The sequence below is a fragment of the Benincasa hispida genome, chromosome 1 (assembly GCF_009727055.1).
Source record: "Benincasa hispida cultivar B227 chromosome 1, ASM972705v1, whole genome shotgun sequence".
Classification (NCBI taxonomy): Eukaryota; Viridiplantae; Streptophyta; class Magnoliopsida; order Cucurbitales; family Cucurbitaceae; genus Benincasa; species Benincasa hispida.
The window spans coordinates 37,621,426-37,746,358 of NC_052349.1; the positions used below are offsets into that span (position 1 = coordinate 37,621,426).

The 124,933-nt window shown below is 33.7% G+C and overlaps 4 protein-coding genes across 6 annotated transcripts in view; 1 reads left to right on the forward strand and 3 right to left on the reverse strand.

Moving 5' to 3' along the window:
* Nucleotides 1–19,332: 19,332 nt before the first annotated feature.
* On the forward strand, nucleotides 19,333–20,857 carry LOC120070208 (aspartic proteinase PCS1). The gene has a single exon (XM_039022076.1). It carries the CDS (start codon nucleotides 19,383–19,385, stop codon nucleotides 20,655–20,657), a length of 1,275 nt encoding a protein of 424 aa, XP_038878004.1. The 5' UTR covers nucleotides 19,333–19,382; the 3' UTR covers nucleotides 20,658–20,857.
* An 11,328-nt stretch (nucleotides 20,858–32,185) lies between these two features.
* On the reverse strand, nucleotides 32,186–34,601 carry LOC120070292 (putative pentatricopeptide repeat-containing protein At1g09680). Its single transcript, XM_039022210.1, is given in 2 exon segments — nucleotides 32,186–34,366; nucleotides 34,368–34,601. Coding segments are annotated over 2 exon segments (1,788 nt in total). The 5' UTR covers nucleotides 34,518–34,601; the 3' UTR covers nucleotides 32,186–32,728.
* A 39,046-nt stretch (nucleotides 34,602–73,647) lies between these two features.
* On the reverse strand, nucleotides 73,648–120,223 carry LOC120088362. 2 transcript variants are annotated; one of them, XM_039045593.1, is made up of 18 exons: nucleotides 119,959–120,222; nucleotides 119,487–119,582; nucleotides 113,577–113,767; nucleotides 113,386–113,490; nucleotides 112,682–112,782; nucleotides 100,990–101,068; nucleotides 93,980–93,991; nucleotides 93,839–93,904; nucleotides 93,093–93,161; nucleotides 88,566–88,622; nucleotides 87,919–87,996; nucleotides 81,330–81,427; nucleotides 81,219–81,264; nucleotides 80,833–80,960; nucleotides 77,274–77,379; nucleotides 76,123–76,185; nucleotides 75,446–75,508; nucleotides 73,648–74,113 (listed from the first exon to the last, which is right to left on the reverse strand). In XM_039045593.1, exons 1-18 carry the CDS (start codon nucleotides 120,074–120,076, stop codon nucleotides 73,925–73,927), a joined length of 1,665 nt encoding a protein of 554 aa, XP_038901521.1. In that variant the 5' UTR covers nucleotides 120,077–120,222; the 3' UTR covers nucleotides 73,648–73,924. The 2 variants fall into 2 exon arrangements, with proteins under 2 accessions (XP_038901521.1, XP_038901528.1); XM_039045600.1 differs by lacking the exon at nucleotides 88,566–88,622 and having other exon boundaries at nucleotides 119,959–120,223.
* A 2,218-nt stretch (nucleotides 120,224–122,441) lies between these two features.
* LOC120072781 (zinc finger protein 830) overlaps nucleotides 122,442–124,933 on the reverse strand; it is a 20,958-nt gene continuing 18,466 nt past the window's right edge. For both annotated transcript variants that reach the window (XM_039025284.1, XM_039025276.1), the window contains 3 exons: nucleotides 123,098–123,173; nucleotides 122,958–123,004; nucleotides 122,442–122,878 (listed from right to left, as the gene is read on the reverse strand). In XM_039025284.1, coding sequence (XP_038881212.1) covers nucleotides 122,692–122,878; nucleotides 122,958–123,004; nucleotides 123,098–123,173 — 310 coding nt within the window. In that variant the 3' untranslated portion in view covers nucleotides 122,442–122,691. The remainder of the gene's footprint in view (nucleotides 122,879–122,957; nucleotides 123,005–123,097; nucleotides 123,174–124,933) is intronic.

Below are 124,933 nucleotides of genomic sequence, written 5' to 3' on the forward strand. Positions count from 1 at the left end.
AAATTTGAGTCGATCTTGATTTCGCTCAAGGATCTCTCCTCAATTAGAGTTCCTTCATGTCGGATCTGGAAAATGGAGCTAAATCACCACGCTAACGACCAGATCGAAAGACCTAAGAGCATATCAGACCCAAGAGTAGATCAAACCCATGTCGACAACTGAACAGAGAACGACCTACATGTGAACGATGAATAGACACCAGATCGACTTGCAGAGGTTGGATCCATAGCAGAGCTACACGATTGACGATAAATAGAGGTCAGATCTGCACCTACGATCGACCATCGATGGACCACAACAAACTCTTCACCCACAATCGACGGAGGACGGTGAGGATTTGGAAGGTGAAGTCAAAAATTGAAGGCAACAAAGAAGAGTTTGGAGGAGAGAAGTGAGAAAAGAAAGAGAAGAAAATTATTAGAAAAATGAAAGAGAGAGGATATTTTACTAAAAAATAAATGGGGATCTTCAATATCAGATTAAAACTGACATTAAAGTAGATCTTTAATGTCAGTTTCGTTTTTTTTTTTAAAAAAAAAACAAATCGACATTATACATTCATTTTTAGTTTTTCCAACCGACATAAAATGTCAAATTTCTTGTAGTAAAAATTTATATTTTAAGCCCGTTAAAGTGAAAGAGAATGATCTATGACATTTACAAAGCTATAATTTAGTCCCTCGCAAAAGTAGAGGAAAAAAGAAAGTAAAGAGACTTTGCTTTTTACTCGAAAAAATAAGTTGCTAAAGATTTTGAATATACATTATGTGTATTTACGTACAAAGCTATAGTTTATTTAAGAGACAGAAACTATTGTTATATAGTTGTCCATTTGGCAGTGTTAAATATATGAGAGAGAAATTCTAAAAGTATTTCGAATTTATATCAAGTAGTTATTAAAAGGCACACATATTTTCGAATTCACATCCAATAATTTAAGATGCAATTATGATAACCTCGTCAAATAATATTTTATAGAAACTTAATTGGAAGATATCATTTATAAAACTTTTAAAAAATTATTAGTCACTCCATTCATCTACAAAAGTGGTTGATGTGACAATTTCTAAAATTCAAATATCACTCCCACAAATTTCATCTTTACTTTCAGTCATATATAAAAATAAAACACACCTATCCAAAATAACACACATGCAATAAAAATAAATAAGTAATAAATGATTTCTTATGTTGGTAAGTTCTCTTCCATCTTGTGCTGAAATAAAAAGGCTTCTCTTCTATCTAATGATAATATCATTCATAAAGTATAATCATTCACTCATTTAAGTACACTCTAGTTTTGTGGTAGGAGGGAAAAAAAGGAAGGAAATCAAGAAAGAAGAGAAATGAGAAGAATAAATGAAGGATAGGGAAGAAGTAGTAGTTTGCAACCATGGTATGTTGGATATTCATAGTGAATGAAAGTAAAACTTTTGTGAATATTTGAAACATAGAAAATGAATTTAATTGTGTAGATTAAATTTATGGTTAATTAATTAGAATTTTCAAATTAGATGAGGTTTTATGTACAAATTTAACATATATGAAAGTTAAATGTGTAGTTTATTCAATTTGAATGAATTATATTTGATTTTTGGTCAAGTAACAACTCAATTTAGTTAAATTTAACAAATGTTTCAATTTTGTATTTATTTGATTTTATTTTATATTTTAGAGAGTGACTAAGTTGCTAGCTTATAAATAGCAACTTGTGTTTTTAATTTGTTGCATCTCATTCTAAATTGAAGAGTTCTCTCCTTTTTCTTTTTTTTTTTTTCCTTTTGATCTTGAGTTTAAGGGTGCAGTTCTACCAAAATTAGTCGTTGTATCTTACTGAGACGATCCTTACAATCTACTTGCAGCTCATGCGGAACAACTAATTGTCTTCAAGACAACACTTGTCATAAACATGCCTTGACTACCTATTGACATCTCCATAATATCTTGAGGTTCTTAGTTATTTCAATTCATAACCCTTATTATATAATGTGATTTACTTCTGGGTTTGAACAGAGGTGTAATCAATTTGCTAGTGTATTCAGTTATATATATCATTTCCCTCCAGCATGGTGGTGATTACTTGGCCGATGGATGTTTGAAGGAGAGAGGGGGAAGAGGAGGTCGGGATGGATGAGAAGGGAATGAAAGGTTTTGATCTTCTAAAGTAATACTTGAATGTAGAGTCTAGATTACACTCATCTTCAAGTATCCCTCTTAATTACAAAGTAAAAAAGAGTCCAAAACTATTTTTTTTCAAAAAAAAATTCCCATGTGACAAACATTGATTGGATAGCTAGATGAGCTGCATAAAGATTAGCACAAACCGAGATGCGCCCAAATATTTTTTATTCTTTTAATTGCCACATCAGTTTCCATTAACTATTTAACATATTCTCTTAAGAGAGTGACTAAAGACTAGGCATTTTCATATTCTCTTAAGAGAGTGACTAAAGACTAGGCATTTTTTTTAATGTTAGGAATTTGATTATCACTTTCGAAATCTAATCGACTAAATTGACACATAAATCTCAAATCTTAGGGACTAAAAAGTGTAGTTTATCTTTATCTAAAGTATTTATAAAGTTCTTGTAACATCCCGAATTTCAGGAAAATTTAAGTTAATTATCTAAAATTATTGAGTTTAAATTTCCCTTTCATTTGGATAATTGAGGTTAAATTGAAATAATTGAAAAAAATTTTATTGGTTAAATTGAATTTAATTGATTAGATATTCGAACTGATTATCTTGAAAATATTGAATTTTGTTTCTCTTTGATTTTGGATTTTAGGGTCAAATTAAAAAATAATTATAAATAAATAAAAATAAAAGAGATAATTAATTTCATGTGGTTTTGAATTGATTTAAATATTTGGAAGGATTTAATTGTATCAAATTGGTAGATCTTATACCCTTTAATTTTGGTTTTTGAAGCCTAAATTAAGATAATTTGAAAAGTTAATTGATTTCTAAATTAATAGAATCTTTGGAGATTTTGGAGATATTGTGATAAAATATTTTATTTATCTTTTCGAAATTTAGAAAAAATAAAAGAGTTGAGATTTTTTTTTTTTTGAAATTAAATGAGAGTGAAAAGAGATAAAAAAATTGGGGGAGAAAGCAATTCGGTTTTTCAGCGACAACTTCTACAAAATTGTCGATTGCCAGAGTTTGAACCGCTGGATCGTGCTCAAATTTGGTCAGCCTTTCGAGACATATAGAGTTTCATTTTGAACGGTTGGATTTTTGTTTGAAGCTCTGATTTTTTCATAATCGCTGCTAAATAAAATTAGAAATTCCCCTTCTCTCCCACTCTCGCAAACCCTCCTCATGCAAGACCCTCACTACCAGCCGCTAGCCTAAACAGTTTATGTCATCCGACAGCAACACACGTTGCCTATCTATGGCAGCCACAAGTCAACGTGTCGTCGGTCGCCATTGCCCCGATCTTTGACGAAATTTTGAGGAAAACCTTGGGTAAGACTTATTTTTCCTTATAATTTGGGATATGAAGTTCACCCCTTTGATTTTGGGTTAAATTAGTAACCTCTCTTTGGTTTGAAACTTAGATTCAAGGTTTGGATGTTTTGAGGCATTGACCATCAAGCTAGATACCGTTTTGTTTTACAGAAAATTGATGAAGATCAGTAAGTTTTGTAAGTTGTTGAATGGTTATTCTTTTGGATTGAGAGTAATAGTGGGAAAATTAAGTTATTGATTTTGGATTTAATTCATGATCAGATTGACTAATTAAATCAAGTATTGGAATTTGTCTTGGACCAAGCCACAACTTTAAGTTGATTCAAGTGTGCTAAAGAAGTTCTAAGAAGATTTTGTTTTGTGTTTTTTTACCAAGTTGAGGTAAGTAATCTTACTATTGGAACCACATTTGTGCCGATAAATTTATGATTTATGTTTGGGATTGTAAGACTAGTTACTAGGATAATTTTGACTATTCTGAGATTTAATGGACTGTTCAGAAAAGATATATGAGCATGTGATAATATGTCTGAAGCATATTAATGTATGAGCATGATTTAGAATTTTATGAGATATATTAAAAGGACGATTGAGCATGACCCTAAATTATGAGTTAAGCGACACTACTACGGGAATGTCTTAAAATTAGGTAAAAGTTGGAGCATTTTGTTGATGTGCTTATTTATATGGTTTATTATGAAAGTGTGTAAGTTATATGATGTATTATAAAATTTCAAATGTTTGATTGTTTACATGAGTTAGTGTATGAAAGTGATGTACTAGAGTGGATCCATTAATACTAGATTAATTTCGTATGTTGAGGTTAATTAACATGATCAAGACCTTGATCAGGAGATTTTAGAGATTTCATGATTATGTAAATGTTATATGTAATATGAGGTTAGATGTAATATCTTTTCTTTTCAAGATTATGTGACTGCATGAAAGTGATGCACGTCCAAGGACGCTAGTACATGAAAAAGATATACTACGGCTGGTGTGTATGAAAGTGATACATACCTAAAGGATACTAGGGTGTACGAAAGAGGTACATACTCAGTGGGTTATGTGTATACGAAAGAGGTGTATACATAACCATGTGTACGAAAGAGATACACATCCCTACATTTATAGAGAGGATCTAGGGTGTACAAAAGAGGTACATACTCAGTGGTTATGTGTATACGAAAGAGGTGTATACATAACCATATGTACGAAAGAGGTACGTATCCCTACATTTATAGAGAGGATCTGGGGTGTACGAAAGAGGTACATACTCAGTGGGTTATGTGTATACGAAAGAGGTGTATACATAACCATGTGNTTATGTGTATACGAAAGAGGTGTATACATAACCATGTATACGAAAGAGGTACACATTCAGTGGGTTATGTGTATACGAAAAAGGTGTATACGTAACCATGTGTACAAAAGAGGTACACATTAAATATGTTATGTGTACATGAAAGAGGTGTATGCATAACCAGAGATTGTGTTTCCTTCGGGATTCACCAGAGGTTGTGGGTCCTACAAGACTTACTAGAGATAGTGGGCATGCTTAACTTCAGAAGGATATAAATAAGTTTTTCATGTATGTATGTGTCCCATGAGGACTAGAGCAGTTTATATGTTCCACTAGAGTTAGGTATCTAGAGAACATAGATGCCTAGCCTGATCCCAGTAGTGGGGTTACTTACTGAGTATTTTATACTCACCCTTTCTCATGTTTATGTTTCAGGTAAGAGTAGGGACACGCCGGCGAATGACAAGCGGAATTCATGAACGAGCCACTGGGACCAGTTTTATGCTTCCGTTCATGAGATTTAAACTTCTTTTCATGTTTTTCTTAGCTTTCAATGTTGATGTTTAAAACTTACTATTTAGAATCACTTCTAGATTTATTTAGTATCATGATTTATAGGTACCCTACCGTTGTTTTTAATATTTGAAATTAAATGTAAAGTCTTTTAAATTTATCTTATTTAATTAGCATTTATTTCACCATAACAGAGTGTGGTTTTAAGTTCCATGCATGCATGTGTTTAGTAACGGCCTAACTTAAGTCCTAGGGGTCGGGTCGTTACAGTTCTTATATGTATAATTTTTTTTTATAAATATCTATCTCCACCGACATTTTATTGGCATTTCATTCATATTTATCTTTCTCTAAGTAAGACATTGGTATTTTTATTAACATTGATGTGTTTTTTTTAAGTATAATGGGAGTGGAAGAATTTAAAACCATAAACCTCTTGATCGTTAATACATATTGTATGTTAATTGAACTATGCCCATTTTAATATTCACGTTAATATTAAAAATCTAATAATGTATATGTAAATATGCAAATGACAATATTACAAAAACTTTACCATAACACTATATCGTCCCTCCAAAACACCTTCCCTTTATCTAATTTGAAATTACTTAAAATTAAAGGTTTTAAGTTTCTTCCTTAGAGACACTACATCAACCTCAAAATCCCTTCATTTGTTATCCACTTTTTACCAATAGTTTAAAAAACAAAGTCAAAATTTGAAAATTAAAAAAAGTTGCTTTTAAATCTTGCTTTTGTTTTTAAAATTTGAATATGAATTCAACCATTGTATTAAAAAAAGATGTAAATCATTATAAGAAAAGGGAAGGAAATTGACTCAAATTTTAAAAACCAAAAACAAAAAATGAAATGATTACCAAACGATGCCTTAATTTCTTGTTTCCTGTATTTTGGTTTTCTAATTTTAATTGTATTGGTTTTGATTTTCAAATTGTTATATACAATATCATTTAGATCCTTTTTGTTATAATTTAGCAATTTTAACAAGCATATATCTCTAAGTTTAATATAAAGCTTAATACACATTGCATGAAGTTTTTGGCAATAGTTCCTACTAAACTTCATACATATATAGGTTGAAGACATAATTTTTTGTGCCATCCCCCATATTGCTACTTAAAGTTAAAAGAAATTCAACCCCTCAATTTTGCTGGTTCAATAACATGTTTTAGGACTCATTTGGATTGGCTTGGAAAAAAAATGTTTTTCAAAAAAATCATTTTTATTTAAACACTTTTAATAAAAAGGAATTAAAATACATTTGAAAAGTTATTTTGAATAATTGTCAAACACTCAATTTTCTTTTAAAATGATTTATTTTTTAAATTAAATACTTAAAAATACATTCCAAACACACCTTTAGTTAACCTAGGATAGGTCAAATCATTAACAAATGAGGTGATGTTTCCAGCTTTTCAACAAACATTTAGGGGAGTTTGAGGTAAGGGTTTGGAGTTGTAACTCCATGGAGTTATAAAGTTTGAGTTGTGAACTTGAGAGACCCAGAGATAAAAATGTATAAAATTGATATTTTTTAGTAATAGGAACCACAAACACTCTGGCCAAATGAAGAGTGGAGTTCATAACTACTTATGTCCTAACTCTCTACTTCCTAATTCCTTGGTCTAAATACACCTTCGGACTTCGGACTTTCTTATCACGTTTAATAAATTAAAATAGTGTTATTAATGAGATCACCCCGTGGGCAGTCTCAAACCCTGCTTTTCTAAACTTCTAGTTAAACACATGATTTTGGATTGGGTAATCTATAGTTTCATATTATTTTATTATAAAATAAGAATATTACTATTTTTTTAGTACAACTATGGGGATGGAAATCGAACCTTCAACCTCAAAAGAGAAAAATCATGTGTCAATTAATGTTGATCAGCTAAGCTCATTTGAGAAAATTACTTTTTTCTTTTTTGTTTGCCTTTTTCTTTTAATGACTACTAATAAATATCATATATTCATGACATTAAAAAGATTATCATAAATTTACAAAAGATCTAATTTTTTTTTTTTTGTTTTTTCATTAAAAAAATGTGCATTTCTATATTTATTATATTTTTCTCCACCTTCAATTTAAGTATACTCTCTTGTGTCATAAAAAGTCATAGTGCAAACTCAATTGTTTTTTTTTTTTTTTTGTAACAATTTGTTTTAACATAAATTTATAAATTAAGGATTTTAAATTTAAAATAAATTATTAAAATTGGTGAATTGTGACTCAAACATCTTGAAAACTATGTTTAAATAGAAGAATGAGGTGCACATCCCACTAAATTTTCTTTAAAGACGTCTGTGAATATCAACACTAACATCTGTTCAATCTTCAACCACATTAGTATTGATGTTAACATATAAACTTTTTTTTTTCTATCTTAAATTAATTAAACATTTATATTTAACCACAAAAATTCTGAGCCTCCACCTTATTTCTATTTCATCTTCTCCTTTAATGACAATGACACGTGGCACTATTCCCTTGTTCAACCTTTTGGGAATAACTCTTTTTATTTTCTTTCCTTTTTCATGTAATTTTTAAAATTATATTTTTTTCATAGTGGTGTTGAATCATTTATTCTTTGATCACAACTTAATTTTAAATTACTATTTTAAAGGTTGATGGTTCCATCTTTCAACTTTTAATCTATATTATGAAGAGATATGGCAAATAAATATTTAATTTTTTTATTTTAGCCCTTACTTTTAATGTTTATTTCACAAAAGTTCACAATTTTTATTTTAGGTATTGCCTAGAAGCTATTTTAGTTTAATATAGTAATTAGTCATTTAATAAAATCTGAATTCTTTTCAAAATTTATTTGACCAAAGAATCTAATCTACAATTTTATGGCTTCAAATACTTATTCATTTAGATATTTTTTTTTTCGTAAAATGAAAAAAAAAAAAATCACGTTTCGATGCCAACTAATGCATAATAAAATTGATTAAACCATTGTAATATTGACCAAAAAATTTGAGGTTCAAAACTCCCACCTTAAATATTTTAAACTAAAAGACTGCAATATTTTTATCAAACATTTTATAAATAGTTTATTTTAGAATAAAATTAATTGAAAGCTAGGTTGAATAATAATTAAAAAAAATAGAAAAACTAAAATGAACATGAACATGAAATTCCACTCATCAAAATAGACTAAAATCTTACCCCAAAAAGTTATCTAGCATATAAAACATTTGACTTCTTAAAAAAACCTCGAGGGAAAAAGAAACTATAAATATTTTGTATTTAAAGAAAAAAAAAAGAAAAAAAAATTAAAAACACCCTATAGCAACCTTAAGAAACTAAATTTGAGGTTCATATAATAATTGCATAAATTGAAAATAGATACATATATATTATATATATTTGTTGAGGGTTGTCCAAAACAAGGTCCAAAACTTACGGATGGGTCCAAAGGGTATCAAGAGGTGGTAGGAGGCATAAGGGAACACACATCCCAAAAAGCAAAGTCAGACTCTTGAGGTTTAGGTCGACCAACCAAGTTTATAAATATATATCAATTGAGAAATAAGCGAGTTGTACTCAATCTAGCACCCTACAACCTCGAATGCTGAGAACAACTCTGACATCGCCAGAGTTACACATAACCACAAGCGACTGTTAGAGAAATTATATTATAAATAGCCTCGTTCAACGATCACAAAAGGGGAAGAGTAAGTAATTTTCAAAAGAGAGCACTTACCTTATTTGTTTAGTACTTAGTTGAATTATATATTCCCTATACTATTTTAGACATTAAAGTGTGGTCGGCTCGACATCAGACCTAAGAAAATAGATCGAAGATCAAGTCTACAAAGAACTCAAAACAACAACGATCGCAAATAAACTTCTAACCTAGAAGTTAAAAATGTGTATAATGTCATCTAAGTAACATATAATTTAATAGGTTGATTTTGAGTTATCAATTTGAATAAGACCTACCCATGAAGGTCACTCGGCCCCACAATACTTGTTCCCGTAAATAAAAGATAATATTAATAGAATCTCGATTTTTTTTAGGGAAAAAGAATTAGCATATAAACAAATTACTTCAAATTAATAAAGAACGCGCATTGGCCAAAAGAGAAAGTAGACAAAAATAATAAATTTAATACTAATGACCTATAATAATACAAAAGAAAAAAAGTAGGAGAGAAATCAAAGGAAAATGACCCTTTATAAAGACTTTTTTTTCCTTTAAATAAATAAACTAATTATAAAATAATAATAATAAAACCATCTCTTCATTATTTTGTAGTATAGTCGAGACTAGCTTTTTTTTTCCCCTTTATTTTCATTACATTAAAAAATAAAAAAAATAAAAATCCTTTTTTGAGTTTAGAAACGCGTTTAGTTTAAATTTGGTGCTCAAAATATTTCATTACCATCCCCTCCTTTAATTGAAAGCTTACCAAATGTTTACATCATTAATAGGACAAAAATCCAACAAATATATTAAAATTAAATCCAAAATAAAAGTAAACTTGCCTCAAATAAATTTGTCAACTGATTATTGGATTACTCAAATTCAATTTTAACTTTTATGGTTAGGAAAAATATTAATCACATTAGAGAAGATTGAGATGAACACTAAATCAATTCTCTTATATAAATATAATATTATAATTTTATATATGAGGTACTCGAAAGTTCTGGTTTTCACTCTATTCTATAGTTATGATCGCTGACTTTGACATTATGAGCGTTTGGATTGAGGAAATTAAGATGAAAATAAGGGTGGGAATGGATAAGGGATACACATCCTCTTGTTTGGTACAAATTTTGAAGCTTTAGACATGAAAATAAGTTTTTTCGTACATTCCTTATACTCATGGATGATACACATCCAAAAGTGTAGTTTTCTTGATGTTCACTCTATCTTCCCTTTTTATATATGAATTTATTCTTTTATTTTATATTATTAAAATTAATTAATATATGAATATTAAATTTATAATTTAGAAAATTATATTAAATTTTAAATTATCATACTTGAATTTAACTATACTATTAATTCATTAATAAATTATATAGGTAGTTAATTAATTATCATTATGATTAATAGTTATGAGATTATTTTTTAATAATTATAATTAGTTTATCATTGATTAATTATAATTCATTATTTTTTTTAATCACAAAATGTTATATTTATTTTTTAAAAAAATTGATTTGGATTGTTTTATTAATTAATACATCATATTTATATAAATTCATCAAATTGATACATCAAATTATGTAATCAAGTAACTTTAATTATAAATTACTCACTTTACAAATATTTGTAATTATTTGATAGTTAAATAATTAATTTTGCTCAAAACTTTGAATTGAATTTATTGTTTATCAATTAGTCTATCAAAATTTTATAGAGGTGTCATAATTAATTTTATAAATAAAATATAAAGTTAATTTGTTACTATAAATTTTTTATAACATTTTCATAGACAACCAAATACCGTCATCCTTGATTCCCAATAATCTTATTCTTAGACTTTTTATTCTTAGTTATACTTTAATTCTTGGACAGCTTTAAGATCTTAAACCAAATGTCTCCTTAGAGATTTTTTTTCTTTGTTTCCTAAGTCACATCTTTTTCCCAAATTTCAAATTATCCTATAATACACTATTATAACCTGAAAATTATTAGGCGATTTTTTCCTAGCAAGATTTTGACATCAACTATACTTAAAAAAATGAGTCACTTAAATATGTTAAATAATGATATGTTACGTATTAAAAAAATAATAAAAAATTAGAACATGTTTGGATTGATTCTATAAATGTTAAAACGGTATTTTTTTTTGGGGGAAAAAAGTCTTTTTAAACAAGGGAGAAAGTCAATCTAAAAAGACTCTTAATTAGTTATCTCTGGTAAGTTTTCTGCTAATAATTAGCAATTCGATTAGTGATAATAAGGAATAATGGTAATTAAATTTATATAAAGCTGAACTAAAACTCAAAAGTAATTTTCAAATAATTAAACATGTTAATAATACAGATATAACACAGAAAGTATTAATTATATCTCTAATTATTTGATTTGATTTTAGTGTTCGAAAAATACCATGATTTTCGATTTTACGAGGACAAACAAAATATCAAATCGACATGATAGTGTTGGTGTTGGTCGAATGTCAATTTATAAATGCTATTCAAACTCATTACAATGATCAAATATCAATAATTAAATAACTATTTTCAAATTTAAAAAAATGAATCAAAATATTTACAAAATATAGCAAAATTTTAGAACTATCAATGATAGACGTTATGTCTATTAACGTCTATCATTGATAGTTCTAAAATTTTACCTGATCTTGTAAATAGTTTCAACAGTTTTACCATTTGAAATAATTTTCCATAATTAAATTTGTTAAATTTTTTCAAGGCTTAAATGAGCTTTAACTCAAGTACATGTTAACGATTAAGAAGTATGTGGTTCGAATCTTCTCACTTCATATTATACTAAAAATAATATTACTTTTCTGTAAGTCGATTCATGATCAATATACTTCAACACTCTATCATGTAATGAATAACGATAAATGAAGAGAACGAAAAATAGAAACTAGAGAAAATGATTGCATTGAGGGTCAAGTTTGCTTCAATTGAGTTTTGTTTTCATTAAAGTGTTAAACATTACAAATATTTTTAGGAAGATAAAAAACTAACCACTAATAGCCTATTTAAAAAAAAAAAATAACTAACTCTATCATTAACTTGCTCTTTGGAATGTATCTTTTGTAATTGAATGTTGTACGTCAAGACTTTTTCTCGAACAAAGTGAAAAAGTATTTCAATGTGCATTGTACGCTCATGACACATTGGATTTCCTACTCGATACAATTTCATTTAAAAAAAAAATTAAAAAAAATTGAATACCAGAAAGTTTAACTAGAAAAGATTTCTTCCAAATAAGCCTTTTCAAAATTTTAGAGTTATATCTTTAAGTTTTGAATTTGGTCTTTTTATAGATTTTATAATGATACATTTTTTATCAATACGTTTTGAGTTTGGTTTTTCATTTGAACTTAGATATTTTAAATTTTACACTTTTATTCCTAAATGTTTTCTAATGTTTATTTTGGTCTTTGACATTAATTTTTAGTTAATAAATTAAAGAAAAATATGAAGTGAAATTTTAAAACTAATTTAATAAGAGTTACTGAAAACTAACCCATTACTATTTCATTAATTTTTTAAAAAAATAATTAATAGATATTAACACATACTAATAATCAAAACAAGTGAATATTGATGAAAATTCAAGGTTAAAAGTGTAAATCTTGAAACCCAATGATCAAATGTAAACAAAACTCAAAATTCAAAGACAAAAATGTAACATTTTAAAAACTATGGATAAAACAGAAATTAAAATCAAAACTTAGTAACATTTTGAAACCAATGGATCAAAGGTAAATTAGACTCGAAAACCTAGGAATAAAAAAGGTATGTTTCCCAATATTATTTTTACTGATTGATTTTGTTACATGAACGTACGATATGTGAAAATTCAACCTAACTTATTTGTCAAGAGCAATACTTGAGTGCATTTTTGTCACGTATCTCTAATCACACAGCAAAATGAACTTTTTTGGTAAGGGTATTGCATTGATAAAACGAGAAATTAACCCTACAACCTGAAGTCAAGGCACAACAAACCACGATACCAAAAAAAAAAAAAAGAATTAACGACAAAGTCTATCCTAAAAAAAAAAAAAAAAAAAAAAAAAATCAAACACACATAATTTAAGAAAAAGATCTCAAGAAGATGATCCCTACATAGCCTAGACTAGGATTAGACCAGTGAGTTGAAGTCTAGATGCATACAAATATCTTTCATTAGCCAAATCCATTCCTTCTTTCATTTTTTTTAAAAGAATCTTCCCCCTCTATTTGACTAGCAAGAAATATTTAATTAAATATGTTACATTAGTCTCCCTTCTTCTTAAAATAACATGTAACTTTAATCCAAAAATATTTTTCCCTAAACATGTATGAAAATGTTAAACTTGCCTAAAAATATTAAAGTAAACTTAGTTTAATTGGTAATCGTATGTACTTTTTCTCTTGTGATTAGAGGTTAGACCCTTTCGTTCTCATAATCATTGTACTAAAAACTTGCATGAAAATAATAACTTAAGGTCCTTTTTGGAAACCATTTGGTTTTTTGTTTTTTAAAATTAAGTCAATTTCATTTGTATTTCTTATAAATATTTGCATATACTTTAAGTACAATTGTTGAATTCTTAGCCAAATTTCAAGAACAAAAACAGCTTTTTGAAAACTACTTTTTTTTTCTCAAAATTTGACTTGATTTTTTAAACTATTAGTGAAAAGTAGATAACAAATGAGGAAATTTGGAGATGGAACTAGTGTCCATAGACTTAATTTTAAAAAACAAAAGACAAAATGATTACCAAACGAGACCTAAGTTTTTGAAATCTAGCTTGTAATAATTTAGCTCTTATTCTTTCAAATTTGCAACAATTTAGTCTCTAGATTTTAGTTCATAACTATATAACTCATTATTACGTTTGGAGTTTCTCTTTTTAGTTTATAAAAACATTTATCCCTAATTTTTTTATAATAAATCTGCATATGTAAGAAGAAAAACATATCTTATTAAAACTTAACAATCTCATTATAAATCTCATAAAAAAAATCTCTACATCTTTTATGGTAATAATTTAGTTCATGGTACTATTAATTTTGAGGATTTTCAAACATAAAAAAATAACAAAATTATTTATATAAAATAACAAAATTTTAATCTTCTTTGATAGAGACGGATAGAAGTTGATAGAAGTCTATCAATGATAGAAACTAATAGAAGTCTATTACTGATAGACACAGGTAGAAGTCTATCAGTATTTATTAATATATTTTTTTTTTGTTATTTCTATGAATAGTTTGATTTTTTTTATCTGTGAAAATTTCTATATTAATTTTTTACCATAGATGCTAAATTATTAAAAAAAATAAAGTGGAAAATCTAAATTCTTATAAAAGATTTCAATTAATAAGGTGTTTATAAACCAATAATAATAATTCAAATGGGAGAAATACTAAAAAAAAATTAGAACTAAATATACCAACCTTAGTATAATTAACTTAATTAATTAAGATACAACTTTGACCAAAAATTCAAAAGCTTGAATCGGCATCCTCTCATTGGATTTAAAAAAGAAAAAAAAAAAAAAAGAAACAAAATTAAATAGATATAACAATCACCAAAATTGTGCGAGTGGTAATTGACGTTTAATTTATTTTGAGATGGAAGGTTTAAATTACTATATCTCTATTTGTTGTAAATATATATATATATATATATAGTTAAATTACAAATGTGATCTTCATAATCAAAGAAAATTAAAATTTAGTCCTTATGGTTTACAATTAAAATTTAGTCTTATGGTTTGATAAAATCCTACCTCATGAAGGTTTTATCAAATCATACGGACCTTTTATGAGGTATTATCAAACTACAAGGTACTACAAGAAGTATGGCTTTTAGTGACGAAAATTAGCAACGATTTTTAAATCATCCCAAGTTTAGCGACGAAAATTTGCAATTGTTTCTTCCATTTTTTGGTTTTCATTGTGCAAATATTACCATGGATCTCGAGAAAATTGCTTGATTAAAATCGTCATTTGAGTTTACTTCATATTGCTTCTGATTCAGCATTTGAAATTCAAGTGAATATGCATTTTAACCTATTTTGAGTTATATTTTATACTTAATTTTTGTATTTCCCGCCTAACTATGTGAGTAGCACAATATGCCCACTATGTGTTTGTAAATTATCCCACTGAAATTTTGATTGAGATTCTTTCATATTTACATGTGAAATCGCTTCTGCAATTCAGATGTGTATGCAAAGAGTGGAACTAATTAGTTACATTTGGAATATCCTATGGATTGCTCTTATAATTTGTAGCTTTTATTGATTTTATTCCCAATGAAGAAGTACATTAAATCTTTATACATCATATTTGAAATAAATAAATGATTTAATTATAAAAATCAATTTATTTTTGTTTGGAATAAATAAATTGAGATTTGGATGCTATTTATGATGATTGAGCGTAGATTATTGCTTAAAATTTGATTTTGAGAATATTTGTGTTATTAAATTATGAATAGTTGTATGTTTTAATTTTGATTTGAAGTATGTTTATGTGAACAAAGTTTTGTTTGGAGCTTATCGCGTGATTAGAAGTTTTTTATTTAACCTTTGAAGTTAAAAAGTAGATATTGATCTTATTTTCATAGTTGGAGCTTATTCACATATTTTTTGTTACTTTTGTCTAGAGATTCCATTCGTTCATATATATATAGTCTTTGTGATTATATTGTTGATTGCGACTTTGTTATTACGGGTTGGAAGGAGTATTTGTTGATATGGGTTGTGGGTTTTGAAATTTAGGTCCAAGCAAATTTACTTTTGAGTATGTGTGACAAGTTTTTGTAACTATGAATAAAAGTTACAAGAAATATTTATATTTGTTGTGAAGAGTAAGATAGTAGAATTGTGAATAGGTTTGAGTATTTACTTTTGATGTGGTCCCATTGATGTTGTAATTAGGATTGGCAAAAATCTCCGTGGGTACCTGCCCCGATCGCAACAGAAAATATCGGGGACGAAGTCAAATGGGACCCAAAACGGGTCCCAAACCGGGGATGGGAAGCATATTCCCGTCCCGTCTCCATCCCCATCCTCGACACCACCCCAAATATATATATAAATAACAGTAGCTTTAAGTTTAAGCTTACTCATTTTTATTTATTTTTTAGTTTTTATTTCATAATATTGTTTATATATTATTATATATATATATTATATATATATATATATTATATATATATATAACAGTAGCTCGCTACTGTTTTTATTTTTTTCAAATTTTTAAATTTTTTTCATAATATTAATTAACTTTTAACTTTTATTAAATTTTAAAATAAGAAATGTATTTTTATTATTAAATTAAATAAATAAAATAATAATAATATTAACTTATTATCTAAAAAAGTATATCATTTCAATAGAAATACAAAAAAATATTGATTTTAAATAAAAAATTAAAAAAAAAACTAATGGACCGGGAATTTTTTTCCCATGGGGACCCGATCTACCGAACGAGGATTCCCGGGACCCCCGACCTGACTCCTCAAAACGGGGAATGAGGCGGGGATGGAGATGGAGATTAAAAATTCCTAGCGGGGACGGGGAGTACATCCCCAGTCCGCCTCGCCCCGTTGCCAACCCTAGTTGTAGTGGGTTTTGTGATGATTGGTTCGACACTTGGTTGTGACATGTTAATTTCATGATAATTATGTAACATATTTTTTGATATTGAAAGAGGTGATTAATATTTGTTGTATTGATTTTAACTATGTTTAAGTTTAAGTTTAACTATGTTTTCTGATAGTATTATATTACTTATGGTTTGAATATTTAATTCAAATATTGATGTGCAACAATTATGTTCATATGTGTAGGACTAAATCGATCATTGTTATTGGCGGCTACAACAAATGAATTATCATTGTTTTCTCGCACTTTTTTCGGGTGGATAAATATTTTGTGTACATAAACCAACTAATACATGTACTTGGTTTTAGGTTGATAACTTATAAGATTTTTGTGAACATATTTATATATTCATGTAAACTTTCAAGCTTATTTGTTTCATGTGTATATAATGTTTATAACAAATATTAGCATGTGTATACATTGTTTACTGTATAATTTTATTTGTTTCATTCAAGGACAAAACTTAGAAAGTTCTTAAATGAATTAGGTTTTTTTTAAACACAATTAAAATATTGCGACAAAAACAAAAATTGTTGCATCAACTATTGTGATGAAACAACAAACCATTGCAAAGTTATTGTTTGTGTATATATGACTTTTTTTTTTAAAAAAAAAAAATCGTTGCAATTTATGACGATTTTGCAAGGTTCAACAAAAATGTCAACGTCGCTACTTTCTTACGACTTACCAAGTAATTTCATTGCAATTTGAGACGATTTTGAAAATTCGTGCCTAAAATTCTTCATTGACGTTCCATGTGATGAGTGTTTTTTCGTCTCTAAAGGTTATGTGCAACAATAGTAAAACATTAGTGACGTTTTTTATGGGAATTACAACTTTAATAATAATAAAAAAAAAGGTGAGTGTCTCTAGATTTTGCTTTTTTGCAAACATGTAAAAAAAACTTCCGCTTGAAAATTTGATTGCTATCTAATTTTTATGTGATTGTTATCTGATTTCTATGTGATTGTCACATCTGCAATTACAAAAAAGTTGAAGTTATGACTTTGGTTTATTAAAATGTATTTGTCATACAATATAATTTCTTTTTTTTCTGTCTCTAAAGATCATATTTCTTGTAGTGAGGATTAAATTCTAACTTTTAAAATCATAAGAACTAAATTTTAATTTTTTTCAAATCATAATGACCAAATATGTAATTATAAACATAAAAAAAAAAAAGATTAAATCAATCATTTAGAGGGGAAAAAGAAAAGAAGAAAAAGAAAAAAAGATGAAAAAGAAAGAGCCGAAGGGACTTTAGAATAACAAAAACACCATGCAATTTTGATTTTTTTAAAAAAAAAAAAAAANTAATTAATTAATTTAATTTAATTTAATTTAATTTTTTTAACTCCCACGTAAGAAGTTATAAAAAACATGGGCTACCCACATTCCCTTCATCTCTCCCTCCATTTGGTTAAGAGACCTATAAAACGTAAGTTTTTGTCGGTGATTGTGATTTTGTGATTCAATACACAAAAATGTTCTGTAAAAATTAATCTCTCCAAAATTCTTCTCCTTCTTCCCATAATTTTTGGTTCCCACAATCCAATACCAAAAATTAGAATAGGGAGGTAGCCCATTGGTGGTGTTCTTAATTACAATCCCAAAGGAGAATTGACCTTTTGTCTAAGTCGTCAACGAGAGTAAGGTTTCTGTTCTTTTCTCTGTAGGATTGATTTAGTAAAAATGAATATAATAAACGGGACTTGAATCTGAGTCTAGAGGAAGCTGGAAGGAAATTTTACCACTAAGCTAGCTAATAGTTTTGATACTATGTCAGTTTTTTATAGGGGCAATTGCAACTTTAATAAAAATAAATAAATTGAAAATTGGGCGCGTGTCCTTAGGTTTTTATTTTTTTGCAAACATGGAAAAAAACTTCTGCCTGAAAGTCTAATTGCTATCTGATTTCTATGTGATTGTTATGTGATTGCTATCTAATTTGTATGTGATTGCTATGTGATTGTCACACCTGCAATTACAAAAAAGTTGAAGTCATGACTTTGGTTTATTAAAATGTATTTGTCATACAATGCAATTTCCCTTATTTCTGTCTCTAAAGATCATATTTCTTGTAGTGAGGATTAAATTCTAACTATTAAATTCAAAGAGTCTTACTTTGAAAAAAAAAAACAAAACTTCTCTCTCTAAACTAATTAGATGTAACAACTCTACAGAGAAAACGCGTCTCCCTTTTTCCCATTTTTGGCCTTCTTTTTTGGTGGTTTTATGCCCACTAAATTATTTAATCTAATCCAAAATTAAAAATTCGTAATTAAATACATCAATCTTAACATAATTTAGTATAAACGTAGAGGACTAAAAAAAAACATAGTTTCTCAATTAACAACCTACTTGTTTGTATAATATTTTGAGAAAAAAAAACATATGAAAACTTTAAGAAATGAATAATTTAAACTAGGAAATAAAAATAGACATGGCTTTTTTTAGTTTTGTCTATTTTTGTTTTGGAGGTCGAAATCTCTATTTTACTTGAATTTCATAGGTCAATGATTCGACCTATTACCTCACAATGGTTAAAGAATAGAAAATTAGGATACAACTTTTGAATTCTCCATCTTACATTTAACTGTATAAAATCGTCACCTCGAATAATTTCTCCTTTTTTTTCTCTCTCTCTCCTCTATTTTTTCCCCTCTATATATATATATATATAATCCCAACCTCCCACTTCACCAATCCCACCAAAACCCATCAAAAAACCCCACAATGCTTCTCATTCTCTTCTTCTCTCTCTCCCTATTCTCTCTCTCCTTCTCCCAGTCCAATTCCCTTTCTCTCTCCTTCCCTCTTTCTCTCTCTAAAAAAACCTCCAATATTTCCCCATTATACCCTTCCCTTTACTCCAAAACGTCGTCCCATGGCTCCTTCAAGCTTCCTGTCAAATACTCCACCGCCCTCGTCGTCTCTCTTCCGATCGGAACGCCACCGCAGCCGACGGACTTGGTTTTAGACACCGGCAGCCAACTCTCTTGGATTCAATGTCACGACAAAGTTAAGAAAAAATTGCCCAAGCCTAAAACGGCGTCGTTTGATCCTTCTCTCTCCTCTTCTTTCTCTCTCCTCCCTTGTAATCACCCCATCTGTAAACCCCGAATCCCCGATTTTACCCTTCCAACTTCTTGTGACCAAAATCGTCTCTGCCATTACTCCTACTTCTACGCTGACGGTACCTTGGCTGAGGGCAATCTCGTCAGAGAAAAATTCACTTTCTCTAATTCCCTTACTACCCCTCCCGTCATCCTCGGCTGCGCTCAAGCCTCCACCGAAAACAGGGGTATTTTGGGAATGAATACCGGACGTCTCTCGTTCATCTCCCAAGCCAAAATCTCCAAATTCTCCTATTGCGTTCCCCGTCGAACCCGGTTTAACCCAACCGGGTTATTCTACCTTGGAGACAACCCGAATTCTTCCAAATTCAAATACGTCACCATGTTGACTTTCCCCAAAAGTCAACGCTCCCCAAATCTCGATCCTTTGGCTTACACCCTCCCAATGAAGGGCATAAAAATAGCCGGAAAACGGCTCAACATCTCGCCAGCTTTTTTCAAACCGGACGCGAGCGGGTCGGGTCAAACCATGATTGACTCCGGTTCGGACCTCACCTATTTAGCGGACGAAGCGTACGAGAAGGTTAAAGAAGAGATAGTGAGATTAGTGGGGCCCATGATGAAGAAAGGCTACGAATTCGCCGCAGTGGCCGACATGTGTTTCAACGCCGGCGAAGCGGCGGTGGTGGGGCGGAGAATTGGCAACATGTCGTTTGAGTTTGAGAATGGGGTGGAGATTTTAGTGGGCAAAGGAGAGGGGGTTTTGGCGGAAGTGGAAAAAGGGGTGAAGTGCGTGGGGATCGGACGGTCGGGAAGGCTTGGGATTGGGAGTAATATAATCGGCACTGTTCATCAACAGAATATGTGGGTGGAGTATGATTTGGCCAAGAAGAGAATAGGCTTTGGTGGAGCTGAGTGTAGCAGATTGAAGTGATGATGGACGGTACAGATTTTCTACACGTGTCTGGGTATTGGATGTTTCTATAATCATATTTTATTGAGTTATATGTATATATATGTTTGTATAGTTTCATTATACACTTTGTATGATAAAACAAAATTTATTCTATTAATGTAAAAGATGGTCACCATGAGCTAAGTTGATTAAGATATTGATTATTCTTCTAAAAAAAATTGTTTGATTCCCATTCAAAAAATAATAATAATAACAATAACATCCTTAAACATTTTATATTTTTCTTTTTTCTCGTAAGGATGAAAGGTGAATCGATGAAATTAGTTAAGCTTTGATTGGTTTATTTATTTATTTTTATTTTTTATAATAGTAAGTTGGTCCAATTTAGATGAAATTTGGTTGGTTTTAATTTTTCAAAGCCATAACCTATTACAGTTTTTTTTTTTTTTTTTTTTTTTTTTTTTGCATGGTTCTGTAGAGATTTAAATGTGAAAGATTTAGGTGTATGTATACATGAAGACAAAAACAATAAAAACCTACTAACATCTTTAATAAATAAATTGGTGTCTTCTATAAAAAATAAATATTGATTTTTTTTTGGTAAGGTGTTAGAGTAAAATTATCTTAGCCAAAATAAACATAGTTCATTATCGACTTCAAGTTGCCATTATCAAAATGGAAACAATACTCTTCATTAATAATGAATGAGTCTAATGCACTAAATTTAAAAAAAAAAAAAAAAAAAAAATCAAAATTTTCAAATTTCGATTAAACAAAGGAGTGAAATTCAAAAGCATAATTAGACATAATAATGTTATAATAGTGTTTTATTAATTAAAAAAACATGTTGATTTTGAAAAAGACATAATTAATGATATAGTTTTAGAAGTAAAAGGATGGAGAAAGGAGACAAGGGTAATGGCTGTTTTAATTTGGCCGGGAAGAAGAAGACATCTTAGTATTCAAAATTCATCCTATTCCTATCTGCCGACCTAAACAAAAATCCCATAAAAGCAATAAAATATATATTCTTTTTTTAAAAAAAGGAAAAGATATTCAGTGCATTTCACTATAATATCTCATTGCATGCATAGATAAATTTAATTATGTTAAAAAAATATATTTAATATATTTTAAATTAGAAATCACTTTTAATCATTAAACTTTTATAAAAATAATAATTTAGTTCTTGAACTTTGATTTGTAACGATTTAGTCTCTGAACTTTCAATTTTGTAACAATTTAATCTCTCAACTTTACTATGTAACAATTTAATCCTTATAATTTCAAATTTATAATAATTTAGTCCATATTGTAAAAATTATTGTTCAAATTTAATGAAATGTCTTGCCTAATAAATTGATAAACTAATTAGAGACACAATATTTTTATAAAATACAAAGTCTACTCCATAAAATAATAAAAATTGACATCAAAATTTAATAAATTTTTTACATTAAAGACTTGAAAGTTCAGGGATTAGTAGTGTTTTTAACCTATTTTTAATAGAAAAGAATATACGAAACAATTCAGATTGCAGGTAAGTATTATGTAATTTTTTAAATAAAAATTAATTTATTTGAATTGTTTTAATTTGAAAAAAACCGTTAAGCTTAATTATTCCCGACACTGACATGATTAGATATGCTGGGTTTCTTTCTTGCTCCATTGTTACGTTTGACACGTGGCTATTCCTTACACGATTTCTGTCGTTTCATATAACTTATGTAATCTTATTTTATTATTATCTTTTTTTATGTGTGTTTTTATTTATGGATCAAAATTTTTCACCATCCAAAAGAAAAAGTTACACATTTCTAGCACTTTTTTTTAGAGAGAAGGTCAAAAGAATCACTATGAGTGATAAGATCGAAAGCGGGTACGACGAAGATTTAAAATGTCGATATTAACGAAAATATTCAAATCTTAATTTTATGAAAATGTCAATAAACAAATCGATTAAATATGGATGTTGATGGATGCTAGTGAAATTATTAAAAAAAATTAATTAGTAAATAAATATTCTATATTTTTTAAACCCATTAAAATGTTTATTATTTATATATGTTCACATTATTTTGTGAACTTTTTAAAGATATAATAGAAATATCAATTTTTCCTTAGTCCCTTGTGTGAATATCGAATCTATAGAAATGTAAAAGTATCAATCGTTTCGATAAAAATTTAATATTAATATAGTATTTAAGCTAGGGTGAAGTTAGAAAGAGTATTGCAAATGACAAAATTTTACTTTTAACTAATGTCTGATTTTTCAATTTTTTTAAAAAAATGTTATTAAGACGAATTATAGAGAAATTTTTTAATTTCAAAATATATATAGAATTTTTTTTTAATGAACAACTAATTAAGATAGGACAATTATTTGCTTCATCCTACACAAGACATGTGTACAAACTCACACATTGGAGTTGGATGTGTTTGGAGGATACATAATATGTGAGGTCAAAGATGTTGAGGGTGCAATAAAAAACTCCATATTAATTAGACCATGGGAAGCCTCGATAAAGTATTAAAGGTGAAGTTATTAGTATGAAGAAGTGATGGACTCCAAGCACCAGCTAGTTAATGTCTTTGGTTTCAAATCGACCTAATTAAAAATACTTTTAAGTAACGAATATGCTAACTCTGTTTCCGTATTCTCTAATTTGACCGTTGGAAAAAAGGTGTGAATGGTACATATTCTTTGAGAGAGTTTTTTCTTTCTATTTAGGTCTGGAAAGAGATTTCTACGATGATTGTAATATTTTTTTTATTTGTGGTTTTTTCCACGTCATTCTTGTGTTCTAGTTTTATTGCTTCGTTTGAACTTCTTTGTTACTTTTTTTTACCTACTTTTGTAGTAATAGTTAGTTGGAAGTTTTTTTTTCAACACGAGAAAGAAATGAAAGGAATCGATAACCTAAATCAAACCAAGTCAATTATTACAATAACTATAAAGATCAACAAAACCGATTTCAATTTTGTTAATCGTTTCCATTTTTTATTATGTTACGAGACATAGAGAGGTTTTGTGGTTTTTTTTTTCTCAAACCTCTTTTTATAATGAGTTTTAATTTGAAAAAAAAGTTGCGCAACGCAAACCTTTTTGTTTGTTTTTTCATTTTTTTTTTTAATTTCTTTTTACTCTCTTTTAACCTTGTTGATTTCTAAGCTCCCTCAATGGCATTTCAAATATATATTTACAAACCTTTTCTCTCATTCTCTCATATAAACCTTTTTTATATATGAGCCTTCTAATGGATTTTTGGGGGAGAAATACATTTTCAATTCCTTAAATTTTCTTAAATTAAAATTTTAAATAGTAATTTCTTTTTTCTCCCTAGATTTCAAAATGTAATATTTTTTTACCCTTGAATTTTTTATTTAATTTTTATTTGGTCCCAATATTTATAGATTTTACATTTTTACTCCTCAATGACTATTGCTCAAATTTGGTCCTTGCTATCGATTTTCAATTAATCAATCTAAAATAATTATGAAGTAAAATTTTTTAATCAATGTTAATAGTGAGAAAAATATAATTAAAACAAAATAATAATAAATAACTTAAAATTAATTAATATAAAATTAACACAAATGACTAAAAGTGGACATTAGTGAAAACTCAATAGTATAAGGTGTAAAACCTTAAAGTATATGAACCAAATTGAAACTAAACTCAAAACTAAAAGATAAAAATATATATTTTTTTGAAACCTAAAGACCAAATGGAAACTAAAATCCAAATGCAAGGATAAAAGTAGTAATATTTAAGGACCTAAGAACCAAATGAGAAACCGTACTCAAAATTCAGGCATCAACAAAAAAAATATTTTTCAATAAATTTTATATTAAATTACAAACTTAGTTTTCAAACTTAAGAAAGTGTTTAATATACCTTTAAACTTTTAATTTTATGCCAATTAACTTCATTAAACATTAAAAAAATGTCCTAATAATGTAAATCATGAAATTTCAATTTTAAATCTGAAAAATTCTTTAAGTTTAATCTAACAGAGGGAAGATTCGATATATATATATATATATGTTTTAATCAATTAAGTTATATCATTAAGCCGGAAAAAATTAAAAATGTGTATAAATTGATAAAACTTGATAAGAACGCAAAGGAAAGGGTAAAGAATAAAAAGAAGCACCAGCTGGAAAATGTGTAAGCAAAGACAGCTAGTGAGAGAGAGAGAGAGAGAGAGAGAAAGTGCTTTTGGTTGACAGAAGCAGTTTAATTTCGAGTACCCAACCAACAAACAGCTTGACAAATGAACATTTTCTACTATCTTTTCTTATACATTAAAAATTTATCTTCCTAATTCTTTTTTAGGCCCAAAATTATTTTTTAAAAATATGCTGACATAACAAAATTTTTTTCATATTATTGTAATATTGAAAATTTTCTTTAATAGAGTACTCGATACTCCAATTAATTAGGAAAAATTTTTAGTCCTACAATAGTAAGAGAAAGTTCTCATAAAAAAATTCAAATACTTCGTTAATATAAAGAAAATTTTTATACATCTATTATTGATTGTCACGTCAGCATGCTTTTAAAAATAATACAGGTCCATTAGTATTAAAAAAAATTATGAAGATAATTTTTTTACCTCAACAAAGGGAGTATGAAGTTTTAATACCATAGTAGTATAAAAAAAATTTGGACAAATTGCAAAAAAGACTCCTGAAGTATGGTAATAGTTACAAAAATTATATAAATGTTAAAATTGGGTCAAACTAAACTTCAAACTTATGAATTGTATAAATTGTAGCATTTGTATGAGTTTAAAAGTTCAATATTTATAATTTCTGGGTCCAATTTTTACAATTATTTTAAGCTTGAGGGATATAGAAGTTTAGGGGTCCAACTTTTTACAATTGAAAGTTTGAGAGTGTAATTATAACTACCACTATATAAGGTTAAATCACGATGTGAACAAAAGAGTATATAATATTCTCGTTGCATTTAAAGTTTTTCTACTAAGTAATTAGTAGATTACACGCCAACATGAGCATATAGCTAACTGCTACAAAGCGTATATTTTCAATTTTGAAGTCGGAACTTTATTGTAAAAAAAAAAAAAAAAAAAAAGAAAAACAAGAATATTATACTACAATGTATAAACGTGTGTATGCCCTTTCAAGTTTATACCTTTTTTTTCTTTTCCAAATTTAATCAAGCTTTAAATTTGAATTACATAACGAATCTAATACCTTTTCTTTTATTTCCATTTAGATTTTTTTTTTAAACTTTTTTTTAGTGCGAATATTCTTTAAAATTTGATAAACATTATTTTTGTGTTTGGTGAAGAATGGAGCGAAGAAAGGTGTGACAATTGTTTTTCTTCTATGTCTAGTTATCTCATCATTTAAAAAGTGAGACAAATTGTTTATATGTATATATATATATATATGTATTTTGCAAATTTTCAAAAACTATATATATAGAAATACTCGAGATCTTGTATTTTTCCTCTAATTTTCCCCTTTCCTCCTCACAATTTTCAAATTTTCAAAATTTCAAATTATGTATATATAGTTAGCATATAAAATTTTCTCTCTTTCTAAGAAAATTTATAGCTGATGAGTCTCATGTTTTTTTTTTTTTTTTTTTGTTTATTTTTACCATTAATGAATTATTAGAGAAATGACACAAAATATGTGGATGATGATTTTAATTAACACCATTCAAAATTTGTATCCAACAAATATTAAAAGACAAAACAAGTTTTTTAATTTATATATAAAATGTTATTAAGAGACAATCACATTATGTCAACTTGATCATTAAATAATTGTTTCAAATATAAGAGTGAGAATATCTGAACATATGACATCTATTAGAGGAAATAAAAATTCATAACCATTAAGCTATGCTTAAGTTTTGTGGTTTTTATTTATTTGTTGTGTGCAATGCTTGAACTATTAATTTCGAATTTTGTGGTTTTTATTTAAATATATTTTTTTTACTATAAAGATTGATTTTGAATTATTAATTTCGAGTAATTTTAAATATGATAAAAGTGGTTTTTTCTATTCTAGAATCACTTTCCAAATATACCTAAATAATTGAATATTGAACAAATTAATATTCATTTGTTTCTTGAGCAATTTTCTAGTTTAGTTTAGGAAAAGGTATTAATCTCAAATAAATTTAAGGGTTATTGCAATTTTCCCTCAAAATTATTATGTTTAGAAGGCAATAAAGAAGTAATTCTGACAAAAAAAAAAAAAAAAAAAAACAAAGTTTAAAAAATAATAAATAAATAAATAAAAACCTAGGTGTTTTTGTATCAATTCAAAAAGCATTATTATAAAGGAGGTAGAACCAATCATTACAACAATAATTATATTGAATTTTCCTTTGGTTTAAATTATACAAAGTACCACTAAATTTTAGAGTAGGTGTCATTTATGCTCTCTCTAAAATTTGAAAAGTCCACCCACAATATACACATAAAAATAAAATTAAAGAATCCCTTTTCTTTCAAATTTATTCTACAAAAAATACACTTGAGAGATTTTTTTTTTAAAAAAATAAGATAAAATATGACATACGACCATTAATGGGTAAAAACTGAAATGCATATATAACATCATTTACAATATCATTTGTATAAATTAACATGTCAATTGAGTATAAAAAGTCATTAAGTAAATGATTTTAACTATATCTATATAGTTGTAAATAATATCACATACGTACGCTTTCTAATTCTTACAAATTAGCCACTATGTCAATTTTCATTCTTTATTGGTGCAATTTAACCTTTTTTTCTTTTACTAAGATGGTTATAATTAATTTGAATTACAAAATACTGCCTTATCCTTATTGTCTAGAGAAAGTTAGAATTTAGTTATTATAGTTTGAAAAAACTAGAAAATACTATTGGAGCTGTTTGAGGTCTTGAGATGATATAAGATGTGAGGAGTTTTGATGTTTGAGGAGTTCTGATCGAATATGATCGAGTATGTTCAAACACTGAGATAATATACGATATACGGAAGGAAAATGACGGTGAGATACGAAACACGTTTCGAAAATAGACCGACAAATAATTAAAATAAGTGATATAAGATAATGAGTCTCCAAACACTGAAATGATATAGGACGTGAAGATATATATTCTCATGTTGGGTCTTCAAAAAGCCCCTTTATACTATTTATGAAGTTTCATTGAACTATAGATACTAAATTTTAACTTTCTCGAAATTTCATTTTGGTGGAGCCCAGTGGTGGAAACAAACATTCTCACACATTTCAAAAAAGAAAATTAAGTAAGGGAAAAAAGAGGAGGGTTTTTGGTTGGTTTGATTTTATAGGGCAAAGGGTATGAAAATGGCAACACTTTTGCCGTCTTGTTTGAAAAATATGTATAAAGAGAGCATTTGTTGTTTTGGTCCCCAAATTGTGTTTTTGTTCGAGAAGCCAACTCTAATGACAGCCTGTTGCCCCTTTCCTTTCGGCTTTGGCCTCTACTTCCCCACTCCTTTTTATTTTTTTAACTTGTACAAATATTTTAGATTTTGGAGGGAAATTTTGTATATTTCTCTCTTCTTCCCCGAAACCTAAAATCGAAAAAACCGAACTCGTCCAACCAAACCAGTTTGATATCCCTAGCTAAACTATCTTTATCAACCACTTAGATTAGTTTGATTGAGTTGTTGGTTTGAAAGGAAGAAAAAAAATTAAAGGTCCATTTGATAACCATTTGATTCTTTGTTTTTGTTTTTGAAAATTAAGTCTATTTCATTTACATTTCTTATAATGATTTGCATCTTTCTCAAATACAATGGTTGAATTCTTAGTCAAATTCCAAAAATAAAATCTTTTTTTTTAAAGCTACTTTTTTTAGTCCTTAAAATTTGATTTTATTTTTTAAATTATTGGTGAAAAGTACATAACAAAGAAAAAAAATTTAGAAATGGGAGTAATATCCATAGGTTTAATTTTCAAAAAGAAAAAAGAAAAAAGTTACCAAACAGTGCCTAAAATATTCTTTTAGTCTCTAAATTTTACATTAGGATGTTGTGTAGTCCGTCCCTATATAGATTTAAGAATTTAACCGTTTAGTCGTCAACTTTTGAAATGTAGTTCTTTTATACTATTCTTGAGAATAAATTTCAATTAGTGTCTTCGATAAAAAAAAAAAAAAAAAAAGTGTGACAAATAACTTAGAGACTAGATTGGTCTATAATCAGCCTTGTGTCAAAAAGACATTAATTACAATTTATTCTTTTTTTAAGGCAAAAAAATTACCATTTATTCTTAATGACCATATAATAACATTTTTAAAAAAAGGTTGGAGACTGTTGAAAAAAAATCAAAATATGTCTGATAACACTGTTGATAAATCAGAGTAGCTCTACTACTATTGAGAAAATGGAATTGATGGAAACAATAAAGGTAAGCAAACCAATATCTCAATGTTTGTTAAACAAAGAGAAAAAAAAGGAAAATGAGAGTGAAATTCAAACTTCTTATTGAAATATAAAAATAATGATGATACACAAAAATGGGTTTGTAATAAGAAATTTTGATACAACAAATGTGATACTAAAATTGTGATACTCAAAATGTGGTACAACAAATTGTGATTTGTGATCTTCTCAATATATGGTAACTCACCTTATAGTAGGACAAAAGAAATGAACCTAATTAATACTAACTACTTACATTTAAAAACAATAATTAAAAAGAGAACTCACAAAATTAAAGCTTAAAATAACAAACAACTTAAATCTTAGATCACATAGACATCAATTGAAAATTAAATTATAATAATAAATTAAAAAAAAACCTTAAAGCTCCATTTGGTAACTATTGGATTTTTTGTTTGTTTTTAGAAAATTAAGTCTATGGTTCATCTACATTTCTACGTAATATTGCCATCTTTCAATAAGCAATGGTTGAATTCTAAGCCAAATTCTAAGACAAAAACAACTTTTTGAAAGTTACTTTCTTTAGTTCCAATTTTGACTTTTTTAAACCATGATAGAAGTAGTGTCCATAGACCTAAATTTTAAAAAACAAAATAGTTATCACGCGGACCTTGATTATTAAAATTTTATAAAGAAAACTTACAAATCTCAACCGAGACTAAATTTAGAACTTTTAAGTTTTAGGGATCAAATAAAACAATCCTAACTAAAAACTCAAACTAAACAATATATTATATATATATATAATATAATATATATATATTAAAATGACATAAATTGAAAAAAAAAAAAAAACTATAAAATCTTACACCCTAGGTTACTTTTTGGTTTGGTCCACGGTTCACAACCCTCAAAAAAATTGTGGAAAACCAAACCAAACTGAGATATTTAATATATACTAATAAATATATATAATATATTAATATTATCTATTAGCTCAAATGAGCCCAACTTAGTCCATTCTTATTCTTATCTTTTTAGGACCATCTACTCAACCCAACTTAAAAAATAAAAATCTAGAACTTTATTTTTTTAAACAACCCTAAACCAAACCAACAGTAGAATAGAAAATTAAAAAAAAAAAAAAAAAAAAAAAAGTGAACCATTGGTTATAACTGATTTAGGTTGGTTCGGTTCAAGAACCGAAAACGATGAAAATCGATTCCTTGAGGCTCTTCTTCTCTGCGAATCGAGGGGTTCAGTTCGGTCCTTGGTTCAGTCCAAAATCGAACCGAACTGAACCGTGCACACCTCTATTTAGAATGTAAGAGAATGTTATGGAGTACCTTAACCACTAACGTAGCATATACACTTATTGACATTATATTATTTTTGTAATTTCCTTTAGATCTAGTTTAACTTGCTTGGAGGGGCCATGTATAGGAAGGAGGAGAACAAGGTGGGGGCTAGCTAGGATGCATGGAAGGGGGAAGAAAAATGAAATCGCCTTTACATGTGTGGGGTCAGAGTTGGTCGTCGAAGTGAAGCAATAATAATCGTCAATGGTAGTTGTTATCGAAATTGTTGCCCGTAGGTAAAATCATTGGAAACATTGGAAGGGTAGGAGAGTTAGGTTAATTTTACCAACTCAACAACTAAATTGGTAGGCTAAACATTATGCTGATATTTTTTTTTTAAATTGGTGAGCCGCAACACGCCGGAATACATATACTCCCTATTAATATTTAACCAAGTAAATATTATATCTAAAACCTCCACGATAAAAAAATATTTAGATTAAATTATAAAAATATCCCTAAACTTTGTGTTTTGTTTAAAAATATTTGGACCTTTTTAGATGTTTTATGACAAACAGGAATGTAACGTAAAAAATTTGCAAGAATAGAAACTTTCGTGGATGGTAAGTAGGGTATTTACTAACGGATGAATAGGGGTTTGGGATAAATGAACTTTACACTTGAAAGCACTCCTCTTGGAGAGGATTTCGCTATTAACATAACCCCATATATAGTACATTATTAATTTTTTATACTTTGGTAGTACTATAAGGGCCTGTTTATTTGTTTAACAAATATTATCATCAAATTTTGGACAGACATTTAATATCTACATTTGTTTCTTTTTTAATACCCTTCATACTTGTAAACTTGGGAGATGAATAAAGTCTGATTAATTAATAAACTAATATCAATTAATTATTACTATTACATTTAATTAATTATTAAATATAAATATATTTTTCAACCTTAATAAATTTCAACTAATACATTTATCATTGAGATTTTATGTTATCTTAACTATTTAATATAAAATTTTATTATTAATTATTGATATTCTAATTAATTAGTATTTATTTAATTATTTTTATTAAATAAATAAAATAATTTAAATAATGTTTAATTAAAAAATATTCATTCATTGGTATTTTAAGAAATTAAATAATTAATCAATTTAACAATATACTAAATAATTAAATTTAATTATGTCTATGTTAATTGTTATCTTACCGTTGATTAAGTAATTATTTATTTTTAGTTTCTATATATAAAATTGATAAATCAAACACATTGATTTAACTTCAAAACATTAATTATTCTGTAAATCAAAATACAGACACTAATTGTCCTAGATATTTAAATTTCAAAAATTTAATATCCATATCCATGAAACAATATCCACCATCCAAATGGCCTCTAAATGTTCTCAAATTGTAGTTACAATACATCTTGGATAATTTGATTTCTATGTTGGGGAGTTCTCTATCCCGGAGAGGATCTCTATTAATATTTGATTGATATTTTAAACGTCTATATCCTGTACAAGGCAAAAACCAATTATATATTTCTCTTGTATAACAAAGCCTTTGATAAGCATTTTTTTTTTTTTAGTTTTCAGGCCATATATTCAATCTTTTGATTTCTTAAGTGATGATACATATTTTATGTCAATTAAACTATATTCTTATGGTGGATTATACCTGAAACAAGTTATGATTAATAGTCAAGGATAGGATACATGCTACGACAACCAAAGTGTGTTTCACATCAACAAAATAATAAGAATAATAATAATAATATATTATATTGTACTAGAAATAAAAGCAAAAAAAATGAATGAAATAAACTAGGGGCACCTGATTGAAAAATAAATCCAATAAATAAAGGCAGAAAATATAGATAAAGAATCTCCTATTATTGCATCATCTTCTCAATTTGGTTTACAGAAGCATGCAGCATAAAGTAACATGCTTCTCCACACTGAAATTTTAAGAAATTGGGGGATTGTTTGCAAACTATTTTATAGAATGTTTTCAGAACCCCCCCCCAAACAAAAAAAAAAAAAGAAAAAAAAAAGGGTATAATTATGTGTGGATAATCACTATTTTAGTTTTTTTTTTTTTTTCCACTTTCATTTCAGTGCTGTTCTTCAAGGGAAAAAAAGTATGAGTGTTTTCAGCATCACCAAAAATGGATTTTGCATTCAAGTTTAAAACTTAAATGCAAAATTGAACCCATGGTCTTGTAGATGACCACCATCAAAATTGAACCCATGGTCCTTCATTTCTTTCTTATTTTAAGAAGTTACAAGCTCCTCTTTGCATTGATAATCCTTTATCTACAACGTGAATTCTCTTGCAAACTTTCAGATGACAAGTTAGCATTTTCAACATGTCTTCATCACCTCTTTCGACGATCCTTTATGCATTTATCGTATTCGCCAACTAAAGAAGTATAACATGCATAATCTACTACGAGTCCTTTCTCATTTCTGAGTTTAAGCAAATCTTCTGGTCTTCCATTTTTACAGTGCCCTTCCAAAAGAATGTTGTATGTAATGTCATCTGGAGTTACTCCTAAATTAAGCATTGCTTCCAATAGCATATTTGCATTCTTCATCTGTCCTTGCTTGCAAAGTCCATTCATAAGCACATTATAAGTTATGACACCAGGGTTATGGCCATTGGTCTGCATCTCTTTCAGCAGCTTGAACCCCGTCTTAACATCGCCTTTCTTGCAATACCCGTCAATCACCATAGTATACGTGGCATCGTCGGGTTTCATTCCGGCTTCCGTCATCTCCCTCAAGGTCCTCTCTGCATCCTTGACCTTTCCATCTCTACACAAACCTGAAATAAGGGCTGTGAATGCTACATTATCAAGCACAACCCCTTCTTCATTCATCCCTTTCCTAATCTCCATGGCTGATTCTAAATCTCCCTCTTTGCAGTAACCATCTATGAGTGTAGTGTAAGTGATTTTATCAGGTTTCAACCCCACCATTTTCATTTCATCAATTAGTTTCCTAGCTTCATTTACTTCCCCAACCTTGCAAAGGCCATTTAAGAGTGTATTGTACATAACCAAATCTGGTTTCACTCCCATGGTTAACATTTGCTGATAAGTGTTCATGGCTGAGTCAACTCGCCCGCTCCTGCATTGCCCGTCAATCAATGCGGTGAATGTAACGTCGTTTGGTCTCAATCCTCTTTGTTGCATTTCATCAAACAGTCGTTCTGCATCATCTAACCTACCTTCCTTGCATAACCCATGAATCAGAACACTATAAGTGAAGACATCAGGATATATCCTATTCTCTTCCATGATCTTCTTCAACCTAAACCCCTCATCTAAATTTCTAGATTTACAGAACCCGTTAATCAAGGTATTGAAACTAACAGTTGTAGGCCGCAAGCCCCGCTTCCCAATTTCATCAAAAATCAACCTGGCATCTCTAATACTTCCCTCTTTACAGAACTTATTGATCAAAATATTGAAGTACTTGACTTTAGGCGGGAACCCAGAATCCAAAATTTCCGAATAAAACGTCCAGATCATAACAGGGGAGTTCGAATTCGTCATTTTATCAAGCAAGTACCCACAACCATGAAACGGGATTTGAAAATTGCTCTTCCTAACCAACCTAAAACACTGAATCGCATCGGAGACGAACCCGGAATCCGAATACGCAATCATCAAAGCATCAAATACAAAATTCGAACAACGCGTACCTGAAATTTCAAGAACCGCTGCAAAGACCGAAGCCGCCGAGTCCTTGCCTTTGCGGGAAACGAGAAATCGAACAACCGATTGAGAATCTTCGAACATTTGATGGGCGGAGAGGAAATTAGCCATAGCGCAGTAGGCTTGGGGGGTATGGCGAAAGGTGGGGACAGAAGAGAGCCAATTGAAGAAGGAGAAGAGAGAGAGAGGGGAGAGAGAGAAAGGGTTATGGTTGATGAGGTCGATTAAATGGTGGGGTTTGAAGGAAGGGAGGAGACGGCGGAGAGAAGAGGCGAGAGGCTTTGTTTGGGCGTTGAGTGATGGATGTGGAGACGGCGGCTAGTACAGGGTCAGCCGCCGCCGCCGCCGGCGGCGGTGGTGGGGAGTGCCAAGTGGAGTAGCGGAAGGAAGGTTTGGAGAGGGGAATGGAGAATCTGGAGAGACTGAATAAGGAATTATTGGCCATGGCTGTGATTCGATGAAGCCAGCGAGAGCCATTTGAGCCAGAGGAACATAATTTCAACAGCCAGTAGTGACTGAAGAAGGGAAAATCTTGGGGGAAATTTGTATTGTTGGGTCAAATTTTGGGGAAATTTGTATTGTTGGGTCAATTTTTTTGAGGTTCACTACAAAATTGGCCCATCTTTCAAAAACACTCTTGAGGCTCATGTGAAATATCCGTTTAGTCTCAAAACGCTCGATGTCACGCATGCATTGTAGATTCTTGCCTGTTCATCTCGTTTTGGACTCATTCCTCTCGTTAGAACATCCATAGCATGCACTCGACCTAGATTCTCATGCATTCCTCTCGTTTTAGATTTCTTCTTCTCGTGTCTTCCTCTCGAGTTGCGTAATGTCCACTTAGTCCCCAAAATGCTCGATGTTGCGCACGCATCGCATATTCTTGCTCGTTCATCTCGTTTTAGATACATTCCTCTCGTTCTTCATCAGACTGAAATTGAACGTTTTAAATTTTAAATTTCAGTCTGATTCCCTCATTCCTCTGGCTTCATCTTCTTTCCTCTTCTTAGGTACAACATTTTTCTCTCTCTCAGTACCGTCGAAATCGAACGTCGCAACTTGCATGTGATTCGAATTTTGTATCATCGAACACCAAAAAATTGTCGATTGTCTTCTTCCACTAGTGGTTTCTATATCTCCAAAAGTTAAGGTAACATTGGTACAAATTGTGGTTTACATTTTCCATTTCTTGCACATGATTCGATTTTTTGTACCGTCGAACGACAAGAAATTTTGGTCAAATTTATAAATGTAGAAATTTGATTTCTATACAAATTTCTGTAACGAGAGAAAGAATGAGAAAAAGAACAAGAGAAAGAAGGAGAGGAAGAATGAGAAAAAGAACGAGAGGGATGCACTAGAAAAAAAACGAGAGGAAGAAGGAGGGGAAGAAAGAGAGGATAAACGAGAGGAAGGAGTGAGATCTTGAAACGAGATTTCTATAAAAATGCTCGGTAATGTGACTTTTGTTCCTCTTTTTTCTCTAATTCTGTTTTTTTCTTTTACCTGCAGTTGTAACGACTAATTGCTATAAAGGATTGTTTTCCTGGATAGGCTACAAGCCTTTCATCTCACATTGGGATCGCAAATAAGATAATCAAAAGGAAACTTAGAAGTAGCTTCAAAGGTTTAGGACTATGTTTGGAAAATTCGTGGATATGGACATAGTTTTCAACAACCCGTTGGCCCACCATATTTTATTAAGGGAGGTGGGAAGTAATAGGCCTGATTCCATGACCTTTGACTTGGATAGGATGATTGTTGAATTTTCGAAGGAGGATTTCCTATGGGGGATTGTGGGAGTCACCTACTAAACTAGTTCGTAGTGTTGAAGTGATGGAATCACTACGATTGAAGTATTTCAAGAATTTAATGGCAATGAAAGTGCATCCCACCAAGTTTGAAGAATGTTACAAGGCGTTAGAGTTCGAAAATGACTTGGACACAGTGAAAGTTAGTCTTGTGTATTATTATGAGTTGGGGTTGATAGGAAAAGACAAGACAAAAAGTAGCATTGATAAGTCGTTGCTGGATAACGTGGAGGACCTCGAATACTTCAAAAGCTTAAATTTGGGACATATTTTATAGGAGAGAACCTTCGATGGTCTGAAGAGAGCGTTAAAGGACAATGTCACCTCGTACAAGGAGAAGGTGAAAACAAATAAAAGTTACGTATTGAAGTACAATCTACCCAGATTTCCTTACGCGTTCAAAGTATCAATTCTTACATTTTCTTTATCATAAAATGTCTAATGAATTATCATTATTTTCTTATAAACTAAAATGGTTTTATAGGTCTGGGCATATGAGATTATATCCACTATTGTTGGGAGAGTTGCAGTTTAACTTAAAGATAATGTCGTGCCTCGATTTCTAAGGTGGTCATGCTCTCATTCATTGTCCAACAAGCTATTGCAGAAAGACATCTTCAACTCCCCTGTAGTGAATAACAAGCACCACTTCACATTGTTTTAGTATTTAACGTTATTTAACATTATTTACAATATGTTTGTCATGTAGTTGGTGATCATCCCGTTCACGATGTCTAATGTGGAGAGGAAATTTAGGGACACTCGAGTTGATGAACACCCAATGTATTTGGAGCTTCAGGAGGAGGATCTGATGTTGTCAGTGTTAAGAAGCTCATAAGAAGAACCAACCGACATTGACCAAGAGGAGGTATCAGGCAGACATGAACGTCATGAGGGGGACCATATGCCTTTCCGATTCAAGCATAAGTCTTGCCACGAAGAGGAATTCGAGATATGTGAGTCAGATCACCATGTACCAGAGCCCAATGTCAACTCAAATAGGACGAGCATTTAGAGTAGGGACTACTTGCAAATCTTAGACCAGAAGGTCTCGAGAGTGGAAACTACATTAGGGAGGTGAAGTCTAATTTGGTAGAGGTGAAGGTACAACTGCGGGAAATCACTGAGATATTGCAAACATTATGTCGGGTATGTATACTCAACGATTTATGGATGAGTCAGTGTGTTTCGTGCGTTACGTACTAATGATATAGTGTAATTGTATAAAACATGGGGAGAACGAGCCACGTGACCATGATGGTGAGGACAAGCCACGTGACTATGATGGCGAGGACGATCCACGTGACCATGATGGTATGGACGAACAACATGTCGAGAGGAATCCTATCGACCCTATCACTAATAACACCCTCTCGAGCACCACTCCTATCGACCCTATCTTCGATCCCACCCTCTCGAGCACCACTCCTATCGACCCTATCTCTGATTCCACCCTCACCACTACCATCGTGCCTATAACCATCATGACTCTTACCCTGACCACTACCACCACTCCCATTGATCGTATCACTGATGCCACCCTCCCCACCACCATTGCCATTGTGCTTGTAACCACCATGACGCTCACCCTCACTAAGTCGATTACCACTAATGCCACACTCACCACCACCACTGCCATTGAGCCACCAATGTCAAATCCATCCTCTACCGATGATGATATCCAACTATAGATAGGAAGAGGAAAGAGGTTAAGCCTTATACCTCTCCAGTTGAAGTGAAACAACCAAAGTTGAAGAGGAAGTACTACGATCCAGGTGCTTATCCTCTTGGTATAATTGATGAGGTTAGCTACGATCCAGTCCATCCAGTCCCAGAGGAAATGCTCAACACCTTCCTATAATGGTTAACGAACGCGATATGCATCCATAAGTTCATGACGTTTCCATCAGGAATATTGGTGTATATATTCTTTTTCAATTAATTCATTTTGTATACTTAGTTCATTAACAATTATTCATTCATTGCCAACAGCGCCATTTAAACTTTTCACACTCGAAAGCTTGTTCAGAGCCATATATAAGAGGACCGAGGAAGAAGCCGCGACTGTATGGTCGAAAGAAGATAATGTAACTAACCTTGTGCTTGGTTTGGAGCTGAATCACCAACCAGGATGGTCTGACGTAGACTACGTGTATAGTGCAATCAACGTATGCGAATATTGGATCCTAGTCGTGATTGACGTAACAAAGGACGAATATTGTTATATGACTCCATGCCATCATACATCTCAATGAATAATATTGCACTATTGTTGATGCCTTTGACACATACATTGTCATCATTGATTTACTTCTGCAAGCTCTATCAAAAGAAATCAAACTTACATCATGACCCATGACAAGTTTATCGTGCAGAAATAGGAGATATACAAGGTCGCAATACATTAGATTGTGGTATTTTCTGTCTAAATTTTTTTGAGTATATGGTAACTAGATCTCCAAAAAAAAAGGGTGTTGGTTCAAGAGAAGATGTTGGACTTTAGATTACAATATGCTTGTGAGCTATGGTCTAATACATTCATTTACTAAATTGTATTTTTATATTACAATACAACTTGTGAGCTTACTTGTTCAAGCTTATTAGTATTGAAGGGATTGAATCTCGAATGAAAGTGTGTGAATGCCTTCCATTTCGATTTTTCGATTTATATGATACAAAATCAGAACAGAATAAAACCAAAACAAAGGATAAATCATATTTATACATTCAACATGCCTTTTAATAAGAAGAAAATGGAAATTTTCTTACCTTTGTAGATCCCTTTGTCTTCACAAAAATCCCAAGTTTTTTCTCTGCAACGTATCTCCAACGAACAATGAATATCATCATAAGAGAGACCTCGATATTCTCTTAGAATCCAAGGGTAGAAGAGTGGTCTCTAACCCTTGGAAGAGGAATGGTGGGGAGGAGAAAGTGTTGAGAGAATTTTGGGAGAATTTGGAGGCTAGGTTTTCAAAATGAAATCCTTAATTTTAATTTTAGGCAAAAGAAACAATTTATATGGACAAGGGTTTACCATTTCTCCAAGTATTTCCATATTTACCCTTAGGGCTCAATTAATCAAATAACATTTATTTGATTAATTAGCAAACCTAATAAATAATTATATATATTAAATTTAATTTAATGTATATAGTTAATTAATGAAATAAATATCATATATTTATTTGCCTCTACCTCTCAAACTTAATTAATTCCTTATGAATCTGATTCATAAAAAAATCATTATTTAAATCCTATTCAAATATTTCTCTCTTAGCCAATTAATCTCATATCATTGGAGCTTATGATCTATAGGTCCACCAAGTCCCCTTGTTAGCTCACTAGAGGATATTTAATAGGGATGATTTGAATTGTTCAAACTAATTTGAAGAAACCATGTATTAATATGATTAATATATAATTGATTATGGATATGATCTACAATTCAAATTAAATTGGAAAATAATATTTGAATAAGATTCAATTAATTAATTCAAGTAAATTAGATTCACAAAAAATTAATTAATAGAGAGGTATTACACATAAACATACGATGTTTATGATAATTAAATATATATACATTAAATTAGATTTAATGTATAAATAGTTATTTAATTAATGTGACAAACTAAATTAAATAAGTGTTATTTAATTAATTAATTGTGGAAAAGAAAAATAAGAAAATGATTAAGAAAAGGGCTTAGCCCTTCTCTATATAAAGATCACCCTATGGCCCATTTGGAAAAGACAAAACATTTCACAAGTATAATTGTGCAAAATTTTCCCTAAGCCACGAAGAAAATCCTCTCTACTCTCCAAAAGCCTTTTATCCTCTCCCTCTCCCAATAATTGGATACCACCTATTTTTCTATTGGACTCCTAAAGAATAACAAGGTTACTCTCGTGGTTGTGTTCGAGATTGTTTAAGAAATTGTTCGTGATCAAGATCATAGGAGGAGTCGTTCGTTGGAACTTAAAGAGAATTTTTTGTGAAGCTTCGGAATCTACAAAGGTAAAAATGATTATAATATTTTTCTCTAAAATATGCTATATTACATGTTTATATTCTGTTTTAGTATATTAAATATGTTTATGTAAGAATCGAATTGCGGGATGCAAGGTATTCATAACACATCCACTGCAGGATTTGATCCCTTCACATTTTCCATGGTAAAATATAACTCTTATGTTAAACAATCATTAAGCATCATCAACCATCATGCCATCATACATTATAACAATTATAATATTGCATGATGCATGAACATGCTTAATTTACCATACATCTAAATATATAACATTTATATTAAGATGCATGAGCATGCTAATTTAATCATGCATCCAAAAATATAACATTTATATTTAGATATGATGCATGAACATGTTTATCCTTAGGTGGGATTTTAAATCTAAATGACATATATTATGCACCATTCAAAACTAATTTAAATCATACATCTCATGCATAATTAAATTAATCAACAATTAATTGGACCAATTTTCGACACCCTAGAAAGCAATTAATTAATTAAATTAATATAACATTTATACTAATTTAATTAATTAAATAAAATTAAGTTACATAAGAAAATTAATGCAAAAGACAACAACCTTCATCAGCTCCTCGCGCGCCGCACAAGCCTGTTTAGTCCTCGAAGCATCGCAATGCTGAGGGGTTAACGTCGCAACGCTATGAACATTGCATGGCGCTTCGCCTTCACACCGTCGCGACACTGCAAGGAAGAATGCCCTAGATTTTGCGATTTTCAGCTTCAAACATCTCTGAAAGCCTCTATTACTCCCTGATCTCCTAAGAAATTGTTGCTCTTTCGATTGACACGGACTTACAGGCTCAAAGCAAGAAATTAAATGCCCAAAAACATCGGGCTCTTACATTTTAATCAAAATAAAATGTAAAATCTATGTGTCAACAATCGTAAACATCCAATATTGCAAACTGACACTCAAACATTCCAAATGCAGAACATCAAATTCACTTGTAAGCTAGATCTTGTTTCAAAAACAAAACCAAAACTCGAAAATGCAAGAAAATTGTCTCTGATAGCAATTGAAGGGATCGAAATCCAAGCGAAAGCATGCGAACAACGTGCATTTCGATTTTTCGGTTTATATGAAACAAAATCATAACAGAATAAAACAAAAATAGAGAATAAATCATGTTTATGAAGGAACCAATGAAGGTCCTTGAGCGGAAGACGAGATCGGACCCAAACCTAAAGTTTACATAACATAAATTTTATAGCAAATAAAACAAACAGTTCATGGATTTAAGTAATTTACAGCATGCTAAAACTAATTTACAGAAAAGTAAAATGGCCTTAGAAATCCTTACCTTTGAAGAATCGTTCTTCACGAAATTTCTTTTCTGAATTTTTCATGTACAATCTCAAACCCTTGAATGGTCAATGAGGACACCACCACGAATGTTACTTATTTATTCTTTGAGATGAGAATCACAGGAGTTTTATGGGCTCTGTGTATTTTGGTAGAGAGGGAAAGATTTTGAGAGGAGTAGATAGTGTGTCAATCTATTCATTTTTTTTTTAAGAGAACTTTTCTCTTTTTCATGAAGTACAAGAGAGCATTCCAAAACCCACTACCCACACGATAGAAAAATGAGAGATTTTAGGGGGAGGGAGTTCTCCATTTTAAATTTCAAAAATTTAAAATTAAAACTAATTTCAATTTATTTAATATATATAGTTATATATTAACTAACGTAAAATATACTATAAACTTACTATATGTTATATCCAATATAACATATAACCTATAGTTTAATATTGTATCAAATATAATATAACCTATGATATTATTTCTCTCATCAATGGTATTTAATATAAATCTCATTATATTAAATTCAATTATATGAATCCTATTAACATAATTAATATTTGATTCATATTCAAATAAACTTTATATTATAATGTATCAAATACATTATAGTAATTATATCATATATAATTAAATTAAAATAATTATATCACATATAATTAATTCCCTCAATTAATTTGAACAATTCAAATACTCCAAAATTGATTCTCATTAATTCTTGTTGAGCTACAGAGGGGACCTTATGCACCTAACTTGAAGTTCCAACGACACTTGAATAATTAAACTCTTTAATTAAAATATTCACCATCTGTTAACTGTCGGGCACTCCACTAAAGATCGATAGTTACACTATTCGCACTACAGATATATTTATGTGTCCATTGGATATAATCAGTCAACAATGCGATGATCTTTCACAAATTGCTCATAAGTACACTAGGCCAAAATTACTATTTTTCCCCTATAGTTATATCTAACTCCTTAAGTATCACTGATCCCTCTAATGAACAATGAGTCATAGTCCAACTATGACCAAAATCCTCTCGGGCCAAGAGAGGGTGTGGTGCCACATAGTAAAGCCTTAGAATCAGCCCTTAAGGGAGCAATTTATCTACTTTTCCCAACGTTGGGGAAGGAGTGAATTTCGTCTTGTGTAGCTGACTACCTAATCAGACGAATTCCTAAAATGGTAGGTTTGTTGAGTCCGCGATCTACCACTCTCACCCATACAAATGAAAGAATCTCCTCCATAAACAGGAGTTCATAACTCACTGAGGATTCAAGTCATGTCACCTATGGTCATCTTGGTGAAATGTAAGTCTCTATTATGAACAGTGTTATATAATAAGACTAGTCATTTCATAGTCCAATCTTATAAAAACTCCTTTGTATAGAATACCCCCTCACATGTCTCCACGTGAATGATCAGGATCAGATTATTTGTAGCACTTTACAACAGTTGTAACATCTACAAAGTGGGTCGTACTCGTTGTGTCATAAGGATAAGATATCTAGTTTTATCCATCTACTAGAGACCATTTAGGTTAGCACTTAAACATGATCCACCTGTATGTCTCTACATACATATTTAAGCTACAAGATAACCTTAGATATTAGTTAATTGGTTTGTGGATTAATGCAACTAAATGTCAAATAAAACACCACATATTTTATCATATAAATAAGATTTTCTACAATACAATTACAAACTATAAGACCCAATGAGATTTAGGGCATCAACCCCAATAGTTTATACATTCAGCATCCCTTTTAATAAGAAGAAAAAGTGAGAAGAACATTTTCTTCCTTTGTAGATCCCTTTGTCTTCACGAAAATCCCAAGCCTTTTCTCTACAACGTATCTCCAATGAACAATGAACACCACCATAAGAGAGTCCTCAATATTCTCTTGGAATCCAAAGGTAGAAGAGCGATCTCTAATCCTTAGAGGAGGAATGGTGGAGACGAGAAAGTGTTGAGAGAATTTTGGGAGAATTTGGAGGCTAGGTTTTCAAAATAAAATCCTTAATTTTAATTTTAGGCAAAAGAAACAATTTATATGGATAAGGGTTTACCCCTTCTCCAAGTATTTCCATATTTGCCCTTAGGGCTCAGTTAATCAAATAACATTTATTTGATTAATTAGCAAGCCTAATTATAACTATATATATTAAATCTAATTTAATTTATATAGTTAATTAATTAAATAAATATCATATGTTTATTTGCCTCCACCTCTCAAACTTAACTAATTCCTTATGAATCTGATTCATAAAAAAATCATTATTTGAATCCTATTCAAATATTTTTCTCTTAATTATAGATCAAATCTATAATTAACCATATCATATTAATCTCATTAATATACTATTCCATCAATTGATCTAAACAATTCAAACCATTCCGCTTGTATTTCCTTTAGTGAGTTATCGAGGGGACCTTATGAACCTATAGATTAGAATCTCCAATGATATAAGATTAATTGATTAAACTCCCTTCATCCAATTAATCAATATTCATTAACCACCAGGCACTCCATTAAAGACAGATAGCTATACTCTTCGCATTGTAGATTTATTTCTGTGTCCATAGATATAACCAATCAACAGAACGATGACCCTTCACAAATGTTCATAACTACAATTGGGTCAAAATATCGTTTTACCCCTGCAATTACATTTAACTCCTTAAGTACCATTGATTCCTCTAACGAACAAATAATTTATAATCCAACTATAAACTAACACCTCTCGAGCCTGTGACAGGTTGAGGCCTCATTGTTCAAGACCCGAAACCAGCTATTAATGGAGCAATTTATTTACTTTCCCAAGGAATGAGAAGGAGTGAATTCCATCTTGTGTAGCTGTGCTCCCTAATCAGACAAATCTCCAAAATGGTAGGCTTATTGAGCCGGCTATCATGACCACTTTTACCCTTATAGATCAAAGGACTACCATCATAAACAGGAGTTCATAACTCACTCAGGATTAAGGTCAAGTCTCCTATAGTCATCCTAGTGAAATTTAAGTCTCTTCTAGTAACAGTGTTATATAGAGAGTCTATTCATTTCATGGTCTGGTATTACACAAACTCTTTGTATAGAATACCCCCGTTCGCATGTCTCCACTTGAACGATCAGAATCAGATCATTTGTAGCACTTTACAATAATTGTAACATCTAAAAATTGGAGTGTATTCGTGGTGTCACAGGATAAGGTACCTAGTCTTATCCATCTACTACAGACCATTTAGGTTATTACTTAAACATGATCCACCTGTATATCTCCACATATATGTTTAAGTTTCATAAATAACCTTGGATCTTAGTTTATTGGATTGAATTAATGCAGTCTAATCGTCAAATAAAATATCTATGATTTTATTAGATAAATAATTTGTGTTAACAAAACTATAAACCACCAGATACACTAGATTTAGGATATGAATCCTAACAAGTATAACTTGTGAATGTAAAAAACAGTACAACTTGTTAATGTTATATTACAGTATGATTACAGTACAAGCTTTTTTTCCTACCAGCGTTAACAAATCTTTGATATAATTGTGCATGCCAAGAGGAAGTAACGAACGGATGATCCAAGAGGAAGAAACGAGAAAATTGCATGAGAAATAACAAAAAGATGAAGAAACGAGACTAAGCATCAAGAGGAAGAAACGAGAGGATGAACCGAGTGAAAAATAGAGAGCAAACCAGTTGTTTACTAAAAACGTATGTCTTACAAACAGTTCGAATTCAATGAAATATTTTACTGCAAGTATGTCTATCTATTGTGTCCGTCTATATTAACGAGTGGCTCATTACAAGTATGTCTATTGTGGTTGACGCTGCCATATCGTTTGCATTTTTTTGGGGTCGATGTTCTCCAGCGGACGGGATCCTCTGTACCTGTCTTTGTCCTACTCGAATGACCCTTTTCAAAGGAAGGATTTTAACATCAGCATACTCGACGGTTTCTTCCATTCAGTCACATGGTCAACTGGAGATATCAATTCTGCGTATGCAAGGACAAACAACTCCACAGAATAAAACATGCTAAATAGGGTGAATGGGCTGATGTTCCGTTCTCTAGCTGCAGCAATAGCATGCGAACATGGAATCTCCAAACCCTGAAACTATCTGCAACTATACTCAAGTGTGTTAAGGCTGACAATACTGTCTAACCCACTATCTTTCACATGAAACCTGTAATAATCGATTGGGTTAACTTGGTATCACCTGGCTTTCTCACATTTTAATGATATAATTTCCTCATCTTAGACAGTTTTAATTGCATACTTTGAATTTGTTGATGTGCTAACTGACCAAATATTTCGCTGCTCATAGAACTATTATTGTATCAAACACCTTATGCATTTTAGTAGTGTTGTTATTGGCAGTTTCTCATGAGTATATAGATGCCCTAGTTTATTGTATTTATTCTCTTATACTCAATATTGTATATTTGTATATATTTAAACCCACTGGAGTTTTAGTCTAAGTGGGAGTTTGTTGGGTTATATGTCCTAAAATTCACAGTTTGTAAACTTTAAACATATTTTTATTTACAATAAATATGTTATTGAGAGTATTTCAGTAAAGTTGTCATTGAATATATAAATTGCATTTATAGATTCATAAATCCAATAAACTAATGAACCCTTGACTATAACATAAATACTTAAACTTTATGTAGAGACATAAAAGTGGATCAAGTATATGGATAAGGTTTTGGGTACCAGATCAAGTATATGGATAAGGTTTTGGGTACCTTCTCTTGGGGATACTATGGATGCGGCCTACTTTGTATATTGATACAAACGATGTGATTCCAAAGTCGTTCATGTGGAAACATGTGAGTTGGGGCATCCTATGCAAAAGATGTTTGCATGAGACCGGACCACGAAATAACGATCGTTTACTGTTAAATCTGACTATTTTAATTCGATGACCTGAGGTAACTCGATCTCAATCCTGACTAACTATGGACTTCTATTTATATGGGGTTATCCTATGAGAATGACTCAACATCGCCGCTTAAGAAGCCTTCCATTTTAGAGGTAAGACCGGATAGATAGTTGAGGACATAGTCTCGCAAGACGAAATTCGCTCCTACCCATTTTAGAGTTAGCAGATAGGTTGTTCCCTTAAGTATTGACTCCTAATCTTGAACAAAGGAGCCTTACCCTCACTATGGCTTAGAGGGACTCAGTTTATTAGTAGGACCATGAACCAACTGTTCATTAGAGGATCAGTGGAGACTTAAGGAGTAAGATGTATTGTCGAGGTAAAATGGTAATTTTGACCTAGCTATAAATACGAACGACCTGTGAATGATCGACTTACTGATTATGGTTAAATCAAGTGGACAGAAATATATCTACAGTGAGATAGTGTAATTACTGAGCTATAGCGTAGTGTCTCAGTAGTTAATGAATATTAATTAATTCGATTTAAAGAGTTTAGCTAATTAATCTCAAATCGTTGTAGCTCATGATCTGTAGGTCCATTAGATCCATCTACTTGCTCGTAAAAGGATTAAATCTTAGAATAGCGTGTTGAGAGAATTTAAAATGTTCAAATTCGATTTAGGGTTTAGATTATTATTGATATAAGTAAACGTTTAACTAATGAACTAGATGAATTTGGAGAGTTAAAAATATTTAAATATGATTTAAATATTAATTACATAAATAGGGATTCATGTCTAGATTAGGTGTTTTTTAATTTGATATTTGATATTAAATTAATTGTTATGTTTAATTAAATTATTTAAAATAAATTTGAATTTGAAGATTTCAAATTCAAATTCAAAATTCTTTTAATTTCAAATTGATTTTATTAAAAAAATACATTGTTTTTAAAAGAAATTAAATTGGTTTAAAAATTAATGATGAAAGTGGGATTTTCCCACTTTTTGCACTTCTATGACAACTAATCCAAAGGTTTTGGTGGGAAATTAAGTGTCACTTTCTTGTCTAAAACTATTTTCATGATGAAACTTGATAAATACAGGATTTATCTTCAAATATTAAGGGGATGAAAATGGAATTTTGAAAGAAAAAAGTTTCTATCAAAATGTCTCTCAACTTTCCAACTGCACCTCTATTATCTCTCAATTTGGATTCCACAATCCAATCTAAAGTCTGAGAATAGTAGAGAAGAACTTTGTGGTAGTCTACAACCTGTTGCAAAGAAGAAATCAGTTGGAATTTGTACCAATTGGAAGTTCTTCAAAAGTTGTGTTCTTGAAACCATTTTTACTGTTATTTTATGAACTTGCATGCAAATTCACAAAAATTAATGTAATTAGAGTGTTTAAGATCCTAATAGATTCCGTGTGTTGATTGTCAACTCTAGCAGTTTCCTCACTTCTTTTGTCACCGAACTGAAACACTCGGCACTATTGTTCATCATGTTATCATATTGATTTCATTATTGATAACATCGTGTCCTCCACTCGACACTCGCATCCTCCAAATATCTTCCAAGGCTACCATTCTTGAAGTCCAATATTTAGTCCCAAACGGACTCCTGATATGCTCTTGCTGCACTATCAAACAATTTGCCCACCACCTCATCCTTGAAGTTTTTATTGATTTTTCTCTTTAAGTGGAATGTACAAAGTCCGCAAAATGTTGTTCGGAATACAACGTCAACTGCATTGGTAATAGTCTGGTGTCGATCTGAAACAAATATAAGATTAGGGCATTTCCCAATTGCAGCTTTCAAATTCATCATAAACCACTTCCATGATCGGACGGTCTCATTGTCAACGATAGCATATGGCAGAGGATACACCTGGTTATTACCATCCATTGCAACACCAACCAACATTGTGCCTTTGTACTTGTTGGTGTTGACAATCAACAAACATAAGCAATTTGAATCTTAAGCACTCTACTTCAATTAATTTTAGCAATCAAGCAAGCATGTTCATATTAAGGAAATAGGGTTTCTAAAGTATTACCTTTGAAGAACTCTACAATCCTTCAATTCTAGCTTGAACTCTTCTCTCCAACAAGTTGTAGACCATCACTTGATCTAACTCCGATCAGTAAGTCGTTCATTCACAGGTTCTTTGTATTAACAGTTGGGCCACAATTATCGTTTTATCCATATAATACATCTTGCTCCTTAAGTCTCCACTGATCCACTAATGAACAATTGGTTTATGGTCCTACAAATAAATGGAGTCCATCTCAATCATAGAGAGGGCAGGGCTCCTTTGTTCAAGACTAGGAGTCAATACTTAAGGGAACAACCTATCTACTAACCCTAAAGTGGGTAGGAGCGAATTCCATCTTGCAGGACTATGTCTCCAGCTATCTACCCGGTCTTATCCTTAAAATAGGAGGATTATTGAGTAGTGTTGTTGAGTGGCTCTCACTCATGTAGATTAAAGAATAATCCCGAATAAACAGGAGTTCATAGTGTTGGGTTGTATGTCCTAAAACTCGTAGTTTGTAGAATTAAACATTTTCTATTATCAATAAAAATGTTATTCAATATTTTTTCAATAAAGTTATTATTGAATTTGTAAATTGTAGTTGTAAAGACTAAATCTAATAAACTTGTTGGGTTTTATGTCCTAAAACCCGTGGTTTGTAAACAATAAAACTTATTTCTAAAAATTCAATAAGTAGCTATTGAAAATATATTGCTTATTTCGTTTTAGAAATAAATCCAATAAACTAAAAAGATCCATAACTATTACATGAGTACTTGAACTTTAAGTGGAGACATAAACATGGATCATGTTTGAGTAAATAGTCAAAATGATCTATAGTATATGAATGAGATGGGGTGTCTTATTCTAGTAACACTATTGGATGCGACCCACTCTGTAGTTGTTAAAAAGAGTTGTAAAGTGCTACGAACGATGTGATCCTAATTCATACATGTTATGGCATGAGGAGTGAGGGCATCCTGTGTAATGGGTTTGTACAAGATCAGATCACGAAATCAACCACTTTTACTTTCTAATGCTATTTACTGTTTAAGACTGATGATTACAAAGTGATGACCTAGGTAACTTGACCTTAATCTTGAGCTAACTATGAACTCCTGTTTATTCGAGATTATCCTTAGATTTGTATAGGCGAGGGTTACCTCAACAGCGCCGACTCAATAAACCTCCATTTCAGGGGTAAGACCAGGTAGATAGCTGGGGACTAATAAGAATTCACTCCTATCCACTTTTAGGGATAGTAGAGAGGTTGCTCCCTTAAGTGCTAACTCCAGGTCTTGAACAAGGGGCCCCACCCTCTCATTGGCCCGAGAGGGACTCGGTTTGTTGATCGAATCACAAATCAATTGTTCATTAGAGGATCAGTGGAACTTAAGGAATAAGAGGTAATCTCAGGGGTAAAACAGACATTTGACCCAGTCGTTATTACAAACAACCTGTGAAGGGTTAACTTACTAATCATGGTTATATCGAGTTGACATAATATATCTAAGTGAGAGGAGTCCAACTATGGGCCTTAGTGGAGTGATCCAATAGTTAATGAATGAGGGTTAATTTGGTGTAAAGAGTTTAGCCAATTAATCTCGGATTGTTGGAGCCTATGCTCTGTAGGTCCACGAGGTCTCCTTACCAGCTCGTAAATGGATTAGCCTTGGAGTAGCGTGATTGCTGATTTGAATCGTTCGAATTAGAATTAAGGGAATTAGTAATTATATGAGATATAATTACGTTTAATTTTGGAATTAAACGAAATTGGAGAATCGATTAATATTTAAATATGATTTAAATACTAAATTCATGAATAGGGATTCATGATAGTGGAATTAGTGTTAAATTAATTTAATATTTGATATTAAATTAATTGAATTAATTAAATGGTTTAATTAATTATTTATTATTAATTTTAATTTTAATTAGATAAATTAATTATTGTATTAATTTTGTAAAATTAATAAAATTCCATTTTTGAAAACAAATTAATTTGGAATTTGATTTTGAAATCAATTTTATAGAATTAAAAAGAAAAGAAAATTGGAAAATTGGAAAAATCCAAAAAGTTGGATTTTTCCACGAATTTTTCAAGGAGCTTATACACTTTCCACTACTCAATTCTCAGCCAAATCCAAGCATGAGCTGCAATTCATGCAACAATTATTCTTGCATGAATGTCATCAATATATACTGAAGCATCTCAATGGAATTGGGCATGCAAAAGGGTGGATTTTGGCTGAAAATATCTCAAGAAGAAGGGTTCTTCAAGTTGTGTAAACTAGTGTTCTTTCCTCCAAAATTCTCTTAATCAAAGCTTACTTTGAGTCCCACAACTCAATCCAAGGCACCAAGATTATAGTGGGGAATGCCTTGAGGTGGTTCACAAGTTGAATTCAAGAAGATTGCAGCTGAACTTCGTGATTTAAGGTGTTCTTCAAAGGTCTGTCATAAAACCCACTTTGTATTTTATGAGCATGCTTAAATTTGAGCCAAAATTAATGAATTAGAATGCTCAATGATCTGTTTTTCTTCCGTTGCATGTTTTCTAACTCTAACAAAACTAAGATTCATGACTATTATATGAAAACTTGACTTTATGTGAAGACATAAAAGTGGATCAGGTTCGAGTAAATAGTCAAAATGATCTATAGTATACAAATAAGGTTGGGTACCTTATTCTGGTAACACTATCGGATGCAGCCTACTCTGTAGTGGTTACAATTTGTTGTAAGGTGCTACAAACGAAGTAATCCTGATTCGTTCATGTATTGACATGAGGAATGGAAGTGTCCTATACAATGAGTTTGCATAAGATCGAACCAGGAAATAAGTCACTCTTACTTTATAATGCTGTTTACAATTTAAGACATACTATTTCGCTTAGATGACCTAAGTAACTCGATCTTAATCCTACTATGAACTCCTGTTTATTCTGGATTATCTTTAGATTTGCATAGATGAGGGTTGGCTCAATAAGCCTCCCATTTTAGGAATAATATCGAGTAGATAGCTAGGAACATAGGGTGCAAGACGGAATTCACGCCTACCTGATTTAGGGATAGGCGGAAGGTTGTTCTCTTGAGTATGGAATCCAAGTCTTAAACAATGAGCCCCACCCTTTCATTGGCCTGAGAGGGATCCGGTTTAGTGATTGGATCACAAGCCAATTGTTCATTAGAGGATCAGTGGAACTTAAGGAGCAAGACGTAATTTCAGGAGTAAAACAATATTTGACCCAACCATTATTACGAACAACCTGTGAAGGGTCGACCTACTGATTATGGTTAAATCAAGTGGACACAAATATATTTACAGTGAGGAAAGTGCAAATATCAAGCTATAGTGGTGTGATTTGATAGTTAACGAATACTGATTAATTTGGTCTAAAGAGTTTTAGCCAATTAATCTTAAATTGTTGAAGCTCATGGTCTATAGGTCCATAAGGTCCCTTTACTAGCTCTTAAAACATGAATACCTTATATCAATGAATTGAGTGAATTTGGAATTATATCAATTTGAATTGTACAAATTGTATTTCAATTTGAAAATGTTCAAATTGAAATTAGGGTTTGAACTTGAATAAGTTCAAATTAAAAAAAAAAAAGGGTTTGCATAATTATATTTGATATAATTATTTAATGTTTAACTTATCGAAATTGAATGAATTGGAGAGTTAATAATACTTAAATATTGATTTAAATATTAATTACATGAATAGGATTCAGTTTAAAATTAGGTGTGATTAATTTAATATTTGATATTAAATTGTTATTTAATTAATTAAAATCAAATTATTTTTCAAACTTAATTCAATTTAGGAAAGTGAATTCTGAAATTTTGATTTAAATTAATTTTGAATTAATTGAAATTAAAATTCAATTTGTATTTGAAATTTGGAATTTTAATGGAAAATTCCAAAGTTTCACCAACTAATAGGTGGAACTCTACAATTCAAACATCTATCCCACTCAATCTTCAAGTTTGAGGTGTCTTTGATTGAATTCACTTATGCATGCATGTAGTTGAAGAATAAAAACACTCCAATTGGTGAGAATTCGTAAATGAGAAGTATTGAAGAACTAGAGGAAAAAGTTCCTACTGAGTTCTTCTCCTTCACCTGAAAACTCATCCTTTCCCCTTCTCAAATTCAACTCAATTATGAGTTTGAACACTCAAATTCAAGGCTAAAAATAGTAGAGAAGATCTGTTGGTGGTTTACTGAAGATTTGAAGCTGAGAATTCGTGAGGAGCAGCTTGGAACGGAGAGGAATTCTTCAAAGGTGTGTGTTTTTTGAAACCATTTTATTACCCTTTAAACATACTTATTTTAATGTCCAAATTAAGGAATTATAATGCTTAATGATCCTATTTTCTTCCGCTGCATGTTTCTTAATTCTATTACATAGTTAACTTAGGATTGAGATCGAGTTACCTTAAGTCATCAAATTAAAATAGTCAGTTTTAACACTAAACGGTAGTTATAACAAACAAGTGACTATTTTGTGGTTTGGTCTTATGCAAACATCTTTTGCATAGGATGTCTCCACTCGCATATCTCCACATCAACGATTTCAGGATCACATCATTTATATCAAATACAAAGTGGTCCACATCCATAGTATCTCCAAGATAAGGTACCCAACCCTATCCTTATACTTATAGACCATTTTTGCTATATACCCAAACCTGATCCTCTTTTATATCATCAAATAAGGTTCAAGTATTCATGTTATAGCCAGGAGTTCGTTAGCTTATTGGATTTAATTTTACAACTGCAATTTGCATATCCAATAACAGTTTTATTGAATAAACTTCAATAACATCTTTATTGCAAATAGAATATATTTAAATCTACAAACTGCGAGTTTTACGACATACAACCCAACAAACTCCCACTTGGAATAAAACTCCAGTGAGTTTACATATAAACAAATATATTCAATGTTGAGTATGAGAGAAGAACTACAATAAACCAGGGCATCAGATATCCATTAATTCTCCCACTTGCCTAAGATTTATCTATCTCGTAGTCCTAGTCTAACTAGGTGATCCTCAAACACTTTAGTCGTGAGGGTCTTTGTAAATGGATCAGCTAAATTGTCTTCTGAGGTTATCTGTGTGATGATCACTTCTCCTCAGTATACTATCTCCCTAATGAGATGGTACTTGACCTCAATTTGTTTTCCGCGCTTATGGCTTCTCGGTTCTTTGGAATTTTCAACTGCTCCACTGTTATCACAATAGAGGGTGATCGGTAGGTGCATATTTGAAATCATTTCCAAATCGATCAAGAAATTTCTAAGTCATACTGCTTCTTTGGCTTCTTCACATGCAACTACATGTTGGGATTGGTGTCCTAAATCTCTTGTATTCTTATAGTTTGTAAACATTGTATAAACAAATTGTTATTAATAAAATAATTGCTATTTTATGAGCATACATTTGTTCCAATAAACTAAGATCCTAACTTATTTTATGTAATTTAAAAAAGTATGTAGAGAAATACAAGTGGATCTTGTTTAAATGATAACCTAAACGGTCTATAGTAGATGGATAAGACTGAGTACCTTATCCTGGTGACACTACGAATACGACCCACTTTGTAGATGTTACAAGTGTTGTAAAGTGCTACAAATGATCTGATTTTGATCATTTATGTGGAGAAATGTGAGTGGAGGTTTCCTATACAAAGAGTTTGTATAAGATCGGACCACGAATATGTTAGTCTCATTATATAAGACCGTTAATAATAGAGTTTTACATTTCACCAAAATGACCATAGGTAACATGAAATGAATCTTGAGTGAGTTGTGAACTTCTGCTCATGAAAGCGGTACTTTGATTTGTATGGGTGAGAGTGGTCAGATTGCCAACTCAATAGGCGTACCATTTGGGGATTGGTCTGATTGGGGAGTTGGGAACATGACTACACAAGACGGAATTCACTCCTTCCCTGATGTCGGGATAAGTAGATAAATTGCTCCCTTAAGGGCTGATTCCGGGACTTGAACAATGTGGCCACACCCTCTCTTGGCTCGAAGGGACTTGGTCATGGTTGGACTATGACTTATTGTTCATTATAAAAATTAGTGGTACTTAAGAAGTTAGATGTAACTATAGGGGCAAAACGATAATTTTTTGGCCCAACTGTTGGTCGGCTGCCAGATTCACTGTTGTTCGTGAACCCTCGCCTACGTAAATAATATTTATAAATCACTAAATTAAACCCTTATACTAAATAGTAGTACAAGTAACAAGTCCGGGGTCGAACCACAGAGAGCCGAATTTGGTAGGAAGTAACCAAAAAGGGGGGGGGGATTGTTGTGAGAAATTCTGAAATAAATTGCTAGAGAACAAAAGGTGCGCAATGTAAACAAATGTAAAAAACTATCAATTGAACAAATACTTAGCTTAGGAAATTATAGTTAGTTCGTTCCTCATCAATTCTATTACAGACTAATCAAAAGATGAGTGAGAATATTCGAATTAAAACTTAGCCTACTCAATTAGAATCCTAAGCGGTAGTCCATAAAATCAAGTTAATTAACAGAAAAAGCAAGAATCATCAACCAACCAATCAATCAACAGGCATTAAGATTCAAGGCAAAGCTAAACCAATTAATTGATTTCCATCGTTTAACCAATTAATTGAGCGAGATTTATCTAAGTTAGAAAGTAAATGCTTGCTAATTGGAATCCTAAATTAACACAATAAACTAACTTAACTCATGCTTCTAGGTGACGACTTCCTAACGATTACAAATTAAGGTCAATCAAAGCAATCAATTAAACATGCACAACTAATTTGTCAGATTATCCCATGTACGAAAATTGAAGAATATGCTCAAGATAAATTCTCATAAACTCATAATAAAACTCACAGAATTACAATATGAGTCTCAAGAATTGAATTGGAACTAAACTAAACTAACAAACTCAAGCTATGTTCTTACCCTTTAGCTTCAAATCAAGCTTGAATTCAATAGAATTGACAAAGGGGAAGAATTTTTACAGAATTCTTGTCTAAAAAGGGAACTAAAACTAGGCTGGACAGAGCGACGTGTTCAAAAGTCAGTGTACTTGGGGATTGATGTAATTGGCTGACCCAAATTATTCTTTTATAAAACTATTGCAGCATCGCAATGCTAGGAAGAGTGTTGCAAAGCTGTGGCATATAACCACCGAGTGTTAGGCAAGGGTTGCAGCACTAGCCTGACGCTGTGTTGTGCGCGCTCTGGGGCTATGCGTCCATCAAACCATGTAGCACTGCGTTGGAGGGCAACGTTGACGAGTGGCACGGGGGTAGCGTTAGGGAATCTTCGGAACGTTGCAATGATTGGGGCAACGTTGCAATGCTACCCTGCATTCGAGCATTCTGTCTTCTAGCGTTGAACTTAAGCTTATTGGGAGCATTGCAACGCTCGACAGGGCAACATTCTTCACTCATTCGTCGTTTGATCAATTTAGCTCATAACTTCATCATTTTAGTGCCTTTTTGTCCCGAACACTTAATTTGACTGCTTGTACACTCGAGTCCTATAAAATAATAAATTTAACCAAATTAAGTAGCTAAACAACCCTGAGTTAAGCAGAAGAAGATAGCACATTTCCAGTGCTATCAACTGTACTTACAAGTAACTTGTGAAGGGTCATTGCACTGTTGATTGGTTAAATCCAATGGACACAGAAATATATCTATAGTGCGAAGAGTGCAGCTATCGGTCTTTAGTAGAGTGACCTATAGTTAATAGATGTTGGATAATTCCATTAAAGAGTTAAATTAATTATCCAAACACCATTGGATCCAAACACCATTGGAGCTTCAATCTAGGGGTCCATAAGGTCCCCTCTATAGCTCAACATGGATTTAATTGAGAATTAATTTTGGATTAATTTGAAGTGTTCAAATTAATTGAGGGAATTAATTATATATGATATAATTAATATAATGTATTTGATACATTATAATATAAAGTATTTTGGGAGGAATTTGAATATAATTCAAATACTAATTATATGAATGAGGTTCATATAATTAAATTTAATATAAATATGATTTCTATTAAATACCATAAATAATTTAGAGGAATTAAATATGTGAATATGATTCGAATATTAATTATATGGATAAGATTTATATAATTGATTTTAATATAAATATGATTTATATTAAATGTCATGTAATGCTAAGAGAAAATACAAACTATAGGTTATATTGTTGGATTCAAGAAGCAAGTAACGAAAGCAAAATAGGATCATTAAGCATTCTAATTCATTAATTTTGGCTTCAAACTAAGCATGCTCATAAACTAAAAACAGAGTTTCAACACTAACTTTTGAAGTACCTTTGATTCACGAACTCCAACTGAAATCTCCCTCTTCCTTGGGTGTGAACCATCACAAGGTCTTCCCTACTACTCTCTTGGAGTCTTAGATTGAGTTGTGGGACTTAAAACAAGCTTGAATTGAAGGGAATTGAAGAGGAGGATACTGATTTTACACAATGTGAAGAACACTTCTTCAGACACAAACTCTCAGCCTTCAGTAACAATTGTTTTGCTCATTCCACTCAAGTTTCAGTTTTATATTGCATGACTTTCATGCAATTAACAGCTTTACATGAATCTCATTGGCTTTCTCGGACCAACGATTGGCTCTCTAGGACCAATATTGAGTTTTCTATTTTTACGGAGAAATACAATAAACTAGGGCATAGAAACAACCTCTCTACTATCCCTAAAAGCGGGTAGAAGTTAATTCCATCTTGCACCCTATGTCCCTAGCTATCTACCCAATCTTACCCCTGAAATGGGAGGCTTATTGAGCCAGTGTTGTTGAGCCAACCCTCAACTATGCAAATCTAAGGATAATCCCGAATAAACAAGAGTTCATAGTTAGTTCAGGATTAAGGTCAAGTTACTTAGGTCATTGATTTGAAATAGCCAGTCTTAAATAGTAAACAACGTTATAAAGTAAGAATGACTTATTTCGTGGTCTGATTATGGGAAAACTCATTGCACAGGATGCCCCCAAGATCACTTCGTCTGTAGCACTTTGTAAATCCTTGTAATAACTATAGAGTGGGCCGCATTCGATAGTATTATCAGAATAAAGCACCCAACCTTATTCATATACTATAGATTATTTTGACTATCTACTCGAACCTGATCCACTTTTATGTCTCCATATAAAGTTCAAGTACTCATATAACAGTCATGGATCTTTTTAGTTTATTGGATTTATTTCTAAAACAAAATAAGCAAATCATATATTCAATAACAACTTATTGAATTTTCAGAATAAGTTTTATTGTTTACAAACCACGAGCTTTAGGACATAAAACCCAACAAACTCCCACTATTTTTCCTCTCCATCACATGATGGGTTTGAGGGTAACGTGAAAATGGTTCTCACAACCAAATTTTCTCTCTTCCAAGAAAATTACATAGAAGAGTTCTCTGTGTGAAAAAAATCCTCTCCCTCTCAATCTTTCCTCTTCCTTCTTCCAAACATTGGGCAGAGCCCATAACTCCTGCCGAATTCTCAACCCTAGAGAATACAGAAGGTTATCTTTTGTGGTGGTATCTACCATTTGGAGACCGAAGAGGTTTGAGATTTGTTCGAGGAAATTCATGAAGAAATTGACTTTAAGGGTATGTATGTTTCTTCCTAAATTTCCCTCAAGTGCATGCTGGAAATTTAGATTTATTAATGCATAATTATTTATGTTCTGTAATTTATGAAATTATGTAAAAATAAAAAAAATGGGATCAATCCCCGCTTCTACTGTGAAACCATCAATGGTTTTCCTTCACTACATACTCCAGTTCCATGGTGGAGCCAGCAATACAACTTTGCTTTATACTTCTCCATACTATAGCTCATCCATTCAAAGGTTATATTGATCCCGAAGTTGATTTCATGGAATCCATATCGGTCTAAAAATTAGAATCAATGTATCCAGTAAAGATCAAATCCTTAGCACCATACACGAGCATATAGTCACTTGTTCTTTGAAGATACTTGAGGATGTTCTTAACAATAGTCCAATGATCATATCTAGGATCAAACTGATATCTACTCACTATTCCAACTAAATCGCATATGTCTGGACATGTACACAACATGACATAAATCAAACTTTCAACTACTGATGCATAGGGAATTCGTTTCATAACCTTAAATTCTTGAGGTGTCTTTGGATATTGTTCCTTAGGAAAATGAATTCAATGTTGAAAGGTAATATACCTCTCTTGAAATTTTGCATTTTAGATCTAGACAATATCTTGTCTATATAAGATGCCTGAGATAATGCTAGCATCTTGTTCTTGAGATTCCGAAGTATTTCGATTCCAAGAACATACTATGCATCTTCCAAATCCTTCATTTAGAATTGCGAAGCTAGCCATCTCTTAACGTCAACTAGGAATTCTACCTCATTTCCAATGAGTAGAATATCATCAACATATAAAACCAGAAAAGCTACAGTCTTGCTGACAATCCTTTTGTAAACACAAGGTTCGTCAACGTTCTATGTTCGAACCATCCTTGTTCAAAGCCATAATATTTGATTGCAGTATCAAATCTCATATTCCAGAATCGAGATGTTTGTTTTAACCCATAAATGGATCTTTTAATCTTGCAAACCTTTTGCTCTTGATCATGCTTTATAAACCCCTTTAGTTAAGACTATAGATACTCTAATCAAGATAGACATTCAGAAAGGTTGTCTTGACATCCATTTTCTAGATTTTGTAATCATAAAAGACAGAAATGGATAAGAATATTCTAATTGACTTAATCATGGAAATTAGAGAAAAAGGTTTCTTCATAGTCCATCCCCTCTCTTTAGGTAAACCCTTTTGCCACGAGTCTAGCTTTGTAGATTTGTACCTTACCAGCTTGGTCTCGTTTTCTCTTATAAATCCATTTGCAACCAACAGGTTTTACCCCTTCTGACTGATCTACAAGTTTCCAGATTGATTTGAAGTACATTGACTCCATTTCGTGGTCCATGGCTTTTATCCATTGGTCTCTATCTATACATTCCATTGCCTATTTAAGGGTCAATGGATTTCTAAGCCATCATCAAGTAGGACGACCTGAGTTTCTGTTAAACCCATGTAACGGTCAAGCTGTTGAACAATCCTCCCACTACGTCGAGGTACTCTCAACTATTGAGAAGGATGTGAAGTATCAGTTTCATCAACAACTCCTACTCAAGAACTAACTCGATCAACAACCCTTGTTGATTTGTCTGTAGCATCTATTGACATTTCACTTAATACTAGCTTACTACGAGGTTGATAATTCTTTATGTGGTCTTCCTCTAAGAATGTTGCATTTTTAGATAAAAATACTTTGTCATCTTGAAGATCATAAAATAGACCACCTTTTGTTTCTTTGGGGTAGCCTACAAATAGGCATACTTTTGAAAGGCGTTCTAATTTTTTCAGGTTTTATACTAGTACATGTGTTGGACATCCCCAAATTCTAAAGTGACATAAACTACCTCTGCATCCATTCCATAACTCGTAAGGTGCTTCCAAAACACTTTTTGAGGGAACCATGTTCAAAATATACACAACAGTCTCTACTGCATGTCCCCAAAAAGAATTAGGCAACGAAGCATAACTCATCATCGAACAAACCATGTCTAACAGGGTTCTATTTCTCCTTTCCGCTACCCCATTCTGTTGAGGTGTACTGAGTGTTGTGAGTTGAGACTAAATTCCATGTTTTATCAAATATTCTTGAAATTTTAGGTTCATATACTTGCCACCTCGATCTTCGAAATGTTTTAATCTTTTTACCTAATTGGTTCTCAACCTCTGTCTTATATTCCTTGAACTTTTTAAGGTTTTCGGACTTGTGATGTATTAAGTAAATATAGCCATATCTAGAATGAAATATTCATACTCTTCTCGTGCTTTAACATTCCTCAGACCATAGAGGTCTGAATGTACGAGCTCTAAGGGTTCTTTGGCTCTAAGACCTTTTCCCGAAAAAGATCTTTTGGTCATTTTACCCTAAAGACAGGATTCACATGGTGGTAGAGAGTTGTCTTCTAACTGATTTAGGAGTTCACTTTTAACCAATCTCCTAATCTGATTGAGATTAATGTGGTGTAATCTTAAGTGTCAAAGATAGACATTAGGAGAAATTTTTCGTTTCTTATTTTAAGATTCAGCTATTTTAAACATCTCTATATTCAAAAAAACTTTTACTTCAGTTGGTTTTAACACATTTAAGTTATTTTCCAGTTTTGTAGAACATATTTTAATACCTTTTGAAATAATGAACACTTCATAAACTTCAAAAGAGACTTTATACTATTGTTCTAGAACATGAGATAGATATTAAATTTCTCCTCATGGCAGAAATCTAATAAATATTTTCAAGCAAAATGAATCTATCTTCAATAAATAACTTTATATCTCCCATTGTTTTAGCTAAGACCACCTCTCCGGTCCTTACCGTAAAGATTGTTTCACCTTTTTCAAGCTGTCTCTGGGAACTACTTTCCTGAGCAAAAGCGCAAATATGATTAGCGGCACCTGAATCTAATATCCAGGTTAATTTATTGTTTTCCACTAAACACGTCTCAATGATAAGTAAATCATATTTACTTTGTTGTGTTTTCTTAGTTTCATCATCTATGACATTCATGTTTATTTATTCTAACATATCTAGAACATGTTCATTAATAAAGGTTTTATCCTTTATGTCATAGTTATAAACTTCTTCGAGAATATCACTCCTGAAAATTTGTCCAAACAATGTCTGTAACGAATTCATGATTCCTTTAATAGAAATCATGTTCTCGAATTTTTTAGCTAGTATATCGAATATATTTGCTAAGAAATGGATTTAGGCCCTTTTCATTTGCCTTAATCCATTTGTCATATGCATTCCAAACTCTTTGGTTTGTAGATGAATTAGGAGATAGAGGACATTCCTCTATTAAAACAAACTTTAAATCATCATCTGCTAGTATTGCATTTATATTTGTTTTCCATGTTAAAAAATTAATACCGTTAAATTTATCGGAAGCGAGTAATTTAATAGAATTTGATATGCTGAAAATATAAACAAATTCTAATCAGTAAACTGCTTTTAAAACCATTCAAATTTAGCAAAAATAATAATGTACACAAATTTCATTATTTATTTGCAAAGATACTTTAATGAGTCAAAATAGATGCTACTGAGGGGCAGTCAAATACTCTTCATTGAAGCAAGACATTCTTGACTGAATACTAACTCTAGAATAACTCTTATTCCTATAGTTATTTAGTTACCATGTTTTGTCAAGAACTTACTAACTCTTAGTAACTTTTGTAAATGTAACCCTCCATTTTCAGACCTCAAATGTCAGCCCTAACGATGCTACCAAATTGGAAAGTCAAGGTTAGGAATGGACCTTAGAGATCCTATCAATTTATGGAGTTTAAGTTATTTTGAATCCTATGTTACAACCCTCCAAGTGGATAGCTGTCGTAAAACGACTAGCTTATGTCGCCTAAAAATGATAAGCAGGCGCAACATAGGAATCTCACAGTCCGAGCTAATGGAAGAGGCCGCAGAATATGTTGACACATTTCCTTCATCCACTTAATATGAACTAATTCCCATATTCACCTTGCTATTGACTATGCAAATACTTTCCGAATGGAGGTCACTCCTAGGGTGAAGCCAAGCATGAATCTCACAGTGTGAACTCTTAGGGACGTGAGAGCTAAGAGCAATATATCATATATATTATTAATCTCTCACTGAACTCTTCTATTTGTTTTGAGTAAATGTTTACTTAGGTACATTTCGGCTAATAAACAAATTAAGTCGAGTTGATTATCCAAGTATAACGTTTATATTTCGATTTAACCTATGATGTCTAAGTGATAAACCATTTTATTACCTCACATCACTTATGTATGCTCATAAAATCGGGTTAACAACTCTCAAGAACCGGCTAAAATTCCCAGGTAGCAGATGTTCCGCAAACCGTCAACTTAAGTACCTCTAGTCTTAGACAGGATTTTAGCCTGTGTGAGTTTGTAACCAAAGTTCTACAAGATAACGACCTATTTTCACTATTTAAAACGAGATGTTATTGGTTAGCTCTAGGTGAGCATGCATCTTATCTTTGTAATATATTTTAAATGTCTAAATTATAACATTTTATAAAATATAGACATGCTTTCAATCCATAACATTCATCAAGCATTTCACAATTTAATATAACACTTTTATATTAAAACATGAAACCCTAATACATGCATACTATATATTATAACCATTTATAACATACTTTCAATGCATGTTTCATGCTTACTATGGTGGATGTTAAATCTACGTGGCATAAAATATGCACATACAAGATTTATTTAATTATAACATACATTCATAATGCATAAATAATTAAACACACACTTATATGGACCAGTTTTGGCATCCTAAGCAAGCAAACAGTCTAAATTATTACAATAATAATTTTAAAAAAAACTTTGAATCGCCACTAGACACTTCAAACCAGCTCGAACTGCTTGAAAACCCCTTAAACCAGCTCCAAAAACACCAAAAACTGGCCAAAATTGGTCAAACCAATCGAACCAGATCGATCAAGGCTATTTGGATCGGCTAAGCCAACTTCAGCCGAGCAGGCGATTCAGACGGAGTAGTTAGTGCATGCGAGCAGATGGGTCATGAGACGGTTGGAGCTTCACGGGACTGTTGAACCGCAACTTCACAAGACGGCTGTAACTTCATGAGATGGTCGGAGCTTCATGGGACGACTGAAGTGCAACTTCATGAGACGGTTGGAACTTCATGAGATGGTTGAAGCTTCACGAGATGGCTGAAACACAGTGTCGCAACTATTCAAAGTAGCGCGGCAACACTTCGAGGAGTTACATCCTTCAGTTGGGCTGTCTGAAGAATAGCGTTGCAACACTGCTTGGCAAAAGCTCTAGATCTCCAAATTTGTTGCTGAGCTTGCTTCCTTCTTTCTTCAATTACAACCTAATTACGACTCTATTGATCCTAACAAATTTATAGTCATTTAAGCACACATTAAGACCCATAAAAAAATAGCCAATTATAACAATTATCACTAAATTGAAGAGGAATCTAATGCCAAATCTGAAATCATCCATATCAGCACCTACTTTCATACAACTTATGAAAACACCCACCAAGATAAAATTAACATGAATTGAGTGCTTAAATCATGCTTTGATACCAGTTGTTGGTATTGACAATCAACATGCAGAAGCAATTTGGATCTTAAGCACTCTAATTCCATTAATTTTAGCAATCAAGCAAGCATGTTCATATTAAGGAAATAGAGTTTCTAAAGTATTACCTTTGAAAAACTATTCAATCCTTCAATTCCAGCTTAAAGTATTCTCTCCAACAAGTTGTAGACCACCACTTGATCTAACCATGAACAGTAATTCGATCCTTCACAGGTTGTTCGTATTAACAGTTGGGTCAAAATTACCATTTTACCCCTATAATACATCTTGTTCCTTAAGTCCCCACTAATCTACTAAAGAACAATTGGTTTATGGTCCTACCAATAAACTGAGTCTCTCTCAATCATAGAGAGGGTGGGCCCCTTTGTTCAAGACTAGGAGTCAGTACTTAAGGAACAACCTATCTACTAACCCAAAAGCGGGTATGAGCGAATTCTATCTTGCAAGATTATTTCCCCAACAATCTGCTCGGTCTTATCCTTATGTCATCAGATTGAAATAGTCAGTTTTAACAGTAAATGACAGTTATAAAGAAAAAGTGAATATTTTGTGGTCTGATCTTATGCAAACATATTTTGCATAGGACGTCCCCACTCGCATGTCTCCACATGAACAATTTTGGGATCACATTGTTTGTATCAAATACAAAGCAGGTCGCATCCTTAGTATCCCTAGGATAAGGTACCCAAGCGTATTCTTATACTTATAGAGTTTTGGCTATATACCCAAACCTTATCTTCTTTTATGTCTCCAAATAAGGTTCAAGTATTTATATAAGCCAGGGGTTCGTCAGTTTATTGATATTCAATAACAGTTTTATTGAATAAACTTCAATAACATCTTTATTGTAAATAAAATATATTTAATTTTACAAACTGCGAGTTTTAGAACATACAACCCAACAGTACTTACCCTTCAAAATGAGTGCCATCAACAACGATCACCGGACAACAACTCTTAAACCCTCTTAAACAAGCCTAGTGCCATGAACATATATTTAAAGTATTGAGATTCTTCAAGTTGAATCTCAAAAATGGTCCCCGAATTTTCAATCTTTAAAGCTTCACCATAAGCATGCAATAGGGCATAAGATTCATCAGGGTACCCCTTGCAAGAACGAAAGCAGTTTCTCTTGTACACCATGCCTTGTCGTAACTTATGTTCACACCATATTCCAACTACATATCCTCAATGATATAGCGTGAGGTTTCAACATGACCGATGTCGAACTTCTCTTTGATTAACTGGCCAATTATAAACGCGCTAGCTTACCTATGGTCATGACTAAGGACTTGAATCGAGCATGTGCGGGCAGTCGTATATTTGTTGATCTTGAAAATTTCATAACCATCCATTCTAACTGCATGTACTCCCCACTTACATGTCTCATGGATACATCGGACACTATATAGTTTTTTTGTTTGATTTCTTAACCCTCAACTCGAAATTATTCTTTATGACCAACATTGACAACCTCATTTTCACATCATTCTTGCAAAAGAAGATTTGGCCTACCTCAATATCCAATCTAGATGAAGACTGTGGTTGCATGATTAGGTCTTCAGTTCTCATAGTATTCGCAAATGGTCGAACTTCAGGAGAACAACTCTCTTCTACTACCTTAGTCCTCCGGTGCACATTACCAATAAAATGACCAAAGTTTTTAAGATATCCTACAAATAGACATAATTTTGAACGTTGTTCCAATTTCTTAGGATTTTGCACCAACACGTGTGTCGAGCATCCCCAGATTCTAAAGTGACATAAACTACTTTTACGTCCTCTTCATACCTCATACGGTATTTCTGAAACACATTTTGAGGGAACCTTGTTCAGAATATATATGGGAGTCTGTATAGCATACCCCTTAAAGGACTAAAGTAACTGAGCATAACTCATCATCGGATGAACCATGTCTAACAAGGTTCGATTTCTCCTTTCTGCAACACTATTTTGTTGTGGTGTTCCAGGTGTTGTGAGTTGGGATTGATTTCCATGATCTACTAAATAGTTCTGGAATTGTAAATCCATATACTCACCGCCTCGATCTGATCGAAATGTTTTAATTCTTTTACCTAATAAGTTTTCAACTTCCGTCTTAAATTCTCTGAACTTTTCTAGAGTTTCAGATTTGTGATTCATTAAGTAAATATAGTCATATCTTGAATAGTCATCAACAAAATTTACGAAATATTCATATCAACCTTGAGATTTTACATTCATCGAACCACAAAGGTCTAAATGTATAAGTTCTAGGGGTTCTTTGGCATGAAGACCTTTTCTAGAAAAAAATCTTTTAGTCATTTTTCCTTCAGGACATGATTCACATGGAGGTAAAGGACTGTCTTCTAACAGATTTAGATGTCCGTTTTTAATTAATCTCTCAATCCTTTTGAGATTTATGTGACCAAGTCTGAGGCGCCAAAGATAGGCATTAGGAGAAATTTTTCGTTTTTTATTTTGAGTCTTTGTCATTTTAAACATCTCTATATTTAAAATGGCTTTTGCTTTAGTTGGTTTTAATACATACAAGTTATTTTCAAGTCTTGCAGAATAAACATGAAACCCTCTTGATAAAACGAACACTTCATTGATTTCAAAAGATACTTTATACATATTTTCTAATAGAGATCAAGTTTCTTTTCATTGTGGGTACATAAAATACATTTTTTAACAAAATGAAAAATTCTCCAAAATATAACTTGATTTCTCCCACTCCTTCAGCTGAAATGACTTCTCCTGTTCCAACTTGAAAGTCATTTCGCGTTTTAAGAGTTGAGTCCAAGAACTAGTTTCCTGTAGAAAACTGCAAACATGGTTAGCAGCACCTAAATATAATATCAAGGTTAAGTGAGAACTTTCCACTAAGCATGTTTCAATTACAAGTAAATCTAATTTACCTTTTTTTCCTTTTCTGCTCTCTTTTTAGCCAAATATTTCGGGCAGTTGCATTTTCAATGCTCGTCTTCTCCACAATGAAAACATTTTCCTTTAGGTGCCTTGGTTTTCTTAGCAATAGATTGCTTCTTCCCTTTTTCCTCCTTCTTCATTTGGATACTTTTATCTTTGGAAGAGGAAGGGGCAGACTTCTTTTTATCTGAAAGCTTCGTTCCTAAAGATGATCTCTTCAGATATTTTTCTGTGAAACAACGTTTGTTTCACTTTCTTTTAATTTCATCATCGATTGGCAAGTCTAGAGTTTGTTCAGTAGAGTAGTCAGATTGGAATTAATCTTATTCATTATAGCATTAGTTCGGAAGGTCAAGAAGCTCTTTGGAAGAGAGTCCAAGATCATACTAACTTGACTAGTCTCATCTATGATAGCACCATGAGCTTCTGCAATGTTAAAATGAACCATCATGTCTAGGACATGCCCCCTAACGTTATCTTTCATGCGTGAGTTATAAACATATTTTATAGCCTCATGTCATACTGAAGATGATGGTTGTTTGAACATTTCCTGCAACGACGCCATAATCTCACGAGCAGTGGACATGACTTCATGTTTTTTATTGAGCACATCAGATATGCTCGCCAAGATGTAGGCTCTCGCCTTCTCATTAACCCTTGCCCATCTATCATAAACTTCCCGAACATTTCAGTTAGTATTTGAACCAGGAAGAGGAGGAAAAACAAACATCAGGTCGCCAACCACTATTATTGTATTTTTATTCGATTTCCAATTAGAGTAACCTTTTCCATTAAATTTATTGGAAGCGAGAAGTTGTATAATCGAGTTTGACATCGCTGAAAAATAAACAATTTCTATTAAATTTATGCATTTAAGTCCAATTTTAGCAAAAAATAATAAAGTACCCATATTTTCATGATTTATTTGCAACAATACTTAGTGAGTTAGAGTAGATGCTACTGAAGAATAGTCAAATATTCTTTCACTGGAGTAAGACAATCTTGACCAAATACTATATCCGGAATAACTCGTATTCTTAAAGTTGTTTGGTTACCATTTTCAGTCAAGAACTTTACTTATGTTTAGCAACTCTTGTAAGTGTGACCCACCATTTTCAGAACTTGTAGAACGGCATGAACATGCCCCTGAATTAGAAGACAATGTTCAAGACGAAACTATAAAATCCTATTCATTTTTTAAGCTTGGGTTGTTCCGAATCCTATGTTACAACCCTCCGAAGGGATCGCCGCAGTTTACGACTAGCTAGTGCCGCCTAAAAACGACTACAAGCGCAACATAGGAATCTCACGGTTCAAACTAATGGAGGAGACTGTAGGATATGAAGTGCCGCCTAAAAATCACTTGCTAGTCCTACTAACTATGAACTACTAGTGCCGCCTAAAAATGACTAGCTAGACCCACTTACTATGAACTACTTCCTCCATTCACCTTGTTATTGACCCATGCAAACATTTTTCGAATGGAGTAGTCGCGGTAAAAGCGACACGAAGCTGAGCATGGGCCTCACGGTGTGAACTCTTGGGGACGTGAGAGTTAAAAACGATATATTGAATATATTGTTAATCTTCCACTAAAGTGTCTAAATATTTGGGTATTCTCTTACTTAAGTAAATTCCGGTTAATTTTAAACAACCTAAGTCTATATGATTTATCCAAGTATAACGTTTATATTTGGATTTTAACCTACGATGTCTAGGTATTAAACCAATTTTAAACCTCACACTACTCATGCAAGCTCATAAAACCGGTTAACAATGCTCAACATTTCGGTCATAATCCCCAAGTAGGAGGTATTACGTAAACCGTCAACTTAAATACCTCCAGCCTTAGACAGGATTATAAACCGGTTGAGTTTGTAACCAAATTTTATAAGATAATGACCTATTTTAACTATTAAAACAAGTTGTTAACCTAAGTGAGCATGTTGTTTAACTTTGTTATGGATTTCAATGTCTAATCCAATTTTATAACAACTTATGAAACCATAGACATGCTTTCAAACCATAATATACATCAAAGACATTCAAAATTAACATAACACTTTATTAATTTTAAGAAACCCTAAACATGCATACTGTACATTATAACTAACTTATAACATAATATTATGCATGCAATATAATTTCCTATGGTGGGATTTTAAGTCTAAATGGCATACTATATGCACAAATATGTTTAATTCAAATATAATATACATCACATGCATAAAATAATTAAAACAATTAAACAACACCAATATGGTTCAACTTTGGCATCCTAAACAAGCAAAATTACTAATTATTACAAAAACAACCCAAAAACAGCTTCAAAAGAGGACTGGGCCACTCGACCGACCCGAACTGGACCCAAACCACCCTCCAAATGCTCCAAATGAGGCTGAATTGGACCAGCTGTTGCTGAACCAGACCGAATGAAGACCGAACCGATCAAACCGGATATCCTCCCGCGCAAACCAGCTCACGAATGCACGCCTTACTTGACTGGGATGAACAGTGTCGCAATGCTGCATCCCAGTGTTGCAATGATTCTGGAAAATGATGAACAGTGTTGCAACGCTTGATGAATAGTGTCTTGATGCTGTCGAGCAGAAGCTCAAATTCTAAAAACTGCAACTCGACCTTGCTTGCTTTTCACTTTAATTACAGTCTAATTTGGACTCTATTGACTCTAATAAAATTACAAACTCTAGAGCACACATATAAAATCATCAAACATGAGCCAATTACAAATTAAATTTCATAATTAAAGAGAATTCTAATACCAAAGTTGAATTTCCACCATATCAGTCAATCAAACATGCAATCATAGAATTTCATCCACCAAATTCAAATTAACGTTAATTGAATGCTTAAATCATGCTCTAATAACAATTGATAGAGTAAACTAACATGCAACGGAAGAAATCAGAATCAATAAGCACTCTAATTACATTTAATTTGAATTTTAAAACATGCTAAGAAACAGTTTTCTGGAAAGGGTTTTATGAATTCAATGCCTTTGATGAAAACTCTTCAATTCCAATTGAATCCACAAATTGGAGCTTCAATCTTTCAGTAGACCACCACATAGACCTTCTCTACTATTCTCTAACTTGAATTGAGAGATAGAATCTCTGAATTTGAGCTGGATTTTGAGTGAGATTGAAGAGGGTTTAGAGGGATTTTTTCAACAGAGTTCAGAGCTTTTAATTAGCAAGCATGAACCTGTAATTGAAGTTCAAAACTTCAATTTATACAAGAAGACCATGCAAATCTGAAATTGAAGTGGCATGAGGTGTTAATTTGAGTGGGAAAATCCAAGATTGAACTTTCCCACTTTCAAATTTTAAATTCAATTTATTTATTTAATTTGATTAATTAATTTTAAATTAAAACTGACCAATTTTAATTTAATTTTTATAATTTTAAATTTTCAAAAAATCTAAAATTCTAATTAATCAAATTACCAATTTTGAACAAATTTCAAAATTGTATAAAATTGAATAATCAATTAAACTAATTTAAATAATTAAATTTAATATCAAATATTAAATATTATATTACACCTCAAATCATTATTTAAATATTTTTGAACTCTCCAATTTCGTTTAATTTCGACAAAAATTAAACGTTTCAATTGTATCAAATACAATTAATAGAAACCCTAATTGAATTTGAACACTTCGAATTCAAAACCTTAATTTCGAATTTCAACATTTCAAAATCACTCGATTCACTAATCCAAGATAATTTTACGAGCTAGTAGAGGGACGTTATGGACCTACAGATCATGAACTCCAACGATTTGCAATTAATTGGTTAAACTTTTTAAACCGAATCAATCACCATTCGTTAACTATCGAGACACGCCACTATAGCTCGATAGTTTCACTCTCCTCATTGTAGATATATTTCTGTCCATTTTAACTATAATCGGTAAGTCGATCATTCACAGGTCATTCGTATTTATAGTTAGGTCAAAATTATCATTTTACTCCTATAAATACGTCTTGCTCCTTAAGCTCCCACCGATCCTTCATCGAACAATTGGTTTATAGTCCAGCTTATAAACCATGACCCTCTCAATCATGAAAGGGCAGGGCCTTATTGTTCAAAACTAGGAATCAACGCTTAAGAGAACAACCTATCTGCTAACCTTAAGTCGGATAGGAGTGAATTCCATCTTCCAGAGCTATGTCCCCAGCTATCTATCCGATCTTATCTCCAAAATGGAAAGTTTATTGAGCAGTGCTATTGGACTACTCTCACCTACGCAGATCAAAGGATAATCTCAAATAAACAGGAGTTCATAGTTAGCTCAGGATTAAAATCGAGTTACCCTAGGTCATTGAATTTTGAAATAGTCAGTTTTAACAGTAAAAGGTCGTTTATAAAAAAAAAAAATAAATAACTATTTCAAGGTCTGATCTTATGCAAACTCATTGCGTAGGATGCCCCCACTCACATGTCTCTACATGAATGATTTTGGGGTCACATCATTTGTATCATTATACAAAATGGGCCGCATCTAATAGCGTCACGAAGATGAGGTACCCAATCTCATCCATATACTTATAGACAATTTTGGTTATATACTAAAACTTGATCCTCTTTTATGTCGTCACATAAAGTTAAAGTAATCATATTATAGCCATAGATTTGTTTATTGGATTTTTATAATAGAATGCAATATCAATAATAATTAATTAAATAAAATACTCAATAATTTTTTTATTGATAAATAGAATATGTTTAACAATATTTACGAACGGTGAGTTTAGGACATTCCCAATAATAATAGTATAATACCAACTCACAAAGAAACCGTTCATATCATGACTTATATGATTTAAGTAAATAAGAAACAACACAGTGCATGTTTATACTTATTTGGAGTGTTAAATTGCTTGTATGTGTTGATTTTGAAGAATTACAAAAATGAAGAAGATAAATTATGGCAAACTATCACTGCTCACGTGTTTCAAAATTTTGTTATTCCAATATTGCCCTCTGTTGTAGATTTCGATTTTAACTCTCTGGATATCCTGTAATCGAGGACAGAGATTTATAAGGTTTTTTATACCCTTGTTTTTGGAAATATTGTATTCCTCACATCCCTTTTCCCATGGATAAGAAGTATTCTTTGCCCTTACAAAAAAGTTATTTTTAATGGAAAATTATTTACACAAAATAGCAAAATTTAATCATCTTCTCCAGTCTCTTTCTCTTTCTCCTTCTTCTCCTTCGGCTTCTCCTGCTTCTTCTTCTCCTACTTCTTCAGTCCAATTTCGATTGCTCTCTCTAACCCATACACTCTAACGTCCAGTTGACACTGCACCCATGTCCAATCATCATTTGGATCTACATTGTAGATCTGGTTGTACTCGCCGCCGATGAGCCAATTTTTCTCTCTCTACCCAATTCGCTCTCTCTTTTTCTCTAACTCTTAGATCCTTGTAGCCCAATCCTCATCACCGTTGTCTTGTAACCGCCAGTGCTAGAGTTCGTTGGATTTTGGCCGTTAGGGATAAGATTTTCCGCATTTTTGGTTTATTTTGTTTGATTCTTGAACACCCATTAAATTGTGGTGTTAAAATTAATTTACCCATGAAATTGGATGCTAGATTTGAATTTTATTGCTTTAAAATAGTGTGATAGACATTGTTATCAATGTCTATTACAAATAGACACTGATAGAAACTTATAGTGTCCATCAGTGACTAAAATTGCGTTGATGTGGAGCGTAGCAATGTTGCAGACTAATAAAAGTTTATTAGTGTCGATCAGTGACTAAAACTGCGTTGATGTGGAGCATAGCAACGCTGTAAACGGATAGAAGTCTATCAGTGATAAAAATTGATAGGTCTATAATTGATACTATAATGATAGAGATTGATACAAGTCTATCACTGATAGATGCTTATAGAAATCTATCCGTATTTATCAATATTGTAAATAATTTGACTTTTTTTCTATCTGTCAAAATTTCCCTAATTAAAAATTACTTGATATTAATATTCCAAAATCAATGTAGTTAATTATTTAACTGGAATAACGCATTGTATTTCATTAAAATATATACATGATTCAATTAATGAAAACTCATTAAATGAATATTTTACTGAATTTGTTGATTAATTAGTAGGCAATATCTTAAATCTTTTGAATTAGTTAAACTAAGTTAGTATAAAATTTTATTTTTAAAGAATCATAATTTATTACTTTATTGATTACTTATAATCAAATAATTATTTAGTGTGATTAATGTTTATTTTTTATTCATTATTGACGTATCATAATTATACAACATTTTTTTAGTATTTTTTATTAACATTTCATATTTGCTACTCAATTTCACTTTTTATACAATATATTGTTTGTTAAAAATGTATTTTCTTAGATCATTTAATTGAGCTTATTATTAATACTAAACTTAACTAATTAAATAAATAAGTATTAAATTATAATAAGTAATTGTTTTAAATGAGAAAACTGTTAGAAATATTTTCAAATATAGTAAAATGTGATTGTTTAATGATACACTGTGTCTATCAGTATCACTAACACTAATATATCTATCCATGTGTATCTATGTCTATCCATGTCTATCACAGATAAACAATATTTTGCTATATTTGTAAATAAATAAACTCATTTTTCTATATTTGAAAATAGTCCAATTATAATCAATAAAACGTTCATTAAATATATTAATTATTTAATTTAAATTATAAATTACACATTTTTCAAATATACATAATTAAAATTATCATTAAATCCTTAACTAAGTATTTTTTTTTTTATCAATATATCAAATGATATCAATTGCTTAATTAATTGATCTATTAAAATTACATAAGATGGTCATGCTTAATTCTATAGGTTAAATACAAACCATTTTTATTCATAAAATTCTTATAACATTTTTCCTACGGTTAATTTTGATTCTCAGATATCTTATTCTCAAATATATTATTTCTAGACATTTTTTATCCCCAAGACATTTTTAAAACCTTAAACGAAATAGTCTCTGAATGACTTTGGATACTAAAAGGAGCACATTTTGAAACTTTAGTTGCTCCTGAAAAGGTTATTTTTCCTAAAATAGTTCTTCAAGCCCCCCATGAATAAATGTCTTGGATGTTTTTATTCGAAGATAGGGTGAAATCTGTTCTATCTAGCAGCTTTCGTCTAACAAAAAGTTGCTAATGAAAATTGTCAACATAAGCCAAGCTTAGTCAAAATAAACTTCAATGTTCACACTTTTACATAAACCATAGGTTAACATAATTTATGTAACTAATATTATACGATGTTTAAAGTGAAGAAATCAATGATATTACAAAAGGGAGGAAAAAACAAACTCCCAAAAGCAGCGCTTATTGCAAAAAGAACACCAGTTGAAGGCTTAGGCCAAATGTAGAATAAGGAAAGAAAAAAAACATACCAACATAAATAATTAAGAAATAGGAGGGTAAGTAAAGAACCTTCCCCATGTTGCTGCTTTAGGTGAGGGAAGCCATATTAATGATTCCAGGCCAAAAGAGGCAACAAGATGTTAGATTTTTTGTTTTCTGTATGGAGACAATTCAACCTCAAGGCGACTGATTTCATCCTGCAGATCTTGCAAACTGACTCTTCTTGTTTTCTTACTCGTTTCGGCATCACTAATCAGGCTTGAGAGACGCTTCAAACATGTGCAGTACTCGGCCTTGACTTCAGGAGTGTCGAAAGTTGAACCTTTGAACTGCATAAGCGTTGCCATTCACAATTTAGTTTAAGATCTTTAGAACGTGTCTAATCATAAAAGTATTAATGTTTGTGCACTATGACATGGTATGAATGAGCATTTCAGCATCTGTACTTCCAACCGAAAAAGCTTCAGAATGATGTTAAAAATTATTTGCTAATAGTGTTAATTGGTTTTTCTAATATAGAAATTTTGTTTGGTTGGTGAACTTTTTAAATTTCTTTTTTTTTTTTTTTTTAATTCCATTACTTTTGAAATAATCTTTGAATCACTTTCTCCTTTTGATATTTACGAGTGTTTTCTCCAACTTGCACACCTCAACTATTCTTATGAAACAATCACCTAACCTACTATATTTAATTGCCAAGGAAACTTACAAGCTATTAAATCTAAGTAGGTGGTCACCATGACTCGGCTCATTCTCTTTAAGCCATTAATTATTTAGATGAACCTTTATCACTAGGTCAACTCAGGATGGTTGGTATTCTTAAGAACAAAAATATGAGATACGAGGTGTAAATACATCAAGTACTATGAAATCACTTGAGAAAACACATTCCACAAAAATGCATCTTAACATATCTCCAGTCTCTTTTTGTCACTTTTTAAGTTCAAAAAGAGATGGGAATTTGAATCTCAGGAAGATAAGTAAAGCTTTGGCTAATTGGGCTAATGACACGGTCGACTATTTATTTCACGTCAGTCTAATAAAAGAGGTGCAATACCATATCACTGAGCAAAGTTCAATAAAATATATGTAAAGAAAAGAATTTTAGGTTCCAATAAAGATTCTAACAAAATAAGATCTTAAAAGAATTTCTTTTAGCTAAGAAACAAAAACCTCTTGCAAATGTCTCTGTACAACTGCAGGAAATGGAAGCCTTTTTACCAGGATTCTAACAGAGTAACAAACTACAATGATTAAACAATTCCTAGAACTCATTTAACCACCACTTCATCCGGCACAAAACTTAAAAATCACTTCCCAGTGATCCTATAAAATTCTCTTATGAATTTTAAATTACATATCCAGCCTTGGATAGGGGATTGATTATCAACATAAACAAAAGTCAGTTTGATAACAATCTCAAAATATTGGCTAGATTTTATAAACAAAATAATAATAATGATAATAATGACAGTAATAGTAAGTGTTTCAAACTACCTGAGATTTCAAAAGTCATTTCAGGTAGTAGATCACGAATGAAAGACTGTAAGTAAATAATATTTTTTAAACACAAATAAATAATGTATCAACCATGTGGTCATTGATGTCACGCTCATTGAATCATTGGACAGAATAAAAGAAATATCACTGGAACGTGTTACCTTTTGATAAGCAGAAAAGCATTCAGAGAGTACATTCTCAGCCTCAACTAGCGAAGGATCCTTCTGCAACAACATTCCAGTTACTCAAAGTGGTAGCAGAAGAGCCAGTGGAATTACATCAATCAATTAAAACACAACCAAAACAGACTCTTGCTCTTAGGGAGTGTCCACTGATCCAAATGAATTCAATAAAACTAAAAAAACTTTCTTGTTGTCTTTTCTCACTTCTCTCTGTGCTTGTTCTTCTAGGTTTTAGTCTTTCAAAAGTAGCCTCTTATATTTATATTTATATTTCTATATATATAAAACAAGCATTTAAACTTTTCGTTGAAAAAATGAAAAAAGATTAACACTCAAAAATGACATAGAAAACCCCAAAAAAAAACATGAAAATCAACACCCCATTCGCTTGGCAAAGGGAACATAGTAGTGAGGGCATAAGGAATAAAGAAGAATTTCCTCTGGAGCAAATCGGCTGTGTCAAGGCTACTGATGAGGACAATCCAAACGTAATTCTTTTTGGACTTTTTTTTATTTCCATAGTGTTGAAAAGAGAATTTACTCACTGCCTACTACTTAAAATTGTATATACTCAAGTTTTGCATAATATTTGTCAATTTAAAAAGCACATTGCAAGGCAACAGATACTATCGCTTATTTAAGCCATCACAGCTAACCTTTGATACTTGCATCTCTTGCAGGATGATCTCCAAATGCCCGAGAGAATCAAGTGATTGTAACTGCAAACACAATACAGATGAGCCCTATTGACATGAGTAAATTCCTACCCAAACAATCAATTAAAATCATTTAAATTTTATTGAGTCTTAATCACTGAGAGACATAATCGTAGGACAACGACATGGATACGAATCATATCAAACATGGCACAAACGCAGTGATGCACACTATCAATTAAAAAATTGTGGTATAGGAAGCACGGATGTATTTAATTAACACATGTTTAACATACATGGTATACTTTTACACATCTTAATATAATATTCTTGGTAAAAGACCCCTTTTTTTAATGAATAACTAAGCTTTTAATGAAAAGAATGAAAGAATATAAGGAAAAACAAAAAAGAAGCTCACAAAATGGGCCTTCAATGATGTAAAATAAGGCCTAACAGGTAATTTCAACAAAAGAAAGCTCCACCACTGAAGTCCAAAAAAAAAACATGAAATCTATTTATGTTGGTTTCCTGGTACTTTGATCATTAGTCTCTTTTCATTTTATCAATGAAAAGCTTTATTTCCTTTTCAAAAAAAATATAACAAAAAAACATGAAATTTAACGAGGAACCAGATATAGAATGACTATTTCTCTCTCTAAAGGTCCCACACAAAACAGCACATACCCCAACTTGTCACAAAAAGCTTCTTGAATAAATTCACAACTTGGGAGTTTGTATTTCTTGAACTTTATTTTTTGTCATTGACATAATGAGAAGTTATTTCTTGTAAATAAATAAATAATCATTTGCATTCTTGCTCATGTCATTTTGGTTGCCTTTGAATAAATTCACATTTAATAAATGACTAAATATAACATAGTTGTGTGCTCAAACCTTCAAGCCTATTGGCAGTACCATGAAATTGCTCTAGCTTAAAAGTTCATGAATTGAGTGAATGACTATGGAGTAAAACATATTAAAAGAACATTCAGTTATGGATATATTGGAGGAAAACAAATTTAACAGGGGAAAACCTAACTTTCAAATGATAAGTTATATAGGACAAAGTTATAATAATATCTTGAGAAAAATGGGAAAACATTAAATATGAAGAAACTTCAATTCTTCATTGTAGAGAAAGGAAAACAAACCAGTATGATAAGTGCTGTACGTCCGTCCTTTTCAGTTTCTCCATCTTTATGAACTTTTTTCTTCTCGCCGTGCTTGCTTATTTTATTTAATACTCCTCGTGATATCCTATCATTGAGAGAGATTTGCATAAACTTGCTGTAAAATCAATTACAACCAGCTGTACTACGGTGATTTTAAGTCATAAAATCATATAAGTGAACTATCCTTATTTTTCATGAAGAGTATTGTGTGGGAAAGGATTTTGGACGACCCTATTAAACCTGTAAAGCTAACGTGATTGATGATCAATAATTCTATATTTCAGAAGATTAATTCAAGAAGCTAGAAGTGTTTTTTTTTACCAGTAAGCATTTTAAATTGTACGACTTGCCAATTTACCTATTTAAAAATGTTGTTCCCCTGACACTAAGTAGAAGATTATTTCCAGTCTTCAGGAAAAATTGTTTGAGCATAACTGCTTTTTTCCTTCCCATGTTACCAATCTACACTTCAGTTTCCTGTTCACTAATGGTAGGTGATGTCAGTTAACGCAGCTCTAATACCACTTGTCACGGACAAGATTTAGCCCCAAAAATTTTGTCAAGTTTCCATGCGGCCTAAGGGGACTTCTTAGTTCAACCTCTAACTCGCTCACTTTTTGAAGACAAAGCAGAAGAAAGCCATAAGTGATAAGACTAAGTAAAGTATACACAAGGAAAGGAAGATACGGGTGATGCAAATCTCTAACAACTTTAATTCTCTCGAGGTAATAAGACTTTACACTCGTACAGATCTTAGACAAAAGGCCCCTTGAACAAACCTCAAGTTTGTCTTTTAGGAGGTGTTTGGGGGGAGTTAGGTAGGATGGAGTGAAGTTATTAACTCTACTTATTGTTTGATCCAAGGAGTCCTTAAACTCACTGCAGATGCCACGGTTTATTAACATTAATTCTATGACTTACTGATCCCATACACTATAGGTTCCATGACTAAACAACTCCTCATACTAAATAACTCCACTCCTTGCTCCAAATGCACCCTTATAGACATGAGAAAATGGTAGAATGTGAAAAAGGGGAATTTTTAATGAATAAGGATGGAGTTCTTGTCCTTATCCGTTCATGTGTAGATAAACATGGATAATTATCCCCTTATTTATTCACTAACTACTTGATCTTGTACTAATTCAAATTGAAAATTCAAACTTGTAAGACTTCTCTTCGCTGCTAAAACTCCTCATTGTTCCCAAGTGTTGTAGCATGCCCATTTCGAAGTAAACTTCTATCAAAGATGCCTCACAAAATGCCTATTACAACCCTTTTGATTGTTGAATTCCTTAACCCGCATCTTGTCTGTATGTGCATGTTGGAAGGTGGTTGTCATGTGGTCCAAGTTCACTGGACACTTCCTCCCTCTTCCCATCCCCTGCTCCTAGCCTCGTACTCTTGATTCTCTTTACCAATCAAATATGGGAAGGCAAAGGACCCTCTGGATCCCGAAGTGACTTACCCTACCTGTTTGGATATGATTCAGAGTCATGGAAGACTTCACACATTGAGTCTTCGTCTTCGTTAATTTGGCATAATTCATGGCTTGATTCGCTCTCAGAACCAGTATTGTTATCCACCATTGTGACCTCTTGAGGCCTGACTTGAGGTTCTGAGATTGGGCTAACATTCAGCTAGGCATCCACTTGTTAAAGAGAGTTCAAATGCACCCGGCTCAAGTTCTATGAATGATTTTTCACAGGTTGCCTACAGTTGACAATTTTCCTTCTTTAACGCGTCGAGGTTCATTCGCAAGGCATGAAGACTAACCCTTGTGGCATCGTGAAATGTCGCATGGTTTGTCACTGGCTAAAATCACCTGCCCTTCTATGTGTTCACCCAACGTTCTAACTAAGGCTTCCATTATAGTTGCATGCTCGTGATAATGCTTTGCAACTAAAATGGAAGAAGGGGCATTGGATGGTAATGGTTTCCTCTCCGTATATAGGAGTTACCTCATGAATTTCACCTGAGGCACACCCATTTGTTCCTCCAAATGAAGAATCCTCCCCTAAAATCTTTGAGCCTTCGTCTTTGATGGGGAAAGTGCCATGTTTGGACTTCTTGAATATTGCTTGGGGAAGTGAAAAATGTTTCCAAACCCAACCTAGCAATCTCCATGACCTTGTCGTGCAAGTCACAACGTGTGCCCCCTTAGGTGGATACGGTTTGCTAAATGCATAAGAAGGTCATTCTAACCCCCAAGATTTCACCTGATAAAATCCAAACGAATGAGAGCTCCCACTAATGGCTTCTTGAAATCCCTTTAAGCAAAGCAAATGAGGAAAGTATTTATAACCTAGGAGAAGGTCTAACCACAAAGTTTTCCCTCCATGGACTTCTTGGCATGTTGAGAAAGGTTATGGAGATTGCCATGAGGAACTGACAAGTGGCAAAAACCAAGGATTTTCCATTAATGAAGAAGGGATTTTGTGGCCAAAATATTGTAAATGAGAGAGAGGGTTCTTTACATGTCCCCCATGCATGGGCCAATGGAGCAATACGTGGCAAGGGGTGAGAGTTCCCCAACCCTATAAAAGGACTACCTTGAAGAATGTTCAAGGAGTCCTATTGTGTCCGATTTTGAGGCAATTTGTCCTTTATTCTAGAAATAATAAAAATCGACTTGGTCCCAATTTTCCCAAGTCTGGTGTTCATGATTGTCCTCTCAGTCGAATTGATGTCTGTTTAATTGTTTATATTCTACGTGTAAGTGTTTATGTCTGTAAACAGGGACTTTAGGAAGGTTGAACCAAGAAACCTCCTTAGGACCGCATGGACACCTAGCAAAACATTTTGGGGGCTAAAGTTTGTCATGTCCACACAAAACATTTTGGGGCTAAAGCATGTCCATGATAGGTGGTTTATAATTGTAACATATATATGACCACACTTGAACATATTTAACCAGCTCAATAAAAAAAAGCCACACAAAGTAAATCTTTCATAATGTTGCTAGATGGTCTTGACTTATTTTCCAACAAAGATTGGAATTCCTCGATGAATAATGCCATTAAGTACTCAATATCATCAATTTTTTTTGTTCAAGATTGCTAGCTAGGTTGCAAAGCCCTATATATGATTAATTACAAAAAACACCTCCATGTATTAAGAGGATCTATAGGCTATAGTTACAAAAGGGAGGAGATGGTTTACTCCACGACACCACGCTAAAGCAAGAAAAGATGTAGATTAAATAGAAGTGTGGATATTTTGTTGCTTATCTATGAAGATCCAGGCGTTTCCTTTCCAACATAAATTCCAATAAAAAGCAATGATAAAGTTTCCTCCTTCAATCTTTAATGGATAATACTCTTTGTACCTCCATTATTGGTGTAAATGTTTTTCCCCCCTTTTCTAATTAGTCTTTCTACCTTGTCGCTGCAGGGAGGTCTCTTGTGCATAGGTGGTTGGGTCTTCACACTTTCCCATCTTTTTTATATTTCACTCAACCAATGAAACCATATGTTTCCTCCTTTAAAAAAAACGGAAAAAATAATAAAATAATAATAAATAATGACTCGATACATACCTTATAGAGTTATTTAAAAGTTCCCTTGCTTTATCAATTCCCATAACTGCTTTGGAAGTATCAGTTGCCTTTAGTTTATTGGAACATAGCAACACCACCCGAGCAAGGTGAAGCATGTTAGCACCAATCTGCACCAGCCACCACAATAGTAGATATGGGGTTATTGGAAGTCAAACGTGCCAGATAATTAATTAATCCATCATGTGACACATCTATGAGAAGAGGAGCAAGATGTCTCATACCAATACCAAAAACAAATTCATTTTCTAAAACCTCATCATTTCTCTCACATACATAAACAAAAATTCAATAAAAAGGAAAAAAGAGTACAGTTATTTTATTAATTGCATCCTTGTAATTCAATCAGAATGTTAAAAATTTTAAACCTGGATGTGATCCTCAGGAAGTAAACTTTTTCGTGCATCAAGACACCTGAAAACAACGACTTCATCAGAAAAACCTTCTTTTTCTAAAATTACTAACACTTCTCAGTTTACCTCTCAAGAAGCTCTTGAGCTTCCTTGAGCCATCCATTAGCATATAGCGTTGAGGCCAAGCCGTCAGCAGAATTTATAGTTTCCAGAGAATTCCATCCCTACACCCATAAGAGATATACCAAGTGTTGTCAGTTGACCAAGAAAGCATGTACGTACCCAAGTGCGCGCACAACCAAAAAAAAAAAAAAACAAACAAACAAAAAAAGAAACCCATGAAGGTTAAAGAAATACTATTAAATAGAGGTAATGTTAGTTAAAAATTAAAACATACAATACAAAATACACTAAATATTAATTTTGATACTCGTTCTGTTTTAGAAGTAACAACCTTGTGTATGTGTATAGTGTATAGACCGATATGAAGTATGGTATCACTAGAAAGTTTTTTGAGCCATTAGAATTTGAGTTAAGAAACACTACTTTAGAGTCTTCAACATTTGAGAAAAACCTTCGCTTATTTTACAAAACTGGTGTACTATAAATCTTGGAGAATTCTTGAAGGAAAAGTATGATTCATCTATTCTTCATACATGAAGGGGAAGATTCCTATTTGTAGAGTTTTAATACAAGTGGGAGTAAAGGGGAATTCACCTGAACTATAACCCAATTACCCAATTACCAATTTTTCTTACATCATTCTACCCTCCGAAAAGAAACTCGTCCTCGAGTTTTAAAAAGAAAAAAAAATAAAACAATCAAGAAATGAAATAAACTTGTACAACGAAGTATGACCAAACCATCTTCCAACATCTTTTTTTTTTTTTTTTTTGAAATAGGAACAAAACTTTTCATTGATATAATGAAAAAATATTACCAAATAGAGAATCAGGAGGTGCACCCAGGCATCTCAACTAGGTTGACACCCCCTTAACACCCGCATCATATCTTCTAACATCTTGAATAAAAATTTCCATCAAGTTCATCAAGACTCCAAGCGTTATAGGTAATATTAAAATATACACGAAAAAGCAACCTAATATTAAAATATACACGAAAAAGCAAAAATTAATATAGAAAAACGTGATTGTCTCTTCCTATTCTCCACGTTTGGGCTATTTTTTTATCTTCCAAGTTTGAAGTTCTTCTTCTCCTAATATTCTGAGATTCTTCCAAAAAAAAAAGGGGGAAGATATTTTCTACAACTTTTCCATTCAAGTTCTTCGACTGCAATTTTGAAGGGTAGAAAAAGCAATCAAAAAGGTTAGTTTTTTTTTCTCTCTCCATTCTAGATCTTCTCGGCAGATTCTAAGTGGTTTCATTAAAAAAAAAAACAAAAAACAAAGGCTTTGTAGTTCTTTTTTTTTTTCTATTGTAGTTGTTCTCTTCAAATTCTGTGGGTTTATATAAAAAGGAAGCATTTTTATTCAGTTTTCATTCAACTTCTTCAGCATTATCTTCATTGTTTTCCCAAAAAGGTCGACTTTTTTTTTATTATTTTTGTTTTTCAGCATACTAGTTGTTTTTCATATTCAAGTTTTTTTTTTTTTCAGACTTTCATTATGTGTTTCGTATGCTTTTTCTTCTGTTTTTTCTTTTTTCTTTTTTGTTTTTCATATTCAACTTTCTTTTGAACAAGATTAGTTTTTCAATATACCTTTTTTTCGATTTTTTTATTTTCGTTTTTTAGTATACTTGTTGTTTTTCATATTCAACTTGTTTTTAAAAAGATTACTTTTTGAAAAAATTAGTTTTTTTTCTTTTTTCAGTATACTTTTTAAGTTTTTATTCAATTTTGAGTGGAAGCATTTCCAAAATAGGCTTCTTCTTTTTTTTAAGTTGTTTGGTTTATTCTCATTGTTTTATAATAGGATGGGAGAAGGAGAGCAGTTAAGTATACTGTTTTTCATATTCAACTTTGTTTTTGAAAAAGATTAGGTTTTTTTTCAGTATGCTTTTTCTTCAATTTTTTTTTTTTCATATTTAACTTTCTTTTGAACAAGATTAGTTTTTTTCAATATACTTTTTTTTTCCAATTTTTTTATTTTCGTTTTTTCAGTATACTACTTGTTTTTCACATTCAACTTGTTTTTAAAAAGATTAGTTTTTGAAAAAGATTAGTCTTTTTTTTCTTTTTTCGGTATACTTTTTAAGTTTTTATTTAATTTTGAGTGGAAACATTTCTAAAATAGGCTTCTTCCTTTTTTTTTAAGTTTTTTTGGTTTATTTTCATTGTTTTATAATAGGATGGGAGAAGGAGAGCAGTTAAGTATATTGTTTTTCATATTCAACTTTGTTTTTGAAAAAGATTAGGTTTTTTGCTTTTTCTTCTGTTTTTTTTTTTTCTTTTTTCATATTTAACTTTCTTTTGAACAAGATTAGTTTTTTTCAATATACTTTTTTTTTCCAACTTGTTTTTTTCCGATTTTTTTATTTTCGTTTTTTCAGTATACTACTTGTTGTTTTTCATATTCAACTTGTTTTTAAAAAGATTAGTTTTTTAAAAAGATTAGTCTTTTTTTCCTTTTTTCAGTATACTTTTTAAGTTTTTATTTAATTTTGAGTGGAAACATTTCTAAAATAGGCTTCTTCCTTTTTTTTTTAAGTTTTTTTGGTTTATTTTCATTGTTTTATAATAGAATGGGAGAAGGAGAGCAAAAATAGAAACATCCTGGTTGACAATATGTCATCTTAGAAAACGAAAAAGATACGAACACATGTAAATGTATGTTTTGTGGAAAAATCACAAAGGGTGGCATTTGTCGGACAACACAACACTTAGTGGGTGGAAACCGAAATGTTAAAGCATGCTTGAAGTGCCCTACCAATGTAAGAGAGGAATTGAAGGAGTACCAAATGAAGACAAAAGCAAAAAGGGAGGAACGCAATGCCCTCCCCAACTATGGTGGTGCTTATGATTTGAATATAATTGATGGAGATGAGATAGAAGTTGGTGGATGTGGATCAAGTACCGGAACATCTAAAAAACGAGCAATTTAATCACAACCGCAAGCACATCCACCACGAACTAAAGGAGCAATGGATAAATTTGTATATCCAAATCCAGCCAAGGTAGTTAATGAGTGGAATAGATTAAAGAAGCTGAAGCAATCAACCATCACCGGAAAATACAACAAAGAAGGGAGAGATGCTACAGTTCAATTTATCATGTATTGAATTTATCAAGCAAGTATTCCCTTGAATACAATTCAGTTGAAAAGTTTTCAAATAATGATTGAAGCCATGGGATAATTTGGACCTGGGTTGATACCTCCTTCTTATCATGAAGCTAGAGTGACAGGCTTAAAAGAGGAAGTAGAACATACAAAAAATTTAATGAGCAATCATGAGGTTGAATGGAAAAAAAAGGTTGTTCTTTGATGTTTGATGGGTGGACTGATAGAAGAGATAGAACCTTGATAAATTTTTTTAGTGCACTCTGCTGCGGGGACATTGTTTTTGGAATTTATGCATCTTCATGCATCAAAACTGGAGAAAAAGTATTTGAACTCTTGGATAGCATGGTGGAAAAGATGGGAGAAGAGAATATTGTCCAAGTTGTGACTGATAATGCCTCGAACTATGTCCTAGCTGGCAAATATTTGGAAGCTAAGCGGCCACATTTATATTGGACACCATGTGCTGCCCATTGTTTAGATTTGATACTAGAGGACATTGGAAAGATCGATCAGATCAAAAGGTACCTTAAAAGGGTTGTAGCACTAAGTGGTTTTATTTATAATCACTTGTATGTACTTAACATGATGAGGGAGTTCACCAATCAACATGAATTGGTGAGACCAGCGATTACACGTTTTGCAACATTGTTTTTACCCTCGCAAGTATCCATAGGAATAAAGCGAACTTGAGAAAGATGTTTATTTTTTAGAAAGGACGACTTCCAAATGGGCAAAAGATCCAAAGGGAAAGAGAGCAGCCGACACCGTTTTTGATGTCATCCTTTTGGAACACACTTTAAAGGCATCCGGACCATTAGTTCAAGTACTTAGACTTGTCGATGGTGATAAACCTGCAATGGGATATATCTATGAGGCGATGGATAGGGCAAAAGAGGCCATTAAGAGTGGGTTTAATGATAATGAGATGAAGTACAAACCAATTTGGGAGATCATTGATAGAAGATGGGATTGTCAACTTCATCAACCATTACATGCTGCTGGATATTATTTGAATCCATCACTTTTTTATGACCACAAGAATAGAATTACTCAAGATGTTGAAGTCATGAGTGGTCTTCTTAAAGTTATACAAAGATTAATACCATCTATTAGTGATCAAAATCAATGCACAGTGGAATTAGAGTTATATTCTGAAGCTAAAAGGCATGTTCGGCATTGACTTAGCAATCAATACAAGAAAAGTTAAGACGCCAAGTAAGGACTCACATTCCCTACTACATTAATAGTGTAAGTGTATATAAGTATGTTATTTCTTCTGAATCATATCAAATGTGTGAATAGCATCATGGTGGGCTCTTTATGTTGGTAGTACTCTAGTTTTGCAAAAGTTAGCCATGAGAGTCCTTAATCTGACGTGCAGCGCTTCTAGGTGTGAGCGCAATTGGAGTGTTTTTTGAACATGTAAGTGATCATTTTGTTTTCTACCTTATTGATTTAAAATTTAAAACAAACTTCTAATTCTATATTGGTTAATAATTTGTAGATTCATACGAAAAGAGGAACAGGTTGGAACAGAAGCGCTTAAATGATCTCGTTTATATAAAGTATAATCAAGCACTTAAAGAGCGCTTTGATTTAAAGGATCAACTTGATCCAATCTCCTTAGATCACATAGACAAAAGTAATGAATGGTTGGTCGGAACATTGGATGAAGAAAATAATGAAACTGAAGTTGACAATGAGTTAGTTTTTTATGACGACGACCTCACATGGGGAGATGTAGCTCGTGCTAGTGGCGTTAGAGAACCCATCACGTACACTAGATCAAAAGGAAAGTCAGCTGCCTCTACCTCCACTTTTAGAGTTCAAAAGCAAACACCAACTATACAAGTGTTTAGTGATGAAGATAAAGACGACGATAAAGAGGAATTAGACATTGAGGAGGACAATGGCCAAGGGGGAGCAATGGATGAAACCTTAGATTTAGATGGGGATGATGTTGAATTTGACATTTGATCATGTCTTGAACTTTTACTTTTAGAGTTTGGTTCATTTTTATTTATTAGATTACTATTATTAATCTTTGAGGCTTTGACATTTGTATATAAACCTATGTTCTTCTTCTACATATATTATATATTTATTTATTTATTTATTGCACCTCGCTTCGTTCGGCCGTCGCCTTTTTGTCGCCTCTCGCTTTGAGGCAATCAAGGGACTTGTCGCCTTGAGGTGCGCCTTGCGCTTTGAAAACACTCTAATACCAATTTGATATAGACTACAAATCTTGGGGAATCTTTTAAAGAAAAGTACTATTCATCTATTCTCCATACATGAGGGAGAAGACTCTTATCTATAGAATTTTAATATAATTAAGGGTAAAAAGGGAATTAACCTAGACTATTACTCAATAACCCAATTACCCAGTTAATGCCATTTTTCTTACATCTGATGTAGACTACGAATCTTGGAGAATTCTTGAAAGAAAAGTATTATTCATTTATTTTCCATACATGAGGGGAAAGGCTCCTACTTATAGAGTTTTAATACAAGTGGAGGTAAAAAGGGGATTAACCTGGACTATTACCCAATTACCTAATTAACCCCATTTTTCTTACCTCAAAAACCCTGAAGTTTAACTAACAAATCAGTCATGCATAGGCTCCATGCACCAGCAAAATCCTCCACCCTCTGTCTCACAAGCTGGGTCGTGAGGATGCATGAGTGGTTGAAATTTTCTCCAACAATCCTGCTATCCACATTTGGTTTGTATGCTTATTTTGATAAAAAGTAGCTAATATTTGGAATGATTCCAGAAAAGGAAAAAAGATAGAATAATATAAACAAAAATTTTTTGGTTTCTAATTCTGCCCATACATGGGTCTGTGCTCGACTCTAATTTTGTGCATTCAAATCAAATTTTGCGTCTATGTTTTCTTGTGTGTCTGTTTTTTCATGGAATGATGGACCAAAAGCCTGCAAAAATATCTGACATGGATCATTTCAGGGCTAGTTTTGATGATCAAAAACAAACTTGAGCATGTCTAATAAGTTTGGTCATATGAAATGCGGTGGTAAGGAGTTAGTGATAGTCTTTTATTTTTTCGTTTTGGTTATAGAGGTTGCTAAAAAAGTCTGCCACTTTGTGCACTACATACTCTCCTGAGGTAAGTTACTTCCATTTTCACCAGGTATTTCAGTAACAAAATGCTTCTTTAAACTGTTCGCCAAACAATGGAAAAGATTTGAGCATTCATTACCAAATCTGCCATTTTGTGAACTAACCCATGGACGTGTCATGTCAAGATCCAAGACCCATGACCTTTATGTTAGAAGCATGAAGTAAAAATTCTTTGCTAAGACATAAATTGAGAGAGAGAGTGAGAGAGAGAAATCTAGAAGTTACTAAAACCAATTGCACGTACTCAACATCAAAAAGGAAAAGCCATTACAAGCACTACACCCGAAGCAAAAGATGAAACATAAAAAGATGGAAAAAAATCAAGATGAACCTTTGATAATTCCATAATGTGCAAAATTTTTCTTTGTACATTCTCAGCCTCCAAAAGATTATTTGACTTCATATGCATCTGAAGCATCAGGAAAATAACAAAAACATGAACCGCAGCTCAAGTAGAACAATAAAACGTGATTAAGAAGGGGAACGAATTGGAAGAGGAAAATGTACAAGATAGAACTAAAATACTCACATATGCTTTAATATATTCTACAATCATAAATGAAAGTGAAGAAATCTAATGTTACTGGCAAAAAACAAATTCAAATGTGCTTTAATCATCTCTCATGTTTTCTTTGTAAAGCAGTGTCTACACCAGGGAAGGTGAAGTTGTTTTATTGTCCCATATTAGTTGTAAAAATTAGTTTTTAAATTATGATAATAAATAATCTCGATATAGTTCTTTTACTAGTAGATGGCCTTTATATAAGAGACCTTGCTTTTTTTTTTTTTTGGATAAGAAACAATTTTATTGATGAATGAAAACTATAAGGGACCTTGCATTACTATCAAGCTATTGACAAAACACAATATTCCTCCCCAAATAAACTTGGTATAAGAGTAGAAAAATCACAGCTCCCATTATAGGATAAAACCTAAACTTAGAAAAATCACAGCTCCCATTATAGGATAAAGCCTAACCTTAGCAAGATATCGCAATCTTCTAATGCAGAGAATTGACTCACCTAAACCACCTTCCTGCATGACCAAACAATAAAAGGTTGTGAAATATGTCCCACATAAAATACGATATAATACAAGGGTTATATCAGCAGGAGAATCCTTCAATGATATCTTCTTTTGAATATCTTTGTGCATGTTCCTGTTGGTTTAAGCTTCTCCTTTTATTTAACCTTCAGCAGGTCCTCTCAAATAATTTCAGAGAAAATATCTTTCAAGTTCTTACGTGCCCTTTATTTGGCTCCAAAGGCAAATCTTCTTTGGGTTAATGTGGTTAAAGCTCTTCAGATTTATGGTCAGAGCGAAATTAGAGAATTTTTCAAAGATTTAAATCTGTTGAAATTATATTTTAGCCTTAAGGGCGTTTTTGTCTTTTATCAGTCTAGGTTTCTCATTGTTTGGTTATTTATACCTGTTCCTGTATTGTGTACTGAGTATCTGAATTAAAATAAAAAACTCTTATCGTGGTTTTTCCTCCCTGGTCTAGGGTTTTCCACGTAACTCTGATGTTTTCTTTTTCTTCCCTAACTTTTCAAGATGGTATCAGAGCATAGTGATGAGAACGTTGCTAGAATAGAAAAGATTCAGTCATCGACTCTAGTAGGGGATGGAACTCCAAGAGAAAACTCTAATAGTGCTGAAATTAGGGCTACCGTCGATCAATACCTACGGTCATTACTTGGACCGATTCAGATTCAACCAGCCCTAATCGATCCAACTGTCGCTGTCGTCGGAGGACCCCCGCCACTGCCGACGACGACTTCAACCACACTACCGCCGCTGCAATCGAGACTTGACCATCCGCCGTCAACCCAGCCTAGATATAAGCGTCCGTTGTCGACTTCCTATGTTTTCCAGCCACCGGGATTTACAGTTGCTGATTCCGCTCCAGATCCTGCCAGCGGAAGTGTTTCAGGTCAGTCGTTCTCCCTTCCGGTGTTACCTAGTTCTGTCTACCCATCGAGTCTTCCATCTTCGAGTCTTCCATCTTCAAGTCTTCCATCTTCGAGTCTTCCATCATCATCGAGTCTTCCAAGCCCTCTGAATGTGCCCGATATATCGGTCTACCAGAACCCACAACATCATTTGAACCACCCGGTCCAGCCAAACCCGATCCAATCGAACCCGGTCCAGCAGAACCCTTTACAGCAACTTCTTGTCTCCCACTATTTTTCCTCTGGTCAGCCAGCTCCTCCCGTTGGTTTTCTCACACCGACAGAAACGATATCTTCAGGGGTTTATGAGTAGAAACAACCTACAATGATTCATGGTGGGACTGTTAGTGTTCAACAGCAACTGGCAAACCTTCAACATCAAATTTCTGCCCTTGGAGCAGCCGTTAGATCTTCGGCCAATCCATCAACAGATTTTCTACCAGATACATAACCGGGGGTTCCATTATGTTCAGAAACTCCGGTAACTACTTACCCTACTTTACCTTTCACAAACATTATGTCTAGGTTTGTAGGCAATTCTGCAGGAATTTCCGTTGGCGAAAAACTTAATGGACAGAATTACTTTTCTTGGTCACAAATCTGTGAGGATGGTTCTCGAGGGGCGGCACAAGTTCGGATATTTAACAGGGGAAATACCCAGACCAAACCCTAGGGATCCTCAAGAACGGATATGGAAGGGGGAGGATTCTCTCCTTCGCTCAATTTTAATAAATAGTATGGAGCCTCAGATCGGGAAGCCTCTTCTTTACTCAGCTCATGCTCGGGATATCTGGGAAGCTGTCCAAAAACTTTACTCGAAGAGGCAGAATGCTTCACGTTGTTATACCTTGAGAAAACAAGTGCATGAGTGCAAGCAGGGGACACTCGACGTAACATCCTATTTCAATAAATTATCACTGTTGTGGTAAGAGATGGATCTATGTTGGGAAATAGTTTGGAATTGCCCAATTGACGGGGTTCAGTATTCGAAGATTGAGGATGCTGACCGTGTTTATGATTTTTTGGCTGGCTTAAACTCAAAGTTTGATGGTGTTCGGAGCCGAATTTTGGGACAAAGACCAATGTCGTCCCTGATGGAAGTTTGCTCAAAGGTCAGATTGGAAGAAGATAAAGTTCTGTCTCTTATACACATCTAGATGTGTATAAGAGACAGGCAGATGGGTCATTTGCCCCCGTTGCAGGAAAGGGCCACTTATCCCCACTTCAAGGACTGATTTTGCATAATGTCTTACATGTGCCAAAAATATCATATAATTTGCTATCAACTGCAAAGTTGTGTTCTCACCGATAGCTCTGCGGAAAGGTACTAGGTCGTGCACCAAACACTCTATGACAAGCTTCTTGTCTTATAGTAACCTGTTTACGAGATTTAGAGCTTTCACCACCAGCCTGGATAATATGATAATTCCGGGCAATGTGCACAAGACTCTGGAAATTCCTGAATGGTGAGGTGCAATTATGAGAAATGCGGGCCCTTAAGACTAACAAAACATGGAATCTGGTTAGTCTTCCGAGAAATCACAAAACCATAAAGTGCAAGTGGGTGTTTACTGTCAAATACAAGTCAGATGGAACTCTCGACAGATATAAGGCCAGATTGGTTGCAAAAGGATTCACTCAAACGTATGGAGTGGATTACTCAGAAACCTTCTTACCTGTGGCAAAACTTAACACTATTTGTGTCCTCCTTTCTGTGGCAGTTAATCAAGACTGGCCTCTCCATCAGTTGGATGTGAAAAATGCATTCCTGAATGGTGAACTGGAAGAAGAGGTTTATATGAACCCACCTCCAGGGTTTGAAGCACAGTTTGACAATCAGGTGTGCAAATTAAAAAAATTCTTGTATGGACTGAATCAGTCCCCTAGAGCTTGGTTCGATCGATTCACCACCTTTGTTAAATCTCAAGGGTTTGTTCAAGGGCATTCAGATCACACCTTGTTCACTAAGTCAACACCAGGAAAAATAGCAGTATTGATTGTCTATGTTGATGATATTATACTATCAGGAGATGATTCAGCAGAAATTGACAAGTTGAAATGACGAATGGCAGATGAGTTTGAGATAAAAGATCTCGATACCTTGCGATATTTTCTAGGAATGGAGGTAGCAAGATCAGTAGAAGGGATCTTAGTGTCTCAGAGGAAATACACACTCGATTTGTTGAAAGAAACTGGAATGACAGGGTGTAAACCTGCAGATACACCTGTAGAAGCCAACCTCAATCTGATAGAGTCAGCAGATGATGTTCCTGTAAACAAAGAGAGATATCAACGACTTGTGGGAAAACTGATATATCTGTCACATACCAGACCTGATATATCATATGCAGTTAGCTTGGTCAGTCAGTTCATGCAGGCTCCGTGTGAAAGACACATGGAGGAAATCACACGGATCCTGAGGTATCTGAAGTCTTCTCCTGGAAAGGGCTTGGTTTTCAGAAAGCATGATAAAAGGTGTATCGAGGCCTACACAGATTCTGACTAGGCCGGTTCTGTTACAGATAAGAAATCTACCTCAGGATACTGTACCTTTGTGTGGGGAAACTTAGTTACCTGGAGAAGTAAGAAGCAGGCGTCGTGGCTAGAAGCAGTGCCGAAGCCGAATACAAGGCTATGAGCTTGGGTATATGCGAAGAGATTTGGTTGAAGAAGGTTCTGGTAGATCTACATCAAGAAAGTCATGACCCGATGAGACTGTACTGCGATAACAAGGCTGCCATTAATATTGTACACAATCCGGTTCAACATGACAGAACCAAACACGTTGAGATTGACCAACACTTCATCAAAGAAAAACTGGATAACGGTAGCATTTGCATTCCTTATGTTCCATCCAGCCAAAAGTTGCGGATGTTCTCACCAAAGGGTTACCCAGACAGACTTTTGACACCTGTGTTAGCAAGTTGGGATTCATTGACATCTACGCCCCAACTTGAGGGGGAGTGTTGAAATTATATTTTAGCCCTAAGGGCGTTTTTGTCTTTTATCAGTCTAGGGTTTCTCATTGTTTGGTTATTTATACCTGTTCCTGTATTGTGTACTGAGTATCTGAATTAAAATAAAAAACTCTTATCGTGGTTTTTTCTCCCTGGTCTAGAGTTTTCCACGTACCTCTGGTGTTTTCTTTTTCTTCCCTAACTTTTCAAGAGAATCAATTCGCCTAAAGTCTTCTTATCAGTGTTCTCTTTCAAAGCTTTTTGGTGGATTTTTCATTCAAGATACTTGTCGAAGCCAGAATGCGTTTATTTCACCTTGTTAAGCTGTTTGTTCTTTATGCCCTCAATTGGGTTTTTGGTTGCTTGGTTTTAGTCTTGTTCTGAGGATACTTGTTACGCTTTGATTGTTGCTTCCCTTCATTTGTTGTTCATTTTTGTTTTCTCCTCTTAGAGTTTGTATCTTTGAGCATTCGTTTCTTTCCATTTCCTTAATGAATTGTTTCATATCATGTTAAAAACATATATATATGTACATATGTATGTATATATATATATATACACGAAAGTTGCATTCCTTCCAATGCATGATGATATACCTCCAGTATCCTAATAGAATCCTGGATCAGGGCCACAGAATCTTTTTCCTCTCCAAGAAGGTATAGCACCTGCATGGAAAATACATATTATTATTTGAAGTATTGGAACTGTAATCAACGTTGAAGAAACAAAACTTGGTCGTGTAAAATTATTTAACTTTTGTTATTATGATCTCGTTTGATAACCATTTGATATTTGGTCGTTGATCTTGTTTGATTCCATTTTGTACTTGAACTTTCAAAATGTCTATTTTAGTCCTTGAACTTTTTAAAAGAATAATTATTTGGTCTCCTAACTTCTATAATATCTATTTTAGTCCCTTAGCTTTTAGAAAGGAACCATTTGACCCTTGTTAAAGTACTTCTCCATTTAAAAAAGAATAGCTCTCTCAATACTTGGTTTTAACTTTTAACCTATGAGGTTTGAATACGTGCACTTGTTAACACATTAGAACATGAACTTCAAGCTATGTTATTAATTTATTAAAAACAAAATAAATGCAAGGACAAAATGGTTACTTTTTGAAGTCCAAGGACCAAAATAGACATTTTGAAAGTTCATAGACTAAAATAGAACAAATTTAAACATTTATAGAGACCAAAATGAAATATTCTCGAAAGCATAAAGACCAAAATGGAATATTCTTGAAAGTTTAGAGACCAAAACAAGATTAAACTTTTTGAAAAATATGAAAGAAAACAATATGGCAAAACTAATATGATAAAGCAAGGATATCAGAGTATACTGTTCCAAAATGGTACATTGTTTCTGCATAATCAACATGGCCATATCCGAGAACGCGACCTTTGATCTGAAGAAGAAAAAATAACAAATGAGAAGATAAAATACCAACTGTTTATTCGAGTATAAATGACCAGCCTCATACCTTCAGTGCCCGCTGTCCAACAGATCATCAAACATAAGCCAGAAGGGAAAAAAAATGTTAGCATGAATTCGCACATCAAAGAATCAATAAAAGGAAGCATGCAAAAAATTATTAATGACTAGGCTTTGGAAATAAACTATAGCATTGATTTTTTTTTATATATATATCCATGAGTGTCTAGACCAGCTTATGCCCAATTAGATTAATCTCACGGGACAACTTGTTTAACCCTACAACATTTGGGTGTCAAGGAAACTCATAAGATATTAAATCCTAGGTAGGTGGTCACATGGATTGAACCCATGAACTTTTAGCCTTTTATCAAAGGGATGTTCTCTTATTTACCTAGACCAACCCATGATGGTCAAATAAACTGTAGCATTGGTAAAAATGAGTTTATAACATTGAGCAACTGTCGCATAACAAATTTACTAATATAGAAAACAAAATCACTAAAAGTAGCAAAACTATAAAATTTAAATTCTACCCATAATGAGTATGACCATAGTACAACTGGTAAATTATAATTCACTGAAGACTAATGACACCGTATAAATTTTCTCAGTACATGAAAATCCAATATCCATCATGTTAGGTTTGTGTGGAGCCCAAATAACAATTCATAGTTGACTTGAAAACCCCACATATGCATGGCTCACGTTGGATTTATTTGGTCTTTTTTATTTGTGAAATTCATGGCCAACAACCTTTTTAAAGGCCCATTGCTTCTCTTTTTTAATTAACCTACTAGCAACCCTTTTTTATGAAGCCTAAGTAGTTTCAAGGATTAATCCTCCAAGAATCAAGATTGTAAATCTTTTATTAAAACAAATAATGTGTTAGATGCAAGAGGTAAAGATTCCTATTTATAGAGCTTTATTGCAAGTGGGGGTAAAAAGGGAATTAACATAGAATATTACCTAATTACCCAATTAACCCCTATTCTTCTTACATCATTCTACCCCTCCAAAAAGAAAACTTGTCCACGAGTTTTAAAAAGAAAAAAATTATGAAGCAAACAAGGAATAAAATAAACTTGTTCAACAGAGTATGACCAAACCAACCTCCTATATTTTGAACAAAAATATTATGATCAAAAGGATAAATTCAAGACAAAAAATCAAATATTGCCACCAAAAGATGAACTTCTCCATCAGCCATAAATCCAAATAAAGATGCTTCTTTCAAGCTCATTCAAAACTGTTTCAAAGGACCAATCACTAAAAAACCACCTTCCAAAGAGAATCGTTCAAGAATCATGTCTTCTTTATCATTCATTTCAAGTTCTTCGATAGTTTGGTGATCCATTTCCAATGCAATCAATATGTCATTGTTCTTGCTCGATTCTTGCTCACTGTTCAATACCTCTTTTCCCTCTTCTTCGTTGGATTTTTCTTCTGTACTTGAGACAATTTCCAAATTAACATCTTCAAATTCTTCTTTTTCTTCTATTTCGTTCGCATGAATTTTGTCCCAATCATCTCCGTTAATTACATGGATCTCAACAAGATTTTTCCCAATTTTATCTTCAAAATTTTCTATTTGAAAATTTTCCAACTGTGATTCCTTTATTTTTTTTCTTCTGTATATGAAATCAATCGGTTCTTGAACTCTTGCAAATGAATTGATAAACAATTAATATGTTGAGTCATTTTTCCCTTTGAATGTTGGACTTCTTTTGTTGTTTTCTTTATTTCCTCCAATGCTACGGGATCAAAGTGGTCATTTAATTGGATTCTTGGATATGTTTCAGTCTCGTAGTGGGTATAGAAATCATCCATTGATTTTCTTGAATCAACCTTTCTTGATCGTGTTTCATAACCAAAAGAATAATTTCGAGTCTAACATTTTTTGGGCTGTAAAAATCCATTCTTGATGATTCTTGATGATTCTTTAATTCATCTAACTCCCAATCTTTACATTGATTTCTTGAAAAATGGGTTTGATTGGATCGTTGAGCCCCTTTTCAATATTGTTGCCTTTCTATTCCATCCCAAATTAACTTAGAAACGTCTTTGGAATCACTAGAATCATTAGAAGCAAATTTTCAATGTTGATAATGATAGGTTCTTTAAGAAAATTGAGCATGAGAAAAATTAGTATGTTGAGGTTCTTTTTACTTTCTTCTTCTGAATCGGGAACGGCCAAATACACTGCCGAGAAGTTTCAGATCCTTCAATTCGCTCTCTACCCTTTCTTTGTCAAAGAATCCAAGCTAATCACCCATCCGTAAGTTCCCTCGCCGCTTATCTTCATGTTCGGATGTTTGGAGTTTTGTACACTAGGGCAGGATTTGGGAACTAGGTGTTTCTTTATGTTGATGAATATTTCTCTGCAGTTACAATCAATTTATTTTCTTCTTCGAAATTAGAATTGAGCAATATATAATTTTTACAACCCTGATGAATTCTCCTACTGAACCAACATGCTCCTGCCTTCTCTACCGTTTTTTACTCCGCCGCCACCCACATCATGTCAAGCAACAAGAAATCATCGTTTCAGATTGATCATGGTTTTGGCCTTGAACGGACAAACATCACGGAATCAACAAAAAACTGAGCCTACTTCATCACACTCAAGTGTCAGATTATCTTGTGGTTGATTGCATGCTTCAAAGACTTGCAATATGTCCCACTTAACCAGCACTTCTTTCGAGAGAGAACAAACCATCTGGGTCGAAAAGACAACCGATCGAAAGGGTATCTTGGCAGAAATAGCAAGGCTAGGCAACAACAAGGGTATCAATAAGATATTGATTCCCGTGGGGGAAGATAGAAAAGGATGGAGGGGTCTTTTAACACTCCTCAACACTCTCCCACCTTACTCACCCACAAAGGACCCTCCACAATCAACCCAACCTTCACCAAACCACAGACTTATGGAGCCCCTTCATACAAAGAAGCTTTGGGCAAAGTTCAGATTGCTCCACCACAAAAAAAGAAGAGTTCATGCACAAACCAATCTCGACACCAGTATCATTGTCTTCCGAAAATCTTTCCATGATAATTGGCAAAGGATCACGAGGGCTTTACGACAACACATTAACTACTTCTATGTTGTTAATCCTTTCCTTGATGATAGAGCCATCTTGAAATGTGAGGATTTTGAACAAGCAACAATCCTCTGCAACATTAGAGATTGGTACAAGGTGGGATCATTCTACTTGAAGTTCCCCAAATGGAATCCAGACATAGCCTATCAGAATCAACTCACCCCTTCATACGGGGGATGGATAAAGATTTGAAATCTTCCTCTTAACCGATGGGACGATGATAGACTGAAATATATTGGTAAAAAATGTGGAGGTTTTATTGAAATAGCAACCAAGACTCTATCAAGATTAGATCTCATCAAGATTAAGGCTAATCACTCTGGTTTTATCCTCGCCGAGATCAGGATTCCCTCTTCCTCCTCATCGTCAATTTCTGTTATGACTGATCCTTTTTTTTTTTTTTGTAGAAACCACGTCGGATACATGGCCGGAATTCATGGAGGGCTCCCGTCGACGATATTATGAATAGATAAACCGGTTTCATAGACTGAAATCAACAGGGCTAGTGTACTATCTGACAGCATACTTGGTCCATCTGCTTTTGTTGAGGGCCGACAGATTTTTACCTCATTGATTACTAATGAAGTCACTGAAGATTGTGCCCACAGGAAGAAACTAGGATTGGTGATTAAGATTGACATCGAGGAGGCTTTTGACAAGGTTGATTGGGATTTCCTTGATCTTATCTTGGAAGCAAAAGGTTTTGGCTTATTATGGAGGAAATAGATTCGCAGATGCATTACCTATGCTAACTTCTCTATCATGATCAATGGCCACCCTCGTGGTAAGATTTGTGCTACTCGTGGTCTCGGGCAAGGTGATCCTCTATCACCCTTCTTGTTATAATCATGGACTGTTTGAGTAGATTGATGATGGAAGCTAGTGATGGTGGATTGATTAAAGGCCTTCACATAGGCCAAAGCTCTCTACAGGTACACCACCTCCTCTTTGCAGATGACAAACTTATTTACAGAAAACGACACTGCTGCTATTAGAAATCTCTTCGGCACCATTGACAAATTTGAGAGAGCCTCTGGACTAAACATAAACCATAGCAAAATAGAATTAATTAGTGTTAATGCTACACTCGCGGACTTGGAATTGATTGCATTGACTTATGGATGCAAATTGAGCCATTGGCCTTGTGCTTATCTGGGTCTTCCTCTCTTTGACAAACAAGAATGTGTCTTTTTGACAGTCGGTGATTGAAAAGGTGGATAGAAGGCTTCATGCCTGGAACCACAGACATATCTCAAAGGTGGTCGCCTTACTCTCTTCCAAGCTACCCTGTCAAATCTCCCCACATACTATATGTCCCTTTACAAAATGCTTGTCACAGTTGCAAACAACATTGTGAAACATTATCGAAATTTTCTCTGGAAAGGTGGCATTACACAACAAGGGTCTCATCTTGTTAGATGGGACAAAGCTAAGCCTCAAGCACAGGGTGGCATTGGATTACAAAATCTGGTGGATAAAAATAGAGTTCTTCTTGCCAAGTGGATTTGGCGATATTACCACGAGGATGGCACTTTTTGGAGACAGGTCATAGACGCCAAATATAGGGTGACTCCTTATCTATCTTGGCCTAACATTAACCATTCGGGACACATTAAAGGGCCTTGGTGTACTATATTGTTGCACATGAATCTCATTAAAGATAGAGTTCCTATCAAAGTTGGCAATGGGATTAATACATCTTTTTGTTGTGATAATTGGCTCAAAAATCCATCCCTCAAGGATGCATACCCATGGCTTTACTCTATATCCAAACAAAAAAATTCCTCCATATATGATCTATTGGACATGAGACATGGGTGGACCTTATGTTTTATGAGGAATCTCAAGGATGAAGAGTTTGACGACTAGATTGACCTTACGGATTGCCTTAATGGTTTCCATATCTCCACATGGATGTGGCAACTTGACACCAAAGGCACCTTCTCCACAAAATCCATCTCCACAGACTTGGGATCAAATATGACCACTACTGCCCACCCTTTCCATGGTGCGATTTGGGATGACTTTTACCCCAAAAAAGGTCAAATTTTTCCTTTGGGAAATTAACCATAACGCCATCAATACATGTGACAAAATCCAAAGAAATTTTCCACATAAGGCAGTCTCTCCACAATGTTGCATCATTTGCAAATCAGGTTATGAGTCACCTAGCCACCTTTTTTATCAACTGTCAATACGCCGATAGATTTTGGATGGAGATATTATCCTCTTTTGGCTGGCATAATACTATCCCCAATGACATTATCGGTCTCCTCTCATATGCTCTCGATGGTCATTCATTCATTAAAGAGAAAAGAATCAGGTGGATGCACTTGATTTGTGCCTTTTTATGGATTACATGAAAGGAGAGGAACCATCGCATATTCAACGACAAGGGAAGCTCTTTTGATAGTTTTTTTGAAATCATTGTATATCATGCTATGACTTGGTGCAAACGCACATCTTTCTACAAATCATACTATCTATCTTCACTATTAACCAATTGGAGGAATCTTTTGTAACTCCATTTGGTTTGGCTTTGGCCTTTTTTTGTAAATTTCATATATCAATGAAATTTGTTTCTTAACCAAAAAAATTCTTCTTCTGAATCACTTGAGTCAAAATCCCAACATTGTTTTTGGAAGTAAAATTGATTTTCTGGCCTATAACAACTGCTGTTTTTTTTTTCTTGGGCATCTTCTTTGATCGGCAATAATTCATTCTTGAAAAATCTTTGGTTTCTTCCTTCTTTCTTGGAATTTCAAGGTTCCCCCTAATTAGATGTGGGTTGTTCGGTAACGAACAGAACTCACGAAGCTTCCTCTTGTGATCGGCGTCACCAAGAGTTTTCCGGACTTCCACTGACGGCAGTTAATGTTCGCCCAGACAAATGTTCTGATACCAAATTGATGTAGCCTAAGTAGCCTCAAGGATTAATTCTCCAAGAATCAAGATTGTAAATCTTTTAATAGAATGAATAATGTGTTTGATACAAGAGGGAAAGATTCCTATTTATAGAGTTTTACTACAAGTGGGGGTAAAAAGAGAATTAACGTAGAAGATTACCTAATTACCCAATTAACCCCTATTCTTCTTACATCACTTTTTGATTGGGTGATGTGGGAGGCATTTATTATAAGAATTTTATTGGATTAATTTAGAGCTGGATTTATGAAATCAGAAAGTAGGGGTGGTGGACATTGTCTATAAAAGAGCAAAAGAAGAAGGAAATTATGCAAGTGAGCCAAGAGTGTTCTTTTACCGCTAAAGAAGAAGAGAAGGCCAAGAGTACCGAAATTTTTATTCTTCAGCATTTTAGTGTAGCAGTGAGCATAAGCAAAGAAAATACAGTGCGTATTTTTCTTGTTGGGTTGAGGGTTTCTCTTATTGCTTATTTTAAATTACCGAGTTGTGGTACTTGGATTCAAATAGTTCGTGTTGGGCTATTTGAGGGGAGCTATTTGAGGAAAGATTTGTAGCGTGAGTTTGAGTGTTCTTTGAAGTCTCCATCATAGTAGAACCCGTAGTTGCAGATGACTGGACGTAGTCCCGAGTTCGGGACGAACCAATATATTTTTCAGTGTCATTCTCTTTTTCCTTTCTCTTAATTATTTTGGTAATTTTATGATTGTTACTCCTATTGGCTCTAACCTGTGGAAGTGGGAGTTTGAGATATAATTTAGTTTATTCTGCATTTATTTATATCTTGCATAAATTCCCAACACATCATTCCTCAAATTCAGTGTTATCTGATCTGGTGCTCAATAAAATAATGAAAATTTTTCAAAGCTACTATGCCAATTAATTTTGAAGTCTAAATTAATAAAACATTTGGTTCAATATAATGATCTTTAGAAATATGCTTCAACCAATGAGATATTTCTTAAAAAGGAAACAAAACTTTTCATTGAGATAATAAAAAGAGACTTGCTCAAAATATAGTGAAACAAACAAATACCTCATAGCAGTTGCAGGATTCTTTTAGCTTCCTCTGAACTAGATAAAACTGGCCAAGGTTATGAAGTGCAGATGCAACTCTGAACAATAAAAGTCCAAATCACATCAACTGTGTTTTTTTTTTCTTGAAAAGGAAACATAATTTTTTCACTGAAATGATGAAAAGACACTCATGCTCAAAATATAAAGATGTAAAAAGAAAACGACAAACTATTCTAAAACAAAACGTACGGTCTATGCAATGAAAACTAAAGAAATCCAAATAAACAACAATCTTCAAAAGAGTAGAATGCACTATGGATGGGAAGAGAACACCATAAAGTAACTCCTTGGTTAGACCGATATGAGACAGTCAGGCTCAATGCTTCCTCTTGGTGCACTCTTTCAAAGGCATTTGCAGACTTTTCTATTCAAGATCTAAATCTAAATTGGAAGGCTTTCATTTTTCCAGCACACTAGTTTCAGCTTTGTTTTGCTTTCTCTTGTTTTGGAGTTCATTTAGTAATAGTTTTGTTTTGTAGGAAACAAACAAATATATATCAACAAAACAAGAGAGCACAGCCTAAGGGCAAGGGGATGAGAGGGTGTAATAGTTTTTACTCCTATTTCCATTTTGCTCCATTGTATTAGGGGCGTATTTTTATTGTGTTGGATTGGATATTCAATCCATAGTCTGTGTTGTTTTGTTGTTCTATTGTTCCAGGTATGATGAGAGTGCTAAGGGGGTGTCGACCTAGTTGAGATGTCCGGGTGCACTCGTTGATCCTTTGGCATATTGCTCTTGTATCTCTCTTTGTAATTTGAGCATTAGTCTCATTTCATTATTTCGATGAAGAGACTCATTTCCTTTTCAAAAAAAAAAAATCGTAAGTGATCATAACAACTGAGATTAAGGCTTCTAAGTTGGCCAACCAAACTGAAATACGTTGATCAGGACCAATTATATGCAAAGTCATTTTATATACACATAACACACATCAATGAAATATACACACACATAAGAAACTAATTTCATCAAGACAAATTATATACAAAAGCAGAGCTGACTTAAAACCTTGGACCAAAATTTATTTTGACCTCATAGTAGGCACAATAACTGAAGCAATGTGAATAAAAAAAAAACACAATATTATGAAAGCAGTTGTTTCTATTATTGTAGGCTCTTTTTTTTTTATGAGAATAAACAGCTTTCATTGAGAAAAAAATGAAAGAATACGAGGGCATACAAAAAAAACCAAGCCCCAAAAAGAGGGGACACCCTTACAGAAAGGAGTCCCAACTATGCGAAATCATGCATATAGAATATTTACAAAAAGTCTTCGAAATCGAAGCCTAAAGGGAAACATGAAAATGAACAAGAGACGAAAAATCCCTAAAATCCCTTTCCACACCCCTAAACACTCTACTATTACACTCCCCTCATAACACCCAAATAATAGCGCACACACTAGCACTCCAAAGAAAACAACCGTTCTCCCCATAAAAGGCAAATTGAGGAGGAACTCTACAATCGAAGCACTGACGTCTCTATGACAAACATTCAACATACCGAACGTCTGAAGAAAAGAATCCCAAATGTCGCTCGCATAACCGCACCACCAAAGAATATGATCCAGGTCTTCCTCCGCCTTCCAACAGAGGATACAGTAGAAAGGCCCAACAAGCGAGGGTAATTTCCTAGCAAGCCTATCCAACGTATTGGCACGACCGTGAAGAACCTGCCAAGAAAAAAACCTCATCTTCTTAAGGATCTCAACCCTCCAAAGCACCGAAAAAACCGAATCACCCGAAGGGGGCGAGCTAACCAAACTCTGAAAGAAAGACTTACAAGCGAAGCCCTCCAAAGGACTAGGGCTCCAAATTCTCACATCTCTTCTACCCAAACAAAATGGGTGGTTCTCGATTAAAGAAAGAAGAGCAACCATGTCCGTCATTTCCCTATCAGAAAGAGAGCGACAAAATGCAAAAGAAAAGGAACAAGACCTCCCCAACCATACTAAAAAATGGGCTATGAAATGGTTTTTGAGGGAAGACAATCGATACAATTGAGGGAATGAAACACAGAGAGGTCTCTCTCCCACTGAAAGGTCTTCCCAAAAGTAGATGTCTCTCCCATCCCCCACCACGCATTGGACCAAAGGAGAGAAAGAGGGAAGTCCTTTCAAAATCCCTTTCCAAACATTCCGGTTAGAACCTTTAACCCCTTTGGACGGCCAATCAAAAGGATGAGGCTATGTTTACTCAAAATGATCCTACGCCACAAAGAGTTAGGTTCAGAGGTGAAGTGCCATAACCATTTGGCTAAAAGAGTTTTGTTACAAATCCTTAAATTCTCAATTTCCAATCCCCCCTTGGCAACCGACCTCTCAATGATCTCCCACCTTACCAAGTGGGAACCTCTACCATTCCTTTCATCAACCCCTTCCCACAGAATGTCCCGCATTAATCTCTCTAAACCCTTACACACCTCACACGGGGCTCTGAAGAGGGAAAAGTAATGAACACGAATACACTCAAAACAGACTTTATCAGGGTGAGCCTTCCTGCTATAGAGAAAAAGCCTTTCTTCCAAGAGGCTAATCTCTTCCGAACTTTATCCACCACAGGGTCCCAAAAAGTGACTAACTTCGGATTATTACCCAAAGGAAGACCAAGATAAGAAGAAGGGAGATACCCAACGTCACACCCAATCCACTCAGCCCACCTTTTGAGCTTATCCTTATCACAATTGATTCCCATAACACTACAATTTCCCCTAGACTCTTTTTTTTGTATGTCCTTGTATTCTTTCATTCTTTCTCAAAAAAAAAAAAAAAAAAAATCCTCTTCTAAATTCAAAGGACTTTTATTATTAACCAATGGTCCTAAATAGAAAACAAACACCTCCCTAAGTGGTAGGACCAGAGAAACTCAAGAAACGTTCTTCAATTTCGAGGAGAACGAAGGTTTGTTTTTTGGGTCCTAATCCTTCAGAGGGGGCTTTCTTGTGATTCTTGCTTTCTCTGTTTGTTCAGTCCCCTCATGCAACTCCCATATTTTTTTCCTCGCGTTGAAAGATTAGAATTTTCAAGTAGGTTAAGTTTTGTGTGGCAAGTCCTACATGGCATGATTAATACTATGGATCATACCTCGAGGGGGTCTTCCTTCCTAACAGGTCCACAGTCCTACATTCTTTGGAGGAGGGCTTCAATTGATCTTCATCACATTCTTGAGAGTTGCTAGTTTGCCTCTTCCATCTAGAATTGCTTCTTTTAGATATGTCATGTTTTTTTAGGTATGCTCCACAGCAATGAAGGCCATTATTTGTGGTTTGCAAGAGTTTGTGCTATCTTGTTGTGCCTTTGGTTTGAGAGAAACAATTATTCTCCTTTCGTTGGAAGGCACCACATGTTTATCCAAGGAGTTCCCTATATGATCGACATCAATTCTGCCAACCAAGCCCGATCAAACTCTGTAATTCTCTATCAAACAAACCTTTGCAAACAAGCCCCCACCCAGCGTTGTTCTAGCCCTACCAATCAGTTATAAAGGCATCCTTTTTAGAGAAATAGTGAACAAATCGCAGAAGTCCTACAGAAGATTGGAGTCCCCTACCCACTTGTCTTTCCAGAATCTAATTCTGACATCAATATTCTTGGCTATATCAAACCACGGCCTACCAGAAGCTCTACCTCTTGACTGGGAAAAAGACCATTCATTAGGCTCAAAGCCTCTAAACACTGGCAACAACTTTTTTCCACAAAGCATCATCAAACCTCCAAAACCATTTTAGAATAAGGGAGTTGTTTCTCTTTCTCTACTAAAAAGAGCCTACACCAAAACCTCCATACTAAATAGGGTGAGAAGTCCACTCCTAAGACAAAACGGGAGTTAAACCCACAAATAAAAAAAAGGGAGAAATTCATATCGGAATAAGGCACATTATTCGACAAGAAATTGAGGAGAGTTGCAACCAAATAATCATGAGGGAAGAAACATTGCTCAAGGAATAAGAACAAGAAGAATGAGAGAACGTTTGAGAAGCCAATAAAAAGAAAAGAAAAAAAAAGTTAGAGAGGGTTAAGGAAGAAAGATTTCGCACATATATGGAAAAGAGTGCACAAAATTGACAGAGAAAAAATTGGAAGATGGGGTGGCCACTAGAAAACACAAACAGTAAAGAGATTGCTACAATTAAGAAGAGACCAACGTCAGAAGTCAAAAACACTTGCAAGAGAGATCTAGGAAGATGCTCAAGGTGACAAAGGTTGGATTTTTAGAGAAAGAGCGCTGACACCTACTATGTCCATGGCTAAAGATGACGACCATATGAAGACATTGTCGACCCAAATTTTGTGGAGGGGCACTGGTGGGCACAAAGTTCGTTTATCATCAAGGAAAAAGGAGAGGAAAGAGGGCGGTGAAGATCTAAAGAAGGCAAAAGCTTCAAGGGAGGCACACTATCAGAAAGAACATCAGGAAAAAAGAAAAAAGAAAAGAAAAATGGGAGAAAAAGAAACTGACAATAGCCTTAGTCACCGTGGTTGTCAACATGACGAAATTTTAGAAGAGAGTGGAACCATGCGCTTTTTTGCCAAGGGCTTGATAAATTGCCTTCAAATGGGCAAGATCCAAATAAGTTTGTTGAGGCTCATTTCTTTTCTAAGGCAGGAAATAAGACTGCATATTTTATAAGTTGGGTTTGGGTTGATGGTGTTCCTTATTAAGGAAGAAAATGAGACTGTGCATGTTGTACCATATGGATCTTAGGTTAGGTTGTCCTCTGTTTTAAACCCAAAATCTAAACTGAGAACAAAGCAATACCCTACCCACATTTTCCCTACTCTTCATCTTCGCGATAGACCCCTGCACATTGGCTAATTCACACCAATCGTGCTACCATCAGCCATTGTCGAATGTCGCTTGCCTATGTCACTACTGTCGTCACAACTATCATTGCCAGTCCACCTCTCATACCTTTGTCAATTCTTGCAACTTTTACCCAACTTGCACTTCCTATGCTATTGTTGTTGATCGTCGTCTACAATTGTCTATTGTTGACTTCGCACATCTCACCAAAACACTATCCAACTAAGTCTATATAACAAAATGTTCCAAGGCAAGTGTCTGATGAAAAATGAAGAGAAAAGAGAAATGGGGCACACAGAGATCTACGTTGAAAACTCTAGTACGAGGAGAAAAAAACACGATATAGAATTTTTTTTTTATTATAATTTGATACACAGGATACAAGGAGACTGCATATATAAATAGAAAAGTAGAAAACCCAAGAGCACTGTAAAAGGACAAAAATACCCCCTAGGTTACAAACCCTACTTTCAACACTCCCCCTCAAGTTGGGGCGTAGATATCAACAAGGCTCAACTTGCTAATACAAGAATCAAAGTTCTGTCTGGGAAGCCCTTTGTGAGAACATCTACTATTTGTTGACTGAAAGAAATGTAGGGGATGCAAATGTTGCCACTGTCAAGTCTCTCTTTGATGAAATATCTATCAATCTCCACGTGTTTTCTTCTATCATGTTGCACTAGATTATTTGCAAAGCTTATCGCAGCTTTATTATCACAATAGAATTTCATCGGAAGATTACTATCTTGATCGAGATCAGTTAGGACCTTTTTCAGCCAAATTTCTTCACATATCCCAGGACTCATGGCCCTGTATTCTGCCTCGGCAGTGCTTCTGGCAACAACTCCTTGCTTCTTACTCCTCCACGTAACGAGATTACCGCACACGAAGGTACAGTATCCAGATGTCGACTTTCTGTCTACCACAGAACCTGCCCAGTCAGCGTCTGTGTATGCCTCAATGCACCGTTTGTCAGATTTCCTGAACATCAACCCCTTACCAGGAAAGGTTTTCGAATATCTCAGGATGCGCTCCACCGATTTCATGTGTTCTTCGTACGGAACTTGCATAAACTGACTGACTGCACTGACTGCATAAGATATATCTGGTCTGGTATGAGAAAGGTAGATCAGTTTTCCAACAAGCTGCTGATATCTTTCCTTGTTGACCGGAACACTGCTATTCAAGTTACTGAGTTTAGCATTAACTTCCACAGGGGTATCAACTATATACAACCTGTCATACCTGTTTCCTTAAGTAAGTCGAGATGTATTTTCGTTGAGAAATAGCAATCCCTTCTTTTGAACGAGCCACTTCTATTCCGAGAAAGTACCTTAATTTACCGAGATCCTTGATCTCAAATTCCTCAGCCATTTTCATCTTCAGTCTGTCAATTTCTGAAGCGTCATCATCTGATATGACAATGTCATCTACATACACAATAAGGACAGTAATTTTCCGTGATACTGACTTCTTCGTAAAGAGGGTGTGATCGGAATGTCCCTAACTATACCCTTGCGATTTTACGAAGGTAATGAATTTGCCAAACCAGACTCTCGGAGACTGTTTCAACCCATACAAGGACTTCCTCAATTTATAAACTCGATGATTAAATTATTTTTCGAACCCCGGGGGAGGACTCATGTAGACTTCTTCTAATTCTCCATTAAGAAAGGCATTCTTCACATCAAATTGGTGGAGAGGCCAGTCTTTGTTAACTGCAACTGAAAGGACACGAACAGTATTCAACTTTGCCACCGGGGAGAAAGTCTCGGAATAATCTATTCCGAAGGTCTGAGTAAAGCCTCTGGCAACCAACTCACTTGTACCTATCAATTGTTCATCGGCCTTTTTTTACCGGCTGAAAACAAGAACCACACATTCTGCCAGCAAAGACTGCCTTGTGCCCCCTTGGAAGAGTAACCCGGTCCCAAGTGTTATTTTTCTCAAGCGCCCCCATTTCCTCCATAACTATCGTCTTCCACTCAGGGATCTCCATTGCTGCATGTATACTACTCGATATCGTAACTGTGTCCAGGCTCGTAGTAAGGGCCTTGAATTCGGAAGACGGGTTATTGTAAGATAGGTAACTTTGCAGTGGATACTTTGTGTAGAATCTTGTACCTTTTCTCAAAGCAATGGGAAGATCAAGAGAGGCATCATAACTTTTCTTCCCATCTGATTCCCCACCACATTCAGCCTTTTGCTCATGAGTCTCACCTTCTGAGTGGTCTCTTTCACCTTCAAGAGTACCATCCGCTGGAACAAGTTTTTTAAAACTGTCATCACTTGTACCTACATCCTCGTTGCATAAGGTGTCCTTGATACAATTGTCACCATCTTCTCTATCTTTACTCACATCATAGACATCAGTATCAACATAAATGTTACTATCATCAAGGGTAGGAATACCGGTATCTAGAACTGATGATGGGTCTGACTCCGAGACTGGAACCGGAGAGGTAACAGACGGCACTATTTCCTTTCTAAGATTCTTCCTATAGTACGTTATCCACAGGACTTGTTCAGTAGGAAGGATAGTCCCGTTGACACTTAGGACAGGTTCAAGAGGGACAAATTCAAGAAGAACACTCCCATCTCCAGGTTCAGGTAACACTAGCGATCTTGGACTCCAATTAGTCCATACAAAGAATAAGCACTCCCACATTAGATGGAAGCGTACTTGATTTTCATCAATCCGCTCCATACAGACCCTACTTGAGGATGCACCATTGGTGTGGAATAAGAAGCCTTCGTCACCTAGTCTGCTGAGGGGGTGTATAGAAAGAAGAAGCATGGCATGAGGACAGACAAATTTCCGATAGCGAATTACTTGACTCGATGGATGGATGGAGGGAGGGGGCCCCCCAACTCAAGCACGTACTCTCCCCTTGAGGATGACCAATGGGAAAGAAGGGTTGATCTTTAAGGAAGGTAACATCCATTGAGACAAAATATTTTCGTGAAGGATCGTAATATTTGTATCCACGCTGATGAAGAGAGTACCCCACAAAGACGCATTTCTGCACACGGGATAAACTTGGTGCGATTAGAATCATGGGTATGGACAAACCCAACACACCCAAACACCCGAAGTGGTACATCAGGAATAAGGCGATTATTGGGGTAGAACTCCTTGAAACATTTCAGGGGGGTTTGAAACTTTAAGACATGGGAAGGCATACAGTTTATCAAATGAGCTGCTGTTAAAATAGCATCTCCCCATAAGTACGAAGGAAAGGAAGTTGACAACATAAGGGAGCGAGCAACCTCGACAAGGTGACGGTTTTTTCATTCAGCTACCCCATTTTGTTGAGGAGTATACGCACACGAACTCTGATGAATAATCCCCTTCGCGACTAAGCATTCCCGAAAAGAATTATTGAAAAACTCCCAACCGTTATCACTCCAAAGGATAGCAATTTTTGTGTCGAACTAGGTTTCTACAATAGTATAAAACTGTTGAAAGACCGATGAGACCTCAGACTTATCGGTGAGAAGGAAGACTCATGTTAACCTAGTGTGGTTGTCAATGAAGGTCAGCGTTTGCCAGTAGAAGTAGTGACTGGTGAAGGACCCCAAACATCGCTATGGAAAAGTGTGAACGGTTTGGAAGACTTATAAGGTTGAGAGCTCAGCGAGACACAAGGTTGTTTAGCCCGAATACACACATCATAAGTCAAGGCAGAAATATTAACATTGTAAATAAATGGGAAAATAAATATTTCATATAATGAAAACTAGGATGTCCGAAACGATAATGCCATAACATGTAATCTCTTTCAGAAGTAGAAAAACATGATGAAAGCAAACAAGTCCTATCACATATCCTAGAACAAGTATCTTCAGTAAGGAAATAGAGCCCCCTGTCATGCCGGGCAGTGCCAATCATCATCCCCGAACTCAGATCCTGAAAAACAACAGCATCAGGTGAGAAATTGACCTGACATTTCAAATCTCTTGTAATCTTACTAACAGATAATAGATTATAGGAAATTTTGAGAACATGCAGCACATCTCGTAGAGTTAATCCCTCAAAAGGAAAAAGATGGTTTTTCCCACCACAGGAGCGAAAGATCCATCAACAATTTTGATTCTCTCATTTCCAACACTCGGACAATAAGAATAAACTAGTCAAAGGAGCTAGTTAAGTGGTCTATAGTCCCTGAATCTAGAATCCTCAGCTTGCTACCATTTATACTAACAAGGCCTAAGGATTGAATCATACCTAACTGGGCAATTGCGCTGACACCTACAGCACTAGAGCTATTATAGCTAGTCTCCTGATTTTGAGGTTGAGAACCTCCATTTGCTGATTCACTTGCCAGTGCTCGTCCAAAACCTGACTGATGTCGTTTACCATTGGGTAGACGACTATGCAAATTCCAACACTGGTCTTTGGTGTGCCAGGGCTTCTTGCAGTGTTCACACACCGGGGGAGGCTTGCTGTTCTGTTTCTCATTGACAGGACCTGACGTCTTAAAAGCAGCAGAATCAGTTGACGAAATCGGCATATCATTCATAGCACTAGACCTATCCTCCTCGAGGCGAATTTCAGAGCAAACTTCCATCAGGGATGGTATCGGACGATGTCCCAGTATTCGGCTCCGTATTGTATCGAACTTCAAGTTCAGCCCAGTGAGGAAATCATAGACACGGTCAATTTCCTCAAATTTGAAATTTTGGACTCCCCCACAAGGATAGTCCCAGACCATCTCGCGACATAGGTCTATCTCTTGCCAGAAACAAGACAATTTGTTGAAGTAAGCTGGAACATCCATTGTTCCCTGCTTGCACTTGTGAACTTGCTTGCGTAAAGTATAGAACCGGGAAGCATTCTGTCATTTGGAATACAGCTTCTGAACAACATTCCAAATATCTCACGCAGTGGCAACATATAATAAAGGTTTTCCAATCTAAGGTCTGTCTGTCGCACCGTGAGGGTTCGCCTAGTTGCTGCGTGAATCAATCTGGTGGCTGATCCAATCAACCGCCTGTCCTCCAGGTTGGGCTGCTCCAATCGGCTGATGAAGATATGGTAGGACCGTCTTCTGTAAGCCTTGCACCTCTATTGAGTAATGCCTGAGTCGCAGCATCAAGGTCTGTCCATTCTATAGCGGTTTGTACGACAGTGGCTATATCAGTGGTTGTGGTGCCAAATGGCACTTGTGATTCTCCTGTTTGATTTTCCTCAATGGTGGCCAGGGTTTCATCGCCATGCTGTGATACCACGATGAAAGAGGAAGAGAAGAGAAATAGCGCACACACAGATCTACGTGATCCTAGTACATGGAGAAAAAACTACGATATAGAATTTTCTTATTATAATTTGATACACTGGATACAAGGAGATTGCACATATAAATAGAATAGTAGGAAACCCTAGAGTACTGTAAAAGGACAAAAATACCCCCTAGGTTACAAACCCTACTTTCAACCGTTTCTAAGAAATAAAAATGACTTCGGGCGGTTGGGTGATGATTGTTATGAATTGAATGGGTTAGAAAGGTGAAGGTGTGGGACAATTGCGCAAATCACTGTTAAACTATGAGGTTGGTTACAATCACACCCTTAAAATTTTCATTTGATCAATTAACCCCTTTTGTTAAATTAATTTTTATTTGTGCATAGGTCGGGAAAATTTGTCATATTAAGGTAAAAAAAAAAAAAAAAAACCATGGGAGAAGAAGATTTGCATTGGAAGAATAGATTTACACTCGAGCATCATTTTGTTGAAGCTATTGTGGCAATCTCTTCTCAAATCTGAACTTCAATTTCAGTTTCAATTTTCAATATCACAATTTCACAATGCCTTCTTTCAACCTCATTCTTTCAAACTCCATTGTGTTCCTTCTCCATCTACGACCTCCCCATGCTTTCTTGCCATTACACATCGACGTTCTTCTAACCTCTCTACCCAGTTGCTTCTCCGACCCTATTTTCTATCTCAAACGCTCTCTCTCTCTGCCACTCTCTCTCACTTTCCCACTCCTTGACAACTGCCTCACTATTGACCACAAGAGCACTATTTACCTCATTTGTAATGATCCTGGCATCGATTTCATCGAGGATAAGGTCAAACATTTAAATACTCTCTCTCTCTACCAATCTCAGTTTGGTTCATCAAGGCTAAGGCCAAACACTCAAAGGCTAAGGCATCAATTTCTCTCTTAAATGCTCTCTATGTCGGCGTCAATTCGTTGATTTCTTCGCCCTATTCTTTCTCCTCTTGATGTTCTGATTTGTTTCAGGGCATTCTTTGCCTTCGATCAAACTTTGAGTTATTTAGGCCATAATAAGCCTTTGGCAACGGTGTAAGTCACCAAGCTCCCTAATGGCATCTTCATTGGATGCACCATTAACCACGTCGTCGCCAACGGCACTTCGTTCTGTCATTTTTTCGTCTCATCCTCCAAGCTTTTTTTCAATATGACAAGTTTCCCCTCTTTTACCTATGTGTGAGCTATACACAAATAAAAATTAATTTAACAAAAGTGGTTGATTGCAACAATAACAAACCATAAGGGGTTAATTGATCGAATTGAAAGTTTAAGGATGAGATTATAACCAACCCCATAGTCAAGGGTGGTTTGTGCAATTTTCCCTTTTTGGCTGGAGTGGGCATTTCAAGAAAGGGAAGTTCCTTTACATACCATAGGAAATAAGAGAAGAAAAACACGCCCCTTTCATGCAATAAAACAAATCTTTTGCAAGATATTTATGTGTTATCCCCTATGCACAAATAATCCATATTAGCAAAGTAAAGCCAATATAGAGGATACTTCTAGCTCTTGTAAAGAAAAAATAATAGGTTTGCTACAAAAAAAATTGCAGGATTCAAGAACCTTATATCTTCAATGCCATAGGATTCCTCCAATATGTCAATGGCTTCCAAATACATGGGCTCCGCTTTGTCAAATGTTTTCATGACTCTATACAGTTCTGCCTAAAAAGAGAATAGCAAAACATATTTATCACTTTAATTGTGCTTCCACAATCTAAATTAAATGCGCAATATTTCACAACAGTTCTTGATCGTAGGTTCTAAGCAAAGTAAAGATTTTAGTAAAGGAGTTTTAATATTAGATCCATTTCTGAATTTTAACCACCTAGGTTCCACTTCAATTTGTTTAGATGATAGGATCGCAAAATGCATATATGGCAGACACTTATTGATAATTGAACCCAACGAATTTTGATAGTATTTGTAACTACACGAAGACCTCCTTTTGGAGTTTGTATCCTTTGAACATTTTTGTGTCTTGTCTTTGGTTAGTGAAAAGTCATCATCTTGTGAAAAGAAACTATATGAAGACTTCAATGCAAGTAAAAATATCTAAACTCTGGGATTGATAACAACTAAGAACCACGACAATATAAGTCATCAAAATACTGGTTCTTCTACTACTAATAATACTGTATCGGACGTCTTGGTTCAAAAAAAATGTTATTCCATTAGGCTTATTAAGTACCAGCAGGAAAGTTCTATTCTACAATTTGAAAAAGGTAAAATAATCAAAAGATTAAAAAAAACCAGAAGCTAGAGTACCAGATTGTTGAAGGCAGATGCAACATGAGGATCTCTCTCCCCAAAACCTTCTTTAGCTTCTTGAATCGCAGTAATAAAATATTTTTCCGCTTCTTCAAGTCTTCCCTAATTAAAGAAAAAGTTAAAATCCTTCTTTGGGCAAATCATTAAAGAATTAACTGCTAGTGAAGGTAAAAAGAAATACTGCTTGCCTGCAGAAATAAGTCCCGAGCAGTATCAGTAAAAACCCTCCACTTTGAAGTATGTAAATTCGATATCACAGAACCATCCTCCACTTTGCGTAGTCCAATAGTGTCACTATCCTCAATACCATTTTCAGAACTTGGCTTAAATGATGCGTCTTTAGCTAAGACAGGATTTGAGTTTATTCCAAGAATAATAGCTGCACCACAGAGGTCAATCGATGTCATTACAACAAATTATCAATCTTCAGGCATCATCAATTCTTTCTTTCCCCCTTCTTTGAAGATTGCGGACAAATTTATTAAGAAATACAAAAAACTACATGAAATAGATGATGAAAGAATCCAAAACAAGAACCTCGAAAAGGTTTTACAAATACATAAATCCACCCCACCAACAAAAATTCAGTAATCCACACGGCTATTTATAATGAAAAATAAAAAGAATATTTGGGAATCTCAATGAAATTGCGGGAAAAATAGGTGTTAGTTGAACAATACTCTGTTAACTCTGAAATGGGGTTGCCTCTCCCCCCAGTTCCTTCATGCACACCTTCAGTCCACCACATTCACCCTCCCCTAACTCTCTCCTGTTTCTCTCTTCTCTCTCATTCGCTGTCTTCAATAGCAGTCTTTGCACATCAAACAGTTATAATTATGGATGTGCACTCTCAGAGTCTCACTTATCCGTTTCATACTGGAAACTAATTATTCAAAGGTTTTTCAAAGGAGAAGTTTGGAGATATGGTGTACTACCAAAAGACTAATTTCGAATGAAAATAATTCTCTCCTTCTAAATGAGGGAGGAAGTCTTTATTTATAGGGAAAAGTGATTACAAGATGCTAACAAAATAACAACTAACTAACTCCTTGGTATTAGTTTTAGAAAAAAGGCCCCTTGGTACACCATATTCCACCTCTCTAAAAACAGACTCGTCCTCGAGGATGAAAATTAGGATGCCAACTGGACGTCTTCAGGAGCAAAATAAGGCTTGAGATCAGCAACATTGAATATTGGATTAATATGTAGGTCACAAGACAACTCAATGCAATAACTTCATTTGGCCATCGGTCTACGAATGAAAAGTAGCATTAAATGCAGTTTTCCACTCATCCCTCAGCCTTATTCAAGTCTAGTGGTATTCACTCTGCAATTCCTCTTTTGAAAAAATCAAGGCTCCTCCAAGTTGATCAAGTAAATCAACTATTCTAGGGATTGGAAGCTATACTTCACTATAATCCGGTTGATAGCTCTACTATCAACGTACATCCTCCAACTTCCATCTTTTTTTGGTGTAAGTAGGGCTGGCACTACACACGGGCTCAAACTCGGTTGAATATGCCCTTCTTTTAGTAACTCCTTGATATGTTGATGAAGGATTTCATACTTTTAGGACTCATCCTATAATGAGGCAAATGTGGCAGTGTAGCTCTCGAGATTAGATCAATGTGATGTTGGATGTCTCGCAAGGGAGGTAGTCTCTCAGGTTCCTCTCTAAGTTAGGGGAATTCATCAAACTAAGGGTGTTCAAATGATCCAACAACCCAAAAACCTGGACTACCCAACCCAAAATGTAAGGGTTGGGTTGGGCTAGTTTTGTTCTTCGGTTGGGTTGGGTTAAACTTTTTCTATTTTTGTTGAGTTGAGTTGGGTCGCGGGTTGGTTAAAAAAGAATTGGGTTGACCTAACCCAACCCGACTTTATACATATATATATACACACATATATTTCTCTTTGTTTAAAGCTTGATTAGTTTGTTAATTTTTAATATTTTTCTTTTAAAATTGTTATGATATTCTTTGTTTAAAGTTTGTAATAAATATCATAGATATTTGGTATTTAACATTTGAATTTTATGAGATTTTAGTTATTAGTTATGTGTTGTAGATAAATTTATATATTTTTAATTAAAAAGAAAAAAATTATAACCCAACAACCCAACCCGAATTTTAAGGGTTGGATTGGATTGAGTTGGAGAATTTATTTAGGTGTTTTGCGTTGCAAACCCATTGGTCCAAAAAACATCCTCACTCAACCCAACCCAACCCATGTACACACCTACATCAAATAACCTTCGCACCTCCAGAGGAACTCCAACTTCTTGAGTTTCTTTGGACTTTTCAGCAACAAGTCCTAAAATATCAGCCTCCCTTTTCTTTCATTAATGTTTTGCCACTAATTGTAATAAACAAGTGGCTTTTGTCTTCTTTTTTCACTTTTACTCCCACATCATTCTTCTTGTTCAATAGGAGTAATACCGCTTTCTTGCCCACCCAATTGAACTCGTAAGTATTCTCTCTCCCCTTGTGCAAGGTTCGAGTATCATATTGTCATGGTCTTCCCAAGAGGATGTGACATACATCCATTTCTAACATGTCACATACTATTTGATTTTTATAGCCACTACCGACCAAAAGAGGGATGGTTCAAATTTCACTTACTTGTGCCTCACCACCTTTCTTCACGCAACCTATCTTGTAAAGGCTTGGATGAGCTTCCACCTTGAGATTCAAGGTTATCACTAGCTTTTAGGAGATAAAATTCTCGCTACTTCTATTGTCTATAATGACATTGCACACTTTGCCATTAATCGTGCACCGTGTCTTGAAAAGACAATGTCTTTGGGGTTTAGAATCTCCTTCAAGAGCGATTAACATACTCTGGAGAATACAAGATACTCTATCACCATCATCCGGTTCAATAAACTCAGCCTCCTCTTCATTTTCTTCACTATTTTCAGTCAACATTTCTTCTTCTTCTTCCATATAAGCCACTGTTTTTCGTTGAGGACACGCATTGGATAGATGGCCAGCATGGCCATATCGAAGACACTTGCCCAATGAGGGCCTATTGTAAGGATTCTAAGTTCTTTTCTTGAAGGTTGTGTCTGTTTTCTTCTCCTCGACTCCTCCTTGATTTTCTTTCTCCTTTCCTTTAACCGAAGATGGTGGATTTGGCTGGTCGGATGTCTTATTTGCAGCATTCATTTCCCTACTTGTGGATGCTTCCCAAGCAGCTTTTCTTGATGAATTCTTGGAGCGAATTTCATTCATCTCCTCCACGGTTTCAGCAAGAGAAATGGCCTCGAATAATAAGTAAAAATGTTGTAGTTTTACCTATTCTTTGATGTTCATGCATAGGCCTCCAACAAATCTTGCAATCAAATGTTGCTCATTCTCCATCAAGTTCGTCCTTGCTCCGCGGTGGAACTCTTCAATATAATCAGCCACCAACCATGCTCCTTGCCTACAATTTCATATTGGTTATACATTGTTTGCTCGTAGTTGGGAGAAGGAAATCGTTCTTTCATCAATCTTTTCATCTTTTCCCATGAGTGAATCGGTCACTTTCCATTCCTTCTTCTATTGATTTCAAGTTGATCCCATCAAGTTGAGGCACCAACTTTTAGCTTCAAGGCTACTAAATGCACCTTCTTGTGATCGGGAGTATTCATATAGGTAAAGAAATTCTCCATATTCTTGATCCAATCAAGGACTGATTCAATATCATGCTTCCCATTGAAAGTTGGCAAGTCTATCTTCATTTTGTAATCATGTGAGTCACCTCTATCTCCATACCTCTCTTCTCGTCGCCTTCTTGGAGCATAGAACTCCTCTTCTTGATAATATTCACTTGATGAATCCCAATCTTGGTCTTCTTGAAGCCTATCTTGAACAATTGGTTGTTGTCTTCTTTTTTTTTTTTTTTTTTTTGAAGTGGAAACTAAGACTTTTCATTGATATAGTGAAAAGATATTACAAGATAAAATAAAAATATAGAGAATCAGGAGGTGCATCCAGGCATCTCAACTGGGTTGACACCTCTTTAGCACCCACATCATATCCTGATATCACAACCAAATAACAAAATGTCTAGTGTCCGAGAGTACAAACAACAAGAAACTGTCGAAACAACCCAGAAAGCCTCACAAAATACAACGAACAAAAGCCTAACAGCATCTAAATCTGTACATCTTATGAAAGCTAAATACAATTCAAAAATTAACAATCTTGCATAAAAAAGGAGCTCCAATTTAGACTTTATATCTTGCACTAAGTATTCTTCAAAATATTTGGAGAGTGAACACCACGGGGAGCCATTCAACTTTGTTGCCTCATATCAGTCCTGCCAATGCACTACTTTATCGTGGAAAATTTGTTGATTTCTTTCGAACCATAGATCCGTTAATAGTGCTTTGACAGCATTGTTCTATAGCACCTTGGAACCCAACTTCAGTGAAGGACCCAGCAGAAACTATCAAAAGAAAACTCGTTGATTTCTTCTTGGATTTTCTTGGAGCTGTCTTTGAAATCTTGAAGCTCTTTCTTGATGAATTTCTTGCTGATTTTAGACAAACCTTGGTCATCTCGCTCCACGCCTTCCTCTCCTTGCCCAATGTTGATTGTAAACCGGGACGTCTTCATTATTTTGAAGGGGTGCTGCTAGTAGATCCATTCTCTTGTAAGTGCTTCCATCATTTCTAGGATGTTACTCAATGTTTCATGAATTCCCTCCAAAGAGTCTACAACGAGCCGCAAGCGTACAATTGTAGTTCTTGGAGAGAGGATGGGTGTGTCTTCCGCCTCTTGTTCTTGCTCACGCCTTTCACCCATGTTTGGGTTGGTAGCTCGTCGGATGGTCATCAGTCCAAGGATTTCTTGTGCTCTGATACCAATATTTTGTGTACTAGCAAAAGACTAATTTTGAATGAAAATGATTCTCTCCTTCTAAATGAGGGAGGAGGTCTTTATTTATAGGAAAAAGTGATTACAAGATGGTAACAAAGTAACAACTACTAACTAACTAACTCTTTGGTTAGTTTTACAAGAAGGCCCCTTGGTACACCAAGATATCAGATATCAAAATCCTTATTTCTTAGAATAGTAATTAAAGATATCTGATTTTAACCTTTTTCAAAGTTGCTTCCATGGTGGCTTTGCACAACTTTAAAAAACCTCATGACACCCCGAGGAGCATGTGAGACCTCAACTATACACACATATGGGAGAAAAGGCAAAAGAGGGAATTCACAGGAGAGAAACGGTTAGTGGGACGACAAAAGTTGTTATGCAAGACCAGTGGAGTCAGTTGAGGGTTTATGTAGAGGTTTTGGCGGATTGGTTGGGTGTGGGTGGTCATTCTGGAGTAAGTTGCAGTTTTAGGAGAGGATTCCCAGCTCTCTCAAATGTGTTGGTGTTCTTGTGATTTTACATTTTCTTTCGTTATTATCCAGATATTGTGATTTTGTTGTTGCTATCTTGAACTCAAGTAATTTTCGCTAGGACCCATGTGGACAAGTTAGAAGAAAGGAGCAAGTGATAAACAACTCTCCAAGAAGAAAGAAAGAAAAATAAATAAATAAATAAAATAATAAAGTGGGCTATTTTTAAATATAGGAAAATGAACTAAAATATTTGTGAATAATAACAAAATATCGCAGTCCCAGACACAGATAGTAGTCTATCATTGTCTATCGCGGTCTATCACAGATATACTGCGATATTTTATTATTAGTTGTAAATATTTTTAGTAGTTTTGTTATTTAAAATAATTTTCCTAATAAAAATAATAAACAAAAAGTAAAGTAAAGCCTGGCAACAACCCGCTGTAAGATTGAAAAGGAGGCGTCACAAGTTCATAAAAATTTCTTTTTGTTGTGCTTGGAGTTGTTTTACAAAATGGGTCAAAGATTATTTTAGCCTATATCCGTACTGTAAACATAACATGAGATTTAAGTGAGTCTCCCTTGTTTAAAGAAAGGGAATAATAGAATTGCAAAGGCAGATTCCATAAAACAGGAAAAAGAATGGTTTTAGTTTAAATTTGATTATCACGCTAAATCAAATCCTAAAATGAAACACCTCGAGTAACAAGAGTCAAGATGGAAACACCTAAATATAACGGTGAAAAGAGCAAACCTGCAGCAGGTCCAAACAAAAGAACCCATGGAAAACCATTGAGATAACGATCATGAAAGCCATTGCTGTTATTACACGAAGAAGATTTCACGTTGCCTGCAAGGAAGGAAAAACAAAGTTATTAACAAACATAAACAGCAATTCGGAGCAATTGTGAATCAATTAAACAATCCTTCAAGGCTTCAACCATTTGTCCACGCTTGTAAGAATTGGAAAACCTAGTTTAATGAGAACTCTGTGGTCCGAGATTAACAACATATCTCGATGTTACTAACTCCTATAGAGCAAAACATGATTCGTATCATGAAATAGCTGACTAATGGCAATTCATTTACTTGAACATCATACGAATTAGCTCTGAGTAAAAACCCACTTCGAACATTGTGTAATTCATGTTATTGCAGGTTTAATACTGCTGTATCACGAAGTACATATATGGTTACGTAGAAGATGAAAAACTTAAATTACGTACAGCGGGAGGGCAAGATCGATACGTTGGGAGACGTGGGAGATTCGAAAGTGCGATGGAATACTGTAGAGCGAAAGATTAGTCTGTTTAACCATTTTGAAGCTGCTTGTCTTGTGTACATCCCTGCTTGCTTCGGGCGGTATCTTGAGTGATAATGGGAGGTAGGTGGAGGCAAACGAAAGGGGTTTTAAGGGGGGTTTAGCTGTACGGTACTCTTTCTACCTTTCGCTCAATGAAAAAATGGGTCAGATTCTACATTGGATTCAGTGGTAGTTTGAAAGGAGCTCATACCCCGAGATTGATAATATACATGGTAGTTGAGTTATACTTCAAATAATTTTTTTTTTACGCATTATGGTTTGTTTTGTAGGAGATGAAATTAAAGTACTAAAAAGAGAAAAAAAAAATAGAATATTGAAGCAGACATAAGCTCACGAGGATGGTCTTTTCTATGAAAATGAAGGCCTAAGTTACAATTATAGGTCGAAGTTCATTTTGATAACTTAAATTCTCGTGACTAAATCATTAGGATGAGTTTAATATAAAGATTTTAACCTTTGATCATGAACAATTACATGTTAATAACTATTGAACTAAACAAGCATCAAATGGTCTCTCTCTAAACCTATGTACTATTAAACTATGATTTAACTATAATTTTATCATAATTTTATCGGCTTCATTTTGCCTACCTAAACGTAGCTCATTTTGTTAAGGCATATACCACGACCAAATGTTTAAAAGATCAGTTCCTTCACCCTTAATATGTTGTTGAGCTAAAATAATAGTTAAAGTATAATTTCTATTTTGCATTTAATGATACTTCAAATATTTTTTTTATCTACATTGTTATTTAATCTTGAGCGGTTGACTTATATTGTGATTCTTATTATTTATATTAACATTCTACCATTTCATTTCATTTTTCAAATAGAAATTTTAATATAGCTAAATTAGTAATCAATCGATGACTTATAATTAAACTTGATTAAGAAGAAAAATGATACGAGTTTCTATAATTTGGCCAAGTTTGGCATTCTTTGTAGAACTATTCCATGCACTCCTCTATGAAGGACCCCCACAATTTAAAACTTTAGTTTCTGTCACATGCAAATCATTGTCAATGGCAAAGCTAAAAATCTGGAAGTAAAATAAATAAAAAATTACAACTTGTTGTACTTTTGTTTTTAAGAAAACAAGACCTTTTCATTGATATAATGAAATGAGTCTAATGCTCAAGGTACAAGAAACAAAACAATAACGAAAACAAGAGGACGAACAAATGTGAATACAAAGACATTACAAGGCCAATACTTGGATATAATAGAAAAATCAATTCTTCCAAACTAAAAGGCAAAACTCTACAACATTACTTTAAACAAGACTTTCCCATCCAGTAGAGGACAAGACTTGATTCTCAAAAGATATAAAGCTTCGAATGTGGTTAAACTCTACAATATTATTTTAAACAAGACTTTCCCATCCAGTAGAGGACAAGGCTTGATTCTCAAAAGATATAAAGCTTTGAATGTGGTTGAGGCTTGAAAGTGAATTCGCAACATGCCTGGTTTAAATCTTGAACAAAAAAAACCTTACTAGAATTTGAGACCGCAAAGCATAAACTTGATCATAGTGACAATCCAATGATTTTTCATAAAAAAGCATAACCCAAACAAGATTAACGTAGTAATTTGATCGGGAGTAATTGGCACAAACACAACAGACAAAACGTGAAGAGCTCTGACTTTAGAGAACATAACTCTACATCCCAAAGGACAAAAACCATTAAGAAGTGGAGCAATATAGAGTAGCCGAGAATAAGTCAATGAAGGCTCCTTACACCAAAACATCAAACCAAAAGGAAAGCACCTCCCATTTTCAACGAATAAGCAGTATAAGAAATAAACTTCAACCAGATTTTGTAGCACTTTTCAACAAAGAGCAACTAGTTCTTGCCTGAATCTCCACCTCCATTTATATTAGAAAAGAAAAACCAAACCTCTATTCTTCAAAAATCCCTAAATAATAGCATCATGAAAAAGCACTTTGCACACCAAACCCCACGCACTCCATGAAATAATCTCATAAAAACTCAATTTGAGAAAATTACGCCGATAGTTGCGTTAGAGAAGGGGAAGGGATTTCTAGTAAATGAAATCCACACGCCACAGGAGACGTGAATTTTGAGGGAATTTGAGGAGATAAATAAGTTTCACTCAAAGGTGTTGTGCTAATGCCCTTCTGACGCTGAAATAATACATTAAAAGCATTAAAAACTTCTTGTACTAATACAACTCCAACACAAGTACACACCTCAAAAAGTCGAAAACGACACATTTAACTGCCATCTCATGCATAGTTCAAGTAGTTAAAGACAAAGTACTAGTCAAGAATCTCCCTTCAATTGTTGGGTTGTACTAAAAACAATAATAATAACTTATTAAGAGACATGGGGATAACTAAAACAAGTACTCTCCATATAACTCTTAAGTACCAAAAGAAGGCAATGCAAACTCATACCATTGATGGGCCACTCTCAAGAATCCCAAAACATCTCTTAAAATTTGTCAGCTTTAAGCCTTACTTCATTAGGAAACATGAATTGATAACTCGTTCCAAGCTACAATATGTGGTTGAACAGCAAATTAATATCTACATTATCACATAATTCACAACCTTCTTTCTATTTTCTTTGTCCCATCTTATAGGATATCAAAACTCTAGAATGACTTATTATCACAAGTGTTGAGCTCTCCAATCTACTGTATAATTTGTGTCACTGTCACTATCATCATCACTCAAAGAGTCATCAAGTTGAGACTCTTTAGCAGGAATTTGGGGCTTGGCTCTACTCTGTTCTGATTTTTTGGTCTTTAACTCCATTTTCTTCCTCTTCAACAGTTCTACTCTCTCCCTGTAGGCCCTGTCAGCAGAAAAAGTTTGGTGCAATCAGGAAGGAAGATTAGAAGAACAAGACACGCAATTTATCGTGATTCACTTACTTCTGTTCTAAGGTTTCAGCCTCCTCTATCATTTCGGCAGCATCAATCTGTAGTACATAAAGCAACAAAATGTATAATAAGTCTGAGCCAATACATGAATCAACTTATTGGCAGATAATAGGATATAAGTTGGGTATTACCTCCTCTTCTTCCAAACGATCATCCACCTCCTGCAAATCTTCTTGGATCAACTTTTCAAATTCCTTGTATTCATCTCTGACAATGAAGTACACACAGTCAAGCTCCTATAGAGTTCCATGCCATAAACTATAAACTTCAAAGAGTATAGGAGCATGCACAACAACAATAAATTTCTGAACGAGAAAGTTGCTCACTTTTTTCCACGGATTCAATAACATCATTCCTTACAATCTACAGGCAAAACCCCATTTGGAGTTCTCTGATATGTGTAGAAATAGAGGTCCACACATATAATTAAGGAAAAATAGTGAAGTTTAAATGTGAACGGTTGAAAATAGGGTTTTTAACCTAGGGGCATTTATGTAATTGTGTAAGACCCCTAAGGTTACCTACTGTCTATTTATACAGTGAGTCCCTGTGTGTTTAGTGGATCAGTTTTAAAAAAAAATAAGAAAAGACTTTATATCGTGGTTTTTCTTCTTGCACTAGGGTTTCCACGTAATCCTGTTGTTTTTCTCTTCCCTATTCTCTTTTTAACATGGTATCAGAGCTCGGCGACGAAAACCTAGCCGTTATGGAAAAGAATCAACCAAATCCTCCTCTGTTGATGGGTTTTCAAGTTTTGACATGAGAACGGCAATCCGAGCAGCAGTAAAGGAATGTTTTCAAGATGCCCTACCTGAGTTCGTAGTCGGATCTTGGGCCAGCACCCGATTCCTTCACTTCGAGAAGTCTGTTCTGAAATACGGCTGGAAGATCGGTCGTGTGCCATGAATAATACCACTCAACTACTGATGCAGCCGCTTTCGTTGCCAAGCCATCCAGTACTGATGGTGATAAGAAACCACCTCCCGTTTGTAGAACATTGTAAAAAGCTTTGGCATACGAATGATCAATGTTGGAAATTACACGGAAGCCCCCAAATAGCAGGCGACGACAGTCTTATGAAAATCTAATACTAGTCGTGCCCTGGCAAGTGATTCAGTAGATGACCAAACTCAGAAGAAGTCTCCTGGTGACGGTAAACACAGCTCAAGTACAGTTGGGGTGAGGTGCAATTGCACAATCAGGTAATTTTCCTTCTTTTGGCCTAATTAGTATGAATGGTAAGAAACATGGATTGTGGATTCAGGGGCTCTGATCATCTTACGAGTTCCTCAAAGTTATTTGTCATATAGTCCGAGTGCTAGGTATGAGAGCGATTCGAATTGCAACGGGTCTTTTGCCCCTGTTGTAGGAAAAGGAATATCTCCCGTATTCATGGTTTATATTCTACGTGATACCTTACATGTGCTTAAATATCATATAATCTGTTATCTGTCAGTAACTACAAGAGATTTAAGGTGTAAGGCGATTTTCTCACCTGATTCAGTTTATTCAGATCTGAAATCGGGATGCGATTGGCATTGTCCGGCACGATAGGAGACTCTATTCCTTATCTGACGAGGCTTCCTCTAGAATGATCACAATCGGGGTTTATGTTTAATTTCTTCTGTTTCTGAAAATGATGTTATGTTATGGCATTTTCGCTCCGGACATCCGAATTTTCAATAATATGAATATTTATTTCGTAATGCTAGTACTTTATTTAATTGTGATGTTTGTATTCGTGCAAGCAACATCCTGTTTTCTTCTCCATTCTCGACCTTATAAACCCTCGAGTCCTTTTTCTCTTGTTCATAGTGATGTATGGGTCCCTCACGTTACTACTTCCACGGGAAAAACGGTATTTGTCATGTTATAGATGATCACACCTATGTCACTGGGTTTTCCTGCTCACTGATAAATCTGAAGTGTTCTCTGTTTTCCAAGTTATTACACAACTGTCGAAACTC

Bases quoted from the DNA above. Each gene is read 5' to 3' on its own strand.
- LOC120070208 (XM_039022076.1), top strand. From the start codon at position 19,383: ATGCTTCTCATTCTCTTCTTCTCTCTCTCCCTATTCTCTCTCTCCTTC.
- LOC120088362 (XM_039045593.1), bottom strand. From the start codon at position 120,076: ATGTACACAAGACAAGCAGCTTCAAAATGGTTAAACAGACTAATCTTT. The intron at 81,428-87,918 runs GTTCATCTTGAT...TTATGGGTGTAG, and splicing joins ACATTATGGAATTATCAAAG to GGATGGAATTCTCTGGAAAC. The intron at 75,509-76,122 runs GTTAGCTGTGAT...ATGTTGTTGCAG, and splicing joins AAGAGATGCAAGTATCAAAG to AAGGATCCTTCGCTAGTTGA.